The following is a 144,179-nucleotide window of genomic DNA, read 5'->3' on the forward strand; positions in this document are numbered from 1 at the left end:
TTGCATCACTTATTGCTAACAACTTATAGCTATCAGCATGCTGCTGAGTGATAAAAGCTGTTCTTCCCCACACAGTCCTGGGTCGCATAATATGCTAAATCTCTGCCAGGACAGAGATTGTGGAAAAGGGTATACTTGTATCAGGGAGTCAGATATAGCTCTTTACAAAAATACATTTTGTCTAAAGCCAAATGGAACTACTTTTTATTGCTCAAAAAATGTCCTCTCTTAAAAGCAAAACTTCTCCCAATGATTCGTGATATTCTTTGGATTTTTTCCTCTTTTGTCAAATGTGTAATGTACAAAACAAATTATAAAACAATGCAGTTATAAAACAGATCATACCAACGTTTTTTGAACATTCATAAGGTAGTGTGTTCATATTCACACATTCTTATAGTTTACTGTAATTTCTTAGCCATTTAAAGTTTTAAGAAGTAAAATTCACACTTAATTTAACATTTCTGTTAAATAATAATGAACAAAAGAGGTCTGTACTTAATTTTATCACATTTTTTAAAAATTCCTTAAATTTTCAGTTCATGTTTCATCTCGGTTAAGTGTATTGAGGTTTGTTACAAGAACTCTTGGGGCAATAACAAACATTTATAAAACAGCTTGGGGATGATTTCCAAATTAATATTTTACTTCTTTTAATATTCAAACTAAAATAAATACAAATTAAAAAATGTATCTGCTGTTCACTTTGTTTAAACTTGCTGTTAAGAATGGGAATTTCTGTGATAGAAGAGGAAAATACTGGATGTGCAGTATTAGATATTCCTTTTTATTTTCTTGCTTCAGATCAATATTTGCAAGCCCATGATAATGAAAAGAGTCCCGTATGATAAGGTTAACCTGAGTTTTCACTCACAAAGTCAGGAGATAGAGATCAAACTGCATATCTGATTTCATTAGAAACATTAATTTTCTATTTTCTTGAATTAAAAGTAATGCTGTACACATGATCTAGTTTTCCCTTCTCTTTTTTTATATATTTGCAAACATTATCTAGAAACAATTTTTTTTTTCCTTGAACAACTTTGGGGAAAAAAAGAGGCAGAGTTTTTGCCTTTCAGTTTTCCAGTACAGGGGAACGGGGAAGAATTCTTACTGATGAATTGACAATTTAAATTTATTTTCTTAAATGGTCAAGATCTTAATTTGACCTTAAGGTCTGAATTGACCTTTTAGTCTCCAAATCCTCAAAAAGGAAGGGTGAAGAGTCACTTGCAATGGTCCACTCCTTGAAAGCTAACTCCAGTAGGCAGATGTCACACCGCAGAAAATCCTGAGGCAGTGGCATCTGTTCCCTAAGGAAGTCAGCACCCAAGAGCAGAGGCTTTGCTTATTGCCTCTGGGCCTGCCAGAGGGATGCCATGTCTTCCAGATTTCCTTTTGCTTGACTGTTTCCTTTATTTTTAACTCCCGTCTCTGTCTATAAAATGAATATAATGTCCACCTTCTGGAAACAGGAAACTTCAGGAATTCTGTAGGATGTGTACATACACACAAAAAAATTTGTTTATTTACAACCTACATACACATATATATTAACAATCAGTCCCATAATTCCAATTTCCCGTTTATTCTGGAAGTTAAACTGTGTTTTTAAATTGTCTGGGGAAAGAAAATAAACAAAGGGAACCTGATGGCCCTCCAGATGCCTTCTCAAAGAATCTTAGCAGTGGGGAGAAACTCCCTGCACAGCTGACAAAATAAATGATCCAATGGTGGGAGCTGCACACTTAGATCTTACATCTGGGAAAGTACTGCGGGTCGTGAGACCGCACATGCTGCAACCCAGGGTAAGGCACAGGTGGTATGGGGAGAGCCCTGTGTTTGCTCCCAGACTGGAGTGAGTGGCTTGGAAAGCGAAAGAACTATTTCAATAAGATTTTGCAGGCAATTAGCCTAAAACAGGGAAAAAATGCCTGCAGCTTCTTATCAGATGCTTTCTGAAAAAAAAGAAAAAAGTGTCAGGGGAAATTTTTAGTCACATTTTAAATATTATTTAATGGCTATGCACAGAAAAAAAAAACCTAATTCTTCTGAGCTATGGAGTTCCTTCTAATACAGCAGAGACAGAAGCTAGTAACATCTATCAGGAGGTTTGTGTGTCTCTGTGGTAATGTCCCTGAAAATGCATAATGTCAAGAAGGAGTGAAAAAAATGAAAAGCTAAAATCTCCAAGAGAAGGAAGGGAAGCAGAGGATCTTCAGTTCGCACCACTTCACAGAAGTGAGGTTTCTAATGCGCAACAGAGGCCTTATATATCAGCAACCCAAGGAAAAAATAAGGCAATTGACTGAAGGAAGGAGGAAAAAGCACATTATAAGGAGGACAAGAAATGCTCTATGAAATGGCACTTAAATGTATAAATCTGTGTGACAGTAAAGGACTTCTCAGGATGATGTTGTGGCTATGGGTTTCTTGGCATTTTCACAAATGGGAAACTGCTGCTTCCTGAACCAACAATTTATTTGCTCTCCAGTGTCAATGTTAGCATATTTGGGACTTTATAGCTGCTAACTTGGTGGCTTTCCAAATGATAAGAAATATTTTGATTACTCCCTTAATTAATCCAGATTGTCACCTTTGGTCATCTTACATGGTATCAATTTAATAAATAGGCTCATTATGCTTCTTCTGCCAATTTGCTCTTCATCTCCTTGACTCTGGCTTTTCTGCCATTAGCATCCAAATTAGATGCTTCACCTTCTACACCCTGCCTGGCTGTCCATCATTAAAAGCATGGGCGAGACAAGCTCCTTCTTTCAATGTCAGGGCCAGGCTTTACAACACACCAGGGCATTTGTTAACATCTGTCTTACAGAGTAAATCAACTTTTGTCCTAAATGCCTGGATGGGGGATGCTCTGAGGGCTGCAGTGCTGCCACGGTGGGATTGAGGGGATGCTCTGTGCTCAGGCACTCTGTGGGCAGGAGGAAGGGCAGCAACCCAGCTTGTGGGAGGCAAAACGGTTTTGATTTCTGTTTAAATGCAAGTTCGCTAGGCACAGCAAAATGCACTTCTCAAAAGCATTTAAAATGGCCGTATCTACAGATATTCACATGGGAGTCATCAGGCCCTGAGCTTACTTTCACCCTCCCTGCCCACATTTATTTCTGGCTCTGACAAATTAGAATTCCTTCTCCAAGTCAGAGAAGGAAAGCGCAAATGCAAGGAAACAGGAAGATTGGTTTAGCATATCCAAAATAATGGATGTTCTCTACGCATAGAATCCTGGAATAGTTTGGGTTGGAAGGGACCTTTAAAGGTCATCTAGTCCAAGCCCCCTGGAAGGAACAGGGACACCTCCAACAAGACCAGGTTGCTCAGAGCTTCATCCAACCTGGCCTTGAATGTTTCCAAGGATGGGGTATCAACCACCTCTCTGGGCAGCCTGTTCCAGTAAAAAAAAAAAAAAAAAAAAAACTGTAAAAAATTTCTTCCTTATATCCAGTCTGAATCTGCTTCCCTCTATTTTAAAAGCATTACTCCTTGTCCTGTCACAACAGTCCTGCTAAAGAGTTTCTCCCTGTCTTTCCTGTAGGCCCCCTTGAGGTACTGGAAGAGGTCTATAAGGTCTCCCAGGAGCCTTCTCTTCTCCAGGCTGAACAGCCCCAACTCCCTCAGCCTCTTCTCATAAGAGAGGTGCTCCAGCCCTTTTATCATCTTCGTGGCCCTCCTCTGGACCTTCTCCAGCTGATCCTTGTCCTTCTTGTGTTGGGGGCTCCAGAACTGGACACAGTACTCCAGGTGGGGTCTCACCAGGGCAGAGTAGAGGGGAACCACCTCCCTCGGCCTGCTGGCCACGCTCCTCTTGATGCAGCCCAGGATGCGGTTGGCCTTCTGGGCTGCAAGCACACATTATCAGCTCATGTTGAGCTTCTCATCCACAAGTACTCCCAAGTCCTTCTCCTCAGGGCTGCTCTTGATTCATTGTCCACCCGGCCTGTTTTGTGCTTGGGATTGCCCCAACTCATGTGCAGGACCTTGCACTTGGCCTGATTGAACTTCATGAGATTTGCACAGGCCCACCTCTCCAGCCTGTCAAGGTCCCTCTGGATGGCATCCCTTCCCTCCAGTGTGTTGACTGCACCACAGAGCTTGGTGTTGTCAGTGAACTTCCTGAGGGTGCTCTCTATACCACTGCCCATGTCACCAACAAAGATATTAAACAGAGCCGGTTGCAGTATCAACCCCTGAGGAATGCTACTTGTCACTGGTCTCCACTCGGTCATCGAGCCATTGACCACAACTCTTTGAGTGAAGTCAATTCATTGTTCACAGAGTTGTCAATATGAGAAACATTTTTAGATCCTGCATTTGCATGTGCAATGACTAAATAGCTGTGGTAGTCACTCTCCATGGTGCAGTGACCACTCTCCATGGTGCACCGATGCCTGACATTTTACCTGATTATTTTTTATTCTTAATATTTTACATGGTTTCCTAAGGAAACCTGTCATACTTGTTTGTCAATTCTCATCTTATAACTTACATTGGCTAGTTTCAAACAAAAATGAAAGAAGTAGAAGTCTTCGCCATAGTTAAGATTTTACTATTTCTATTAAAGAGAGTAAGGAGAGACAACCTAAATTAATATCACCAGAGAGGAAAGACAGACAGAATGTAACTCTGCTGTAGACTGTAGGTCAGTCAGCACAGTCATACTTCCCTGCCCTGCTGGGAACAAAGGTCTGCTTCCTTACACGCAGTTGTAGTTTAGCCCTCCCTGGGTCCAAGCTATCCAGTTTCTCGCTGACTCCCCTCACCCTCCAGTGGGATGGGGAGGAGACTTGGTAAAGAAAAGAAGGCAAAACTCATAGGTTGAGATTAAAAAAAAAAAGTTTAAGAGAATAACAGAAGAAAACAAAACAGATATGAAAAATAAACAAACAATACTAATAACTGAAAATACCGAAGCACATAATTTACAGTACAATAGCTCACCATGGATCCTGATGTCCAGCTTCCTCCCCAATAGCAGAAACCTCCCCTTACCACCCTCCTCACTGATATACTGAGCATGATGTCACAGGGGATGGAAGGGCCCTTGGGACAATTTGGGTAAACTTACCCCAGCTGTGGGCTAATTAGTAACCTATCCCAGCTGTGTCCTCTAGCCACAGGTGCCACCAGCTCCAGTTCCTCTCCCAGCTCAGGTGAAAATTAACTCTATCCTAACCAGATCCAGGACATACGCTCAGGCACAGCACCAGGCTCTGCATCTGCTATGGATTCATATCCAACCAGCTCAGGTCTGTTTGCACATGCTCAGACTGATATGCTTTGGTATTATCAAGAAAAACTCAAGAGCTTTTAATATCAATGTATGATAAAAGAATAAACCATTAAAATCTGCAGTAACAATATAAACTTGGTAGTGATTTTGAGGGGGAAAATGTCAAATTAGAGAAGCAGGAATATTATAGCTGTAGATATCTATTTTCTCTATTCATATGCTCATTTTCAAAATATTGATTTTAAAAGACTACTATTATTATTTTAAAGTATGTGTGAATCTTGCCAATGTGTTTTCACTGCTCTAAAACTTTCAATTTTTGCACAGCTAATAGAAACCCATGATGTCAAAAGCTGGTCAGACACAGGAGGGTGTGCTTGTTATTACAGCAAGAATAATAGATAGAAAGGGAGAAATAAAAGTAATAAAGATCTGAATTGTTAAAAATGATATGTTTTCAATAGAGGCAACAGTTTCCTGGGTGGATGATCGCAAGGAAAAATTGTACAAAGAATTAGACAGGAGAGTCTAGATTTGTGAGGATGGCATATACACGGGAGAACTTCAAAAACATTTTTCATGGAGATCTCAAAACGCTTACATGACACAGTGAATACTAGGTTGTTGAAAGGTCAAGAATTTGTCAGTAATGTAGATCGAATCATCAGCACTGAGATGAATGAATGCTGTTCTATTCAGATTTAGTTGTGTACCATGTATGCATCCCTGCAGTCACTGGCCATCGTATGTATGAAATGGATGTCCAGGAGGCTCCACAAATACACGGTTTCTATACCTTCCCCCCAAAGATGTTACAGTCAGAAAACTCTCCCTAATCTTAATAATGAGTTTAAAACATTTATCATGAAAACCAGCAGCTATAAAACCACAGTGTAGCACAGGAGCAACAGTAGGAAATTGATTAGGTGAAGACAACCAGGAGAACAACCTCAGTGAGTGGATCCCTTTTCATACTATGCAGCAAGGCAAAACCCCAATAAGCACTCTGCCTGGCAGTCTGACCGAGGGGGAAACTCCTGTTACTGAAAGGGCAACTGGTTTGGAAAGAAGGACTAATGGACAGACATCAGACTCCCTGCCCAGCACAATCTGTTATAAAAGTTGCCAGAACCAGTATAACAACTATTGTCAAGCAATGTTTTCTCTGTGTTATGATTAGTCTGTTCCATTTTTTTTGTTTATTTTTTCCATGTCTCTCAGATGTGGTCACCAACATTATTTCTGCAGGAAATAGTGTCTTCTGTGCCTTGTTTACATTGCTGAAGCACACAGCTAAACTAGTGTTTCCTCTAAGACACATCATTATTGTAATGCTGACATCAATGAGCACATTTTGAGAATTCTACCATCAAACAGTATCAGAAAGAGGTGCTCTACTGAGATATCTCAAGACCACTGACTAGACCTTGGGTCTATTCCTGTGAGATGCTAAATCTCAGCATTTGAAAGTTTTACAAAAAATTGTGTTTGTTGGGTTTTGGCTTGTTTTTTCTTAAGTTGGAGGAATGAAGCATAAGGAATGTGATCGAAATGAGGACATGGCTTCACAGAGAAAATATAATGCTGAAATGCATGGATTATTAGATATTGTCATAAAAAAATCCATGGAAAAATGCAATTAAAGTTAGTGTACTAAATGCAGAGATTAAATCCAGCAGCAACTAGTATATCAAACAGATATGTGTCCTCCTGTAAATGGAGAGCACAGTGTGTCTAATTATAGGTCACGAATACAGTTGACCAAGGAACAAACATCTCACAAGCATAAATTGAGGTTTCAACCTTTGTCTCCATTCTGACAGGTCTTGAAAATAAATCCTATTATTTGTGAGTATTTTTTTTAAGAGAAAGTGGAAGAAGAGAACTTCACCTGTATTAGTGATTAGGACAGATCAATGAGATATGAGATAAATCCTTGACCTATATCAGGCAGACTGGAAGTTTAAACCTCTATTTCTCTCATCCCACCCGGGAGCTCAGTCCAAGCAGAGCAAGAAGGTGATCTTCCTATGTAGGAAAGCTAAAGAAAGAAAAATCTTGATGACCTTCTTACTTGAATTGATACTTTCTAGTGGCCACAGAATCATAGAATCACAGAATGATTGAGATTGGAAGGGACCTCTGGCAGTCATCTGGTCCAACTCCCCTGCTCAAGCAGGGCCACCTACAACCAGTTGCCCAGGACCATGGCTTTTGACTGTCTCCAAAGATGGAGACTCCACAATCTCCATGGGAAACCTGTGCCAGTGTTTACACTCTCACAATAAAAAAAAATGTTTCCTGATGTTCAGAGGGAACTTCCTGTGCTTCAGGTTGTGCCCATTGCCTCTTGTGCTGTCACTGAGCACCATGAAAAAGAGGCTGGCTCCATCTTCTTTGCCCTCTCCCTTCAGGTATTTGTATACATTGACAGGGTTCCCCTGACTTGCCTTCTTTCCAAGCTGAACAGTCCCAGCTCTGTCAGTTTTTCCTCATAGCAGAGACGCTTCAGACCCTTCAACATCTTTGTTGCCCTTCACTGGACTGTCTCCAGGATGTCCATGTCTCTCGTGTACTGGTGAGCCCAGAACTGGACACAACACTCCAGGTGTGCCCTCTTCACTGCTCAGTAGAGGGGAAGGATCACTTCCCTTGACCTACTGTCAACCCTTTGTCTAATACAATTCACCTTTGCAGCAGAGGCACATTCCTGGCTCGTGCTCAACTTGGCATCATCCATCAGGATTCCAGGTCTCCACCTGAGTCTATATCACCACTAGTATTTCCACAACATTTTCTTTCCTAACCAAAATAGGGAGAAACAGTGTTGCTTCTCATTTATGTCAAAACCTCTTCTGCTGCTCTGGAAAGCTGAAGAGGTATAAAATTATTTCTTGTACCTCCAGTTCAAAGTCCACCCTCTTCATGCTGCCAGAGTGGTGCAAAGGGAGTTTGGTGAAAAGGTAAGTGAAGTCCATTACTGGAATTACATGCTGAAAATGACCACTGCATGGAGTTAGTTATAGTAATTTTAAGAGCCACAGTGGTTAGAAGTTCCTCTTGCTAAACTCTTTTCTTTTTTTATTTCTTTCTGCAAGAACAGCAGCAGTTCTCAGCCAAATAGTTGTGCCCTGTCAGAGCTCTGACCTTACATGTATTCTGTTCCCAGAGGATTATTTCACTACTTCTATCCTGTTTTAACTTGTGCTCTTCAAAAGCGCTTGTGAAGCATATCCCCCTGTGACACACCAGTCCTGGAAGACCACTGTGCAGTTTGCTTCATCTTCTCTGCAGGGAGACTGAAGTTACGACAATCTTCTCCAGAACTACAGATCAGAGACAAAAGCACCTTTGGTGGGATTTTTTTTCCCCAAAATACTGACCCTAGTGATTATTAGCTGTTTGCATAGCAGATGGGGGCGGGAGATCCATCAGGAATGGTTGTTTTTCTTCCTAAGAGGATATAAGACATTAATTTGGGCTGAAATTATTTCAGGATCCATTGGATAGTATGTTTTCTTCTTATAGCATAGCTAGGAAGGCAGTGAATAGAGAAAGGTTAGGAAAACTAACCCTTGCTTTGCAGATACGATGTCACTTCTGGATGCAAGCGTGATTTTTTCCAGGTCACAGCAGGACACCAATGGAAACTGGGTCCCTAAATGCCTTTGTAAATCAAAGTGAAACTGTAAGTGAAAGCTAATGGGTTCCATGCTTAAATATGCATGTCTCTGAAAATTTCCCTCATCACCCATTCTAATATAAATGTGTGAAGGGAAAATTGAGGATGTTACATATTTAGAGTTCCGTAAATCACTTGGCACTGTGTTGCATGAAATCTTACTGCTAAATTGATTCAGATTGGCTTGGATAGCAGCATACTCATGTGGACTGAAAACTGCCTGACAGATTGTAAACATGTGGCAGTGATAAAGAGTCCTCCTTCTACAGTGTTAAAGATATGTGTCTAGTGTCATACGCTGTAGAGACTGCGACTAACCAAGTCTCATTATATTATATTAAGAGTATAAATATCTTCAATATTAACCGAAAAGAGAGACTCAAATATGAAAAGACTGAAATATATATAGCTTTGCAGAGTTTTATTAATCTTTTTGAGATCTAGAGATCAAAAGTCCTGAAAAGAGTAGAGCTAAGAGATTAGAAATAAGATTAATTTGTATAGAAAAAAAAAAAAAACCAAACAAAAAACTACCCAAGGTACCTAATGATAAAAAATGCAATGAGAGGCAAAGGACTGGAAAACTGTAATGGTTTATTGACAATAATTTAGAAGTGTAGCATACAAAATTTTGCAGTACGATACAGGAACAAAATAAACCAGTGACTTCAGAGTGTGTATGCAAAGTCATGATGCAATGGACTAATTTTGTTCTGATGTTAGCTATTAACCATGCTGATCAGAACTATTTCACTACTATTGCTTGAAATTATCTTCCTCCTGCTATGGAACATAAAAAATCAAATGGCTCTTCTGTTCTGTGGTGGAATAGCAGTTTGTGTAGTGAAGCTCTGAGACATCTCTTGGCATTTCAGAAATACAATGAGTAACACAGACAGCTTTCCTCTATAGCTCTGAGATGACTACATCCTTCCTAAACACTACATTCTTCATATTACCTGAAACACATTCAAGGCAATTCAGAGAATTGAAACAAACAAACAAAAACCTGAACTTTGCTTGACCATAACAAAAGACCAAAACAGCCATACCTGCAGAATTTCTAAAAAAAATGAAGAGATACTAGATTTTTTTCCTCCTTGAAAATATTTAGAGCCATTTTATTCCATTACAGGCTCACTGAAATCCAATGGAAAACCTAAGAGTAAAAATAAACATTTTGCATACTATTGAGAATTTGCTTAGCATTCAAAATGTGTGAGTATTTTGCAAATACAAAGACAAACACAATCTCTCCACTGAGGAGCAGGAAATTAAGAATCATCCTACAACCATTTCACTGTAGCTGTATCCTGATGTAACCTTAATATATGTCAGTTGTTTCATAGGACTTTCTCAAATCCTAGATCTCCAGCCTGTGATAAATCTGAGCTCCTCTTCAATGAAAAATGAATTATTTACTAAAGGATAATATTGCATAAATAAACAGGTACCATTGATCACTGGTAACTCTATAGCATGGTAACATAATAAATGACACTATATTTGCACTCTCATTAACATTATTTCACCATGTGCAAAAACTTGTTGCTACATCTGTATCTTGAGAGTTCTGTAGCAGCTGCAAAGGATGCTGCCTTTTATCATCAAAAAAATGGGTTAAAAGCTGGCAGGTGATCATATGTGTTGCATATGTGTGCTCATAGGTGTTGCAATGTAAGCTTTTACTGATAGGTGTTGGAGGATGCTGCTTCTTCTCGTTTAAAAGAGGAGAGAATATGTGGGTTTGATTTGTCAAAATGTTCCATCTTTCTGGTGAATGGCTTTACACATTCATGAAAGGGAATGGACCAAGTGGGTTCAAACCTATGGTAACGAGAAACACCATGGCCAATTGAGTACCACGATCTATTACGGCCTTATTGGTTGTCTTCTGACTGTTTGATGCTCTATCCTCCACCTAACTCTCAACCAGCTGGTTAATGGAGAACATCACTTACCAGCCCATATTTGGGTGTTTGGGCACAATTTCATAACAAACAGACCTCCAAGGTATTCAGCTTGACAAAATGATTGTGAACCAGTTTTGAAACTGAACTTTAATCTGAACAAAGCAAAAAAGAGTGTCTAGGTTAGTCCACTAATTAACACAACGTACATTTATGTAGCTACATTGCTACTTCTACTCATTTTTTTGGGTATGTGGACAATAAACACATGCATTGGCCAAATAACCAATTTCCTTTCAGCCTACACTGGCAAGGCAGAGAGGTTTTCTTGTTAATCATCATCTATTAATGCTTAGCCAGCTGAAAAGAACTCTGAATATGACACTCCTTGCTTTCCAGTACTACTGCTATAAATTGAGAATAATTAAAGGCAATCAATGAAGAGAGAACTAGATGCTGGGACACTGCAGCTTATTCTCAGTGTGGCCAAATATATATATTCCCACTTATATCATCCAAGGACAGAGGAGAGGGTTAGCAAAAAAAAAAAGTATGAACCAAACTGCAGAAAGAGAAATAAAATGCAAATAAGCAACAAATCTAAATAACCTTAAACTGGATCGCTTAGACATCACTTCTTCCAGTTAACACAGATTCTTCTTCCACACTCAGCATTTTGATAATAAACTTTTTTTATTATTATTTTATTTTCATGTTATTTTTTTGCTACTTAAACCAGAGCAAAGCACTATGGGTTTAATCAAAAACAGTGGTCTGTCCTTGTCTATGGACCCACTTGGAAAAGTAAGGTGCATGCTTAGTCACTCCAGTTTAATCTTCCTGAGTGCCTCCAGGAAGCAGGAAACCGAGGCTCCAGCAGAGCTGCTGGTCTAAGCACTGCTGGAAAGCCGCACGGCCAGCTGAACCTGGATCAGGAAAAGGGGATGGGTGTGAGCCGATCGCCCGTCTATTGGCGAGGGGCAACACTGCCCTCAGATCTGCATGTTGTTACCTGGAATAATCAGGAAATTTATCAGATTAAAATATGCAAAATTGGTTTGGTACCAGATTCAAGAAGGGACAGGAATAAAGCTTACAGATTGGGAAGTTTCCCCATGCCTTCAGCAGCCGCTATTGTCTTTAAAATGCTAGTCTTACAAAACAGCACATATTGTTTTACACAATTGTGACTCTTGTTTCTGTTACAGGATTGCTCCTCACAGCCTGCAGAATCGTCCTGCCCGTCACTTATATGCAAAAAACATCATTTGGAGATTCTGACTGTAGAAATGGCCAGATTTCAATCATTACTTCCATAAAGGTTTTTTTTTTTTTTCTTCAACAATGAAATAAGGTTGTCAGTTTTTATTTCTGAGCTAGTTATTATAAAAATCAATTTATGTAAAAGGCAATTTTAAGTTGAGAAATACCATCAAATCATGATGTTTCTTAGAAAATACCATGGGAAATTGGTTTTGGTCTGTGATATTTAATACTTTGATCAGGGACTTGGGCGATAACATAAGATCACTGATAAAACTTTCAGCTCAAAAAGAGAATGGAGATAAGTAACGATGAAAAGGACAAGTCTATAGCCTGGAGTGCTCCAGATCACTCAGCTAAATAAAAAGTGATATGCTTTAAAATAGCCAGCTTAAAATCATACCTGTAGAATCATGCAATTTAGTTTATATTGATAAGAAATACCCCTCTGATCTTGGGAAGAAAGTACCGTAACAAGGACTTTCAGGTAACTTTGAAATCAGTTGTACCTAATGCCATGGTGTGATGTTGTTTAATATAAGCCCCCAGTATATAACAGAGTGTCTCCATAATCAGTGTGGTGGGTATTGTTGTGAGCACATCTGTGCTTAACTGTGATTTCTGTTGTTAAAGACAGACGTCGAACTGGAGAGGGCTCAATTAAGAACTGGAAATTGATGTACTTAATCAGTTAGTTTACATTAGCAGAATTTAGGTAACTGACTCTATAATCTGGGGAAGAAATGTGTAAGCAATCCCCTGGCTGAAGCTAAAGCTGAACATGTTCAGTTCAGAAATGAGCCATACCTCTCTCAACAGTGAGAGCGATCAGCCAGGACAAATTCGGTAGATCACCTGCAACACATTCCCTGCACAAGACTTTTTTTGTCATTAAGATTGAATTTTTAGTTATGCTGTGGTCCAGAGAAGATAGTATCATAGCCATTTTTGACAGAATGACAGAATAAATGATCACAGCAGTTCACTTTATTTAGTTTCATGATCTATAAATCCTCTTAATATACCTCGATTATTGATTTTAACATGAGCTAATTTAAAAAAAACAACACAGCTTTCAAGGTAATGCTGTCTTTTAAACTGTTATGCATATAACTATTTAAAGTTTGCAAGCATCTTATTTCAGATACAATTATGTAATATAATTGGAAAGGAATAGTACATACATAATCTAAAAAAAACCACAGAGGATTTTATAAAATTAGCTTAAAGAGCCATTCCTGGGACATTTTTACTAGCTACAGTAATCATAAACAATGAAAAACGCTGCTCATAAGTATCCTCGTTGCTGAGATCAGCAATCAGTTATGTCTATATATCATCATGGTCAGTGATTATTCTTCTGCAACACAGCCTGTACTCCATGTAGTTTGCTCACAGTCCACCATGACTCATGCGTGAAGTCCATCCTTGCCCTCCATCTGTGACAGTGTGCTTCCCACCACAACCTGACCACTTTTCCATAACCCTGTTCAAGTGACAACCATTAGTGATAGATGTGTCTGGTCCTGATGGTGATGGTGGCATCCAACTCAAAGTGGATTTGAGGGAGACAGATAACAACACAGTAGCCAAGGGATGGTGATGCACGCTCCTAACCACAGTGCTGGGTAATGTCCAACCAAGCCAAATTTGGCAGAAACTGACATCTACAGTTCGTGTGCAAATATGATTAGTAGTCAATTATCTCACTCCATAAATAGTGAGCAGCCCAAGAGCCCTTTGAGGTCTCCTACACAGCAGTGGGCTGCACATTGAGGTCTCCTCTTGAGTAGGGATGCTTCTCAAAGTTACTCCTCGAGGCTGAGAGATGCCTTGCCACAACAGACCCTCAGTAAGTGACTAGTAGCAGGCTGAACTTTTAAATCTTAGTTAAGTGAGATAAAGGATTGATTGTGCACATATAATCCTTTAGATATAAACTGTTGGTCAAGCCTGCGACTAGGATTGGATCCAGCTACACCTAGACTCCTCTCTGAGAAGGAGTTTAGGAAGCAAAGGGGTCCTCTGTGAATCTCATGACTCAATGGGAGGGTCTCCCTGGCAGTCTTGTCTGACCCTGTCCTCTAAACAGTAAATAACCCAGTGCACCTCGCCATCCAATCTTGTTAAATCACTGTCGCATTTACCATTTACTATTAAACTTTGTTAACTCACTGGTTTGTATTAACAAAATATGTTTCTTCTCTATTATGAGTGAAGTGCATCACATTCCCAGCCGCGACACCACCCAATGCAGCACTCAAAGGGTAGTCACTGAGCTCCAGCAAGCGGGGTGCCACCTACTCCTGCTCCAAGCAAAACCCATCCCTACTGACCTGGCACATTTCTCACCCGACATCATGCCTCCTTCCCATCACTGACCTTGAATGGTAAGGCACATGACCAAAGATGACAATATCTCACGCTTCCAGAAGACAATTTTTAAGGAATTTGTGCATTTCATATGTTGCTTGAATAGCAACATATTCAAGCATATATTTCTCAGCGCTGAGAAGTATAATTATTTGCTGTTTCTATACAAGTAATGTATAGGAGCCTCTCGTAGGGTGCCACCTGATAGGCAGAGACTAAGAGACAATGACTTTTATCTCTCCTGCACAGATTTGATGATTTAAATATGAGATGGGACACAATAAATTGTGCAAGTAAGTGAGAGGAGTGGGAGTTTGGGAAAAGATGGGTAAAAAAACCACAAGATAACAAGGGCTGATGTAGGCTGATGGCTGCTAACCGGGAACGGACAGAAAGCAATTTTGTGAGACATTTCAAGATGTTAAATTTGTTTCTCTCCAACATTAGCACAAAATGAAAGCTTTCCAAATGTTTCACTAAATGGTAGACAAGAAATGGTTGCCTTCCTTTACCGAACAATTTGGTTACTGGCCTCTGTAGGCTCAGACCCCTGTTTGGGTTAAAATAAGGCAGATTTTTTTACCCCTGATTACTCAGGTAGATTAGGGAATTAAATCCAATGCTTTCCTATCCTAGACTTACACCTGAATTAGCCCAACTAGTGAGAGAGCTTTCTCAACTCCTGAAACATTTTTTTTTTTTTTTTTGTGGAGAATAAAGACATTTTTCAAGCGTCTTTTCCTTTTTTTTTTTTATTTTTGAAGCTGCTATGTTAAAAGTACCAGCAGCTGGGCCTGTATTGGAGTGGCAGAGAGAGCTCAGAGCAGCTCTAGACACCAGTTGCCCAGAATTGCTCTGTGTATGACAACAGAACAATGTATTTTTACTTGCTCAACTCATTGCATGAAGCAAGATTGTGGGTACAAAGCTCTGCTTAGCTGTTTCCTGGACTACTGCTATGTTAATGAAAACAATTATCCAGGAAAGTGACAAAACTCTAAATGACCTTAAGAGGCACAAAAATGAACATAATTATAAAAAATAATTATTCAGAATTCAGAATAAATTAATAATTTGTAATGCACCTCCAAAGAAATTGCAGAGATTACAAAACTCAAGGGACCTCATCAGCAGAAGGAGGAAAAACATTGTTCTGAGAATAATGGATTTGCACTGGGCTCCTAAGAGAAGGTCAGACAGAGCACAGGGTAAGTTTTCAGGTACTTTTGAGTGGCTGCGCCTAGGCAGGCACAACAGAGAGCTTCAGCTATAGATAATTTCTCAGAGTCCTTGTGGAGAGAAGGAGCACATGGCATTTCTTCTTCCCCTACCTGCGAAGGACGTACATGTCCACCATATTCCCTCAGGACAAAGGTTTGAGGAAGCAACATCCAAAATGCTATGTGGGAGACAAGTAAGAGTCCAGTCCAAGGGTCACTCGGCCCCTGCTGCCACAGACACAGGAGAGGTCAGGGCAAGGTTATTCCAACATAGTGTTTTGGGGAAGAGAGCCCCACTGTGGCTTTATACACAGGTGAGCAAGGGTAGGTGTAGAAGGTGTAGGAGGAATGGCTGTAGAGGGCTATCATCCCCAGCTTAAGCTTCAGTTCCCCATTCCTGTGTGTTTCTGAAGATCTTATTGACTTTGGCAGCATTTGTTTGCAGTGGGGTTCCTGGCAAGACTGAGGACCAAACTGTCCTATGTTCTCCAGATGAAGCCTATCCTGGGTAAGGATGAGAGTGAGAGCCATGGAGGGGGGTGATATTCTTCACTTCTGTGCTTCTGGTGGGAGACTGAGCCTCTCTTCCTGCATAATTGGAGGGGATGATTTGGGGCTACATGTTGTTATTGTTCCTAAGCAACATAACTTACTGTGGGAACCCCTGCTACGCCAATGTGCAGAGTTTGCATTATGTCAATTTTGTCCTGGCAGTTTCTTGATTTCTTTCTTTAACCTAATGAAAGGGGGGGCTTTTTGGTGTTGGGTTTTTTTTTCAGTACACTCAGTGAAACACACAGTGAAAGGTGCATGATAATAGAGACTCTGAGATAGCTGTGCATGCACAATAACCTGCGTTCACATTTAAATGTCTTAGCCCCAGAGAGTGTTTTTACGAAAGTAGCATAACACAGGCCTATTTATTACCTGCCAACTCCATTTCCTAGAGTGAAGTTGCTTCTGAGCCAGTTTTTTCTGCTAGAACATGTTCCCGCGGATGGATGTGGGGGTGGGTGGATGGGTGGGTAGGCAGGGGAAAGGGATGGCTGTGATGGGAGGACAGTACCTAGGTATTACAAATTGATGTAGAAAATATCTTGCTATTTATTCCTTGAAGCAGATGGTGCCAGTTGATTACCTTCACCAATAGAAGCTGTACCTGTTAGCAGGGGTGTGAAGAAACCTCTCTGCAGTGACAGTTTAGGGAAAGGCAAACTATTGTGTAAGGTATTCAAGCAAGAACCCGCTGCAGAAAGATTAATGTGTGAAGGTTAAAGGGATGGGGCAGGGGAAGCAGGGTCAACTCTGTACAACACAGGGCTGTTGTCCTGAATTATGGGGACTGGTCTGCTGCATATCTACAAGGGGATAAGTTATGTGGCACATCCATCCCGTAGGAGGGAATTGGTAGAGCAGAGAGGTGTTGTGCCGCAATGCCAGAGCAATTTGCCCCACTGTGGCTGCTCTGGTTACATCTAAGTTGAACCCACGGTGACTTGCACATTGCGCAAGCCCAGCTCTCTCCATTCCTTTGATTCAGTGCCTATTTAAACTGCTCCTCAGCAAACAGCTTAGGAAAGAGCTCTTGGCAAGGTACGTGTGCTCCTTCCTCTACAGCCATCCGAAGGGCAAGCTTGCCTTGCGCATCTCCGTCCCTGAGCAGCTCAGCAGTCATCTCTGTCAGATCAACTCTTCCACTGCACAAGGGGGGTTAATCTTTTCCTTGATGTGTTTGCTGAGAGTGCTCTGTATAATAAACAACCGTAAGCAAAATGGCCCCCATCGTAGAAGCTTCATACTGTTTTTAAAGCCTTATGTTTGATTGCTTTAATTTCCACTGCGTTGGTTTCCCCAGTGGCTTTAAAGGACTTATCTTGGGTTTGCACCGACTCAAGGAAAGGAAAATCAAACAGTCTGTGTAAGATATGTATGGGATTTTGAGCAAGTAAGGCAGAAAAAGGAGAATTTCTACACTACAGCAGAACAACACATGCTGGTTTTTTTCATATGTTGGCTCCTGGAACTTTGCTGCAACAGTTAATAAATTGCCTCAGCAGTTTCTGAAAAATGCCATTTAATGTTTGCTGGCCCCTGGGAGTGCTAAACATTGTCACATTTGTTGAAAATGCCAGTAAAAGACTCCTGGGAATTTCATCCCCATGCCTGCAGCTTTGATAAGTTTTATAACAAGCTGGTGTAGTACAGCACTGCTAGTATAAACCACTGTGTTTGTGAGGCATTGTGAAAAAAAACAGCAAGAAAAATGCACATTAATCTTTATTTCTGTCAGGTTAAAATATATTGATATACCAAATACTTAAGAAATGGACAAAATAAATGAAAATGAAAGGCGGATACATGTGCTCTTACACTGAGATTCAATGAGAATCCACTCGCCATTTTATTTTTTCTCAAGACTGCAGAAGAATTGTGCCTTTGTAAAATGAAAAATTCTGATTATGGCTTAAGTCCTAAATATTCCATTAAATCATGAGTGATTCTGTTGTAGAACTAGTCCGAGGAAAGAACCAGCATAGTCAGGGTATTTTGAAGAACTTGACACTGAGTTATGGAAGACAGAGACTCAAGTTCCTGTGCTGTTTGCTTGAGGGAACAGTATTTCTCCATTAATATTTCAGACCTGCTTGATATCTGTAAAGCTGTTTGGTTTAAAAGCTAGTTAGTGTTTGTTTACCTCCTGACACAAACTTCAACAAAATCAATATGTTTTGCTGGTCAGTAGAACAGCATATTTTTGCATTCACATTTTTGCATTGTACTCTAGGAAAAAAATCCAGCCAGCTTTATTCCAAAGCCGAATTTTGCAATCCAGATTTCTAGTTCTACCTGCTGGATCATGTTGTGGAAAAGGAAAACAAAATGAACCAGTGGCAGAAAGAGGAAGCAATAACACATATCCATACACATCCATTTTTAGAATTGTATCTCAGCTGAAACTGTTTTGAATTCTGTGAATATTTTGCTGTTTTCCTTTCTTCCTCCAGTATCTGTGCACTTTTATTTCCATTAAGAAATATCAAGAATAGAATCATAGAATCATTTAGGTTGGAAAAGAGCCTTAAGACCATTGAGTCCAACAGTTAACCTAACACTGCCAAGTCCACCACTAAACCGTGTCCCTAATCACCAGGTCTACACATCTTTTAAATACCTCCAGGGATGGTGACTCAACCACTTCCCTAGGCAGCCTGTTCCAGTGCTTGACAACCCTTTTGGTGAAGACATTTTTTCTTAATATCCAATCTAAACCCCGCCTGGCACAACTGGAGGCTATTTCCTCTCGTCCTATTGCTTGTTACTTGGGAGAAGAGACAGATACCCACCTCGCTACAACCTCCTTTCAGGTAGCTGTAGAGAGTGATAAGGTCTCCCCTCAACCTCCTCTTCTTCAGGCTAAACAACCCCATTTCCCTCAGCTGCTCCTCATAAGACCTGTTCTCTAGATCCTTCAACAGCTTCGTTGCCCTTCTTTGGACATGCTCCAGCACCTCAATATCTTTCTTGTACTGAGGGGCCCAAAACTGAACACAGTATTTAAGATATGGTCTCACCAGTTATTCTTGTGGTATTTTTACCCGTTTCTTCAAACCTTAACTCTGTCCTCCAAAATCAAATATTTTCTGCTTGTATTATTTTTCGAGATCTATTTTTGTAGACTGTATGGATATGTCTAGTTTGCATAAACACAAACATGAGTCAAAATATTTCTGCAAGTGTACAGTTTTAATACAACTGCAAGATTATCTGTTGAACTACAAGATGCTTTATTACAATATTTAAGCAATTTTGAAGTAATTTAAGTTTGCAGAACTGTTGCACGATTGGGCTTCATATTTCTTTTGCTCTTCTCTCTTCTCAGGTAGTTATGATAAATACACGTTCCTTTTACTGCTGTATTTTTCTTTTTTCCTGCAGAGCAGGGGTTTACAGGAGGAACGTCTAGACCTTTCAGTTCGGCTTTACTCCAGTTTAGGGAGATCTCTATGACAAAGCTATTCCACAGGTGCTAAATATGCCCATTGGAATTCTGCCACAGGAACAGTGTTGCAGAATCATATTAGACTGATGAGTCAGGCCTCACATCTTTTCTGAAGAGACTAACAGCATGTCAGTTATTATGTTACTACAATCTACTGGCTTATTTGTCTTATTGTTCCAAAAGAATAAAAGCTGTGTTAGTCTAGCAGGTAAGGATGTCCTGCTTGCTCAAAGACCCTATAGTTCAAATCATAATAAAGCAGGACTCTGAAAAGAAAGAGAGAATAAAAAAGAATGAGGGAATAGAAAAAATTAAGTTGCTTCTGAGTCTGAATGGGCTGAAGGACTCTATCTTCACTAAAGCTTCATTAACTAAAACTAATGCAACAACAATGACACACCTGCTGCCATTGTGTTGGTGAGAAGACACTGCCATGTGCTTGTCAGGAACTATGAGTACTAGAGCTGTTGTCGTAGTTCAGCCCCAACGGGGACCAGACTACACAGTCTCTCTCTCACTCCCCCCACTCTCCGAGAGAATAGGAGGAGATTTGACAAACAAAAGAAAACCAGGAAAAAAAAAAAAACAAACACACGGGTTGAGATTGAACAAAAAGTAAATTTAACAGTAATGACAGAAGAAAACAAGACAGTGATGGAACACAAATACAGTATAATAGCTCACAACAGATCTCCACATCCAGTCTCTTCCAACTAGCAGGGCCTCCCTTCAGCACCCTCCTCACTTATATACTGAGCATGATGTCAGATGGGATGGAATAGCCCTTTGGCTAATTTGGGTAAATTAACCCCAGCTGTTAGCTAATTAGTTAACTATCCCAGCCATAGGGGCTACCAGCTTCAGTTCTCCACCCAGCTCAGGTAAATATTAACTCTATCCTGGCCAGAACCAGGACAAGAGCATACTGAAAAATCTCATCAGTATTAACCATTCTTGCTCACTTTTGAAATGGGTCACTTTTTAGCAAGTGGCCTAGAAGCAAAAAGCTTTGTTCTTATCATCAGTTCCATGAGTCATTCCATTTCCTCCCATATTTGTTAAGATAATTTGATTTCCCTCTCTTCACCTATCATAAGACAAGATGGGGGAAAGGGTTGCTTTTCTCTGTACTTGCAAATTATTTGATGTCATTTGTTTGAGACCTCTTTCTTTCATGGTGCTTTCTTAAAATTAGAACAAATTAAATGTGTTCCTAGCCATTGCAGAATACATTGATTAGAGCTGAATTATGCTCAGTTGTGATCTACATTGAAATTTGCGTGACACATCTCTCCTGGAGTGAAACTAAAAGGGAATTTGAATTTTCCCCTACTCCTTTCCAATGAATACAGTCCATTAACCATTAAATCCAATAAGTTGTGGTCAATATTTAGAACAGATGGATGTGTAGATTTAGTGAATGATGCAGCTATTAAAATAAAAGTCTCAGGTACTTACCTAATCTGTGCTAACTGAATAGTCTATGTCCATTAAAGGATAATTAATGACAAGCACCTCTTTTTTTTTTTCCTTTTCTTATTTGTATTGCAGCAGTCTCCACAGTCCCCAGTTTCAATTAAGACAGTATCCTTGTTATGAAAGCAAATACTGTAAGATCTTGATTGGGAAAATACGTATGCTCAGCACGACCGTTGTGAGCATCTGCAGTGATTTAGGTATGTCTGCTTATATACAAAAAGGTAGCAAGGGTATATATGTTTTCAGGGGCTAAGGTGGCTGATGTCTGCCTTTGCAGACCCACAGTGGCAAGTTCAAGCCTTCTGGCCACACATAGGTGACTGTTTTCAGCCTCATAAGCTGTAAATGGGCATTTGAACATCAGACTGAAAGGTGGCCGATATGAAGTGTTATGGTTTGCTGCCATGGAGCAGGGCTGCAATGGGAGAGGGCCAGCAGAGGACCCACATCCCACAGAAAGCTATCCATATGATTAATTTGTCACGTTGACAAAGGTCCACTGAAAAAAAAAAGGGAAACTCTAACAATGTCATCTTTTCTGGATTCTCTGAGTCCAGGATATTGTTGCAGGGGACTGTACAACTCACTGTACATGTGAAAAAGCAGAATCCTTTTTTTCCTGGCTTTTGGCTGCTTGCCACCTTCTTTTTTCTTGTCTTGTTTTAATGTGTTCTTTCTCCATTAGTTTTCAGAAACAATTCATCCTTCATTTGAAAAGATTGTGTTAGAGAAATTATGTGTATATGTGTAGAAGACAGAGAGAAAGAGACAGAAGTTGCCTTCTGTCTGGATCCAACAGGAAATATCTTCTCAAGCAGCCATCACAGTAAGAGAACAGTCCATCTAGGTTGTCTCTGCGATGATATGAAATAACATCTACCCCACCTGACATCACTACACAGACAGCCTCTAATCCCAGATGGCTGACATAAAAGCTCCATAACCTTGTGATACTATTAAATGAAAGGCAGGTCATGGATGGCTTCTGACTAGTAGGAACCTTAAGAATTGCTGCTGTGAGAGAGGGAGCAATTGCCAAACCTCTGCTTTGCATGAATACAGCCAGCTTCTCCCATGATGGTTCTGCGCTTCCCAATCCTCTGTGCAGTGTTTGGCTCTGCAGTGTTGGTTCCCTGGTGATAGAAATGCAACAACTGAACTCCGAGAGAACTGGTATTGTCGTGCATTTATGGATTTTTTTTTTCTCCAATGTTTACACAGATATATATATTGGATTTTTGTTTGTCAAGCATAAGCACTGTCAAATGTATCTGCTCTTTTTAAACTTTGGAAATGACAGCTTTCTCATCAAAGAAAACATTCATTTTCTTTCCATTCAGAGGAAGAATATAGTACTGCTTCTCTTCCAGATAACACATATCGTGTCTTTTTGCTTTGCTCTTTCCTTAAGACATATACTTGCCATAGAAAGCTTTTCAATTAGGCCCTGATCTAAAACTTAGAATTGCTGTTGAAGAAAAATTAAAAAAAAAAAAAAAACAAAACCAAACATTGCCTTCGGGCTCTTGCAAGTAGTTTTACGTGCAGTTATTCACACAGTGGTCACACTTGCGTGACAAGGCTACATTGTAGGGACAATATATACAATACAGCATTTCCTTAGGATATTAATGGTCATTTTGGAGAGTGGGAAAGCTACCTTTTCTTCTCCTTTTTCTTCATGTCAGTTCTGGCAATCAACTGTAAAATGTGACAGTGATTAAACATGGCAGATATTTTCTGTACCAGTGTTTTGGTGCACCAAAATTTGCTCCCTCTTTTTTTTTCTTTTTTTTTTTATATATATTTTTTAATCGAAGACAAAGATTTATTTTATCTTTGGGCATTAGCTGTGTGATCTACTTTCCTGGCAGGTGCAAGAGGGAGAATTTCTGGCCTCTTTCATGTCTGTGTTTCCAGCTTCTGCCACAATGTGGTAACTGAAATGGCACTGTCGTGTTAACAGTGTAAATGGAAAATAGTAAGGAAGAGACTTTAGTTTTCCACGGAATGTGCCAGCACCACCCTACTGTGGGTACTTGCTCAGCCAGCTGGGGCTTTCAGAGTGTGAGTCCAAGCAGCCGAAATGATGTCTCTAACCCAGCAACATCCCTCATTGCTGTCCAAGGGGGAGAATGTGAACACCCAGGGGGATCATAGCTCCTCTAGGCACTATGAACTAAAAGGGGGGGGAAGGGCCAGTAATCCCTCAGGTGGAGGGGGGAAGTCTCCCTAGGACACAGAGAGTAGCTTTTTGACAAGTTCCAGGAATGCTGGATGCAGCTGGTTTGGTGAGGATGTGCATCCCTGAGCGCAGCGCAGAGATTAAACTACCAGCAACTCGCCGCCAGCTCTGATCCTTCCTGAGCTGCGCATTAGCGGAAAGTTGGGCTTCCTGTTGCTCCCGCCCGCGGTCCGGGAGCGGATCTCACTGACTCCGCGATGCCCGGCTGAGCCTGTGCCTCGCAGCCACTCGTCTGCGCATGAGTCGCGGCGGGAGGCTCCGCGGCTGGAGTATTTCAGGGGCTGGGCGCGGGGGGAAGATGCTCAGTGCCTGAAGGAGGCCGTGCGCCCGCCGGAGCGCGCACCGCGGCGGGGGGCACCGCGGGCCGCGGGCCGACGCCGGGGCGGCGCGGCCGTCGGGGCAGCGCCCGCTTCAGCACCGCGGACAGCGCGCAGCGAGCACCGCGCCCTCGGACCCGGCTACCGGACCCCGCGCCCCCGGACACCGCTCCCCGCTCCTCCCCGCTCCCCCGGCCCCGGACTCCGCTCCCTCGGACCCAGCTCCTCGCTACCTCCGTCCCCCCTCCCCCGACTCCCCCTCTCCTCCGGACCCCGCTCCCCCGGATCCTACTCCTCGCTACCCCCGGCACCGCTCCCCCCGACTCTGCCCCACGCTACCCCCGGTCCTGCTCCCCCGGCCCCTGCTCCTCTCTAGCCTTCGTCCTACTGCCTTCGGCCCCGCTCCCCGCACCTCGCTCCCGCCACTCCCCCGACCCCCAGCCAGTCCTCGCGTGCCCCAATCTCTCCCCTACCTCCGGCTCCCGTCGCCCCGCCGCCCCTGCCGTCTGCTCCAGCCCTGCTCTCCCGCTGCCCGGCCCCGCTCCCCCGCAAGTCCCCTCTTCTCTGTCCCGGCCACCCCGCCTCGCTGCCCTCACCCCTCTCTCCTTACCTCCGCTCCCCCTCCTCCTCACAGCTTCCCTCCCTCCCCTCCGCTGCCCCCCGCTCTGTTCCGCGCTCCCCCCGGCCCCCTGCCCCCTGGCAACATGCGCGGGCGGCCGCGGGGGGCGACAGGCGAGGCTGCGGTGCCGGCTCGGATGCCCCCTTCCTCCTGCCCTCGCCCGCTCCCGGCGACCCGCTGAGAGATGGACTTGGCAGGCGTGCTGCTGGCGCTGCTCCTCGTGCTGGTGCTGGTTGTCTCCCTGCTCTCCAACCTCCTGGTGCTGCTATGCTTCGTCTACAGTACGGAGATCCGCAAGCAGGTGGCCGGGGTTTTCCTGGTGAACTTATCCTTTTGCAACCTGCTCCTCACCGTCCTGAACATGCCTTTCACCTTGGTGGGGATCCTGAGGAACCCGCAACCCCTCGGGGGCTGCGTCTGCAAAGCGGTGGGTTTCCTGGAAACTTTCCTGACTTCCAACACAATGCTGAGCATGGCAGCACTCAGCATCGACAAGTGGATTGCAGTGGTGTTCCCCTTGAGCTACACCAGCAAGATGCGGTATAAGGATGCTGTGATACTGATGGGCTACTCGTGGCTCCACTCCCTCACGTTCCCCTTGGTGTCCCTCTTTTACTCCTGGGTAGATTACAGCAGCGTTTATGCCTCTTGCACCTTGCACCTGAAGGAAGAGACGGAGCGGAGAAGGTTTACAGTGTTCACCATCGTCTTTCACTCCACCAGTTTCATGCTGTCGCTGGTGATCTTGTGTTTCACCTATTTAAAGGTGCTGAAAGTTGCCCGGTTCCACTGCAAGCGGATAGACATTATTACCATGCAGACTCTGGTTTTGCTGGTGGATATCCACCCCAGGTAATGTGTGCGTGTTCGTATTCGCAGCCCTGGGGCACTTGTGGTAGGTACCCCGGGCAGAGAGGATGTCCTGCCTCCCCCTCACCCTCCTGCCTGCCTCAGCCACATGGCGAATGCTCCTGCCTCCAGTTTCAGATGCTGCTTATAGTGCCAAAAGACGGTGGCTTGCGCATTTGTAGCCCGCTTTGTTTAAATGCTAGTCCCGCTCGCTGGGTGCTCTCACTTTCCTGAGCTCCCTTTGACAGGGAAGCTGCTCCTTTGGTGAGTGCGATGGTCCCCAGGCTGGCTGGGGCCAGGGCTGCCCTTCTCTCCCCAGGGCAAGGGCTCTCCAGCGGAGAGCGAGTCCTTCCCGTCTCCCCTGGTCTCACATCTCTCCTCCTCCCTTCTTGCTTGAACCCACCGAGTGCTCTTTTCCCTTTGCAGTGTGAAGCAGCGCTGTCTTAACGAGCAGAAACGGAGGAGGCAGCGAGCTACCAAGAAAATCAGTATTTTTATAGGGTCGTTCGTGATCTGTTTTGGTCCTTACATTATCACCAGGTTAGTATTGCCTGTTGGGGTGGGAGACTTTCCGGGACTGGTATGCCCTCTGATGTGCAGGTGCCTGGAGCAGGGTGGGGGCTACAGCTAATTTTGGGGTGCCGGAGCCTGACTGAGACCTGAGGCAGGTTCTGAGGGGCAGAGCACACACACGTGCATTCACACACACTCCCACCCACACCGACCCTGCCCACACACCCAGCCCGCTGGATGCAGCCTCGGCAGCCTCTGGCTCTCCTTTCCTCATTGCAGCCAGGTCTGGGTCCCTGTGCCAAGAGCAAGAGGCTTTTAGGACAAGTACCAGGAATTAATTACATGCCAGTGGGAGATGAAAGCAGTTTAAAAGACTGGCCACCCTTTCTTATTAGCACAACTGGCGCAACAGAGAGAAGAACAGACAGCTTTTCCTGATTAGCTCAGATCTTTATTTTTTAAAGCCACAAGGCCAAGCTTGCTGCTATTGGAAGCTGAGGTGACATAATTTAAATTTATCCAGGCTGATAATTTGTCAGATAAGCTTTGTGTTGGGAGACATTAATGTCTGTAAAGATATTGCTAATGATGCAGCATGGCCTTGTGATGAGGTGTGAGAGTTATCTCCCAGGAAAACCAATAATAAAATGTAAGGCAACATCATGCTCCTCAACTGGTTAGAATCATTGGTATCCACCTTAGTGGTCTGCACCTTTGAAATAGTCATGTATCATTCTCATTCCGTGCTTGTGTAGTCTTTACACAACATATGATTATTATTTTTAAATCTTGCATAAATCAGTGAGCTGGAAGCCAGTGTAACTTTACTGAATTGCAGCACCTCAGGATTTAACCTTTCATCTCTACACTGAAATGGGCTATGTATTTCACCAGCAGTTTTTTAAAATACTTCCAACTTCACAGTGTATTCAAGACGCACTTGAAGAGAACTGACTTCTGTCATGGAAGGTGCACCAATGTTTGCAAAACCACCCTGGTGAGGGCTTCCTCAAGGTCGTTGCCAAGCTGCCAGGCTCTGCAGCCACACCAGCTTACAGAAATTGGCCAGCTTTAGCACACCGATCTTACACAGTCACATATATATAGGACACTTATGATCACTGTCATTGCCCTTTTCTTACATGGGTAAGGGAACAGATTGAGGCCGGAGCAGAAAATGACAATGCTTTTTAACCTTTACGATGACCTTTCTTTCAGTTTGCATTTATATGTTGAAAGGGATTCCTGACTGATTGTCTGGACAACTGCAATTTTTTTTTTTCTGCAGTTGAAAGGATTTTTACAAATACTAACATTACATCATAGAGTTAAAAGGTTAATTGATCACTGTTCAGTACATTATGAGTCATTTTCTATTCACTTTTGCCATAATAATGATATAATTATATTGAGCAAAGTGGATTTTGCCATCTTCTTTCCATCTAAACATTACCAAGCTCAGCAAATTCCAGCATTGCCACATTTTTCAGGGTGGAGATATTTCTTATAAACTCCTAAAATAAAAGCTACTTCTTCTTCAGACCTTGCACTTGGCAAGTGTGAGCTGGGGTATTTTCTATGCGTGACAAACTGGTACCCCGTGTGTCACTAGAGCCAAGACTGAGGCTTGGTTTATATAAATGTGTGTGTCAAGGTGCAGCTCCTGTCTCAGTCACCAAGGACCGAGGTGGTTCAGTGACAGCAAAATGGGAAGTATTTGGGGATGACATCCTCAAACGCTCTTTGCTCCAAAGGCAAGACAGTGTTCAGGCAGCACTCAGTAAAGGGTGATGGTGGAGGTGAGGTTGGAGGGCTTGCTTCCATGCCCAGTTCTCCACTCTTCCCCCATGCTGGTTTTCAGGGAGGTGGCTCTTGCTGAAGCAGTCTGTATGGAGGCAATGTGAGAGATCTCCTCCCCTGTTTTCTTGCTCTTTGGCCTGGTGACTCAGGTTGCATTGTGAGCTCAGTATTTGCTCCTCATTTCAGAAATGTGAATGAGATTATGATCATTAGTAATATATTCATCTGTTCACTAAGAGCCAACAGATGAATTTCATCTTTTCTGTAAAAGCACTGAAAACAAGAAAATGATACTAAGATGCATTCAGATGGATATTTCTAAGGCTGACTTGATTTGCCTAGGCCCTTTATCTTATTAAAATCCGTATAATTTTTCTTCTGTTGACTTCAGTGCAATTATGCTTGGGCCCATAATACATTAAAGGGAACACATAGCAATACATCTATTTTCATGACTGAAAGATACCTTACTTTTCTTCTTTATTGTGTTTATAAAAAAAAAATAAATCATGTAAATAGCAAATGTGTATTTCTTGTACTAGGATGACATACAGGATGGGATAAACCTAAGCAACCATGCAGCAAGTGCCATTTATTGTACTTTTCTTTCTTTATCACATTTTGTGTCCGGTACATTTATTCATTCCTCCCATTTTATACTTTCATGTGCTCTCTGTTATGAATTCACTGGAATTTTTTCCAAGCAGATTCAAACAGAAGTCATCTGGTTTTTAAATGCACTTGCCACAGGAATGATTTCACTTTTACACATACAAATGAGAAATTTTTCTGTCAGAGTTCAGCCACTTGTTGCAATGTTCAGCCTTAGTGATGGTAAGTCAGCTTTTCCATACGGAGGGATCAGAACAGCTTCAAAAGTCAACGCTTTGCAAGTTGGGAGCTCTGCACTTTGGAAAGAAGCCAAAAGGTTCTTCAAGCCTTGAGAAAGCTTCTGATCTTACATCTTCAAACAGTGATGGCTTATGGTACAGAAAAGGGCTATTTTATCTCATGGCACTTTTTTCTTCCTTCTGGAATGAATATAGCAAAATAGTATATTCTTGCTTCTGCAAAAGGTGTCACAAAAGATGTACAGATAGTGAAAGCTTCTCACTCTGTTCCTTCCACCTTCCTGGAGAGTTTGCCCACTGCAGATGAGCTGTATGCCAGACACGTGCTGGAATAGTGAGAAGGTTTGCTCTCACTTCTGTGGAGAAATTGTTTAACTTAGTTGCAGTTTCTGCACCCATGATTAATACTCCCATCTCAGTGGAGGTACTGAGGCCACTAATCATCCGTGAAGCATGGACCAGGAGACACAGGTCTGGAGACAGCTGGCTGGTCATCTAATGATGATTAAAGCGTTGTCTCCTTTTTTCCTTTGGCCAAGCTAGCTGTCAGCCAAGTGCACACAGAAACTTTCACAGGCAAGTAGATGCAGTTGTGCTCCTAAGTATACTGTGGGATTGCACGGGCCACCCAAACCTCTCTGAGGCACTGCCGTGTTGCTCGCCATACTACTACGGTCAAACATGAATCCTTTTTGCTTACGTGATAATTCACAGCAGTGGTGCAATGCAGGTTCACTGTTCTGTATGTGAGGGGGTGGATTCAGAGATCTAGACCAGGTTTCTGGTGTCATTTGAGATAACTCATAGTATCCAAAAGCTTTGCGTAGGTTGGCAGGTATGACACAGGACCTAGAGGAGACCCGCAACTTCCAGGAACAGCAGCCTAATGCTAAGGGGGTTATGTCCAAATGTCTCAAGTGCCGCTAGATTCCTGTACTTAGGCAACTGAGTTGAGTGAGCGTGGACGCTCCAAGTCACATGCATCTATCTCAAGCTTGCCATGGGAGAGGCGTAGTCAGTTATTTCACCAAGATTTTGACCACCTACCAGCACAACTCTCTAAATTCAGAAAGTGAGCAATAAACTGCAGCACTTTCATATCTCCGATGCATGGGAGCGTTAACATTGAAAACACACTTTCTCTCACTTTCCGTAGAGGGAATGATTGTTGTCTCCCAGTGGCCTTGCTAGAAAAGTTCCCTTTGCCTTTATTGAATCCAAGGAGTAAGTAAGTACAGGGCCCTTCTCTTGTAGGGACTGTGTACTGTAAGAAAATAAGTGTTACTTTAATGTTTCATGAAGCCTGAGCTGAGCACTGGACTCAGTGTGAATATAACACTCAAGTGTTTCCATCTCTTTAATTTTTAACAGGTTGATAGAGCTCCTTCCTTTTGTTACCATAAATTACTACTGGGGAATTATAAGCAAGTGCCTCACCTACAGTAAGGCTGCATCAGATCCATTTGTTTACTCACTTTTACGTCAACAGTACAAAAAAGTTCTGATCAACATCGTCAATAGGATACTTAAGAGGGACCTGTATCCATCATCGGGGTACAACAGCTCTCTTGACACTGAAAACGATTACTGCTTGCACAGAACAAACTAACATCATGAAAAGCATTCCCCTTCGAGTGAGACAGATGTTTGCTGCTACTGGAAAGCTGCCTTTTCCCTCCCATGCTGCCAGTGCTGCCAGTGTCTCCAGGGTGTGAAAGGCGCATGAATGCGATGCATTTCATTGTGGACTTTCAAGGAAGGCCCTTCCCTGGTCTGCAGCCAAGTAAAATACGTGGCAAAGCCTTCTGCCTGCGTGAATGGAGTAGGCTTGAGGGGTTTTAAGAGAGCCTTTGAAGGCTTTAGAGAAGCTTAGAGAGCTTTTAATGTTTCATGTCTGAAGACTTGGTATGTTCTGGAGCGTCTCACATCAGACGTGATATTCCAGCATCTTCTGGGACCAGAGGAATTCCCAGGTTGGAAGGAGAGGTTCAGAGTCCTCCATCCTGCACGTGTAACTTGGCAGCCCTGGATCTGCTCTATTAGTTTCAAACATTACAAACAAGTTCTAATTGACTGATTTATTGTATTGGTGCCTCAAGTGAGTGATATGGGTCAGCACTTTGGATCTGAGATTGTTATTATTATTATTTATTCCTAGGCATCATGATTGTAACATAGCCTTTAGGAAGTGGTACATATATTTGATATGCCAGTATTCTATCAAGCATAACCAAAGTCCACATATCTGAGTTACTAATATTTAGCACTTCAGTGGTATGTGATTACAATAATAGCAGCAACAGTAACGAAGACGTATATGAAGTTTAGTTAAATAGCACTGTAGGTCCATCACTGAGCTAGTAGTCCTATTCAAACAAGCTTTTATTCAGAAAAAAAAATCAGTTAGAGAGTAGAAGTGACAGATACCACTGTGTTTAAGATATATTACTTCAGAAGCTATCTGTTTTCAAAGAACGGGCTAAAATATTATAATTCTTTTTAAGGGATATATAATGTGTAATATATTTCATGCATTGGCTGTATTTGATGGATTGTAATAATATTGTACAATATCTTTTCTGTTATAATGATCAATTCATCTAGTGATTTTAACTGATACCAAGAGATGTCTGAAAGATATTATAACAGACCTGCTGCCAAATGTGCAGAAACACAAAGTTGTATTATTATTACATGTATTTTTTTCTTCTTTTATTTATTTTTAAATCTAAACAGCCTTTGGAAAAATGAGGGAATTATTTTTGAACAATCTTTCTTTGATTATATAAGACATGATTCAGAATATTCTATGTCATTCAATAAACTACTATTTTCTAATCAAGTACATATGGGGAAAATTAACGCAATCCTAAAATATATTTTAAGGAAAAAAAGAAAGAAGATAGTAAAGAACATTTATTTTTTATGTAACAATGGACTTGACCCTGTTAAGCTTTGAGAAGTCTCTTCCTGGTCAAACTAAGCATATAAGCATCTGATTAGGCACAAATATAATTTCTTTGAAGTTAATGGCTCTATTCCTGTCATGAAAATTAAGTACACGCTTAACTCTTCTGTAAAATCAGTGTTAAGCAGTCAGCACATCGAGAGGATTGTTCCCAACATCCATGATGAGGAAGAAGGAGAGCACCTTATTGCAATCCCATTGAAGTCAAGGAAAAGTGATGCTGCGTAACAAATACAACATTCCTTATCTCCTGCTTTGAATCTCTGAGGCCTTTCTGAGGCTTTTTTTTTTCTTTGCCATGCAAGCACCTTAGACCTCTGTATTTTGCATCTATAGTTCTGCCTGTGTTTAAACTGAATGTACTATAATGGTTTTGTCTTCTTAGTAAAGTATTTGTACTCTCTCCGATTTTGTGTAAATACAGTATTTCAGAGAAAAAAAAAAACCTGTCTATAGAATTTTTCCACTTTATTGTCTTCCTGTCTGCCTCCACATGTCTCCCTCCTCTGCCATGCCACTACAAAACCTGATGCTTCAGTCTTTCATTTCAGCTGCAGCATAAGGGCCAGATATCTTGGGGAGGGGAATGGGAGGGATGCTTAATTTTCAGTTATTTTTCAGTTGGTTTTGTGCCAAAACATTTCAATAGACTACAGCATTTATTTGTGACTAAACGTGAGTTCAATGATACCTACAGTTGTTAGCTTACCTTTGGTTTCCTAAATGAAATCGTGTGCACTTTAAGAAATGAATATGTTATATACAGTTAAGTACATTCAATTGTCACCTCCAAGACATATAAATGAAATAAATCTTTACTTTGATTTTATTCTATCTTAGTATCAAGAAGATGGTAGAGGAGGAAAAAAAAAGAACTTTAATGGTATTACAGTAATAAACTTCTAAAGCCATTAAACTATAAGCCACATTTTAAACATATAGAAGAGGACATAGTTAAACTGCTACATCTGCTATTAAGTTAATTAATGAAGTTTATTCATGCCAGTTGAGAGTGCTGTCGTGCACATACTTTATGAGACCACTCAACCTCACAAATCATTGAAGATGTTCAGAGGTGCTTAGGTCTGAGGGGATGGGGAGGAGAGGAATATTTTGAGCTTGTGCTGGGTGTTGCACAACGTTGTGTAGATTTAATTTCCATAGAGAATTAGGAAGCTAAGATATACAGTATGCTCCAGATATAAAGACACCAGAAACTAAGGAAGGGTGAGGAGAGCTGTAGTCCTCTCAGTTTTTATTTGCATTGAAGTTTAAGTGCCTTGTTTAGCATTACCAGAAGGCATCTTCTTCTGCTTAGTATGCACAGCCAGTTCTGCAAGTAATTTTTTCTTTCTCCCTTCTCTCTACCCACTCCTCACCAGAGAAAGGCTCGCTCTACTTTTCTAATCAAGTAGGAAACGTTCAGAGGTCTTAGTTTCATTCCTCCAGGTTCCCGATGTAGTCAAAACTCCTGTTAGCTTGGTGCTTCAGTCACCATGCTCTGGCTTATTCAGGCATAGAAGGAAGTAGGGGGAAACAACACTTTGCCCTCATTTTTGTGGATGCTGCAAAAAGGATCAAGGGATTTAGTGCTATACTGGAGGTGAGAGCATGTATCTTACATAACGGGAGCATTCACCAAAGGTAGCAAGGTTGTGGATTCCTTCTTACTGACAGTTCAGATAAAACAAACTTTGGATACACAGTTCTGAGAGTAGGGTTTAGTTTGGATCAGAAGATCTCCAAAAAAGCTGAAGTATGATATCCAAAATGGCACCGTGCCATTGACACATTCTTGCCAACTGGAAGGTAGTGCTTTAGGAAACTTTGTCTGCATTTCCTGCCCAACGGCCTGGAGTGGTTTTTGCTAGGAGACAAGAGACTGGCAAATACTTGCCAGGTGTGTTGTGGAGTTGGAAATGCCACAGGGGTCAGGAGGAACTGCCTGGTACGGTGACTTCCCTAGCAGAGTGAGCTGTGACCCACCTGTGGCTGCCTAGGAAAAACAATGGTGAGTTGTTAAAGGAGTATGCAAAAGAAGCATAATTTCCTCAGAGCAGTAGCAACAGAGCCTGAAAAGCTCCTGGGCTGGGGTTTTTCAGTTCCTGATTGCAATCTGAATCAGCAAAAAAAGTCCTCTCCCCTTCTCCCAACTTATATTTTGGCTGCAGGGACTGGAGTTGGGAACTGCACCTTCCCTGGGTGACCCCCTCCTCCTAATGTCAGTTAGAATATAAACGCTGCAGCACAGCAAACCTTTAATTAGTCCATGCAACTGAGGACACATTCAACTTCATTATTTTTTGCTTGACACACTGCCACCAAAGTATGTCCAAGCCTGATGATTTGGATATTTTCTGGTGAGATCCAGGATGGAGTTTTGAATCTGCCTTTACAGAGGAAGAAAGCAAGCCTGCGTGAGTACTATGACATTTATTTATCAGAGAGTCTCCTCTTCCAAAGAAAACAGGATTTTTTTTTTTCCCTAGAAGCTATATTACAGGTAAACTCTGAATCTGACCATTGGACTGAGTTTCTGAGGCAATAAAGGGGAAGTAGTTCTTAGGCTACAGATTCTCAAAAGGCTTAGCTATGAGCTGGATTCCAGCCCACTAAATCCTGACAAGATAGATGTGTTTGAGTAGAAATGCAAAAATAAAACTAGTTTTCTTGTGTTGTGCACTATGGAAAACTTACGTGTCTCTGAGCTTAGATGGCAGCTGAGCAATGAGGACCTCAGGTTCTGTGAATTTTCACCCCACCAATTCATTAGCCCCACCGAAGAGCAGGCATGTTATTTATCTGGGTAAATCGGCACCTAATAAACTTTTGCAAATAATCTGTGCAGCTCAGTGATTACTGAATACATATTTGCCTTGTCTTAACATGAGTAATGGTGGTACTGAACTTAAATTTCAGAGCTAATTGCAATGTTGGTCTTATTGCATGGTTAAGCATGTGGCAAACAAAGTTCTTTAACGCAAGTGCTGTTACATGACAAGAGAGTGATCGTGTTCTTTACAACTACGGGTTAAAATTTGAGGTCTCTGAGAAATTTAGCAGTATTGAGCCTTGTTGAATAAAATGACCTGTGACAAGATGTTCAAACTCATCTAAGTGAAGTGCTTAAAAAAAAAAACAACCAAAATCCAAACTGAAGAAAACTATCCTATGCGAGTGGGAAGGTTTGACTAGATCACCTGGAGGACATATTTTCTGTTGTACTTTAGGGTTTTTTTTTCCCGAGAATAATTATGTGCACTTGTGCACGCAGAAAGAACAAACAACTGAGTAGCTGTCTCAAAAGCACATAGCATATTTTAATAAAGTGCAAATGGCTTGTTCGGTCTGGTTCAGGAGGACACCTGGTTTGTGGGAGGTGTTAATTACACTAGTAAATTAGAGGTTCTGCTTTTTATTTTTGGAAAGCAGGTCCAATTAATATTTAATGTCTCAGCTGGAGACACAGCAGAGATGACCTTAAGAAAGGTTGTAAATATATGAATATCTTTCAGTGCCAGAAGCCTGGGAGAGTAGAATGTCACCTGGCACAGTATATGCAACCAGCTCCTTCTCTGAGCTGGAGCTGGTTTTCCCTGTGTCTTATGGATGTGACACAGGCCAAATGACTGGTCCCATTGCTGCATATGCCTGGCTCTTCTCCCTTTAACGGCAGGTTTTCCTTGCCAGGACATGAGGGTGCACGACGCAAACTAGATGCTTCTGCTCTTTTCTGTAAGTGAGCAATGCATGAACCATGAGTCGCTCCCAGCCAGGCTTCTCATACACTCTCTATGCAAATGTAACATATTGCAAAGCATGCATGCTAAATGTCATAGGGTCCATACAATTAAAGGTATTTTTGAGTGTTGAGAACTACAGATCATTCCAGTCCACTCACACCACCTTTTTAACCAGATGCCTTCAGAAATGTTATAAACCATAACTGAAGAATCTTAGTTTCTGGGTCCAGTACACTCTCACATATTGCCTGTGCAAGTTGCTGAGCAGCCCACTGTGGACAGTAAAGACTCTCTAAACAAAACCTAAACCATTCCCTTTGGGATATAACCTGTTATTTGTTGTGCATCTTTTCATCCATGTCACTGCATCCTGCTGTTTGCACATGGCATATACAGATTTGCATCCTGCAATTGGCAGCAAACTATCCAGCATGTGTTTACGTTTCCAATTTGGAAACTAAATCCAAATGGATTGAAGTCTCGAGATGCTTTCCAAGAAGACCCCTGCTCCTCATGCCTAACCCTAGAGTAGCTTTACTTAACTCACTTTCTCAATTTGATTTTTTTTTTTTTTCAACGGAAGGCTTAGCACTGTAATTGTATTTCAGTGAAGCCTGACCTTAAGCAGCAGACTCATTACCACCTTCTTTTCACTCTTATAATTCCTGTCTTTACATATCCAACCACTCTGTTCTCCTTGCTTGCAGCTGTCAGCCCTGAGGCACATTTTCAAAATATTTTGTTGAAACGAAAGAAATTGCTCAGTGTCCCAGCTCCATGGCATGGGACTGGAGATTGGGTTTGTGTGTGCATCTTTATGAGAATACTTAAAGATGTTTTAGGTAATCTGTTTCATATTTTTCCTCATTCATGGTAAAACAAAGTGTCGATCAGCAGTACATGATCTTTGTTTTACAAACCACTCCTTACAGGTGCATAGCTCAGGCTGGCTTTCAGCTTTAAACCCGACTTTTCAGCTAATCAGACTATTATTGTTGTTGTTGCTGATGAAGCCTGCTTTCAGCATTTAAAAGATCTTTTGGGCTCCCCACACAGTAGTCTGAATACTTCATTATCTTTTTATTCTTAGTACCTTGCTGGGAGTCAGGGAAGTACTAGCACTGCTTTTCTCAGGAGACCTGAAACACAGGCAGATGAAAGGTCACACAGCCAATAAAGGATCAAATTACATGAAGCGCAGTTTAGAAGATACCTAGGAATGGAAGACAAACATTTTCATTCTGAATCTGTTGAGCTCTTGCTCCATGTTTCTCAGGCCTTTGAGAAATGTTCTCATGATGGCTGGTGATACCTCAGAGCTGACAGTGGAGCTGAGTTTCTGAAAGAAAACTACTTAGGATAGAAGAACAAGATGTTCCTCCTCCCATCCTGAGGAGCTTGCCACACCAGCACCATCTGAAAATGAGTGAAAGACACCCCTTACTCATAAAACACGGCTCCATATGTTTAAGTCACATCTCCCTTTTGTAAACTTCTAAATGGAGCTTCAATGGTCTTCTCTGAGAGCTCAGGCTGGGATCTCTCTTCTGCTTGGAGAATGTAACTTTGACCAAGCTGGTAGCTGAATAGAAAGGGGTCCTGCTCTCCTTCTGTACAAATGAGAGTCTGAGATGCTGTGTATGGGACAGCACAGACTCCGTGTAAATGATGCTCAAGTTTAGTGGGTAGGGCACTTGTTACAAAGGGGTAGACAATGTTCCTGCTCGTCTTCTGAGAGGTGCTTATGTGTTACACCCCACTCGTTTTGTTAGTGGGCAGAGACATAACCAAAGGGGAAAATACGTTAACAGTAAAATACTGCCTTCACTGACTTCAGGTGGAGGTAAGCCAAGATTTTACTTGAAAGTTTTCATCACTAGAGCCCAAGTCTGAACTTGCAAAAATCTTTCCAAAAGACCATTTCAGACCAGCTCAGTAAAAGAAGTCTAGCCATTGAGTTAACCACATAAAAAAAGAAACCCCACAAAAATAAAAACAAAACAAAACAAAAAACACCAACAAAACCCCAAACAAAGAAACAAACAAAAAGTGATTCAAACCCAGGGCTTTTTCCTTCTTTCTTAAAAATCCTGTTTATGCTTATTATTCATAAATTCTCATCTACTCAATTATCTTAATTTCTGGGCTTAGAGCTGAACAGACACAGGAACAGAAGCACTTGCCCTTTGCATCTCTGCTAGCCTGTGCTTCCTTTGCAGCCGCAGACAGCTCAGTCAGGCCCCATGCTTCCTTCACCTTCATCACCTTTCGAGGTCTCTACCTGCCTTCTGGTTTCTCACGTCACCTGAAAGCCAGGCTACTCAGACCCTTTCTTTCCTTGATGCATTTCCTCAGACTATTGTGGTGGCATTCCCACTTATTTTTTTTTTCCCCTGTGGTTTTGGTTTTCTGTGGGTTTTTCATTGCTTTTTAATTAGTTTTTCACTGACAGCCTTTCCAGTTTTTAATTTTGTGCGCTGAGCAGGACTGTAATATGCAAATTAAATAAACTAGAAAGAAAGCTGTGCCCCTCACTTTTTTTTTTGTTCTTGACAAAGAAAGCAGGCAAAATAATCAAACCAAGAATCTTACTGCATCTATTTTGTCCCTTGGGATTACAGTCTACCAATTTCTGCAGTCGGTGGCACATAGAGAGTAGTAATATACTGTCACATTTTCACTTTCAGATAAAATTACCAGATATCAATTTATGGCTGAATCAAGGTGTTCAGCATGAATTCCTCATAAAAATAAAATTCTTAGCTTTGGAGCTTCAAGAAAACTTCCCACTTACTGTCCCAATAAGCCTCACAAAAGGAAGATTGGATGGAAATGCAACCTACCAACGTGGATGCATAGTTTCTCTGGGCTTGTTCTGCAATGCCTGTTATTGCTCTGGCAGCTCATAACCTCTGCTTCCAACGCAGATGCTCTCAGGTTCAATGCTTAGTGTCAGTCACCTTTTGACTTTCAACAGTACATTATATGAACCTGAAAAAAAACCAGATAAATGGATCCCAAGACCTCTTGCCTTGTCATTTCCCATACTGCTGCTGCATTGATTTGATGAGTCTTGAGGGTACCTGTTGCTTGGCAACTTGAAGCTAAACAGGTCCAACATAAGATGGAGTATGTAAATGGCTTGCTCTTATCTAGCAAGGTTTCTTGACATCTTCCTCACAGAGGGAAGCTGAAGGACAGACTTTCCTCCTGGTGCAAAGCAGTTTACTTCAAGGAGAAAGAAGTGTGCCTAACACAATCATCTGGAAGAAAATGGAAAAAAAAAATCAGCTCCTCTAGGTATTTCTCTGGATATCTGTGCTCCAAAGGTGTCCTGTTTAGCAGTGATTTAAGTGAAGAACCTTGATATAGAAAACAAATCTTAAGACACTCAAAAATTATCACGGCCCAGATATTTAGTGGGACATAGACTCTCAGTATATTGATATGTAATTTTAAAGTGCCCCTGACTAACCAAAATTTTGACAAGTTAATCTTTTTGATGAGCCACTGGTTCTTTTTTGTTCTCTCATCAGAGCAAAAGAGTAGAGGATGACTCAGTGGAGTGAAGAATTGAAGAAAATTAGAAAAATACAAATCCCCAGTTGTCATAGGGAGCTAATAGCGTGGCTGGGACTATTGATTACAGCTCCTGAGCTGCTAAGGGTCTTGTTCTGAAGCCTTGTAGGCTGAAGGAGTAGAGAAAAACCTCTCCCATAGAGTTTAGTTTGATATGTGGATGATATGACATTTCTAAAATCTGTACAAAACTTAGCAGTTCTGAATCAGATCTTTAACCAGTACAACATCATTATATCAGTAGAACTAGGGGAATTTACACTGGCAGAGGTTTTAATCCAAAATATTGTGTTTTTTGAAAAGCAGGGAGAAGGATTTGATTAAATGATGGAGCTGTTCCCAGAGTTTAGCCCATGGCTGGTATTGTTCCCAGCATTTAGCCTGTGGCTGGTATTTAAGACCAAATAGCCTTTCTCTTACTCTCCCTGACTGCCCTGTTTTGCTCTCTTGACCTTTCATAACTGTGGCTTGGCCTGTTCTATACAACTTTTGTCTCTTATAAGACACTTGTAAGTGTCTTACATACTTGAAATATTTGTAGATGACTCCTGCATATCCAATTAGTCATTATTTGGCCAAGAAAAACCCATATTCAGTAGCTAAAATTGTTTCTCATGATGAGCTGATGCTTAAGGCCCCATTCTATTTGTTACCTCTCTCTTAAATCCCTTCCAATCTGTTAATGCTTTTCCTGAAATGAAAACACTCATGCTTTTAATGTCACTGGATGCACAACAGCATGACAGAATGGTGACACATAGCAGTGCTGTGCAGGACTCTAACTCTCTAGCTGAACCCCAGAACAAGTCATGTGAGGCAGCCCTGAACCAGTGACAAATCATCATCCCCCCTCCCTCCAATATTATTGCAAACTACATTTGAAATAGATAACCATATGTAGGAACTAACTACTTTCTTACAAATTACTTATGGAGCTGAGATGCTGCCTGTGGGTCTGGCATGGTTTATGCCCATGTAGACTTTGACAAAGATGGGAGAAAGGCCTTGAGGTCAGCTTGCTCTCTGTAGAGCAGGCAAGCTGTCTGTGATGCCTTTGTGCATCTGGGTATCAAGCTGCTGAATACGCTGGCTGCGTGGGATCCTGCATGATCCCAAGGATGGTCTCCAACCTGGTCTCTCCACCTTTGCTATCCCTATCCAGCACCTTTGGTCTTTGCCCTTTGTGGGCAATTCAGCACATTTTCAATCTGAGTATGGCAAGTGGAGTTCACTTGAATACAACAGGCTAGAGATAATGTCTTCCAAACACTGTCTGGAAAAAAATGGACCTTAGAATTGTTTTATATTTGGTCTCTATGATGGTTTGTAAATTCTCTGAATGACAGAAGAAAATAAAAATGGAACTAAAATTCCTTATCTGTTAAAAGACTCTCTATTTAGGGGGCACTTAAGCTGTGCTGCTCTAAAGACTTGGAACCTTGATATAGAAAACAACTCTTAAGACACTTAAAAATTATCACAGCCCAGATATTTAGTTGGATGTAGATTCTCAGTATACTGATATGTAATTTAAAGTGCCTAAATACCTTTTAAAACATCCAGTTTTAACTAGTTTAACAGCCTATTTCTCCTGACTTTTTGAGGTTTGGGTCTTGCTTTGATTTGGGAGTTTATTTCTGAAAGCGAAGTTGAAACCCTCAGAGCTCTCATGCCAATATAATTTGAAATGGCTACTGGTCCTTGCTGTCTGAGTTTGATACTGTTTTCTGGAGGCCTTCGGGGGCCTGAATTTTTCAAAAGTGCCAAGGATCTGCCTTTAAGGAAGCAGGGTCTGTTAAGTGTTTCCCCCATTAGGTATCTACAAACTAAAGCACTCTAAGTCACTTTTTCAAAATACTTCCCAGCACCTCTGCGAATGTGCAAAGCAAGCCCTAGAGGACTTCTTTTGAATGTTTTGGCATTAATGTTCTGTGAGACAGGGAAAAGAGACAAAGTGAAATCAGTCTCAAAATAGGACTGTCAAGTTCTTTTCTGGTAGAGCTTACATTAATTTTTAATACTCCATCTGTGATCAGAAGAAAAGACAGACCTTTAGTTCTCAGCACAGATCTTTTTTGAGCACACTTACTTTTCCTTGTAGCCATTATATATTCAGTTCTATGATTCACTGGCTTACTTGTATTCTTTTTCCTGCTTTATGGGAGTCAGGCACAGTCATCTTTGGGCCTCGTCTTGAACTGAGACCACAAAATGCATTACCAGGAACCCCTTAGCAGTAATCCTGCTTTCCTGCTTTACATGTGGGAGTCATAAGAGGCAGCCTTTGAGAGGATAACAAGGTCCCCACATCAGTTCCAACTTTTTAATGACTAAGTTTAATATTATGTGCTTATAGCAAGGTTTGATGGTTGGTGTATGCTATTTTGCAAGTTTTCCTGCACATAGGATCATATTTATTACTGCTGTCCCTTTGTGGTCTTTTAACTAGACATCATTTTCTCCTGTCATGAAAAGAAACTTTCTGAGTGGCTTCATTTCTTACTGATTAGCCCAACCAAGCACACAAATCTCATGAAGAGTATGCTGAAAGAAAGGCATGTATTCAGTCAAATATTTCTAGGACGGTAAGGCCTTCTCCTGCTTTAGTTGCAGTCCTCTGCATTATGATAGGATCAGTTCAGTGGATCACCTGGAAGTGGTATAAGGAACTAATTTAGTGGGTCATTGACTTAGTTAATCTGTGACAAGTCAGAAGATTAAAACAGAATTTAATTACCACTGGCAGTACTTGTATTGAATTTAAATGATTTAATTTTTTTTCAAGAGCTGCAAATTTATTAATTATATTTAACCACAGAGGAAAGAAATATCTGTGATCTCAATATATCAATAGGAGGAAAAAACTCCACACCCACTTATTACTTTATTTTGTTTCCAGTATATGAGGAAAAACTGGGGGAAAGAAATAGTAAAAATGTGACAAAAAGACAAAAATAAAAATAAAATCATTAAAGTCCAATTTTGGAGCCATTACAGGAAATTTAATTTTTTGAGCATAGCTAGACTGATTTGCTCTGGGAAGGTCTACCAGAAGATTACTCCTCCTCCCTTAGTGTGCTGGTACAAATATGGACTTGGTGAATAATGATCAAAAATAATTGCTAGAGGGAACTTGTGAAGTGTTTGTGACATGAAGAAAGTTTCAGTCCATGTTCCATTCTAGGTTAAACTCCTAGGATTTACTGTAGGAAAACAGGAAAATTCTTGTGTGGTCTCTTTCTCTAATCTCTACTCTTTGTCTCTCTATCAAATTTCTGGTTCTCAATATTCATCTGTGATAGTTTCTAAAGCTGGTTTAATCTTGTGGGTCATAAGGGGAATAGTTTGAAAGTTGAGATAAAAAGCACTGCTGACAAAATTGTCTGTGAGAAAGTTAAAAGCTCCACAGGCAAAACGTAGATGGTTCCAGAGAGAAACATCTCAAAATATCTACTCTTAACAAGTGCGGAGCTCAGAATAGTCTGTGTATCTTTACAGTAAAATAGCAATTTCTTTTATAAATATGCATGTTAATTTGAATTAGAAATATTTGTTTAGAGAACAAATGAGTTTTCCTCTTTTAACTTAACACCTAGAAGCTGAAAGAGAAGCCCTTGTGGCCCTTTCACAGATCTCTACTGTTCCCTGAAGACAATCAGGGCATATGGGGGTAAGGTCTTGCAAAGATAGGTGGAGTAGTTTGTTGTTTGGGGTTTTTTTTAACAAAAAAAAAATAAGTTGCTGTTGCTTTGCAGGAAGTTGCTAATTCACTCCCTGACTGTTCTGAGAGCAGATCCTCTTCTCTGTCCTGGTCTGCAGAAACTGAAAGAATTAAAAAAAAAAAAAAAAGGCATGATAGGGATTGTTTTCTGCTATGCAAACGAAAATATCTCCTGGATTAAACTAGTGTGAAGTCCTAAAACCATGCCTGCTGCTTTTGTACTGGAGCAGATGTGATGTGGTGCCATACACCATTCTGCCCGCTCCACTAGCACCTAGGGAGGGAGAGAATAACAAGACATGAAGCAGCGTTTTGATCTGCTCTCAGTCTGTTTAGGTCCTTCAGAAAACAGTTATCTAGACAGCACTGCTTCTGTTTATTGTTCAACCTCCTATCAGCAGAGTCCAAATAAAAAGGACCAGGTAATGAAAACCAGTCTGAGTCTGATATATCCCACTACTAAATTTTTCTGACAATAGTAAGAATCATGAGAATGTGAGAAAGTTAAATGTGCCGTATTTAATCCTGCTTTGAGCACCTTCCAAAGACATAAATCAGTTTTGGTATTTAGTCCTGTCTGGGGATTTCTGGATGGCTGCTGTACTGTGTGCTGTAGGCTAAAGAAAGGTCTGATCTGGAAAGAGGTGGTCAGTAATAACAGCTAGTAAAATTATTTAACTTAAATTTATTGTAGTGATTCAAGTCCAAAAGATTAAACCCAGCTGATGCTGCAACAGCTGCTCATCACTCTGGGATTTGTTTGTTCATTTTTAAGATTCTTTCATAATTGGAGTGAATATGTCATATTTAAGCCTAAATCACAACTTGATGTCAACTCCCTCGAAAGCCTACAAGATTTACTAAAACCCAGAAATGAAAAGGCAGAGATGGAGATTCCCAACCATCCCTTCCTTGGCTGCTTTTTAATGCTTTTAGGTTTTGGTCATACACCTGTGCAAACCCTGCTAGTCATCCCATTTGATACAGTCAACATTAACAGAAAACAAACGTATGAGAAGGATAAGTGACATCCATGGAGTACTAATAATGATTTGAAAAATAGCCAAACAAGGTAGAAATGCTGGATGGATGGAAATATTGTATGAGTGGGAGAAGCAGTAGCTGAACTACTGTTCACCTCAGAAAGGTGCGGGTCTGGAAGGGTACCAGAGGGGGATGGACAAAATTTCACAGAAAGACACAGTAAAAAGCTTAGGCTCAAATCCCTTGGAAAGGAGAAAAAGAACAAGCAATCTAAGGTAAGACTAAATGAAAAAACCCTTGTAGACCTGTTCTCCATGCTTTACAGCATGCAACCATGGAAACATTTACAGATGGTGGTGACAAAGTGATAAATTTACCTTTGTTACTAATTACCTTAATGTCTTTCTTAGGCCCCTATCTACCCTACTTAAGCTTGGTACCAAATAGACATCCTGCTTGAATGTAAAAGGTATGTGGAAGCTGAGAAACAAAGAGGTTTGGAGTTTTTTGGATGCCAGCTATTGAGGGTTTTATGTAGTTGGTGCAGTGGAGCTTGTTAAGGATGTGATGTTTGTGGGTGCCAGATCCAGACAACCAGGGACAGAAGGATTCCCGTTTCCTGTTGTGATGCCCAGGGGTGTCTCTGTCCCAGACCTGCGGGTGCAGCTGCTGCTGTTCCCAATTGCAGGTTCAGCCAGCAGCAGGGCTGAGCATGTGTCCCACAACGACATGAACAAACACACATGTACACACATGCATGGTGCCATGTGCCTCTACCAGCACCAACAGCACTCACATAAAGGTAAGTACAGAGAGCCCAGTCGTCCTGTCTCTCTCTATCTGTCCAGGATTGAAGTTCACTAGTGAAGAGACACATGGTCCCACTCTGGGTTCACAGGTACACTCACATTCACAGATCCCGCAGATATCAGCACAAGTTCTCAGTCCATGTCTGCACCCTGGATCCCCTACCCAGCCATGGATTCAGACCTTGAGCCCTTCCAGATGCAAGTCTCGTCCTTCTTGCCTGCTACTCCAGACTAAGTTTGCTAGCAAACTACACAAACACATGGAGACAGGATCATATTCACTCAGGAAATATGAACACACCCAGGTCTCTCCAGTCACTGGCACTTTGACCTTGCAGCTTACACCTTGGTGTCTCCAGTTGCTGGCACTTTGACCTTTCAGCTCTCACATCTAGGTCAGAGAGGGAGAATACATGGGGGGGCGGAAGTTAAGAAAGGGTTTAATCTGAAAATAGACTAGCTTGCAGGAACCCGACACAGGACTCAGTGAGATGAGCATACTGCATGGCAGCCTGCCTGCATGCAACCGTACACTTTACTGCCCTCCCCTGTGATTCTCCTACTCTTGTGCCTCCCTGATCCACTCTGGTCCTTCACTTTGCTCCTTCCCCTAAGCATGTCATGCTAAGTTTTGCATGGACTCTGAAGGCGCTTCTAATATCCTATAATACTAATGGAAATCACGTTTCATGTTTCTTATCAGTGACAAAGTCCAGGCTGATGCTCTTCAAGGCTGTGCCCAAAGGGTTGCTTTAACGACCCATCAGTCAGTGACCAACATGTTCTGGTCCCTGTTAATGTCTCCTTCATCACCTGCTTGTTAATTCCTGAGTGTCTGTGGGTTTAATTTATCCCTTTCCTTGTTACTTGTTTGTTCTGTTTTACTGAGCAGTCCTTACCCAGGTAACTTACTGAACCAAGTGCTCTGTCATGGTGCGTACCTGTGCAGAGCTCGCTGGGCCATGTGTCGGTGTGTATAGGAGCCATACAACACACCACATTCCAGGTGTTGCAGAGGATGAGCTAACCCTGATCCAGGCCAGTACTCCCATTTTCATGTTTGGAACGGACCTCCATGTGCAAACATCAGGTATGGGTAATCTCTCACAGCAATACCAAAAGGCTCTGTCTCTCTTCCTGACCAATATTTCCTCTTGATTCTTTAAAGAAGTCAAGAAGAATCAAAACAGAAAGACAGGAGTTTTAAAGGGTTCCTAGGCAGCCCAGTGTGCATGACGACGGTGTGGGGCAGGATATAGCCTTGGAAGCACAAAGAGTGGGCAGAGGTCTGCTCCTGTCATCCGAGATGGTGGCCTCTTAAAGCCACTCTGCAGCTCTAGACAATGTCATAAAGAAACGCAAGGTGACCCGCAGGAGTGAGGGCACGGTGTTGCAGGCTCTGGCCCTGGAAAACCTGCACTGAGGCCAACAAGTCCTGACCCTTGGCAAGGCCAATTAGGCTGAGCATGTTGCTATGATGATGAGACGCAATGTTCTTTTTGTTCCAGAACTCATCCAAGCTCATCATTAGGTTGTACTGCCTTATGCAAGGCAAAGAAAATACCATTCTGATGAATGTGATATAATGGCTCAAAGGCTGGTTGAACTGCAGTGAGTGTGTGGAAATCAATGTGTAGACAAGCTACAAATAATATTAGATGGATACAATAATCTTGAGAACAAGAAATTATATAATGTGTACCACAATCATTTAATTCAGGGAAGTAACAAATGGACATTCCCAAATGACACCAAGTCATTATTCCTGGTGTGATGGGACTTTGTGTCATGAGTATTTGAGACAAGGCATGGAGCACAGTATGAATGTGGAGTATCACAGTAGGGCCGACAGCATTGGTGAAAGCAGGTGAGTGGTTTGCAAAATGTTTTGGGGGTTCCCAGTAAAGTGAACTTATGTTGGTGTTTTTAAAATATGACCATTTAGATGACCCTAAAGTATGAGTCATCTAAATAGGGACGGTAGCCTGCAGTGTGGTGGAAGGGGGATGCTCTCATGAGGATACAGTGCCTAGATTGAAGGTTGGGAGACCGAGTGAGAAATCACAGGCAGAAACAAAATAATGCTGACAAGAAAAAGACAAAAAAGTGGAAAGCTGATTGGATTACAACTACTGAAGCTCACCTCAAAGAGCGTTGGGATGTACAGGGGAGATGTCCTTGTTGCAGAAAATTACAAGACTTCAGCATTTCCAAGGACTAGGGGTCAGCTTTCGTTTGCGAGTATAATCTCCGCAGCCTTTTTAGCAGTAAGGAATTTAACCTCATCACTTAGGTTAGATCTGAGCAGCCTCATTCTTGCCCTTTAACACAAAGTTCATGGCCCAGGCATACAGCAAGGTTTGGGCTCAGACACACCCTTGGCCGTACCCAAGCACATCAGGTACGAATGTGGCAGACTGGTATCCAGAGCAGCCCATCGCAGGCCGCCGGGGAGATGGGCAGAAGGTGAAGTATTCCTGCCCTTGAAGAGCACACTTGCAGAGCTGTGCCGGTATTATTATTTTTTTTTTTTTTTTTTTCCCCACAGAGTCCAGACATGCTGCTGTGTGATTAGGGCAGAAAAAAAAAAAGGCAGCTAAATAATACTCTTGTTCTTAGAAGTTTGTTCTTTGAACCCTGATGGGCTTTTGTGCTGTTTACCCCCAGGGCAGGCTTCACAGTTTCCAGATCTAGTAGGAAATACTGGAGGCAAGAAAAGCCACACTCTCTTGCAGAGCCTGGCAGCAGCAGATGTACTTTACTGCAGAGCTTCCCAAATCCATCTAGCAATGTAACCTCTTTCAAATATGATGAGACATCAGTTGCTTTTCGAGACGCATACAGCTTTCTCCTGCCCTGTCAGCCTCTTTTGTGTGTTTCCCTACAGGGAGGTTTATTTGATTACATTATCATATAGCACCACAGCTCCCTACCGATCTCTCTGATAGTGATCAGCAGGAGCCAGCGTGCTCCGACTGCACGGACAGATTCTCTGCTCTCATGTGTAAGCAGGTATCCATCCTCAAAGGAACACACACCACTTGGAAAGACAGGATGCTTTGGTCTGTTTTGGTCTAGATTTTTGAAGAAAAATCCCTTTAATCCATTTTCCTGTGACACAGATGGAAAAAAGAGAGATTTTTCTGATGTATAGGTAAGAAACAAGGTGTTCACATCCTGCCTAATGCAAGCTTCTCCACCGTAGATGTTGCATAGGGATAAGAATATACAATTCCTATTTCTCCATTTAAAAACAAAACATCTTCCCCTCCTCCCCCCCCCAAAAAAAAAAACCAAACTAAAAATAAATAAATAAATTTAAGATAAACTTTATATATATTTACCATCCAGTTAAAGCTTGTATTGTTCTGGGACCTTCTCTACTTTTTTTGTCAAGTCTTTTTTTTAAGAATAGACAGAAAAGACTAATATCCCTCCAAGTCTGCCTCTGTGAACTGGATCTTATCTTAAGTAAATTGCCCAGCAGGAGCACGTGGTGGGGGATCCTGGTGGCAGTTTTGTGGGTTCCCATTCTCGCCGTGCTGGAGGGAATGTAGCTTAGAGTCCCCACACTGCGTTTTAAACTTGCAGTGAAGTAGGTTATGAAATACCATTCTTTGGGAGAAAAGTTGCTTTCGATTGTTTGCTTTTCTCTGTCTCTTTTCCCCCTGCTCTCTCCAGGCAGTTGCTCTCAGCTTCAGCGAGCCACGCTTTAAGGAAGCTCTCGTGTCCCTTAGGAAAACTGCTGCATGGAGACCAAAGGCATTGGACCCTTGGCTGGGAAGCAGAGAGATGCATCCCTGCAGGGACCCCCTTGGCTCCAACTGTTTATGAAATTGTAAACCAGGCTGCAAGAGGTCGGGAGGCAGAGGGGAGGGGGAGCTCATTCCTCCTCCCTCTCTGTCTCAAAGCCTTTTGCTTTCCAAGCTCAAATGCTAGCTGAAATCTGACGCCTGGACTGCATACACTGCGAGACGTGGGCATGCCCCTGCAGTGCACTGATTTCCTCTGCAGCTTGGAGAGCCAGAGCCGCACTGAGGCTCCGAGCGAGGAGCTGCTCCATCAGGCAGCGAGTGCCACATCACTGTGCTGCCCGTGCAAAGGGGCTCCAACATGGTCCTGAGGTTCCTGCTCCTCCTCGGCGGGCTGTTCAGGGCCACCGAGCCAGCACCCCGCTGCGAAACCGGCCAGGAGACCCTAGGTAAGGCTGACCACCCCAAAAGCCTCCCTTCTCTCCTTCCTTCTCTTGGAGATAAGCAGAGAAAAGGGCTCCAGCTTTGAGGTCAGGGAGGCAGGAGCTGTCACTCTCCCCTAGAGATGAGGGGATCAGTTCTTTGGAAATCCGCAGACTGCCAGTGGTGAAACTGGGGTTGTGCTTGGGATGCGTGGATGGGAAGGCAGGCAGTGGTGTGGCTCTGCAACAAAAAAAACAAGTTTATGATGTAAGGGAATGCAATGTTTCTCCATCGCTGTCTCTTATGGCCATGTGTAAATGTGCCTTTCTATCAATTTACAGTGTTCCCAGTTGGCAGGATTCCCCTTGCTGTCATGGGGAATGCAGGGGATTTGCCCCATCTCTGGCCTTGCCTTCTAGGAACGTGGTAGTCAGATTGCAAGAACATGAACTTTCGACCTTCTATGTGCTTTTCTGCTTAAGAAAAAAATCTTCTCCTTACATTTAGCTTTAGGTCACTTATTTCGAATCCAAAGCATGAGAAGATTTATTAGGATCTGACAGCTGTAGGGTGTGTTTTAGCTTGCTATAAGCAACATGGAATTTGTATGAGTTGATTGGCTGGAAAGCAGATTTACACATCAGAATAAAGGTTAGATAGGAATATGCTGCTAAATGGATATAAAGCTTTTGGTTCAGTAACCAGCTGATTGATAAAAAAAAAAAAAAATATTAACAGTGTCTTTTAAAAATACATGCTGCTTTTAATCAAATGGACTTATTTCAAATTTCATTTCTATGGAGACAGTGGAGAGGTGGATTCCAGTGTAGTGACAAGGTCTATTCCAGGAAAACTATTTTCAGAGTTCAAATTCAAAATGATTCAGAAAAATACTTATTTTATGGGAATACAGGAAGGGATAAGTTAACCTGAAAGTGACCTTAATGTTACCCAAGGAAGTTCAACTATATTTCAGTGCTTAAATATAAGTCATAGACTGTACTGGCATTGAATTGCTACACAACGCAGTCCATGTGCCGTGTACTGCATATAATTTGAGAGTGCTGTTCCCATGAACATCAAAGTGAAGTCTACCGCAGTCTGAAGGGATTTTATTTTTGGATAAAGCTGCACAAAGAGAAATGTTGTAGTCTATTTACAGCCAATTACAGGAAGAGGCTGTGTGGTTTGTAGCATGCCCTTTCTCTGTGAGGTATGATTCTGCTCCAGTTACATCTGATCAAAGTTTTGCCATGGGGTATTGGTCCTGGCAACCACAATTGTAGGGATCATCGAGGGGTAACTCTGCAGTAGCATAAAGTTTTGTGTGTGTATCAGCAATTGTGTGGTCTTTAGGGGAGGACCTGAGGAAAAGCAGGTGATGGAAATACACCTTCCACGTGGTGGGACCAGAACACTGAATGTGGCCCTAGAGGGATGGCTAGTGGTAGGGAAAGTGAGCTGCCAACATCACTACATGGTGTGCAACGTGAGGAAGGGGCACACTTCACAAGGTCCCTTCGAACCATAACGATCCTATGATTCTATGTTGGACCAGGGAGTAAAGTAGCAGCTTGGACACTGAGAGACCTGCCAGATTTCTCAAAGGGCCTTCAGTTTCTGAAGGGGAGATAAGGTCATGTCAGGCCACATGGAAAAGAAAGAGGACTGCAGTGCTGCATATGTCCACAAATACACCTTGCAGGGGTCTCCTCTCAACATCCAGGACTCTAGGTCATGTTTTCAGCTGTAGCGGTAGGAGTCTCTCTGCTGTTTTGGGATCCCTTGTACAGATCTTCGTGGATCTCAGTGGCCAGACCTGCGAAGCCCCATGGGAGCAGAGCAGCCTGGAGCTGCTGGTGCAAGAGAGAAAGGCAGCAGGAACCAGTGCCACTGTTTGACTCTCAGCAAGGCTGGAGCTGTTTTCTGCGGACTGCTTGGCCTTGCCGGTGATATTTGCTCTGCTGTGACTCATTTTGCTTTTTTAATAAGAAACACAAATGAAACACTGTTAACAATACCAAGATCATTACAAAATGCTTTGTGCTCTTCTGTTTAGAAAAATAAGGAAATTATTACTGTCATCCAGTCCCACAGCATGGCACAGGCATCACACAGTCTGTGGGGAGCTCTGTGGGCAGCAGCTGGGAAGAGGGCAGATCCCTTCTCCCCGGCGGTGCCCTGTGTCCTTGGGGAGCCTGTAAGCCACTGCCTCCCCCAGTGTTAAGATGCTACATTGCCCCATGGTGAGAAAGCACTTCCAAACCCTGAGGCGTTTTACTGGCCCCTTAGCCTCTGTTTTGGGTGTGAAAAGCACAGCTTGGCCTGTTTCCCCTGAAAGGTACCCAGCCTTTGGCGGAGGGAGCTGGTAGCACACGTTCCTGTTTTATCTGTCTCTGCTGCTGACGGATGCATTCCAGCTGTAATTAGTTAAATGCAGCACTTTTACCATCGCTGACAACAAAAATAAAAACAAAACAGAGGCAGGCTGAAGTCACATGCCTTGAAATAGCAAAAGCAGATGCCTCTCTGTGCAAGCAGGGAGGCTGCCAGGGACCGGGTTAAGGCAGCTCTTCTGACGGCTGGCGTTCATACCGCGCTTCGCTGGGGGCTCCTGGGGCAGGGGCACCGATTCATAGAGCGAGCGAGGAGGCAACACTCGGGCCCTGGCCCCGTCCCGGCTCCCGGTGCCGGCGGGCAGCGCGGCCCCCTCACAGGCCTGGCCCCGCTGCCGTCTGTGGTGCCACCGTGTGGGCTCCGGGACCTGGTACAGGCGGCTCTGGGGCGGCAGCAGAGCCGGGCCGGGTTCAGAGGCAAAAGGGGCGCCTGAGCCCTTTACTCCTTGCCCGACCGTTTGAAAGGCGTTTCAGGTACGTGGCACAGCCCGGGCGAGGTCCATCCCGAGGGCCGGGGCTGTGTGTTCTGCAGGTGGGAGAGCGGCTGGAGCGCGGCCCCCCGGGCTGCCCTGGCTGGCGCTCCCCACGCGTGGGCTGCCTCCTCTCCCACCCGCCTCTGCCTCTCCCCTCATCCTGGCTCGCTTTGCTCCCAGGCCAGAGATTTCCCCATCCCGAGGGTCTCTGAGTTAAACCGCTGGAGGTGGGAGGGAGTGGGGAGGAATAAGGCCGAGAGCTGGGGGAGGGAAAGTCTAGCCGGTTGCGGGGCAGGAGTACCCTATTTCCTTGGGGCCCATTACAGCTTTTGTGGTACTGCCCTCTTCTCTAAGCCGTGGCATCGAGTAAAGTTGATTTTCGTCTGGAAAATCAGACTGATGATTGAAAAACTGGCTTCACATATAGACACTATACCTTTCCTCTCTCCTTCTGTAGTATTCCCATCTCCACAATGTGCCATGGTTTACTGCTAAGTGACAAAATGAAAAGCCATTGCTTTCCATGAGTGCCATGCTGTCCCCAGCTTCACAGGACCATTAGTTCACTTGCTGCACACGTTTCAAATGCTCATTTCCCAGTGAAACCCATGTCTATGTACACACACACAGGCAGAGCCTCTCCAGCTACTGCTGCCTTCATGCATGTGACTGCGCTGGGTGACCTGGCAGCGGGCTGGGGTCCGCTCCGGTGCCCCAGGTCCAGTGGTGCTGGCTGGGTCCCTCGCCCTGCCGCGGGACAGCCGACAGCAAGCGTGGCCACGGCACTGTGCTGCCACGTGCGGGAAAGCCCAAGCTGTAGGGATCTCGCCTGCTGCACCCAAGATGGATGTCTCCAAGACTTGTCAAGATAAAAAAAATACAGAACTAGCATCTACATCATGCACACTCACAAGATGAGAAATTTCAGCTCTTGTAAACCCGGTTTTCATCACCGAGTCATGTGAGCTTCTCTGGATTCCCACCGCTGACTCTAGTATTTCTACACAAGTATTATTTTAGCAATACTGATCTTCAGCTACATTTAACATGGGAAATGGGATTAGAAACAGCCACTGATGTGGGGAAAGTAAGTTTACATTGAAAATATAATACACAGGTATATGCTTTTCCTGCTGAAATAGTTTATGTATGATTTTAATCTAAAGGCAAAGTTTTCTTCAGAATACTTGTTCAAACATTTTAAAAGTGTGGGTGTGTAAATACATGGAGGTCAAAACTTGAACAAAAACCCCACTGCCTTAAGGCACAGATAGACTTTTAGCAAGACTTAGTAACACTTATGGTTGATTCCCTTTAATATTTCTAGACATTGCCTTTCCCTTCACACAGTCAATTAGTGGTTGGTTGGGGGTACTGGCTGGCTGATAGCTACCGTGGTCCCCTTTGGGCTGCCCAGGCCATGTGAGAGCCATCCTCTCCTCAGGCTTGGACCAAATGTTGGATAAATGTCACAGGTGTCATTGTTTTAGGAGAGGCTGAGCATGGAGGTACTGTGCAGAAGTCATGCTGTGAACATGATTTTTGGGGCTCCTGGGACATGTCCTGGTCTCTTTACCAAACTTTTATGACTTCTGAATCCTGTTTAGACAGAGTCACCCTCCCAGTTGGCCACAGCTGTCACAGGTCAATGGAGTTTAAGGACTTAGAGTTGCTCTGCCCATTGCAGAAGTAAAACTGAAATTTCAATCCCTTTGTTTATCCTGCTGTAACTCCATTGATTTAATTGGCACTATTTCATTTTTTACAGGGTTATAACAGGACATCCCTATCTAGGAGACAATATGAGATTAAGAGACAGATTTAAAATTCCAGTGTTATTAAGATTGTAGTCAAGGCTGTTGAATTAACTATCAATCTTTTGTAACATAAAAATACCACATTTGGCTAAAACTCAACAACCTGCAGAAGACCCAGATGTATTGTTAATTACAATAGTTCTCATACATCTAAACTAATTAAAAGACACAGTTATGCTAAGGGGCTACACAGACTTTGTTTAAAGAGGATAGAATGGTGTTTCGGTAAATGTTTTGGAAGGGTTGTAGCACCAAGGATAAAAACCTCAGTTTTTCAGACATAATCCTCTGTCCAGTGACATTCAACAAAGTTGAACTGACTCAAAGGTAAGCTGTTGGCCAAAGTGCTTACAGAGTACTGTGTCCCTAGACAGTGGGAACTGAGCTATAGAAAGTACATGGTCACAAAGTAAAGCTATGGAGCCATCACAGCTCCAGGTTACCAGCCAGTAAGTGGTTTCACCCTTCTCCTGTTACCCTGACAAAAAAAAAAATGATCCTTTAGGTGACAGTTGTAGAGATTTTCTGATCTATTCCACTTTCCCACCCCACCTGTTGTTCCAAACATTTCCCAGATCTGAGCTGATTTCTCCTTCCTTTGTTGGCCAGACACTGAGAGATGATCTCTATGTGTCTCCAGATCATCTTGGTGCACAGTGAATGCATGTTCAACAGCAGCCCAGCCACATGTGCAGCCCAGCAAGCCTTCAGTCAGTTTGGCAACTCCTGGACCATTTTTCTGTCATTGTTGTTTCTTTGTGTTTTGTTTTCCCAGCTGGTAGTTTTTCCCTTCACAACTGAGAAAACATCTCCAATGAGGCTGAAAAAGGGCACTTAGCATTTTTTGGTTTGGGATTATGCTTCTGTTCAGGATTTTCAGCAGGGAGGACAGATGGTGGGGACAGGCAGGCAGACAGCAATACTCTTCCTCAGTTCTTTTAGGCTCCTACAACTGCAGCCCCGTTTGAGTTGCATCTGGACAATTAGAAACAACTGAGAACTACTGGCCACCACTGAGGCTGGCTTTGAGCCATTGCTGAGTGGCAGGTCTTGCTGTGCATCTGCACAGATTTTGACCTGTGGTTTGCAGGTTGCATGAACTTCCATCACCTGTGAGAAAGCTTCAACATCTTCTCAAAAGCACCAGACCAGTCCTGTGGAAGAAACAGTCCTGGAAGAGCCAACTGCAGTGTCATTGCCATGTGAACACCTTCAGTAATTTGATAAAAACGGATGTTTAACTGAATGCCAGGCAGCATCTGGGTTAGAAAGAATGGTGATTAATAATGAACACCAGCTTGCATCTTCCTGCTGTGATCTTGCTCTGCAAAGTGAAGGTAGATCAGGCATTAATCTCTTTCAGGTGCTTTCAGGCTTCTTCATGTGAGGGAACAGCGCTATACCAGGGCTTGTCTCACTGCCTGCGCATCCAGGTCCTGTACGCTGCTTCGGCCTGTTTGCAAACACATCTCCCTCCTGGGGCAGTTACAGCAATTGCTGGAGTGGAAGATTAGTAACAGGATTTCAGTCCTCTACTCACAACAGCTTTGATGTATCCAGAAAAAGGAGTTAACCACAGGGGCTGCATTTTGCAACCACTCCTCTCTCCTCCAGTTTTCCTGGAATTCCTTCTCTGTGGCTGGGAATCTTCTCCACTTCTGCCACTGCATGTATGCCATAGATATGTAGCTACCTTTTCTCCTGAGCTTTCTGCTTGACCATTTTCCCCTGGCTAAGCTACTCAACTGCTTCATTCCTCTGCCACTAGTCCCCTTACTTCTCCACTCCTCCTGCACCCTCCTCCTGGCAATTCCGATCCGTTGTCGTATGCTATGATGGATCTTGCCCTGCTCTTGCCCTCATGCTGTAGCCAGGAGCCGGCTCTGGAGGCAGGCGGTGCTTTGCCACTTGCAGGTGCTGTTGCAATGTTTTGCAAAATGGTACAGCCCAGCAGTGCTTGCATACTACTGCTGATATTAAGTTTTGTCTGTTTAGTGTTACAAGGCAGATTATCGTTGCAAAGACTGACTCGATGAACCATGTAGAACTGCAAGGAGAGTAATACTAATATCATCAGAAACTGAAATGCCTTGTTTGGAAAAGCAGAGATTTTTACTATAAACAGGCTAAGATGAATACATATGTCTTCCAATATTGTTAACAAACAGTAAGAAACCCAGAGAGCTGGTAGAGGGTGTGCTGGTCTGTATAAGATAAATTATCAGATCTTGTTTGATCTGTCAGTCATAACAATGCAATTGTGTAAGCCTCACTGAATGATTTAGATATTTTGAATTTAAGACTGGCCCTTTGGCTTAGTCTGTATCCTCAAGTGCACAAGTCTCCTGTTGGCTTTGCTCTCAAACAGGCAACCAGCCAAGCCATGGCACTGGAAGTAGCTGTTGAGCCCCATTGTCTGGGTTAGGGTTAATCACAGCAGCTTGCTTCTTTCAGTGCTGAATCATCAAGGGGAAAAAATGTAAGCTTGGCAGTAAAATATGTATGTGCTGCATTGTAGATTTTCAGGCTTGCCTTTGCAAATTAAAAACAGAAGCGTATATTATAGAGAGGGCTCAGAAAGCTTGAAATGGCTTTTCTCCTCTTCAGTAAGTTATTTTATCCATAATCTTTAATAGAAGCCGTGCTACTGAAAGGACTTTTGTAGCTCTGGTGGAATAGCTAGAGTAGAAAAATAAACATAAAAAACTGAAAAGGCTGTTCTGGGTCAGGAAGAAAAAGGTCTCTGTGTACCAACCTGTCTGTGGATGGGACTATGAGACGAGGCGGCATTGTCTTCCTCTGAGCCCAGGGAAGCCTCTGCTCAAAGAATGGAAGAGGTTTCGGCTCTTTCAAGCACACAAGAAGCAGCAACTGAAGCCTGCCAAGGAAATCTGGAGAGCTGAGAAAATCTGTGTATCATTGCCTGCATTCCTCTTATGAAAAAGAGAAAAGGAGTGGCTGAACTCTTCTGGTTAGCATTGCCGGAGCTTTGACAAAATGAGCCGTAATGGATGGGGACACAGATATATTGGTCATTTCTGTGTGTGGTGACCCAGACTCGCGGTGCAGGGCTCCAGGAGCAGAGCGTGCAGCTGCAGCTCGGGAGCTGGCCTCGGAGAGTTTCCTGACGCCTGCTCTCCAGGCAGCCAGGCTCTGGCCCAGTTACGTGCATCCACACTTATTTGTATAAGTACACGCACTGGAGAATTATCTTTGGCCCTTGCAGAGCTGCACCCTCCAAAACATATGCAAGCATTGGCGTTAGGAAACATAGGAAAAGTCCAAACACCACATCAGCACACATACACATTTAAGACTTGCTATAAAGCCAGCTCTAGTATAAACCAGACCTTTTCTCTCTTGCTTTTATAAATATTAACTCCTGATAACCTGAAAGGTCGAGCTGTTTCACTCAAAGGTGCTTACGTGACAGAGCTGTGGCTGATGTATGGCTCATGTGGCAGCTTGCAGGGGGCTGTGATGGGGTGCTGCAATTTGGGCAGAGCTGGCCTCTGAGACGGCAGAAGAAGTTGTATGCATGTCTCTGGCAGAGACAGGGAGAAAATAGCATAGCGTGCTGCAGAAATGTGAGGCTTAGGTTTAGGACCCAGGAGGAAGGAATCGGTTTTGCTGCTAGTCAGTGAGCAAGTGTTAGTAGCTCTGAGCAGGTGAGGGACATCCTGGGCCAAATGTAGTGGAAAAGCTTTATCCTGTGCTGAAGAATCACCCCTCCTTATTGCATACTGAGATGAACAACTTCAGTCAACGTGGGAAAAGTTTATATGGGTTTGAGTTCCTCATCTAAAATCTATCCTCTTCAGTCAGCATCTTTGTTAATGAATAATAGCCATGTTGCTTAACAGATTGCCTCTCCCTGTAAGTATGGTAAAAATAACAGAGTGTAGAAGCCAGGTAGCAGACAGTCTGAAACCGGAGCTGTCTGCCTCTCCTGTGCTAACATCTACTCCTGCTCACAAAACGATGCAGTCCTCTTGTGAACCCAGCTACAGCATGTGACTTAGCAGAATTTCGCATGTCTCTTCCATCAGCGATCCATTGCTTCCCAACACCTCTCCTTCTGGCCAGCTGGGCAGAAAAAGGCATCTGCTAAACGTAGCAAGGCTGCTGCCGCTCGGAGAGCCAGAGCAGGGGAAGGAGCAGCACCATGCCCAGGCCCCGCCTGTTGCATTTTCCCTTTGGTTTCCTCTGCTTGTTCCAGTGTGTTGCCAGAATGCCTTTTTTTTTTCTCCAGCTGAATAAGCAGAATACTGAGACACCATTGAGAACAGGTTTGTGCCACGTATCAGACTGACTGATGGCCATAGCACTCCTGCGCAGTAATAGCAGTCTGGGAGATTGCGTGTGCCTCAGTTTCGTTATTTGATCAGCACATGTTGCAGAGACAAACAAAAGGGACGTTTGTAGCTTGGTCACAGAGCCAGCAGAGGGGAAATGCCTTTTACCTTTGAGGAAACTTGAGCAGTTGTGGAAAGACTGTTCCTACTCCTACATGAACCCATGAGGAACTGTGCTCAGCACCCATGGCCTTGCAGTCTAAAATAATAGCTACACTACAGTAATTTTCTGCTGAGGAGGAAAAAAAAAGCCTCAAATATTTCTTAGCTGCCCCTCAAGGTAATGAAGAGGATTCGTTGTTAATGGTCCTGGTGATAACCAGAGATACCATCCCTCTGCTCGTTGGGACATGGCCGAGCTTAAGGCAGTACCACCCACACCAAGTGTTCCCCTCTGTATGGAACATTTTGCTGGCTCCAGACTTGTGTCTGAGGCCTCATGAGTGTTGTGGGTGTGACGGCGTTAGGATATAAGACTATCCAGATTCACAGAGGTAGTGACATCCAATTTGATAAGCAGGATTAATTGCTGGAGCTCTTCCTAACAAGAGATCGCTCCTTTCTCTTTCCCAGCTAGCATTGTACAAAATACTATCCCTTGATTACCCCCAGAAGTAAAACTGCATGCAGTGTCTGGCTGAGATGAAACTTTTTTAGAAATGCCTTGACCTTAATAACTATCTCGCTGAGGGGATTGTGCCTAACTAAGGGAAACACTGAAATCCTGTAACAGAAGGCACTGTTGATGAAGCAGGTATTGTTTATTGCAATTAGCATAATGTACCAAGCCAGGAAAGGAGTTTGTATGAATATAATTTTTTCCAGCTTGCTGCTTACCAGAACTTGCTGGTGCTGGAAATGGGCTGTTTCTGCTAGTTCTGATCCCTCATTTATTTTATGAGGTAATGTGGATCAATGACAATTCATAATACAGAACCAGACTCATTTCCAATTACATGTCTCCTTCCAAGATAAAACTCCAGGGTTAATTTTGTTCTCGTTATAATGATTTTATTTTGGATAAAGCATGATCAACTTACTAGCAACACATATGCAGATGATTACATTTAAACAAATATGCTGGGAGTAAAGTTTAAACTTTGCTTAGTAGGAAAAAAAGAAAACATAATGAATTTGGTCTTATGAGGACAAATGCTCAATTTTCTGAGCAAGAAGCTAGATGCCTGTCCGCCCAATGAGAGTCAGAAATAGCAACATAGCTAGATCCCCAGTACATCACAAGGAAAGCAGACCTGTTGGTGTTTAAAAAGCTTGCACGTAGTGGCTTAGCTCCTATGAGGCACTGGTGAAAACATCTCCAGTACCTTGGTAGCAATATTTTTTTTTAGTTACCAGTATCGGAGAAAGTATAGAATCATTGGCTATAGGAGCAAAAGAGACCTCTCCTGGTCATCACACCATGTTCCTTCAAAATCAAGAGAGCTTTGTTTATTTGACCTAGTAAATAGAAAGCTAAGGGGATCTGATTGCTTTCTGCAAACACAGGATGAAGGAAGACACCAGGGAGCATGAAGAGCTATTTAAGCTACAGGACAATGCTGGCACAACAACACATGGATATAAACTGGCCACAAATACTTTTAGGCAGGAAATTAAAAGGCAATTTCTAGCTATTAGAGCAGTGAGCTTTTGGAAAAGCTTTCCTGTGAGAGTAGTTGAGGAGGGAAATAATTAGTTTTAAGATGTTATTAAAAGGATTATATAATGCAGTTGCTAGAGATAGGATGAAGTAGGATGAAGCAGAAATACATCCCTTAATATCCACCAAAGGCTCAATTGCTTTACAAGAAAGGCATGCACAGCATTATGTGTGACCAGAAGATTTGCTAGGGGAAGGTCCATAAGGCGTCTTGGTATGTACAGGAGGACTTACATGGACTTTTAGACAAAACTAGATTATTAATGACCTACATTTTCATTAGTGAAATTTCCTAGGCGCTTAACTTACAGTTTTTAAGCATGCCTAGAAATATTGTCAAGTTGTCAGGGCTGGAGAGCTCAGCATCTTTTTCAAACACAGACCTGATTTCTTACACAATCGCATTTCATGATGCTTTTGCTGCCGGTTGTGTTTGCCTATACTGTGTTTTCAACATGTGCTTGTCCCTGGTATGGCTGGTCCTCAGAATGTAGAGCTGCAGCATCCTCTGTGGGGCTACCAGATTGGACAATTCCTAACACCACGGAGGTACCATGGACAACTGCCCCATAATGCTTTTTTTTTCATCTTTGTTTACAGGTCAATGCCAAACTGTACAGAAAGGTATGATGTGACTTTGCTCGCTGTCCTTGGAGGATCTCAAGACCTTAAGTATTTCTTCATTATTTCCTGACAAGTTTTCTAATGTTGGTGCTATATTAGGTTTTGTTCCTAGAGAGATGATCTCTTTCACACAAGGTAGAATTTTGCTGCTGTAACAATGGTGTTTGCTACTGGCCAGAGACCTTAGCAACTGGGCTCAAACGTAGGCCCATTACTGTAATAGCCAGTAACTCTATGAAGAGACATCTCTATTACGCCCTTTTCACGTCTGAGTGGGTTGAAGGTATTACCAACACTTATCCTTCCTAAGGCCTCTTAACCTGATTTCTTCAAATGTATTAGGTTTATGAGAATATACATGTCAGCACATTTATGGGCCTGCTTGCCTGTGAGTGAAGTCCCAGAATAACTTTTGATCTTTTCAGGCAATTTCAATCAAACTACACACAGGGACTGCAGTTTCAGAGATATTGAAATCTTACAAATTTTGTGAGGCCAAGGAAAGAAGAGAGATATCTTATCGATACCTGCCCCACTAAAGGAAAAAAATCTATATTATCTGACACCTCATCAGGGAATCCGTACTAAAAGGCAAGGACAGGGGAAAGAGGGATATCACAAATACACTTGATTCAGGAATCTGAGTTTTCCCCATGTTAGACACCAGAAAATTCTCACCTCAGCAGGGGATTTTTCTCTTTTATGGATTCTCTGCTGTATAATAAGCTCAAACCATATTCTTAATTTAAATCAGATAAGATTTAATTGAGTATGAGACAGTCTTTCCTTTGGAAACCAGGCTTTATTAATTTTGGTGGTTTCCAAGCTAAGTGAATTCCCATAGGGGCCTCGTCCTCCAGTGTTTTCTGGCCAGGGATTTGTCCTTTCATTGCTGTTCAGGTATTGAATTTACAAAAATCTTATTTTACGAGGAGTGCTTATCAATCAGATAAGCCCTGATGCCCCATCAAATTGTCAGGTACCATTTGAATTCTGAATGACATCTACTTGCATCAACCTGTTCCCAGTGAATCTTCAGACCAAGCATACTTTCCATCATCTTTCTATAAGTAGTTTTAGACATCAGATTCATTTGAGAGTATTGCAAACTGCCTCCAGTCTATCTGTGAACAAAAAAAAAAAAGAGTTCATTGAATGTGTTATTTGTTTTGTTGTCTTTGAACTATTTAGAGTGTCAATGAAGCAAGTTATTTTTCATATGTTCATCTTCTTTTCATAGCAAAATGTGTCGACATTGCCTTAAGTTCTTGTACTGATGTTGCCTATACTCAAACGATGTATCCTAATTTTCTGGATCAGAAATCTCGAGAAGTGATTGAGTACAGCTCTGAGTACATCCTCATCAGTGTGCTGCACAACTTGCTCCAGGGAGAATGCAATCCAGACCTGAGGCTCCTGGGCTGCTCGGTGCTGGCCCCGCAGTGCGAAAAGGACAAAATTATAAAGCCCTGCCGGCACGTCTGTGAAAATCTGAAAAAAAATTGCCTCCCTGCCTTTGACGCAATAGACATGGCTTGGCCCTACTTCTTAGACTGCGACCGCTTTTTCGCGGGGGAAGAAGAGGGATGTTTTGACCCACTGGCAAAGCTGCGAGGTAAGGGAGGAAGTTCTGCTGACACATCTTACTCATCTAGATTGAAAGGGTCTCATCTCACTCAGCTTGACATGTCTATGGCACAAAACCCCTCCACTTGTCATCTCAGCTTGTCATCTTTATAGACACCTGTAAGGTGTGATTCATTTTGTTCTACCTATTTTAAACACTTAATTAAACTATGTTCAAGAAGCATCTGTTTCTCTCCCTCATATACAAAGAGCATGAAGACAGGCAGCTCAGAACTAGATGTTTTGACTGCCAATGTGCATTTAGATAAGCCCTGCCCTGTGTGATAGCTGTCTGTATATTTGAAATATTTTATTTAAAAACTGAGACTTTAATGTACTTGTAAATTCATGACTACTTGACAAACTTAACAGCTCATTAAAATAATCTCATTAATGATTGTCACAGATTTTTGTTTGCGTGAAAAAGATCTAGATAGCTGAAGACAGTTGAATCTCATAAAAATGATTTTGATCCACCAAATTCAAACGGAAAAATGTGTTCATTTTGTGACTAAAATGTGCTAAGCCTGCCAAAGGCCAAATTAGAATTTGAGGTTCCAGAAAATATTTGTCAGTATGCATATGCCTTAATATGATTTTGCAAACAAAATATGCCACAATAAGCAGTATAGGACATACTACATACATTTAAGGTTTTGATCACGGCTGTATTTTCTATAGTTCTACTACTGAAAAGATATTTTGCAGAAATATGCAGGTATTCTTACAATACTTTGAGCATCATGGTTTTAAACACTGTGTTACAATTTGTCTTTGCAGGAGAAGTAGAGGTTGAGGAAGATTTGCCTTCAGACTTGCCAGCAACTTTTATTCAGTTCAAACACCATTCATATTCCCAAATGGTGAGCACGTTGAAGAAGACTGCTTCTAAGTGCTCCCACATTGCAACAACTTACAGCATAGGTCGCAGTTTTGAAGGGAAGGATCTTTTTGTGATTGAGTTTTCAACCAAGCCTGGACACCATGAACTGCGTGAGTTATATCAGTGTTGATCAGGTTATTGAGGGCAGTGCAGATTATCTGAGTGAAAACAGGTCCTTTTAATGGGATATCACTTAAACTGTAAACAGCATTGGTTCAAAAACTTTTCTCCTCCTCTGTGAATTGCAGTGATGGCTGATGATTCACTGCAGCAATTACAGTCCAGTTGCAATTTCCTAACTTTATGACCTCCATTTATGACCATGGCTGACATTCCTTGTTCCTAGATGTATGACCGTGTACTTGGTTGCAGCAATACGGCTATAATGTATTTGTGCCCAGCGTACAAAGAAGTTGGGATAGTCTTCTGTTACTGACCTGCCCTCTCCATCATCTACCACTTCCTCAGTCTCCTTTTATTTACTGCTGTACCGTCAAACCCTAGACACTTCCTACAAGTAATGCACGTCCCTAGTCTAAACATAGTCCTTCACATCCTAAAATATTTACAGCTTGTGAGAAGGCCTCAGATATAGAAGGACATTGACATCAAAAAAAAGGCAGTGCAGCACAGAAAACAATCCTCCTGAGCAGAGATTCAGGTCAGTGCAGTACCTGTCAGTGTAACAGGTGAATGATACCAGGAATTTATGTTGTCATAGCACCTGAATACCTTGATCTTGTAGATTCATCACTGAGACAGCAAGGGCCAGATTTTTAAATGTTCTAAAGGCTTCAAAACGCAGATCATTTTCCTGGGGAGTATTAGGTATTATTTTCTAGTTATGAGCTCCCAGCTCAAATACAGTACCTGACTAAATGTTGTGGACTGCTATGGCCATTGCTGCACACCAAGAGCCTCAGGTTGCTTATCGTCGGACTAGCTCCAGCATCAAAGCAGCCTCAGCAGTGTAGCAGAAGTGAACTGCATCTGACTTAATACTTTATTAAGATTATCATCTCAAGTCAAGCTAATGTGTCTTCTGTGTGCTGTGCTGCAGGAGAGGCAGAGAAGGCAGCGAAGACTGGTGTTAGCTTTGTTTACTCTCGGCCACACTGCCTTGCATGGTGTAGATGTATTTTGAGGTGGCTTTAAACTTGATCAAGATCCCAGCAGACGGCTTTAACAGAGCAAAGATCTACATTACTATTTCCTGGCCTATCATCCTTCCTCTCTTGTGTAAAGCAAAGAAGTTGCAGGTGTCTCTTTAAGCTGATACTCCATTTACCAGGAAAACACAAAGGCTACGAATCAGGGTTTTAAATTAAAACTGGGCTATGGCATGATAAAATATGGTACTCTAACACGTTACCTAGCAATTCATTCTAAATCTGTTGCTTCGTGCTGCTTAGGACAGCATAAAAGAGGGTGGAAATAGTTTTAGAGCTGGAGATTTTGCCAGCCTGAGCAAGCTGTCATAATAGCTCTGTGCTGGCCCTTCTCCTGTGTCTAGTGCTCGATGATGGCCAGGATCAAAGACAAAGATGAAGGGATAGACAGGAAAAGGTGTCTCCAAAATGCGTCTGTTTTGTACTTTCCATTGGACTCCAAGGAAGGATGGAAACTGAGAGAAGAACTGCAGGGAATTGTGAGGTTATATGTTTCTAATAGTCTTATTCCAAGGCTATTTAGCCTGGAAGCCACTTTTTATGCACGACCTAATTTCTGTTCAAGTACAGGGGTAATATATTACACATCTGCAGGTCGTTTCTAGGATCTGTGACAACATAAGGCATTGAAGCTGCTCAAGGTAAATGAGAGTGCCAGGGGTGTATTTTCTTCCTTCCCAGCCATGGCTTGACAGTTTTGTTTGCAGCATTCTTTCTTCACAATTAATGATGAGTCCAGCAAAAGCTCAGAGCAATGATTGCGTCTTATGGTTTGGGATCCTGAAAGTATGAACTTACTTTATTTCACACTATTTAAATTGTTGCTGAACTGACTTGTAATGAAGGGAAAATCACCTGGAACTGGTGTGCTATTTACAGAAACATATGCATTAAATTAGTGTAAATAAAACTTTCTGACTCATCAGTAAGCTATTTGGGTTACTCTGCTTTTGGAAGCCATCCAGGTATAATCTAATTAAAACATCTCATTACTTCATATTCCACAGTCAAGCCAGAATTTAAGTACGTTGGCAATATGCATGGAAATGAAGTTGTGGGGAAAGAACTGCTAATATACCTCGCACAATATCTATGTTCGGAGTATCTTCTTGGGAACCCTCGCGTCCAGACCTTGATTAATAATACCAGAATTCATCTCCTACCTTCACTCAACCCTGATGGGTATGAACTGGCTGCAGAAGAGGTGAAAGACTTTTTATAAGGAAATATTCAGAGCTTCATGTTTCTAAAATTCCCTGTGAGAAAGGACAAACTGGGAGGAGAGTGTCACGTATGGGAGGGAATGTTAATAATCGGCAGCCAGAATCCCAGGCTGGTTTGCCAGTAGGTTGGTTTCCAAAGATGATGTGGACAGAGTTAAGAGGAAATCAGAGCCATGTTTATAATTTTTGCTGCCTGCATGCAATGATGTGGGAATGACTGTGTTACTTTTTCGCACATTTAGCATTCTCTGCTATCAGTTCTAGAACAAAATTCCCACTGACTCACTGTAATGCCTGTTAAATTATTTTATAAGGAAATGCAGTTTAACACTGTGGAATAGATGTTCTTCCTCATTTATAAGAACAAGTATAATAAAATGTGAATATTTTCTGTACTGTCACACTTTCATAATAGACGGCAGTTTTCTGAGATCAGCTGGTGGCTGAAGGAGATCTGTGAAAGCAAAACTTCTATTGTGTGTTACCCAACATTCTTCTTCTTTTCGCCTCACTGTTATCACTAGCACCATTAGCATGAAAATAGGACCTTTCTTTTTCTACATTGCTCGTCTCTTGTATGAGTCTGGGGCTATGGCATTCTGCCTGAGCCTTTCTTGGAGTGTCAGCTGTATTTTCTTTTTCTCCTTTAAACCACTCTGCATGCTGCTCTGTGCTGAGTAAGAAGCTGCTGTGTTCCTCGCATGACTCACATCACTGGTGAGTGAAATGCTTTCTGCATACTCGTCAGTGCGTTAGTGTTCATGGGGATAAAACTGACGAATAAGTGTGGTTTTTTAACAGTAAAGACGTTTTCAGTTTACTTCTTTTAAAACTTCCCCTTGATTAAAATGGTATTTTAAACAATTTTCACAAAGCAATTTTGAGGAGTTATTCTGAGGTTGGCTTCTATGTTACAATATAGGGAGCTGGCTACAATGGATGGGTCATTGGACGACAGACAGCTCAGAACTTGGACCTGAACAGAAATTTCCCTGATCTCACATCTGAGGCTTACAGAAGAGCTGGGATTCGTGGGGCCCGCCTTGACCACATCCCCATTCCACAATCCTACTGGTGGGGTAAGGTATGAATTACAGATTTTACAAATCACATATACTACAGAGCAGCTCAGGAATTAAGAAACTGAGATTGCTTAGTCTAAAGTTATTCTCTGCTAATCAGATTTTTTTAAGTAGGACTAAACTGGAGAGGCTCAGAATTGGCATGAAAAATCATGGTGTAGGTCTGGACAAAGAGGCAGGTGTCGTAAATCATTGGGGAAATTTGTGGATAATTTAGATTTTTTTATTTTAGATTAAGTATAATGACTGTTAGGAGGGGGTCACGAGTGTGTAATGATTCATCACTAGTGATTTAAACTGTGATAGCATATTAAAGACTTTATGGACTTGGCTCTCATTGCATTAAGCTCTGCACAGATCTCTGCTCACATCACTAGATTTCTACATGAGTATAAGGCCACAGGCTTAATAGTTTCCAACTTTTGATTGAATAATGAGAGACAACAGTGAGCTGATAAATCCAAGTAGAGTGCCTCAGATAGGAAAAAGGGTTGAGAGCATACGGAGCAGAGCCTGAGGTCAAATGAAAACAACTGAAAATGAAGGATGTTTTAAGAGAAAAGTCTAGAGAGATAATAGTTTTGATTCACTTCATTTGTGCTTCATAGTACTTTTCATGGCTGTACATCTAAGAACCATGTGTAGCTATCAAACTGAAAGTTTTCTTCAGCAAATAAATGGTATATGAATGAATATGAAGAACCTCGGGAGCAGAGTTAGGCCCAGCCTTGCAGATACCTGGCATGCAACCACGTTGTTTGCAGAGGGGACCTGAGCACTGCAGGTGTGAGCTCTGAGCTGGCTGCACTACAGAGTCTTACCTGGTCTCTCAGTGGGTTTGCTCTCCCATGTGGGACTGAGGCTTGGAGCCATCCCTGTTCTCTTTTTATGAAACCCTCTTACTCATCCTTTGAAGCTGGGACTTCAGCAGGAGATGCCTGAGTTTCACAGCAATTCTCTGAAGAGAGCTCACTTTAGTTTGGTATCTGTCATCCTGTTCCCATAGGGGAATCCAAGATTAATCAATTAGCAACCTGACAGCTTTTGTAACATAAAGTAATGTTTACTCAGAAGAACATGCTAAATCGAAAATATGTAATAAAACAAGTCACTACAAACATACGTATATATGTTTCTAGCTTAGTGGGAGTCACTGTGCTATTTCAGACCCTCTTGCAGAGCCCATCTCTCTTGGTCACAGCTTCTCACTGGGTTCCTGATTTGAGAGCAAGTTTTGTCTTGCTCTCAGCCCTGTTAAGGTTGGCCATTCCATGCAATTGCAGGTCTGTACTTGCCAGGCTTTTTGACCCACGTCTGTGCACATTCTTTCCTGGGGCAGATGCTTACAAGGATTTGTTCCCCGTCTTGAGAATATGAACTCGCAACCGCTGACTTCAGTTCTTGCTGAGATTGTGTAGCTCAGCCATCAAGCAGTGCCACCAGCCTGTCCATAAGGATATGGCTGATGAGTCAAATTGTGTCTGCAACATCTCACTTACCAGACAGCATTCTTTTTCTTGCATGGCTCTTTGCAGAATCAGAAGTGAGGGTGCCAGTCTCCTAGGGAGTTCTTTCATGGACTGTATCATTCCCTGAGCTACATGCAGACAGGCTACAGGAGTGTGTGGCATGCCTAAAAAAGTCGTTGAAAATGCCTTTAGTTTTCCATGGAGGCATCCAGGAAAGCTGCTTTTGCCCTTTCGGACTGGACATAGTGGCTGTGCAGCAGACTTCAAGGTATGAAGGAAAGGACAGAGAGCTCCCTCCAGCTGTCTGCCCACGCTCTCTCTGCATCCAGAGATGCACATGTGAAGGCCCAAGCACCACTGAGGAAGGACAAACATGGCTTTGGTCCTTCTTTGTGCCAGTAGCCGGTGTGCAGGCTGTGAGCTTGTCCCACTCTGTGCAGCCCAAAGTCCTCATAACTCTGGATTTTCTGGCTCCAACCTCCCTCCTCCCTCCTCCAGCTCCTGCTTTTGCCCGGGTCCTTCTAATGGTCTTTGGGATGGTCAGTAGTAGGCAGACACTTGCAGAAGTCATTTTTACAACCATGTATTTAGCTTTTTTAGGTTCTGCATAATATCACAGCAGTTTATAGAGGGCTGGATAGAGACAGCCTAATGTTTCTCCCACAGTTACTCCACTGCTGTGGCCAGCTCTGCCCCAGATACAGTATGCCAGTCCCACCAAGGTGTCTGTCACCACAGGCAAGGGACCAGGAGGCTTGGGACACAACCACCCTCTGTCTGAGCTCTGCCTCAGTGGGTGCAGACCCCAGGGTATAAATACATCCCTTATCCTGCAAAACTTTTCTTGTCTTTGAAGAATAAATTGAAATAAGATGATGGTCCAATGACCAATGACCTTTAGTGCTGTTTGGTCCTCACAGCACCAAACCTGAGGGAACCTCTAGATGTTCCTCTGACCTCAAAGTGGGTCCTGACCTAAACAACACCCAAAGCATCTCAAAATCTACATGCTTTTGTAGAACAAATGAGGGAACCAATTTGCCTGTGACCTGGATGGCACCACAAAATCCCCTTGATGACTGCAGTTTCACATGGTTCAAAAATCTGGCAGTGAGCAGTCTCACAGCCTCGGGCCCTTCTCCTCCGCCGGTGGTATCACAGGACAGCCAAATCAGCTCTCCCATAACGAGCACCAATTTTGTCAGGCAGATGAACCCGTCGCTCTTACAGTACTCTGCTTTGTGCATGCGAAAGCATTAGATTGGATGTTTCAACACCAGCCTCTCAGCTTTCATTTACTTAATAGTGTTTATTACCTGCTTTATTAAAGTAATTATCTGAGTATTGCAGGACATTGCATAAAGATCAGAAAATGGAAAGTGAGCTCCCAGCCAATCTCATAAACTCAGGAGAGCTCCTGCCTCCCCATAACCCTTGCTGTACAGCGTGTTTTGTTCCCCACTATTATGAATTATCATAATAAGTGGTCTGAGGGCTCAGACTGAGAGACTTCAGGCTTCATCTGAAATTAAGTCAGTTAAATTGGTTTGATTCAAACAGAATTTGGAGGTCTGTGCCAGTGGAGGCTGGCATAGTCTTTAGGAAAATTAGTCACGTTGCTTCTAAAAGGGAAAAAAGAAATCTTTGAAAGCCATGGAGACAGTGACAAATTGCAGTATAATTGACAGAAATTAGATTCAGGTTTAAAAAGGGTAGTGGCCATTCCCTGTGCTTATGCAGAAATAATTTAGCTGCTTTCTGATTGTGCCCCAAATTGTTCTTGTGATATGGATACTTGAAAATTTATTCCCTCTGACTAAAAAGCAAGAGCCCTGGTGGAAAAAAAAAATCAAAACCCACATTAAAGGAAAAGTCTATGAATAGTCAAAGGCCAGAATGACACAGATAGCATCTGATATCATCCAGTGGAGCTGAACCAGGATGTGCACATTTCAAAGCCTTAATCACTGTATGTGATGTCACTGAAATGCTATTAGGATAAAAATAGTGACATTGAAACTCCTGATTTTCCACAACATTTGCTTCAATAAGACATTGGCTCTGTGACATAGCAGTGTCTTGTGGGTTGTGCAGGTATCTAGCGAGCAAGTTGGCTAATCAGGGGGAGGGACTGGATTTAGGAGCTCACTGAGTAAAACCGTGCATTTCATTCTTGCCCACTCAATTGCAGAAGCAACTTAAAAATCATTTTATTGAGGCCTGGGACTGCTGTTTGAGAGCAGGGCTGATTCTGGCATCACGCACGCTCTCCCTGGCTGGGCAGCAGGCAGGCAGGGCAGGGAGCTGCTGAGAGTTTGGGGCAGCATCCTCCTGGGGAGTGCTAGTGCTGTGGAGCTGGGAGGATGCAGGCTTGGTGCCAGCTCCTCAGCCACCCTGTGAAAACCCAAGCCTGTGGGGCAGGCAGTGCTGCTCGTAGCCCCTTACAAGTCATCTGAGGTCTTCTGCTCTTCAGAAGAGACGGGCCAGGATGAACAAAGCGCTTTTGGGGCTCAGTTGAGAGTGGCTGGTTCAGTCTCAAATTTCCTTGGGAAAAAGACTGTGATCAGGCCATCCCAGGGCACTGTATGAAGGCCAAAAAAGCAAATACTTTGACTGCTGCAGGTAGCATCTTTCGGACACTGCCAGGTTCCTTGTCACAAAGCCTGGTGGGCTGTTTTCTTCTCCCATCTCTGTGTTGTGTGAGTGAGTGTGTGAGACCGCAAAAAGTGCAGATCATTTGTCCTTTCTTTCAGAGTCCCCTTTATCTGCCCTTCTTAAAAATGTTTTTCAGGTCATACCCTTCCTGGAAACTCTGTGTCTAATCTTCCCAGAAAATTTTGGTTGGGTTTCTGGTGTGCAAAGTGCATTCTGTGTGTTCCTGAGTTGGTCAGACTTTACCTGTTACATCTCATCTTACATTTAAGTTGCCTCTTTATAATATCAAGGTTGAAAGAGTTGCAACACAGAGATTCAGAGGCCACCAGTAGGTTGACAGATAAAATGGATCTGGCCCATTTCTCCTGAGGACAAGTGGCACAATATCTGACTTGTGTCCATATGCTAACCACAAACTACTGATTTAATGATTCACCTTACAGCAGTGGGAACCCTCAGGTTCCTATTTCTTCCCAAGTACAAGGTACAACCTGTTCAAATAGCACAGCTGCAGTGGCTGGAGGCACTAGTTCAGCTCGATGGCTACAGAATGGCATTTTAAGGAAACCTGAAAACTGGGAAGACCAGTTAATAACCATGGCATCTGAAAGGAGGTACCCTCCTGCCTAGATCAGGAATGGGCAGGGTGTTATCTTCTTAAATCATTCCAGTAAATGGAATCATACTTAAATCATACAGTAAAACTATATTACACGTGGCTTTTTCCTGAGATGCTTTTCTTTCTGTCTTTACCTGTTACAGCTCGATGCTATAATACATCCATGGTGCACCTTTGCTTCGCCACGTTTCTCTCTGCTGCACACCTACGTTTGTGCTACCCACTGCATCCCCAAAGCTGTGATTTACCAATAGCAGAACAGGGACCGATCCAAAGAAAACAGGAATTACTATTATTGCAAACCTAATGTATAGGTCTTTAGGTTTTTTGGTTGGCTGGTTTGTTTGGTTTGTGTTTTTTTTTTTCCTGCGCATTGCTGATTTCATTCACGGTTACTGGTCATTAGCCACTCTGGGATCCTGGCTGGATGATTTTCTAACGGCTGATGGAATTGAAGCAAAGGATGATATGAAATGTTAGCAGCCCTATATAGATGCTGGGCTAAGTCTGTCATAACAGATCTTTTAAAAAAAAAAAAAAAAAAACAAAAAAACCAAAACCTGCACTTGTGCAAAGCACAGTCCGGATTTGCCTCCACCCACTTTTCCCCTTGTAACTTCGCAAGCTGCGAGGAAAGGAGCCCCAGCTCCTCCAGGGGCACTGGCGGGTGCCTGGGCTTGCAGGGACCGGCCACCAGATGACACTGCTGCCCCTAAAATCCACCCGCACCGGCGCGTGTCCGTGAAATTGCCCCTCGGAAAAAGGGGATGAAGGAGCCTCCTGCGTGCCGGGGGGAGATGGGTGCCTGAGCGTCTCTGGGAGTCCGGTGCCCACTCCCTCGGCAGCTGTTACTGAGCATGAACGGTCAGAAACACCAATTTTGTGACTTACCTGCAGCAGTGCGCTGCAGGGAAACTGCAGCCATTGCTGTGCTTTATAAACTTTAGTTTTCACTTATTTACAGATGAACCTGGACCAAAGGATAGCCAATGAGACAAGGTAGTTCCAACAAGTGCTGAGAATTACAAATTGATCCCCGTATCCCAGAGTATCCGTCCAACGTTAATCCTGCTGATTCAGAAAAGAAATTAGATAAGGAGCCTGGTTTGCAAGAGTGGCACAATGCCACAATTTTTCAAGTCTAAAATGCTGCCATCATCACTTCGAACTGCTGAAAATGTGACTGTAATAAAAAGTTATTATTCTGTCAAAGTTTCTTTTTTTTTTTCTTTTTTTTTTTTTTCAGTTGTTCCACAGTGAAATCCAGCAGTTTTTCCAGCAGTGTATCTCCTCTGTTCCCTGGAGCAAACTGACCGTCTTCCCCCATTAACCTTTCGGCTGGAAGAGCCCAAGACCCTCATGATTCTCCAGTCTGACACACTCCCTTCTCTGCTGGGTTCCATCCTGCCCAGGACAAAATCCCTCTTGAGCTGCATGACTGCTCACAGCTTTTTCTTTTTTTTTTCTCATGGATTTCAGGTGGCCCCTGAGACAAAAGCAGTCATGAAGTGGTTGAGGTCTATCCCGTTTGTGCTCTCTGCCAGCCTCCATGGGGGTGAGCTGGTTGTGACCTATCCTTACGACTATTCAAGGCATCCTATGGAAGAAAAAATGTTCTCCCCTACACCTGATGAGAAGGTAATACTGGTTTTGCAGGGTGAGCATATCAGTATGGTTTCCGTATGTGGAACTATGGAAACTTTTAATAAGCAACAAGCTTTGATTTGTCTGAATTGTATACATGTGTGTATATGTATGCATGTGTATATGAAATATATAATAAATCACATGTTTGTATATATAATGCATTTTTATATACATATATGTATTACAACTTATACATTTATTTAATGTGCTTTAAAATATAGGATCATATACACACTACCAGCTTGATCTGTAAAGGCTTATCCATGTTTTGTGAGGTGAAACATGATTTGACAAGGCACAGGCTTTTACTATTTAAAGAGTAAAGGCTATGATATTTTTACCACTGATTTCCAGAAGAAAAGGAACAAACCTGACCAGCAGTGTTATTTTCTGTTGAAATCTGTGGGGGGGGGGCGGGGGGAAAAAGACTGTCTGCCATATGGTGGCAGCCTTGTAACATTTATTCCAGGTCAGATGAAGGGGAATGGTTTTTCCTTCTCTGTCCCTGGAAAGTTCCCCATTTGGGACTCACTGTAAATCTTCTGTGAAATTTTTTGCCATCTTTCCTATTTCCCCTTGGTTTCCTCAATCTAGTATTCATTGCCGACATGCCCACTAGGAGAACAGCTAGTGTTTCAGTCTTCTAGCATCTGTTAAAAATGTCCCTGGTCTCTTAAGAAAAAGTGGTTCATTATATAACAAACAGCAGTTGAAAATAGTCAGGAGTTGATCTTTAGCTTGAAGCGTCCATTGTCTGAGCATTATCTCAAAGCAAGTCTGGGCTGACTTCTTCTAAAGTGACAGTTCTCACCAGTGCCTATTAAATATTTAAATATATATGACTATTAAACTTTTTCTATATCAATGAATTTTTTTTCTGAGCTGTACAATAACTACTGACTATGTGTATGTGATGATGATTTAGCAGTAAAAATAGGCACTGCACAGTAAAAAGCCCATGTAAGAAATGTCTGGTGGGTGATAATGAAAGCTGCAGAAGGTCTTGGCAAGGACTAGGGGAAATCTTTAGCCTGTGCACTTATATCCCATTGCCTGGCTAGATGTATCCTGATTTACACACAGATGGTGGAGAAATACGGCCATGTGTGCCTTATCAAGCAGTTCACCTGCGGGATGGAAGGACAGCAGTCCCTCTCCATCATCTCCAGTCAGGGACAGCACATGAATTTTGAGTGAAAAGATGCAGTCACACATACAAAGTGCTCCATCCCAATGCAGTGCACAGCTGGGCAAGCCCTAATGGCATCCCTAGTTTGCAACAGTGGAAGATACAGGATCTCACACCAGTGGCTGCTGTACAGTGTAGCTGCAAAGCCTGGGAAGATACCTACAAAAATGGTGACTTAAACCATGTCTGGTGTTTAAAACAGAGACAAGGGCTGGGGATGTCATCAATTAAAACCAATTTTTAAAATGAGTCAGCACAGGAACCTTAACACTACCAGTAACACTTTAAATGTTGCCCAGAAAGTTGTAAAACCTGTACTTGTGAAGTGACTTGCATTTAAGAAATGTCATCTGCTGCTGCTGGGGAACCTGCCTCCTGAAGTATTGCAGCTTGTTTTAGCGGCCATCCATTAGCCATAACCCTTGTTCTGACAGCTGACCTGTCGAATTTGCTGTGGAAGGGGAAACAAGGCAAGTTTGCACCCTTGGATGGAGCTCAGGGTGAAATATTGCAGTGCAGATACAATGGCCAGAAATTAAAAACTCAAATTCTGTGAAGTATACTCAAACCAGGTTGCCCTCTTTGAAAGTGCATCCGAGTTTAACTTTTTTTTTTTTTTTTAAATCAATTTCACTTGATTTCTCACTTTCTCTTCCCACTACCATCCATCTTTGTTCACTTGCACCAGGGGCCAGGCAAAAGTCTTATGCCTCTTAGTGTGAAACAAGAGAAAAAAGACTTGGTCACTGGAATTAAAACATCTGCAGGTGTCTTTGGGAAAGACAAAGAGTACACTCCTAAGTTACATAGACACCTTCTAAACTTTTAGCAAATATCTTCCACAGAAGATTTGGAACTGGGACCCAAATTCCTGTAGAAATTAAAGATTTTGGGTCTGGCCCCAAACTATGAGCAGTAAAAGTTCTCCTTAACATATTTAATTAACATTCATTTCTTTCCAGTAGAACTTCAAAGGATACCTAGTTGTCTGGACTGAGCAATACTTAGACACACAGAAACTCAAGGGAGATGCAAAAGGATTTTACATTAAGTCAGGATTTTTAGTGTCTGGTCATCAGAAGTATTTTGGCAAATTGTCTTTACATTTAAATATCACTCTCTTTCTGCCTTTCCTTGGTCACCTACCTGACCCCATAATTGGCTCAGCTTTGTGATTATTAGAAACATTCATAAATATTAAATCAAAGTTGTGTGCTTGGTCATTTTGGTCTTTATCCTTGACAACAGCATCAAGTGTAAAGTTTTAGGATCACTTCCAAAAATAGGATTTTAGCCACCTTGCACATGTTGTCTTAAGCAATATGCAATGAAAATCATGATGCTGAGTAGTAGGATCAATAGCATCTGAAAACTGCTGCCCTTTCAATGTTGAAATCTGAAATTATAGCTTTTGTAGATGTGATTCAAATAGACAAAAAGGAGAGAGGATATTTCTGTACCAATTTGGAATAAATATTAGAGAAAAAGGGCAGGAACCTGATTCAAATAAATGGTTTTTGCAGGTCACTGCTATTTCTTCTGTCTTCGCTACATATACCTGTCACTTTTCCTTACTGAGTAGTGCGTCCTCTGTTCTTCATCAGTATCAACACTCTTAGGAAATCCGTGGTGACATCCTCCATCATCACATCCTATCCTTTGCTTTTTAGGAATGGTTTCTGCCCCACAAAGAAGCAACTGTCATTGAGATCAAACTGGCAAGTTGTCCTGTGTGAGTGACAAGTGCAAAGTAAATTGACACTCTCTATTTTAAACAGCAGCAACCAATGCAAAGATCTGGTTGGGCTGAGGCTGATGTAGGTATTTTTGAAAGGGTAAAAGTAGCAAGAGTTAAAACATAACGGGAAGAGCTAATTTCAGCTTTAAAACCTGGGACTTGAAGTACAACAAAATAAGCCCTCTGCTGCCCCAGGTGATATGTTGAAGCCAAGTGTCACAAACTCCACTGATATTTAATGTTATCTCTGGCTAAATGAATTGAAGAGAAGGACCTTGGACATTAAATACCAGTGGATTTTGTGATACTTAGAAGAAGATAAGTGAAAACTTGCTGGCAGAACATCCTTGCACAGAGAGAGGTTCACCCTCTCCATCAGCCTTGAGGATGCAGGGTAGCTCATTGTCTGGGCTCGCAACAGCAACAGTTCCTAGCAGCAATGACAGTGTTTACAGTTTGTAAAAGCAAAGGTATTCCAAACTTTTTTTTTTGTTACAGATGTTTAAAATACTGGCTAAAGCCTACGCAGATGCACATCCAGTCATCTCGGACAGATCCGAAATGCGTTGCGGTGGAAATTTTGTAAAACGCGGAGGTATTATAAATGGTGCTGAGTGGTACAGCTTCACTGGAGGTAAAACCACTTTACCATCATATCAAGTGAGGTAAAACCTCTATATGACCTTTATGAGACACAAGGATTTGAAAGAAATAATTTTATTCATTTCAGTTTGCTTTAAGTCAAATCCCTGCAAAAACTTATATCTCTTAACTTGTAAGGGATTTAAGTAGCAAAATGTATCTTGGTAACATTTATATTCAGATACCATGGGATGTATTCAGCCCTGATATGACCTAAGAAAAGTTAACAAGTTATACAAGGGTCAAATCTGTTATTGCATAGAATATCACTATTTTTCAAATCTGAAATGTGAAAATAAATGCTTAATGCTGTGCTCTCATTCCTTAGCAGCATGAATTTTAATCCATCCTGCAGGCTATGCAAGTGCAGTTTAAATAAACTCTTTTTCAGGAAAAACTACAACAGAGACAAACATCCCTTTCATTTGTGCTTAGGTTGCTAATTTGATTTACCCAATAAAAGTATTTTGTTTTCTTCAGGATTCATGAAACACTGGCATGGATGAAATAACAGTGTTCCTAAAATTTTTAGCAGTGTTTCAGTTGTGTTTTCAAACAGGACTCACCTGGACTCCCAAATAATTATGTTGAAACTAGGCATTTAGAAAGCTACGGGGCATGAGTGAGAATTAGGTTTAAATATTCTAGGCTTAGAGAGATATATATATAGGATATAATTTTCCATTATATATATATATATATATATAGGATAGATATAGATATAGATATATATATTGGATATAATTTTCCATTATATATATATATAGGATATATATATATATATAGGATATAATTTTCCATTATATGTATATAATGGAAAATTATATGCAATGTCTTTTGTACAGAAACAGTTTTGAACATACTAATAGCAAAAGGTCATCTCTTTGCTGGTGACCCTTGGCAATCACTTCTGATACAGCTGATTATCCAATTACTATGATTAACCAATCCTTATTTCTCGATCACTGCTTCTTGGTCAGGTGAATAATAGTTTAAAATGATTATTTTCACCTGAAAGAATTGGCATTGTCATTAGTTAATTCATAGTTGAAATGAGTTGTAGCATTCTGAATTTGTTGAATACTTTTTATATATTGGCCATGCATACTGTTTACAGTATGTCAATGCAAACCCATGAGGATCGCGTGCAGCTGTCTGCAACAGCAAAGCTCCAGTTAAGGGCTACATGGCTTGTTCATGATGTCTCCTTTTTCTTTTTAAACCTATAGGTATGGCAGATTTTAATTACCTTCACACAAATTGCTTTGAAATTACCGTGGAGGTAGGATGCGAAAAGTTTCCTTTGGAGGAAGAACTGTTTACAATCTGGCATGAAAACAGGGATGCCCTTCTGAATTACATGGAAATGGTATGGCTCTGCTTTTACAGACCTTTGTGCTTATGGTTTTTCTTCTTTCTTTATCAATATTAGTTTCTTCACTGTTTCCCTGTTAGTTATCGAGATGGCATGGAATCAATAGTCACACTCCACCAGGTGCCCCAGTGCCTCAGTTTGTCTAGCAGGACACACAGATAATATTTTACCTATCTTGCAGAAAGGATGGGGATTGAGAACTGTAAAAGCCTTGAAAAGAGTGAAAAAGGGAATTGTCTATAAATACTTTGTGCAACATTATAAATCAACCATCCAAAATCTAATGCTAGAGAAAATCCACATATTCAGAAAAATAGGAATCATAGAAACATTTAGGGTGGAAAACACCTTTAAGATTTGCCTTTTTCTCGAAGAATAAACCAACAAGATCTGCTTTCCACCGAGCTTCTTGGAACTTTTTCCTCTACATATTCCATGTTTGTGGCCCAAACCCTGCATGGCAGCAGGAGATTTAGATTCAGCTGAAATTGAGAGTTTCTAAGTATCTTGCTAGAAATCCTGTTTCCACAATTTTCAGCTTGATTTCTTGATCAAAGTAGTTGGAAAAAGATCTGAAGCCTGATCTTCTAAAGGAACAATTGCATGTCTGTGAGCATTGAAACATGCCATTTAAAAGTCATTTTTAATAATAAGTTTAAGCTCAGCAAAAACAAATACCTCACTGACAATAAGTAAGTGAACACAGAAACAGGAGTTGCTCATCTTTCTCTCAGCCATTAGTAGATTAGCTTTCTGTCATGCCTTATTTTGATAGAGTACGCAGTAATTTAAAATTGTTAGGAGTGTTTTTATGGCCTTTCTAAGCAACCTCTTGCTACTTGTGGTAAGTATTATCATTCAATAAAGTCTACAGTACAGACCACCAAACTCATTTCATTTTACAGCTGTCTGATGAAAATGAGTTTTAGTGAATCCAAATGGAGCTGGGTTAAATCCATATATATTACAGTTGAAGTCTTCAAGATGTAAAGATTTTTATAGTGTGAGATACTGTAGAAGTCTATGCTGGAAAAGCTTTTTGAGTAAATGCAGGATAGTAAGCAAAACAACTTTGTAGATAAGGATGACTGAATTACTCTCGATAAGGATTAAGTCTGCCATAACCAATTCAAACTTTTCTTATTTTGATATATACCAGGCTGTTTGGTGTGTGCGTACAAAGATACTTGGCTTAACACACAGAAGTAGAATTCATTTTCATAAACTATGTTCTCTTGTCCCCATCAGAAGTGGTATAAAAGCACTCTCCCAAACTTACATGGAACAGACTTGAGGCAAAACCAAAAATAAGGTATTTACTAAAGCAGAACAAATCAACATTGTTAAAGAAATTTCAATTTTGTAATTTTTATGCCATCATCATTTAATTGCAAAATTATTATTGAAGTTGGATGAGGTCATACTACTTTGAGTATGTCTATACTGTAAATTAAATTTGGGTCTGAGATGAGTCTTCTGACAAGATTTACCCGCTCTCCGTATGATAAATCCTCAAGTCCATGCTGAAAAGCAAATTGCAGTGCTTCATCATAATAGTTCTTAAGGGACAGTTTTCAAGTCCTTATACTGAGCTGTTCCTAAACCCTCCAATGAATATGTCTCCTCAGTATGGAATGGCTATTTAACAAGAGCATTGACAGCACAGCTTCACCTTAAATAAAAAGCTGTTGTCACTAGACTTTTTTTTTTCCAGCTTCGTTTTAAGAATTACTGTAAAGGTGGATATTTTAATTTTTATTTTTAAACATTTCTATATTCCAAGAGAAAAGCTAATATATTTTTTCCATTGTTCTTTTTTTTTTCTATTCTTCTGTGACAAAGAATAATGGGGAGGAAAAAATGGGAAGAAGAGAAAAAAAAAGTAGGGGGAAGTGAAGTAAAGAACATCTCAAGCTGATCATAGCAGTTCAGGGGAAAAATCGAAATGGAATTAGTTTTCATTTAAAAAGGTCATACAGAGTTTCCAATAGAAAATGTTTTCGTTTCAAAAGGCTGCAAATAAAGAACCTTAAGAGGTTTAATGTTCAAATACTTGGATTTTTTCCTGTTTTGTTCTATTTTGTTTTGTTTTATTGAACTTCAAATATAATGAGCTGTTTGTACACCTCCTTGTATGACAGGATTCACACCACTCTTTAGTTTGTCACCAAGCACATTTCTCATCAGCTTAAGCAGCTGGGTTCTGTGCTTGTAGAGAAGGGAAAAAGGATATTACACACACTGCCATCATGACATTCTGACATGTAGTGAAGTGTGGGCAGCAGAGCGATGATGAGTCCCAAGTAGCTAAAGAATTCCCTCACCTATTCCTATTCACTGATAGTAATTAAGAATATTAACAAATTAATAATTTTATTAAATATTATAGATTGATTAATACGTATCGGTGTATTTGAGAATTATTAACAGATATTGTTTTTTAAAATGTATATTAAATAATACTAATATAGGAGTATCCATATAATTTTATTCTTATGCTTGTGCTCTACTTTAAATTAGTAACAATTTAAAGTAGAGAGCCTATCACAGGACAGTTGTTTAGTTTTGGTTCTTTATCTCTAAGTAGTTTGGAACTCTTTTAGATGCGGTGAAAGAAAATGAAAACTATGTGTTTCAACTAATACTAAAGACCTGATTTCTTTATACAACTCACACTGATTGATTGTACTGCCAGGATGGCAGTGTGATGTTTGATAAGTGGTACCGTCTGAAAGCTAATAATTCTGCTTGATTCTGATTTATTTCACACATCTTCTAGTGCTGCACTTTGAATAGATCAAAGGGCCATTGCTTCATGCTGAATTAACTTCACTCATAGCACCAGTGATGCCTTCTCATTGTGTATAGAGTATCAGATTGTATTTAAAGCCTTAACTTTTCATTTCTTTGTGGTTCTGGGTCTAGGGCAGACATTCAGAAACAGCCTTTGAATACTGTGGTCAGATCATGAGGTGCCAGTGACATATGCAGAGAAAGGATGCTCAATGCAGAGCCACATACCTAGCCCAAAAAAGCTCTTGTTCGGTTATCCCTTTTCCTCAGCCCTCTTGGAGCTCCCAAAATAGAGGATGTGATCTGAAGGGGTATTAGTGCCCAAGAGCTTCTATAATGGATTGAACCTCTTGAAAGTTATTTCCTCTCTAGAGGCGTTTCTTTTTAGAAGATGAGGAGGTGGTACTGTAATAAATGACTTCTATTTAACTTTGCTTTACTTTGCCAGGTTCATCGGGGGATAAAAGGAATTGTGTCTGATAAGTTTGGCAACCCAATAAAAAATGCTCGTATTTCAGTCAGGGGCATCCAGCATGATGTCACCACAGGTAATATTTTTAGTCTGAGCTTTCTCCTGGGGAGGGTGAAAGCACTGAGAGCTTAACATGCAAAGGTCACATTTGATAGAAATGGCACCTTAATGGAGGACTGAAGGCTCAGCTGTGAGTTTGTTTCTAGAATAACAAGAGGCAAGACACGTCAGGCTGTTGGGTCTGTCATGTCTCTGCAATGATGTCATCCTTCCTGTTAAAACTTCAACCTGAAACTGCCAGCTGTCCATCAAAGCCAACATGTCTGCAATGAGATTGAGAAATCCACCTCTATGTTTCATGTTTGGGGAATATGGCAGTAGCCCTGCTGTGGGGCACAACTCTGTCCATCCTGTAACTCAGCATATGGAGGTGTGGAGCCCTGATAGTTGAAATACTGTGAGCAAGAAGTGTAGATATTAGAGTAGGGTCCACACTGAATTTAACAGTAGGAATAACTGCACTGATTGAAGGACAGGCAACCTTTTTTGTTCATGTGGAAAAGCACAAATATATGCAATTTTTTGACAATAGTTATATCAGGTGCAAAAAAACTAGAACATTGAATTATGTTCACTTTATATCTGTCGCCAGCTGGTAAAAGTGTATTGAGGCATATGCAACTGTTAAATTTCACAGTCATAAAGTTCTGAGCTTTTAGGCTCTCACTGAAATCAATGCTCTCATTTTATTATTGATTTCAGTGAGAACAGGGTAGGCCATAGGAGTGCAAAATAGGAGACATGAATGGTAACATTTTGCTCTAATGATAGTTGTTGAATCAATTCAGAAAGCCAGAATGGTTTATAATGTAGTGGATGCTTTCCAGCTTTCAAAAAAACTAACATTAGAGGGGATACAATAGTGGAGATGATGCAGATTCTTGAGGCTGGTAGGAGACTCTGGCATGAATTAGGGTTTATTTCAAACTTCTTCCCAGACAATGGCTTTCCATTGGCAGTGGACCTTTAAAGAATCAAGAATTAAATAAAAAATGTGTTTACATTGAAAGAAAAAGGAGTATTTGTTCTTGAGTTAGGTGGAGTTCAGAATGTCATATGATTAAAAAGGTCTTTTAATTTCAGTGTTTAAAAAGACTGAGAAATTCCATGAAAAAATAGCATTAATTCAACCTTAACTGGCTTAAGAAACTTACCATTCAAAATAAAGGAAATATAAAATGAAGAATCAATACTCTGTTTTCAGACTCCCTGCAGGCTCTAACCTTCAGCTGGAGGAAATTTACACCCATTTTACACTAATGGCAATTTATACCAGCTGCAGCTCCAACTCCATAGTCTCATGTGCTATAATGTCTGCAAAGTAATTGAATGTAATATAATAAAAGCAAGGATTTCTTAGCTCCTTAGACATGCTATATATATATATATATTTGCAACTTGGATTATACTTTCACTTTCTTAAATTTCACATAGTTTTAAATTAATTTGATTTCTTTGGAGTTATTTCTTGTACTCCTGGGAAAGCAGCATGAAGGAAAGCTTCCCTTCCCTATGACACAAGCACAGCAGTTACTGACATTTTGTATGTGGATTTTACTCTATTAGCTCCCAAAGGTCAGATTTTCGCAGGTGGAGTCTCTTTTTGTCATTCTGGAGTTTGCATCTGAGCTTTTTTTTAAAATCTGAATCAAAATCTGAGATCCTTTCAAAACCTGCCCCCTAAACGCTTGTGATTTCTGTGCATGCAAGTGTGTGTGGGTATACAACTGTCAAGGATGCGAGACTAAAAACTAAACTCAGTTTTATGCTGTTACCTTTCCTAAGCTGCTGATGGAGACTACTGGCGCCTGCTGCCTCCGGGGACGTACATAATCAGTGCCCAAGCGGCGGGATACAGCCGGGTGATGAAGAGGGTCACCCTTCCTGCCAAGATGAAACGGGCTGGGCGAGTCGACTTTGTATTGCGACCTGTTGAGACTTGGCCCAACAAGCTCCTGCGCCGCTCAATGGAAGACACATACGACCCGTATGACCCACTGGAACTTTTTGACCCTCACGCCCAACACGGGCAGCCCGAGGCTCGGGGTGGGTTGTCACCAGGCAGGGAGAAGCCTTGGTGGTGGTCTTACTTCAGCTCTCTAGACCTGCACAAACCTCTGTGGCTGCTGAAGCAGCGCTAAAGGATGTCACGGTGCTCTGCTCACCTCTCTGTGCTGCCCTTTCCACCCAACTCCAGATGCCCTCGCTGCTCTTGGCAATATTTAAATCTGTTTCATTTGAAAATACAATGTTAATTCAAGCGCGCTTACTTCTTCTGTTTTTTCTCTACACACAACTGAGTATGTTCAAGTGTTTTTATATATTAAAAACAATGGTGCACACCCGTTCAAAGGACAGGTTTTATGCAGTTTTTTTCTTGGTAATGCTCTGTACTTCTGCCCATGTAGGTAATCATCACATTCATTATTTATTAGTTTCTAGGTACCTGCAGGAAAATATTTTTGATCCTTTAATGCATTTTTGTACATGTCAACACATTAATGAATATATACTAAAAACAACTTTCAGAAACATTCAGAAAACTCTTTTATTTCCTCTTTTTATGTTATTTTAGCATATTAAGGTCAGTTCATTAACTCTTCTAATATAGCTCACAATGATTTTTTAAAATATGTTATGTGATATTAGCACTGATTTCAGATAGAAAAAAATCATTAGGAATTAAGAATTTGGAAATAAATCTACATCTGAGTAAGTAATGTATTCAATAGGATGGGCTGCTCATAGGCAGGTCAGTATCAATAATAACATATTTTCCCAAGTAAACTTTCAGACATATGTACTAAAATCGTTAAATCTTTACAGACTTCCTGCTTTGAAATCTCTTGCACCATGAGTAGATCCATCAAATCAGGGAAAATGCTTGGAAAGTAAACTCTATTCTAAGGAGTTAACTGTTAATGCAATTTGAACAGCTTTTAACCTCTTAAGCAAATAGATTTTTCATCTATTTCAGCAAAATACTGAAAAACACTTTTACTGCTGGAAATATACACATCTTATGACATAGAAAAATACATCAGATAATTTGTGTGGAATTTAAGTTAAAATATGGCGTATTATACTGAGATTGTTAACATCATGCACTGTTGTGAGTCAATGTACTTATTAATGAAACTTGTAGACACCAAAGAAATCACAAACTTCTTTTCAAGACAGTTGGGTAAAGCTAGCTGAATAGCAGTCTTGCAAGATGACGTCTCTCTCAGACATCAGATGTAATGTTTTTTTAAGGTGATTTAAAAAAATATCCCTAATTTTTATGAAAAACATAGGCCCACACTTTCTTTTGGCATGAACTAGTTGATGAACTCTATATTTCCTCATCCTAATGCCAGAGTGTGTGAACAGGGTGATTGTTTGGAGCTGGTATACTCACTGCAGGATCTCCTGGATTATCTGTCTGGATTACCCTTTGATTTCTAAAAAATTTTTTGCTTATCTTAAGTAAAGAAGACCACATTGCGTGAATTCTATAGTCCATGTGCACTTATCTCATACTATAATTGCCTAAGACCCAAGAGATGAATGATCTCAATTCTGCAACCAGATGCTGCACATGCCTAAGTACCTCATTCCAATTTGTAATCTGATTGAAGTTAGGAGTCTGTTATTCATGCACTTGAATGTCTGCAGGTCTGGAGACTGTGTAAAAATAAAAGAAAAACAATTTCATAGCATTAACAAAAAGTAATTATATGGGAGTGAATGTACTGCATGCACATGGATAAGTGGTCCTTGCCCAGGCTTGCCAAGTTAAAGAAACTCTGAATCCTAAATATGCCAAAGATAAGCGAGCAAGAGATACACCTCCAGACTTTATTTCCAGTAATAGGTATTACTGCTTTTGCTGTGGTCATTTTTTTTCGAAGCCGCCATCCTGTGAAAACAGTGCTAATTCTAACAAAATCAGAACAATATGCCAAATCGCTGACTATTAGCTGCTCTTTTTATGCACATCATGTCTTGCACACTTAGAAAGATGCTTTCTTATAGGGCTATTTAGAATTTTTCAAGTAATCACAGTAAACCCAAGCCCACTGACACGCAAAACAAAATGACTGTGCAGAAAAACCACTTTCCTGGAGTCCTGATTTAATGGCAGTCAAAACTTGGGAAATATGATTTTCTGGGAAGACTGTAAGGTTGTGTTATGTTTGAGAGAGTTTGAAAAACTACTGTTCTATACTACTATACCACTAACATGAAATCAGTATGATAAAGCAAGAGTAGCCTTCTTGTGTCTCTACCTTATCTACAGAAAGAGGTGCTGAGCAGAGAGAAAGTTAAGATCAGATTTGTGCTAGTTCACACACAACAGCCTGTATAGATGGAATGGAACTACTTCATTTTTTCATAACATCAAATCTTCAGTTTTCAGTTCCTTGGAGGTGGAAAAGACTGCCAGAATTCCCTGGGTGGCTCTCAAAGAAAGAAAGAATGAAAGGAGGGATTGATCAAAAATAGCCAAATAACAATGCAACCAAAATTTGTATCACCTTTCCATTTTTATTTGAGATTAATACAGATTAAGTTCTATATTTATCTGCAAGAGAAAGTATTGGCTTGACTTAAATTGTCTTTCATATTTATTTCAATCAAGAACTGTGTGTTTAATATCAGATAGTTTTGTTAAAAAAAAAAAACAAAACCAAACAACCCACCCCACAACTATAATATGGTTAAAAGGATTGTAAGTGGTGGTGAAATTAAAGCAGCTGCAGGCAGCTCTGTAATTAATACATAAAAATGAACACTGCGATGAGCTCTCTCACCTCCCTGAAAGATGCTCAGAGTTTAATGGAACATAAAGTTAGGAGCATATTAAAAACTTTCTGCATAGGGAGAGGGATTGCAATGCTTCAGTGAAACATGCCCTCCTACAGCTGAATTACAAGTAACATAGGAAAGAGGTGAAAACCAACCAGACTTCCCTGGCAGTCTCCATCGTGCTCAAACCATGCCTTACAGTCTGGGCTTGGCCTTTTTCCAATGCTACTTCAGAGTGTGACAGGTTCAGCAGCCAGACGGTGCTGTCAGAAATTATAGTGTGTGTTCATGAGACTCCCTCTCCTTTTAAGTCAGAGTCTACATAATTTTTTTCAATTACCTTCTAACCACATATTGAACAGTATTGATGTATGTTTTTGTAACATCCTCCTTAATAATTAATTTCCTAGTCTCCACATTCATTTCAGAGATCTTCTTTACTATGGAGCCAAACTTTTCCTGCACAAAGCAATCACGTTAATAAACGTTCTGACCTGCCAACTGTCCAGACCTCCTCACTCTGCCAACAATGAATCTTCACAACAAGTCAAAGCCTGCAAATCTAACTAACAACACTACAAGCATAAAGAGCAAAGCAAAAGGTCCGCTTATGTAAAATGTGCAATTTCTCTTTCATTCATATGGCACAAAAAGTCAAGAACATATACCAAAAAATGCCAGCAGATAAATCGCAAGCGGTGTGCATGAATTATACCAAAGAAGATTTGGGTCTGTTTGTTCCATTCATAAAAACTTCTTAGATCAAAAATAACAGTAATAAACAAAGACAGAAAAGTTTGCAGCTGTTGACATCTTCATCTCCTGTAACAAAACGATGTCCAGTCTCGAGCCCCCCACGTACAGGAAGGAACATCTTTATTTTCCTGAAGACAGAAGAGAGAGGTGTCTTAAGCTACCTGCCCAAAACCAAAACCTTTAAGTGTCAAAATCACTGACTAACAGAAGCTCTTCCTGCTACCATTTTTCACAGTGTTTATACCCTTCTTCTGCTTTTCATGCCTCAGTTTAGCACTCCAAAACAATATTGCAGTCTGGTTTGAAGTCCTGCAAAGCAGCTGTCGAGCAGAATTTGCCATGCCAGAGCCATTCCTTTGTGTCCATCACTCTAGTATTGCACTGCAATTCAAAACCAAGCCAGAGATGTCTTTAACCATTATGAAAGCAGCCATCAGAATGAGAAAAGACTGTATGTCTCTGCAGTGATGCCTGCAGACAGACTGGAAGATCTCTGTGATGGCTGGGCATCCCCCCTCCCACCCTCCACAGCAGCAAAGTGTTGAAGGTTCAGCCTTCGGGAGACAAGGAACAACAGGGAATGGAGCTGTTTGGGTGGCTTGGAAGGAAATGTAAGCCGAAGCTGATATGCCTTTTTACAAAGTTCCTGTCAGAGGTACTCCCAAGCTGTCTTCCTCTGCTGTGTAAGATCTGCTTTTTGATGCTACCGCACTGTAAAAGGAATGGATGGGGAAGCTGTAGTGTACTTCCCCGCTGTCTTTGTCTTCACAGCACGTCAGAGGAGAGATCCTGTTTGACGTTTGTCTTTTCTGATGTCCTGTAGTCTCAGGTGGTGCTGACAAAAGGCTTCACGTTGGCTTCCTTGATGGGACAGCCAGACATCAGCAAGGAGGTGTGCTGCTTCCAACCACCTGTCATACGTGAAGGGATACCAGAAGAAGGGCTTCTCTGTAGGGGCTTTTTGGCTTCCATGTCGTTTCTGCCTCTAGGTCTGCTTAAATGAGTGCATGAGGGAGATTTGCCCCCCAGTTTGGCAGCTCCTCCTGGCTCCCAAGGGCTGCCAGTGTCACCCTGGTACAGCAGCACTAGTGTCGGTGAGGCCATGGTGGTAAAAGGGAAGATGCTGAGCATCTCTGCAGCACCCCGTCGGTAAGCATCTCATTGTGATACCGAGACTGACCCAGACTGCCTTTATGGGTAGAGCTTGGAAGCATAACACCACTTTCCCATCCCGTTCAGATGTGTTAACAGGACAGAAGGCCAGCTGGCAATGTGTGGTCATATCACTGAAGAGACAAATAAATAATTTTATAAATACAGGATTTTTTGGCAGATGCCTGCTACTGCATCTGCCATCTTGCTACTGTAGTGCCTGTGTGGAACTGGATTATGGAAAGGGATGTAGCATTTTAAAAATATTGTTATAAATTTACATATATATTTTTGAAATACATCTATAATTTCAGTATATAGGTCCTAACTTCAAAAAGAGGAAAGGAAAACAATGACAAAAAATCATCAATATACATCTGTAACCAATCTTTGTTATCAGGGATGATTTTAAATGATGGGAGAAGAGACTTAGAAGTTAAGTATTTCTGTAAGGAGTTATATCACCTTCTACAATACAGTTAAAAGAATAGTGGCAGTGGACCCTGATATTGTTTTTAATTTCCTTTTTTCAAAGTGGAATTTAAATATTTTTGTGCACTCAGTAATGTAATGCACATGCATCCCTTTCAGTTTTCTCTTTCTGCCACAAGATACATATTCTTTATTTTCAAACAATTAGTGCTGGCATTGCTCTATGCTGGATCTGATTAAGCATTTTTAGGATTTTTTGTTGTTGTTTAAAAAATAGTAATTGAAGGAAATTGACAAGAAAGAGGCAGTGGAAAATTCCTTTCTGTTGAAGTCAAGATATTTAGCTTTTCATGATTCTCACAGAAGCACAATTCTGAAATATCAGTTTCCCGTAGAATAGAAACTTCATTTTACATCTTGCACTAACTTACGTTTTGAGGAAGATCTTTCTAATTTCTGTCCCTTCCCTTTTAGTAACTGTGATTTAGTGTGTGAAAAACAGACTTGTTCTTCTTTTCTTTCTTGTTATTTTGAATGATTGGATAAAAGTCTTAAATTACAGTATTTTATTTGTTTTACTGTTTTAAGGAAGGGTTTTTTTCCTGCATAATGCAAAAGCTGTTAATTTCTCATTAAAAATTTACTGAGCAGCCTCAGACTATCCAGTGTAACACATGCTCTGCAACATGTTCTGGGCACCACCATTTATCCTACAGTTACACGTATAAAAATACCCGCAGTGTTGCAATAATTAGAAATTAAATGGGTAAATTTCCAAGAAACTTTAAGAACGTAATTGTAACTTCTGGCACAGAAAGTAAAGGCTCTGAATCTCTGCTTGACGTTAAAGGCCTTGTACTTCCTAACTTACAGCCAGCGATGTGCTGTGGCTGTTTGAGCTTTGCTGCGTGGCACACACACCACTGCCCACTCCATAGCAGGACAACTGTCATGACCTCTTCACACCGCACCATGTGAACATCCCAAATTAGTTTTGCCTTTTGCTTCCTTCTGCTGCCGAGCCCAAGCAGGTAAGTCAGGCTCTGCACGGCATTACCCATGCAGGGCAGTGGCTGCCCCATGGTTAGGGGTCTCCTTTACGCTGTTGACTTCAAAGAGGGGCAGTTCAGCTTCGCAGGAGAGTGCTCCTGCCCCTGCTTCTCATCTGCAACTCTCTTCCCTAATTTTAATGCTATTCCTGATTGCTTGCCATAAAACAGTGCTGGTGGTGCCTCTGTGATAACATGTTTAAGAAAGAGTAAAAAATGCACAGCAGCTGTGAGAGAGAGGAGTGAGAAGATGTGAGAGGAACGGCTGCAGATGCCAAGATCAGTGAAGAACGAGAGGGAGGAGTAATGTGGCTCCTGGCAGAGGTTCGCCTGCAGCCCGTGGCAGATGGATTCCTGAGGGAGGCTGTGGCCCGTGGAGGGCCCACTGGGGCAGGCTCCTGGCAGGACCTGTGGCCCCGTGGAGAGAGAGGCCCAGGCTGGAGCAGGTTTGCTGGCAGGGCCTGCGACCCCATGGGAGACCCACACTGGAGCAGTCTGTTCCTGAGGGACTGCACCCCGTGGAATGGACCCACACTGGAGCAGTTCATGGGGGACTGCAGCCCCTGGGAAGGACTCATGCTGGAGCAAGGGAACAGCATGAGGAGAAGGAAGAGCACCAGAGGTGAAGTGCTACGAACTGACCACCACCCCCATTCCCTGTCCCTCTGTGCTGCTCAGGGGGAGGAGGTAGAAGAGCCAGGAGTGAAGCTGAGCCTGGGAAGAAGAAGAGTGAGGGTTTAGTGTGTTTAGTTTGGTTTTTCTTTCTCACTATCCTACTCTATTTTTAATTGTCAATAAATTAAATTGATTTTCCCCAAATCAAGTCTGTTTTGCTTATGACAGTAATTGGTGTCTTTATCTTAACCCACAAACTTTTTCATATGAGTTTTCTTTCCCTGCCTCGTGGAGGATGGGAAGCGAGAGAGTGGCATGGTGGGCACTTGGTTAACCCACCACACAGTGTCCGTGTGGCCCAGTGTCTCTTACCAAGTTGCTGGCAGTCCTTTCAGCGAACTGGCTGCTGAAAAACCTAAGGGATTACTTAAGGCTGTGTATGGAGGTGACAGAGTGAGGGTTGGGTCTTATGGCTTCTTGGCTTCTTCAACCACATGGAAACAGCTGGCAGTTCTACTAACATGTATTTCCATTAACTTTTGCTTGACTACCAGTCACTAGCAGGCCAGCTGAAACAGCCCCATACGTCCACAGCTTAATATAGTCTGCTCTCCTCAGCTCCACAGTGGTTTTAGTTTAGGTGCAATAGCAGTGATCCATTTAAAAATGAGAATTTCTATTAAAGCTACACATGTAACAGCTAATGCAGATGATAGCAATAATGCATGATTAACGGTGAGTAGACTGGTGAAACCCATGTAAGTTAGATTAATAAAAAATGACTTCAGAATTCACTGCTTTATTAATCTTTAACAAGAATAAAGATAACATTTGTCATCAGAAAATAAAGTTTCATAGATAAAAATCATAGACAAGTATGCAGCAATATATTGTAGAAAGCAACGTACCACTAACTAAAACAAAAATCAGACAGCATAGCTCTTATGCTGACATTAAGTAGCATTTTATGTCTCTAATAGTATTTCAGCTAAATATATGTTTGAACCATATAACCCAGTATTCAAATGAGCATTATTAAGTCATACCTTGGATGTCTCAGTCTCGGTTAAGCTGCCAATTAAAAAACCTTTACTACATAAGGAGTAAATCTCTGTGAGACAGATCACATACATGTACAAAAGAAAAAAGGAATACAGGCAACACATTTTTATATGTGAATATAATCCAGAGAGAAGATGACTTCTACAAACAATAGCTTGTGTGTTGGATGACTGGAGAATATGACTGCTACTCAACTTTAGAGAATAATTTATCTCCTGTGTAGTCCAGAGAAAGTGATACCCAGTCTAATCATAAATATACTACAAACTTCAAGGAAAAATAAAGAAGCTGAACTGCATAGGGATCACTATGAATTAAATCCATCTAATGGTAAGGATTATCAGACATGGATAAGGCTGGTTTTATCATTCCTTCTGATCAACCAGTTCAGGCAAAAATGCAAATCTTCCTTACAAAAACCGAGTTGACACAGGGTTGTTATCCAGACTGGCTTATTTTGACCATAAGAAGCCAAAGCAGGTGATCAGTAGACCAGGGGCATGGTGACCTTGCAGGTGCAGGGGCGTGTGAACAGGTCTGGAGGCTGGTGAGAACTTCAGCTGCCACAGCTGCTACCCAAGGGGAATGAAAGCACTAGCCCAAAGGCTAGCAGAGCTATTTCCCACAGAGAAGAAGGAAAAATGCACTTCTGCGATGGTGTGACTGCATCCGTAGGAAAACTCTTTCTGGACTAACTGAAAGTTGTACCCACCACTGAGATAGTCACAGTAACAGAGAGGAACGCAGGAAACACTGGTCTGGATCAGAACACTGGTCACCTCTTATGGTGCTCCCCAAGGCTGGTATCTAACCCTCCCCAGACAAGGGGGATAGGTCACAGCAAGCAGCCCTTGCCTTTATAGAGTTTTTTTCTGGACATTAGCAGCTTTAGGCAGGGCCTGCGTTAGGCAGATGAAGGTTGTGTGCTGTCGCTGCATTTGTTTCATAAATCCAATGCAACAAAGTGCTTCTGAACGCAGCCTCAACCATGTTCCCCAAGCAAAAATGCTTAAATTGAGCTGGTACGTACCAGCGCTTTGGGGAGAGCAGAACAAAGCAAGATGGTTGTGTCTGTGCAGTGCTCAGCTGCACTGATAAAACAGCCTCTTGCCAGGGCTCAGCTCTGGGATGGCACCATGTTGTGCTGCCAGGGCTGGGGTAGCACTGGGGCAGGTCCCTGGGTTTCTCTGCATGCCTGCACCCGTATGATCCCTCCTTAGGTTTTAAGGAATGCCATGAGCCTTTATTAACCCACAACATGTTTTACTCTTTTTCTTGCCCATGTGGGAACAATCACAAACACCTGTGTATCTTTCTACATAATCCAGAAGAGAATTCCAATTTCATGTGTATCTTGCTGCTGCTTGAATATCTTGGATATCTTTAAGGTTGCTGTCCGGTAACTCCACTCATGCAGTATATATGCTCCCAGGCAGGTCCCCAGTGCTCTGCAGTGCTTTCCCTGCTTCTTCTCCCTCCACTGTCCTCTGACCAAGCCTCTGCCTACTTCATTGATGGGAAACAACAGCAGCATGATACACTACATTCATTCCTCTGAAAGACCTGTCTGCTATGGGATTTCTCAGCAAATTTCTGTTTCGGGAAGAAATGCAGTAATGGATAGTGGTGGAAATCTTAACCTGTGAGCTTATACAAAGGTATATAGTTCTGATGTATAAAAATCAGTATCTCCTTTAAAATAACCCCTTAACATTATATAGTTGTGGATGTCTTCATGAGGCATTTAATGTCAACTGTTATGTTATACTCTTGTCAGGTACTTTGCTTCAATTCTGCTCTGAGGCAGTGATTTCCATAGTTTGCAGACATTTTAATGCTCTTAGCTTTATTAAGGTGTTGTTGTTGTTTACCACCTAAATAAAGCTAAGCCCCCCTGATGAGACTAGGAACAACTTTCAGAAACTGTGATGCAGAAAACCCTCTGGTGGAAACTGACCACTTGTCCCTCATTGAATGTAAGTTTGAATGCTTTCTTGAGTAGGAACGGGCTATTGGATTTTGGCAAAGGGTGGACATGGAGCAGATACTGCAAACTGGCCCTTAAGCTGTGAGAAAGTTTTTCAGGCTACATTAGCCTGTTTGATAACTTTAAGTCTTATATTTCTTTTGGAACACATCTTGGGGTGGAGGAAAGGTCAAGGATTCTTCTGCTTTCCTCCTGCTGATGCTAGTATCCACTCAGCTCCAGTTCTGCTACAAAAGGGAGAAACTTGTGGCATGTCAAGATGTGAAGAAAAAAAATCTTTGAGGAGCTCAGTGTGGCTATGGTTAGACAATTTCCAGTGCCTGCATGTATTTGGCTTAAAGGTAACTTGGGTAACTTATCACCACTCAACATAGTAGTGTGCAGTGTAGCTATACCATTAAATACATCTTCCACCCTTAACGATGACTGAAAATCTATTTGAACAGGTAGGTAAATGGAGGGATTTGAAGCTGCCACAACATAAGACAGTTTCCTTCTATTTAGTCCATGTTAAAAATGCAAAAGGGTGGTGCAGGCATGGTCCTGGCAGCTTGGTTTATAAAAATAAATGTTGTGGTTAAGTGGGTGAGAAGTACAATGAGGAGCTGAGGACCAAATGTGACACGTCTGCTGGCTGAGGAATGGTTTTGCAATCTTGATTTTTCTGTGTGTAAAGTCAACCTTGCAGTGCACAGACTAAGAGAAGAGACCACACAACCTTTTGGCGCATTTGGGAGTAGTCATTATGAGGAGTCAGAAGTATTTGCTAAGATGCCCTGATGATCAAATAAGGTAGCTAAGCTGTCTTATCTTGCTGGAGAATAGATTGCTTTCTTATGCCAATTACAGAAACAACGCTGAACACTTTTTTTTCCTCTTATCATTTAGATTCAAATTCTTCCATCCTTCATCACCGTATTTAATTCATTCCTCTGTAGACAATTCCACCCAGCTAAACTCTGGAATAATAAAAAATATTGTACACACTTCCCTGGAGCTTTTCAAATGTCTGACTGGCTACAACAACATTGACCTTGGAGTGGTGGGCCAAGGAGTTGGCTCATGTTGACTTAGACAATGGTGGGGAGACTGCCATGCCTGCACTGGCTCAGTGTTGTAGGATGTGTTCACCAGCAAAGGCAGCCAAATGTGAATGCTCTTGGCTTAACTAGCAATGTTAGTAGAAATAAGGCAGCAGAGCTTCTACTCAAAAGCTTTCTGATGAAAAAGCACCTTTCAGAAGCAACTGTACCCCATCATGATTGTACAGGTACCACTGATCTGCCTTGTCTTTAAAAGTGAGATAGCTGTAAATATGGAGTCTGATTCAAAGGAGATTTCCTTTGAAATTTCCATCCTCTTTAATGACTGCAAAATGACTCCCAGATCAGCATGAGCAAAGCAAATATTCTGGTGGCAGCAGAAAGTTGTAACATCACAGAGGAGCAGTGGTGAGCACACATAACTCTGTCAGCACTGGAACCAAGGATGTCCGGTGTCCTACTGATTTGTGTCTCAAGGTAGAGTTCCTGAGAAGATACCCCATGTCCAAGCAGGGCTAAACTCACTGTAAAGTTGCCTCCTCAGTGGGAGCCTTAGCAGAATTTCTTTATTTTGAGATCTTTCTCCCTCTCTTAAATTTTGATTGCAATTAACCAAAAGTCAGTGGAGAGTAGAGATAATTGCATGAGCAGGCATGCACATGCAGCCCCCCACACCCATAAGTGTATCAAGGTCTTTTCCTGCAGAAACCAGCCTAATACTCTTGCAAATGCGAACACATCTGCCCCAGACCACTGTGGTGGACTGCTGTTCCCTCCTCGGTGCAAGGGTGCTCAGTTGCTGGAAATCCAGTACCCATCTAGAAGTGATGTGCTTTAAACTGCCATGCCAGTGATACAAATAAAAAGCCAGAATGAGCTCCTCCACTTCACAAGCAGTGATAAATGCAGTAGAAGCCACTTAATTAGTCCATGATAAATTACATGCCTAATTAATTGTGATGATTGCTAGGGGGCAAAACCCCACTTGAGGCAGTCTGATGGCTCCAAAGAACAGACTAATGGCACACTTTAGTGAGCACTGGAGAGTCTCCTCCCATGCCCTTCTACAGTTGTCGGTAGTTGAATCACAACAGTTAACTGCCATGGATTTATTTGCTTGCACCAGCTTTGCCCCAATTTGACCTTTTCTTCATTTTATGCTGGTTAAATGAATCAATATTATCTTAATAACAGTGTTTCCTTTCATCCTCCCAGTAGCAGTGCATGGTTATACCGTGGACTTAAAATGCAATTAATGAAATATTAAATGAGTGCAATGGGCTTCCTTATCCCTCAGGGCTGTAGGTGGGAATTGGGAGGAAACACATTAAAGGTAAAGGAGTTACCTGAATGTTAAATCAGCGTGTATCTGAAAGCCGCACTTCTTAAATTTAGGTACAGAACTTATGAAGCACGGCCATTGCAAGCAGTGTTGTACCAGTTTGAGCAAAAAGATGGTTTTAAAATTATTTTCCTAAACCAGTGACAAAGACCATGCAGACATTCCTCTTTCAGTTTTAAAACAGTAAATGACTTCACAGGGCAGAGTCAGGTCCCAGATGTGCCATCTGCCTGTTTGTGGTTTGTTTACTTTATACATGATTGAGTTTAGTACTTGTCTTTATTCCTTTTACATAATGATATTGTGATAACCACATAATTAATGTTTTTAGTGTCTAGCAGATAAATGAAATGTAAAAAGAGAGAGAGAAATATCGGATGTTTAAATAGAAATTCTTCTAAAATGCCCAGTAGGAGCCAAGTTTTATTCCATGATATTTAATCTATAATTTGACACATATAATATTTAGCTTTAGCTTACAGTGATAATAAAGGTGGTTCACAGACCATTCCTGGGATGTCAATGTTTGGATGAAACAAATCCTTTTGTCTATTTTTTTCCTAACACCTTTTTTTTTTTGCCTCAAAGATATTAATTTCGAAAACTTTATGAAATTTCAGCAGAAAATAAAATGACATATGATTAAAATAAGCAAAAATATTTCACTTTATTTGGAGAACAGTTGAGGGATATCCTGGAAATATCATTACAAATTTATACTTGAAAATATTTCAGTTTTTTTTTCAGATCTTCTACTCCATGTGAATGCTTATACTCTTGCCCCTTCTTATTTCTCATCCAAATGTGGAGCTTATACTCTTGCCCCTTCTTATTTGGAAATTTAACCTCTCTGCAAATACAAGTAGAGTTTGAGCAGAAACATATGGAGAAAATACTTGTTGTTCTCTTGGTTCCATGAAAAATTATGAAGTGGAGGTGAAGTATGTGAGCTTAGTAGGGGGAGAGGAGGTCAATGAGAAATTTGTCCCTTTTCAAATATTTTTGCATCATAGATTAGATTGGGCAATGTTCTTCCCAGGTCAGGATCATGGAAATGTGTCTCCAGTGATCTGACTTTAGCCTCTCTCCGGACGGATTTCTGTTGGGAATTTTCGTAGGTCTTAGTGGTGTTTTAAATTGCAAATGTTCAGATAAAGAACTCCATACATTCACAAAATCAAGCTCTACTGACTTCTGTAGCAATGCACAAAGCTGATGTCTGCTATTAAGAAAGTGCTTTACAGGAATAATTTTGAAGTGGAGTTACACATTATTAATGGAGACAGATATGATGGTGAAGCAAACCGCATTTGGCAGCAAGAACATTTACTAAAAATGTCATTAAAGAATTTAAACTCTATACTACCATGTATTTTGTAACTCCCTCCACTGACTTCTTGGCCTTTCTTTTTCTTTCATGTCTGCTAAGTAGCTTGAGGTGGTTGATGAACATTGGAATTGAGGAAGTCTGGCTTCTTGCTGCTGTTTGTCTAAAGGTTTGTTGGCTTTAACACCTAAGAAGAAGGAAGCTCTACGCCAGTCCATGGCTCGTTTTGTGCATTTAGAACATTCCTAAGGCCTTTCTTTCATATAGGTTTTACGGTGTCAAAAAAGAAGTAGAGTTTTTACTGTAACTATTTCCTCAGCAGAGGTAAATTTACAACGTTTTTCTAATAATGAGTGCCTATTTCCACAATTTAGAAAATTTGAGATCTCTTCTAACCTACACCTGACAAATTTATATCAATACAAGCTGATAAATTTTGTTAAAATTTTCCACTAAATGATAAAAGAAAAATAGACAATCCAGTAGGCTTTAATATTCACTTAGAATGACACCACAGGACTCATGTCTTAGAAACTCCACTTTTAAAAAAGAGAAGCCATGTGGGATGTATTTCATCAAACACTGCATTCAATATCATCTTTGGGAAAAAAACATAGCTTGCTGCTGCATCTCTTACTGGGTGGCATCTCTATTTGAAATGGTGAGGCAGTGAAAATAAATAGTTACATTTGGAATGAAATACAGCCTTGTCCTGGTTGGAGTTAATTTTCATCTCAGAAGCTGATGTGTTTTGGATTTCATATGTGAAGAATGTTGATAAATACACTGATGTTGTTAGCTCTTGCTAAGGAGACCAAGGTCACTGACTGTCTTCCCAGGTTCCACTAATGTGCAGGTACAGGAAGCTGGGAGGGATATAGCCAGAGCGGTTAACGCAAACTGGCCAAAGAGAGTATTCCATGCCATGTTGTGGGATTGTTTACAGGGGTTTTTTTGTTCTGTGATTGCTGCTTCAGACAGGCTGTATTGGTCATTGGGTCATCAGGTGGTGAGAAATTGTGCATCATTCAGGATTTGTTTTGTTTTGTTTTGCTTGGTTTGGGTTTTTTAAAATTATTATTATTACTATTGTTTTTTCTATTATTATTATTACCATTATTTTATACATATTTTATTTTCATTTGCTATCCTAGTAAACTGTCTTTATGTCAACCCACCAGTTTTCTTCTCTTCCCAGTTCTCTCCCTCATCCCCTGGGGAAGGCGAGAGTGATTGAGCAGCTGTGTGGTACTTGATTGCTGACTGTAGCTAAACCATGTAAAGACTGGTTTACTGGGTCAAGAAGTTACCACCCAGGTGATCTTTAGTATGACTGGAGAGAATGACAATAACCCTGTTGTATAGCAGTCAGTTTTATCTAAAAAATAGGGAAGGTGATCCTATTGTTCATTTGAAATTTACTGATATCACAAAACAATGCAAGTACCTAGGGTTTTTTTCTGACATACCACTGAATATTGGTTATAAATAAATAGCCCCAGAGATCTGGAATCAGAAAATGAGGAAGTATTTCAAATAAGGGGAAAATTCACTTTCAGGACTTGAAATCTAAGCAGATAAAAATTTATATAGATATATATATATAATTTTTTTTCCACTGGATATAATTTTTTGCACTGAATATTGGACAACTATACAAGGCCTGGCACAGAGCTCTCTAGCCATTGAATTTAGGGCAAGAACTTGTAAAGACTATATGATCTGAAGCTGGACATCTACAGTTAGGACTGTGAGCTGGCACTTGTGATCTGTAGACACTATGGCCTTGATTCCCAAAAGTAACAAAACTTTAATCAGGGACTTTCCCAGCTCCTTAGGGAGTGCTGAAGGCACAAGGTATTTCTTCCAGCAGCTGTATGACTTTCCCAGACAGATGAAGTGCCTCCGTCTTTTTAGGGCTTGCAAGCAGACCTATCCCTAAAGGTAGGGCCCTCTTTTTTCAAAGTCTTTCTGGAATTCAGTGTTGGCCTCATCTCAGCCCTCCCAAGAGCTGACTGGAGCCGTCATCTTGGAGGCTACCCTATCCTCAGGGATGTTTCATAGGAACATGGAGGAGTGGATGAAACCTATGTCTAACAGTCTTCCTGAGGAGGAGTTAAGTTTATTCTACTTTTCACCAAAGTACTTAAATATTCGCTATGCCAGATGGAGAAAGAAGAAACATTGCACTGCTCAAGTAATGGCAGTCCAGGTGGGCCACTTCCAGGGGCTGTCCACCTTTATTGGGGAACCCTGGTTATTGGTAGGTGTTTGCTGGGAAATGACACCTGCACTTTGTAGAGTCCAAGATGATGTTCTCCATCTTCCAAGCAGGGCAGCCAGACTTGCACCCTGAGCAGAGGTATTTTGGAGAGTTTGCAGGAGCAGAACTGCTGGGGCATTAGTTGTGTTGACAGAATGTAAATGCTTCCAGTGGCAGATGAAAAGAGGGTGGTGGTTTTGAGGAGTGAAATTTGAGTAAATGCACTCCAATCCTGCAGTCTATTCAGGAGCTTAAATCCCTCTGTGGATATTGGCCTATATAAAAAGCCGCTGGACTGTGCTTTTACGTAAGATCCTGAGTGACTTTGTAAGCCTTCAGCAGCTTCCAAATCCTTCATGTTCAACAACAGTGCTCTTTGTACTAAAAATTCAGTATATAACGCCATATCATAGACTTGGGCTTGAATATACTCAGAAAAGTTCCAGGTAATGGCATCTTAATGCCTAGACAAATGCAAAATTAATATACTGAAGTTCTCCAGCACCAGTAAGAGTAAGAGCAGTATGATTTTTTAATGTTTTGTTGGGATTTTTTTAGTAGCAAGCTCTGTTTTTGAGACAGGCAGAGGAAAATTTTCTCAAGCTGTAAGCTCAGCGTCCCTGGGGTGAATAGGGTTCAATGTAGCATGGATAATTTGTTTGCTTTGCAATTATTTTCCGTCAGTGGAGACAAATTGATTTGTACAATAAAATTGATGGTCACTGCAAGGCAGCTGGCTTTCTAAACTGTAAAAGAATTTGACTAGGTTAAGTGAGTACCAAATTTTTGGAGTACCGGGATGTCCTTTCGTACTGGAAAAACTGGCAACAATTTTAGGGCATGCCAGCGACTGCTATGTGGACTTCAGCATCAGAGAACGCCAAAATGGTTATTCTTAATACCACTCTGAGGAGACCTGCTGCCAGTTTATTAGTGGCCTGCTTTGAAAACTATTTCCACCGAAACAGAAATCAAAATGCAGGAAAAGAAACTCATAGTAGAGCAGATGAATAGGTAGGAAGGAAATAGCAATAATTGCCTCCAAACTGTCTTCTTAGTTATTAAAGGTAATTAGATATTTAACATGAGCCAGAGTACAGATACTGGGCAACAAGAGAGTTTCTGTCAGAGAAAAAGCATGTAGCAAAAGCTTTATCTGGAAAATAGGAGCACGATCAGCCAGTGAGGCGTATTACCAGAAAATGCTGGTAGTGGAAGCAGAGAATGAAATAACCATTTTGTGCTGCAACTAGAATATTTGGATGTTTGTCCAAATAAAAATATTTGAAGTCCATGAAAACTAAACAGCTATTGACATGCATTCTTCCATTTTTCTGTTTAAAAAACAAAGGCTTGATTTAGCCTCTCAAAAACACTGGCAAAACTTCAGTGCATGCATGGTAAAATGCTAAATGTGATTAGGGATGCCTTAGTACCTGGTAGCCACCTGGAATCAGGCTTTGATTCCACTTTTCACAACACTGGGCTAATCAGGACATACTGTTACATTTAATCTAAAAGCAGAATATGCCCCAGAAAAATGCTGGACCTAAAAGTTCTGTAAATTGCTCTGGTTAAACTGCATTTGGATGTTCCAAGTGTTAAACTTCATTGTAGACATCAGGATTAGATTAGCGATACTGTCAGTTTTACAAAAGTCCAGGATCAGCACTAAGTAAGGTAGAAGTTTGCTAAGACAGGCTGGTTTCTCTTTGCCCAATCTTAAAGGACCTGGGAAAAACTGATACTGTACAGTTCAAGCACATTTGACTGGGCTTAATACACAAGGTAAACAAAGCGCTCCAAGTACTGATCAAAGTGCAGTCCTGGGGGCCAGTGGCATGATCTTTAGGTGTGAGAAAGAAAGTTTTGAGGAAGAAGGTCACATGTTTGAAGGTCCAGACAATCAGGCTTTGGCTTGACCTCTCTGCCTAACGGGGAGCAGCTCTCCCCAGCTACTCATGTGAGCAGGGTTCAGAGGTTACCAATTACTTAGGGAGGCTGAGAAAGTTGTATGGAGCTGCTCTCAGCTGTCATTTCACATTAGCATCAGGCCACTTGCAGGTAGGCCATCGCAGTTAATTCTTCACTGTCAGTCACGGATGTTCTTCAGCTTGCAATTGCCACAGCAGCGATGAAGCATCTCCCCATCCTGCCGACCGACTCTTCGTGTCCGCCCTACAGCACAATCGCTCCAGTGCCGCTCCCCATCCCCACACATTCCTGTATCACATAGCTCTGCCCCAACTACATGGGAGTTGTTTTAATTGCTTAACTGTTGACCAGGTTATATTTTTTCCCTTTTTTAATTTTTCTCTTTTTTTTTTTCCTATGAATATTTCTGAGCCATCAATAGAAGTGAGTGAAATGCTTTAATTAGTTGCAGATACTGAGATTGTTAGAGTAATTTCTGGCAACTTTTTCTTACAAACCTTAAAATAATATATGTGCCTGCACACACTTCCTTAATAACAAATTAAGCAAGGATGACTTACAAGCTTATGATAGAGAAAGTATAAAAAAATACTTTCAATAAACATCTTGTAAGACATATTACATTTCTGAAACTTGTACTAAAGCTCTTAATTTAAGAGCTTATATAATTTTCCAACTTTAGAAGTTAGAATTACCCTTAGAGATTATGTTGGGGTGAATAGATTGTGTCAAATGTGCTCCCTGGGGGGGTTCTCATGCTTTCTTCTGAAGTTGCTCTCTTGGGTAGTGAAAAACAGGATAGTGAACTATCCAGACCTCTGGTTTGATCCAGTATGAAAAATCCTATTCTTTCCATTTCACAAATAGGATTTAGGAGTTTGAATTTTTTTGCTCTGTGGAAGTCGCAAAATCGAGAATGATCATACTTCCCTAATGCAAGACATATTTTCACTCTGAAAATGAGCCAGTTTCCTTTCAGAAATAAGTCTGATTTTGATTACATATCCTTTTACTTTCCCTGGAAAATGAGTACATTTCTGCTTGGAAATATTCACATAAGTGAAAAAATTTTCTAGGAAATTAAATGAGCCACTTCAGTTTACAGTGAAAGGCAAAAGCAGTCCAGCCTTAGATTGTGAATATACTGTTTCACATACACTGCCTTCATTCATATCTATTAAAAGATTTTGGGGTTTTTTTTTAACTAAAAAACCACCCAAAATGCAACTGGGATTATTTATTCTTGATTTACACCTCACTTTCTTCTTCTCTTCCTCCTACCACCTCTAGGGTGAAAGGTGATACCTGTTAAACAGTATTTTACTAAGTAAATGTGTGGTCCCCATACGTTGGTCCCATATATGGTCCCATACAACTGGAAGTCATATTTTGCATACAGCAAACAGACAAGAGTAAGGACTAGTACTTTCAATATCTGATGGTAGAGTTGGAATATCTTGGTGACACGGGACGTCACGCTGCATGGCACAGACTTTGACATATTTGGAGAAACAAAAAGTTTTTTCAAAAGCCAGTCTTTTATCTTTCTTTGAGTTTGACATATTTTCCCCAATTAAAAAAAAAAAAGCTTTCCTTCCTTATAGGCTTTTTTTTTCCCTATAATTTTTACTTTGCTATCCTTTTACAATGACCTTTCATTTGCCATCATGCCTGAAAATCCACTGTCATTCCTTGTTTGCCGGCACATGCTACTTGTATGGCTGCAACAATTACAGTTGCACATTTTGATATGCATATTCATGGTATAAAAGAGCTACTCTTTACAACCTTATCTCATTGGAATAGACTGAGAATTACAGGAGAGTTACTAAGAGTGATGTGGAAAAATACTGAAAATTAGAATAAACTGAAATAAATGAGTAGCCTACTGATGGCAGCTTGTAGACAAAGCTAAAGGGAACCTTAGAGGCTGAACCTGTTCCCACTAAATGTAGCTGGAGTTTTCACATTGGCATTAATGATACTAGACCAAATCCTAGGTTTGCAGTGACATTATTATGCAAGGAGGAACTGTGAAACCTGCAAAGATATCTTTTACCATGGAGACAATAAAGGACATAGATTTTCGTTAAAAACACTAAAAATGAATTGAAATCCTGACTCTGAGTCATACCGCTATAGAGGCTCTTATTTAATATACAGATACATTACAAATGTTCCAGTTTGTTTCGTTTTGGCATTTTTGTTACCACTTGCCAAGTGAGGTTAAATGGGGTGGCAATAATTTTCCATTTAAGTATTACTTTTCTCCTCCAAAAAATTCCAGTGGTATTTCCACTATTAAGCAAACCTTAATTGGCTAATCTTTTTGAGAATTTAGTCCTGTCACTGTGGGTTTAGTAGGAGAAGGGATTTTATACCTCAATATAAAAGGAACTGTAGCCTCTTAACTAGGCTGTGGCTAGGAAAATTCAATCACTTTCACAGGAAAAAAAAAAAAAAGGAGCAAGCATAGACAATCCTGAGAAAGGTCAGGATATGGTATTCAATAGAATTTCTGGGGGTCATAGGTTTATAATTGTCCAAATTGCAATGCCTAGAGCCGTTACATAGTATAATGTAATAGATATCTTTAGTAGGATTATCAATGAAAGAGGAAAGAAATGCAAGGATGACATCTTTTAAGTGTTTTGGTCCCCATTTTGTGCAGATTTGTCCCTCCGCAGAAGTGTTTTCAGATTTCAACCCTCACTATCAGAAGGCAATTCAAAGCATTGCATAATTTTCAGAAAGACGACTGTGGAGAACGCTAGGGAGGAGAATAGCCAGGAAAAGATTCCTGGGAAAAGAGGGCTTGCAGAGGAGATTTTTCATCTCATTACTCACTTGGGTTGAAGCCAGAGGAGGAAGATTGCTACAAAGAAGAAGAATGGGTGGGAAGATGAGATTAAAAAGACTGAAGAATTAGATGAAGGATAAGGAGGAGGAAGGCTATAGGAAGAGAAAGTACGTGAAACTTGGGATGTGTTTTGGATAAGCATTAGAGACATAGACCCTAAGATATAACAACAAGTAGACATCCAATTGAAATGCTTGACAATATACAGAGGACATTATTTCTATCTGTTTTACATTATCCTCTTTTAAACAAAACATTTATTACATTACATGCCCTATTATGCATGAACTCAATATTGAAAGCAATACTACTGTGAAATATTCTTCTGCATTTAATGTAAGAACATCCTTTTGCTCCTTTCCCTGTAGTTATTCTATATAAAAGAGAAACTGAAATCCAGGCTTTTTTTTATGAGTACTATTTGCAACAAAAAACAAAAAACAAAAAACAAAAAAAAAGCCCCAAAAAAAACCTAACAAAAAAACCACAGTGTGGCATTCCAAATACTTTAATATTTAGGTGTTTCATACTACCATCATTAACTTAATGATGAAAACCCCTTATGCTCTGTGTAAAATTCAGTGTGTTTAAGAATATACTTTAAAGAAACTTCAGTCAAAAATCCTAGTGCAGTACAGAAGCAAAAACATGTATTGCAGAGAGAAATGTTTCTAGCAGAAGTGTCAGGAGTAGCAATTAGGGGAAGTTTTGGAAGTTGAGAGTGATATAGATTACAGGGACTTCATTAATTTAGCTACTTAGGAAAGAAAAAAGCCTGAATGTACACAGAGTTTTTAAAGGTATTGCCAGATGTAAATACTACACCTAACTTGGAGGTCTTACGGAGATTTTGCAATGTTGCTCTGGATGACTGAAGAAAAGCCATAGAGCGCAGAGAGAACCGAAGAGTAGATTTTTGCAATGTATGTTTAAAAGTTTTCTTTCCAAATTTCAAGGCTGAGCAGTGCCAAAATTAAAATATTAAACAAATGTGCATATTGAAATATCTTCTGTACCCCTTCTTTTCATCTTTGATTGTATTTAGAAGTCACACATGCAGTACCAGATATCTATGGCACAAGTGTTTCGTTTTTTTTTTGTCAGAAATATTCTGCCCTGATTTCTCCATGAGGCCATATAAACTTTTCAACTACTTGAAGTATGTGGATACCACTTATTTCAATGTGCCATGCAGTGTTAAGAGAGGTGGGCAGGAGATATGTCCTTGGAAAGGTCTATATATAGATTATACAATAGAATCCTCATTTCATAGTTTTTTATTTAAATAATATCTCTCATCCAGGTAGGAATTTGTGATAGTGCCACTTGATTGAATAATCAGTCACATGTTATAAATAATGAATATTGTAATAAAAAATAGTGAATAGTTGAAGTATCTTGTCTGTTGAAACCTCTTGCTGAAAAATGTCCCCCGATTTAGTTAGCGACTGCTTCTGAAGAATAAGCCCATCAACAGAAATCAAGGGCTCTGCTTGTGACAGGTCTATGACAAATGAGTCAATGGTCTGCTTTGATCTGTCCTGATATCAGTCTGCAGTCCAGATGAGACCACTGCCTAGGATATGTCAGCCAGACTCTGACACAGAAAGATTGCCAACTCAATGGGCAGCACAGAAAATGTGGAGGAAAAAAAACAGATGCTAAGATGCCAAAAGCTAGGTAAGAGGTTGAGGGGAGAAAGGAGATTAGAACTCAAGGCTGATGTCCGCGAGGTCTTGGGAAAGGCTTCCTGATGCTGTAAGGGACCTGTTGCTGTGTGCTTCAAAGGGATGCAAGCAGCAAATTTGGGGTGCATGCGTATGCAGCACCAAACCGCCCAGATGATGGATTTAAAAGGCACGATGCTGTTTCAAAGCAATACTGAAAATTTTTTGTCTTTGTGCCTCTCAAGTGGAATTAATTGTTCCTAAGAACAATTTGTCTTTTCATTGTTTTGTCTCCTTCTCCTCTAAAATTTATTAGCCTTCACTCCATGATAATTTGCAGAGGAATTAAAAAAATTATAAGAAGATACAGAGTTTACAGAGTGGGTTTTTTACCCCCTAATCATTCAAAACTGAAGAAATGTCACCAGAATTTGAAAATTAAATCATCAACATTCCCACCATGTCAGCTGATCTTGGTTAAGCTAATAGAAAGAACAAATAATCACAGTGGGTAAAGCACAACCAAAAAGGTCAAAGGCTGTTACTGTAGTGGCAGACTCTTGAATGATGTCCTGTCTTGGATCAGTAGCTGCTGAATGGTGTTGGGAGAGCCAGGGAAGCTTTTGGTTGATTTATCAGAGTGAGGAAATTGGATGACATCAAGTTTCAGATAAAATGAGGTCTTTGAAATGATAGCCCTACCAAATTTGTTGCACACAGCAGAGAAATACTGAAGCAGCCAGCCCACACAGGGTTGCATTTCACAGAGCAGCTTTTAAAATACTCCAGTGAACCACAGGAAGAGAGGCAGCAGGAAATGCGAAGATAAGTTGAGCGGACTGAAGCTCTGATCTCCCTTTATGTCACAGATAGATGTGGTGAGAAATGGTGCCATGCACACACTGGGCTTTTCAGTCACACTGGCACACACAACGGACACCAATATCCTCTTTGACTCTGAAGGACAACGCACCAGCGATTTCATAGAAACTTGCAGCTCTTAGACATCATGTAGATCTGATTTCTGTTATTCCTCAGAAAAATTATAATGACAGGAAAATTTACTAAAGGGGATAAACAAATGTAAAATAAAGCCAAATTTTCCACTATGAGATTGGAAATCAAGACATTGGAGTTCAGTTCCCAGGTCTGCTGTAATACTGAATGAATTACAACAATGTAAATGCCTCAGATACTCATCCATCCAAATGGCTGGTGGTCCCTCACCTGCTGCCTTTTTTGTCAATTGCCTTTCAACTAAAATACTTTTGTCAACTGTTAAGTCTTTAACAGCAGGGTTCTATCTAATTGCAAGGCTATAATACATAAAATAAGTTTTAAAAGATCAATATCTCTCTTTATTTTCTTCTTCTGTGTTTTGAACATATATGAGGATAAAACCTTGCCCTGATAATTAACATGATCAAAGGTAACACCAAATTCTTCCACTACATGCTTCACCACCCTAAAGAAAGGTTAAGACTCATTCAAGTGAATAGCACCCCTCCTCATGATGCAAAATCTAAACTTGCCTATTTAAAGCAGTTATTTTTTTCTTGACTAGCTTTATATTTCATAAAATGTTCACTAGCAAATGTATTTTGTTAAAAGACCATTTTGAAAGAGGTGGGGGATGATTTCAGCCAAAACCTTGCTTCCTTTTGCCATGTGCACTCTATCTCCAGTGTTTCAAGCAGTTTTTATTGTCATTTTTGTTGGTTTTTGCTGGTAGTAACTAGCTAAGCAGAAACAGACCTGTGATGACAGTAATATGTTACAGTGGGTACTACAGAAGGTGGGAAAGAGTCACAAGGAAGGGAAGGGGGAAGTGGGCAGACACAGCCAAACTGCTCTTTTCTGGAGTATATCCAGGTTCAGAGCAGTGCAATAGGATTCATCCCAAGATATTTTACCTCTTTTCTAGGCAGGAAGAAGCTGTTCACATATAGTCTTACTGTTCCTACATACATGAAAGAAGTCATTATCTTCAGCAGCCTCAGCAAGGACCTGTGGATCGCCATCCCTTATTTCTCTTTTATGTCTTCTCCCAGCTGTGATCTGGGTTGGATGCAGGGGATCAGATGTATCAGGATGCTCAGATTACTTTGGAGAGGCAAAGATGAAGTTGTGTAGTGGAAAACCTAACCTTGTGGAGTTTTAATAGCAGTGATTGCTCCAGCATTTGGAGAAGCTACTGTCTGCAGCTGCATGTCATGGTCATCTTTCTAGATATCACCATCCTCACAGTGCCAGCTGAGCATCTAGTGTTAGCACTAAGTCTTCTTACAAAAATAAGAAGCCAAGTATGCAAAAATGGCCAACAAAACCTTTTTTTAGCATACAGCAGCCATAGATTTCTTTGCCCATGTGATTCTCCAGCATGTTCCTCCTGCAGCTCAGTCTGGCTTTTGGCCTCCCTCAGCACTCCTCAACAGTCACCCCCTGCCTCGCCGTCCTCCTGATGGCAAGTTATGCCCTATAGCAGCGATTTTTAAGGATTATCCTCTGCCCCGCTGGCTAGGCCAGACAGGAGGGCAATTGCTAGGAGTAGCCGTCTCCTTCCTAGCTAACGCATTGTGCTTGCTTTCTCTTTTATGTATGCTGGTGTCACTTGTAAAGTGTTATTTTAGTTGCAGTCATAACTAAAGCTAATAAAATGCTATTATGGTTAATTATATTCACCAGCGAGGCACTTAAACTTTACATGAAATGGCATCCCAGTAGTCTTGAGTTTTCATAACATATGGCAGTTGGAATGGCAAGGTTTTAAAAAACATGTAATTTCATTAGAGTAACAAGACAACCACTTGAGTAGTCTTTTTATGACATGTTTAATGGTACTGCCATATGGATGGCTTGTAAGTAAACAAAAAAAACGCCTACGGAAGGCTACATGAGGTAAGAGACACATACATCTGGCAGAGGATATCCCAGAATGCTTCGAGCACTTGCAGCACTTCTCAGCACCTTGTGTTTATGCAAAGGTGCAGTAAGGCTGTACTCATTCTTGTCCATTTCCAGAATTAATTTTTGTTTAAAATTTCTTTTTAAAAGTGTGTGATGCTATTATCAATTCCTTTCAGGCCCTTGGGAAGTCTTGCTGTATACCAAGGAGCTTTTCTCACTGGCTTTATTGGCTAGAAGACATTTATTCCATACTGATCTCAATGCTACTAACTTCTAAGCTAGCTCCACAGTTTTGTGGAGATGAACTTTCCTACCTTTTGAGTACCTTGGAAAATTATTTTGGGACACTATGTTATTGATGGGATGCCCTAATGTTAACCTACTGTAGTTTGCTTGAGCCTAGTTAAGAGTACTTATTTATGACATCCAAAATAGTGTTACAAAGGTTTACAGGGATGCAGGTGACAGAAAATAAAATCATGTTTATCTACAAGATCAAATCCAGGGGACCTGTCTCCCTTCCATACCTAGCTGCAGAGGTGTAGGTGCTCTCGCAACCCATAGCACCAGGGAGTTTGTCTGTGCATGCCTCAGAGAGCATTGAAAGAAAAGAGTCTTCAGTTTTGGATGTGTACAAACTTCTGTTTCCCTTTACCTGAGATTTGTCAGACGGTTCACACATGATCATATTTTCCCCCTTCTCAGTTCTTCTTCCTCAGATTATTTGACCTCAGTTTGGAAGATGGTTTTGAACTTCTAGGCTAATAACTTTCCTCAATGTTTTGGAGATAACTACTATGTCTATGGCAAGCTAGGTGTTTGACAATAATTCTGGCAGATCCTTACCCGTACAAAAGTGATATAGTTCTTTGTGCCTGATAAAGTAATTTGCAAATAGCAGACAAACTGTCTGTTCTCCAGAACATATAGCTCACATTAACATGCAGTTAACAACCATATTTTACAGAAAGCAGCCCGTTACTGACTCCTGACTAAGATTATATATGACGATAAATAATCACTGCAAGGTGTTAATCTCTGAAGAGGTATGACTCCATCACACAGTCTCCATTTTTTAGATATACCATAATAAAAGTTTTAAATACTGTTCCAATGGAATTTGTATCAGTTGTCCAGTCTAACCTGTTCATCACTTTTGCTGTCAGAGTTTTGAGTGGTTCCAAGTAGATCTGTCAATCAGGACTGCTCAACAGACATGCACAGAAAACAAGGAGAGGAATTAATACTCTGTGGACAGGATTGCATGTGTAGGGAATACGGAAACACAGGATTAGGCAAATACATATGTGAAGTGGAGGAAAGCAGTAGGTGAGGTGTTCTGAGGCATAGGGAAGACAGACACTGAAACAGCCAGATGAAGCAGGTTAATGAGGTGGAATTTACAGAAGGAAATTTGGAGAAGGACAGGAAAAACAGAATAAGGGGGAAAGGGAAGGAAAAGTCCTTCCCCTGCCAGCACAGCAGAAAAGGTGAGAGTGGGAAGGACTAAGAGCAGTAGAAGAGTTATGAACACTGACAACTTGGAGACCTCAGAAGCACTGAGATGGTCATCAGGAGAACTTTTTGTCAGTCATCATAAAATAGGAAATCAGGACACTTCTACTCATTACAGAATAAAGGAAAGCCAACTTACTTTTAGCTTCCCTAAGCTACATTTTCCCCTTTTATTGAGTGCCTTCAGGGGTCATTAAAGAGCAAAACCAGTAACACAGACTCGAGGAACACAAAGTGTGAGCAGATGTTATGCCATCTCTCGTGTGTGTAATTCTGCCCCGGTACCTGTCATGTCAGTTGTGACCTATAATAATAACACCTCTGAACTTTCACTTCTGTGCTGCTTTTAACCACAGACTGCAGTAGTTTGAGACTGCGTGATGACTTTGTGATGTTGACAACTGGAGACCAAGATTAAACTACTAAATTCTTTTAAATAACAACCAAACATAGGATGCAAAGTCTCTAGAGGCAACCTAAATTGTCAACTCTGCTTTTAAAAATGTAATTTGCCAGGAAGCAATCCGCAATTTGCATATCTATTTTCTTTTAAAACACTTTTTTAAAACAAAGAAGTATTAAGTCTTAGCAGAGGCTTTTGGCTAAAATGCAGAAATACATTATGAAGTGATTTTTCCAGTATGTTTCCACATTATTATTGCTATACTATCTAGACCTATGCAGAAGCTTTACTATATATGTTCATTTTATGAATGGAAAATAGTCAGCAACTTTAGGATTTTGTTAAAGCCAGAGAAGAAATACATTTCCAATATAGCTCAGGATAATAGTTCCAATTGAAGAAACCTTTGTTTCTTGATGCTGTGAAGGTGGCATTGCCCAAGACTGCCATTCACACACAAAAAAAAAACCCCAGCTTAACAAATTGAATCATTCACACATGCCTTCATAATTCTAAAATATTTTCTAACTACTTTGTTTCTGAAAATTATTTTAGTGTCTTAAAAGTGAATCTTTTCAAGTAAAGGTGGATGCTTCTTAAGCTCTTTTCTTACCACTGTTTCCTTTTCGGACAGTTTGCGATGTAAAACTGACTGGTCTGTTTGCCTCTGAATATTTGATCTGGGAAGTGAGAAACAGGGATTTTTAAAGTGAGCTTAGAAATCAGTGAATAGAGTTTCTAAAGAAGAACAATGAGTAACTGTGGGGTACAGTACGTTTTTGAACTTTTTGAGTGTGTTTGTATCTGAGAAACATTCTAGTTTGTGGATGCTGTTTTTGCTTTTCTGTCCTACTACATTACGTGCTGCCACATTTCAGGTGCATAGGGACCATCACATAGATGCTAACAGCAAAAGTTTCATTTCACAAATAAACTAAAAAAAAAAAAAGGAAGTAAAAAGAGTAAAGTTAGTAAAGTTTCTCTCCTAACCCACATAGAGGGCAAATTATAGAGGGCAGACAAGGATAATAAAATTGCATGATTGACAGCTGACAGAATGCCAGTGAAAATTTTTCTCCCCCTTAGGATATTATTTTTATAATCTTTGACGATTTAATACTTTATGGAACTAGAGATTTTTCTTTTGTCTGTGTGGATATTTTTTGAGGGATGGGGGTTGCACTTGTCAATTGCACATCAAAATAGGGTAGATAAACAGGGAAGTGAAATGTAAACAACAGCTCCAGGTTTGTTTTTTTTCTCCTTGGGCTGTTGGGGGGTGTCTTTGTACATGAAGGTTAACAGAGCACAGTAGCAGCCTTCATCAATTCTTAAGGACATTTGGCCAATGCTCCCATACAACTCAGCTGACCACAGTGTTATTACCTGGTTTTGTATCTTATAGTCAAAAAAGCCTATTCTGAAATGTGACTGTAACCTAATGTAATGGGCGTACCTGTTTACGGTATCGGTATTTAAAGACTATACATTTGCCGAGAAATATGTATATCCTTTTCTGTTGGTGAGTCCATCATTTCACCACAAGGTCTATCAGTCCACTTAGTCATTGTCTGTTTTATATACGTGCAAAGTTTTTGTGAGCATGTGATGAGACATTGTGCCCAAACAACGAGTGTCCTGATCACACTGAGGTGACAAGTAGTGCATGCACGCATACACACAGAGAACAGAATACAGCGCAGCACATGGCATTGCTGGCACAAGTACTCAGTCTATGGGACTTTGCACAAGTTTGGTGTCCTCAGGCTCCTCTACCCCCGGCCATCATGACTTCCTATCCCTCACCAATGGTACTGCTTTCTTGGGGAACCAGCAGCTGGTCAGATTCGGAGTCCTTGTCCCCATTTGTCATCTGGCCACCCTTTTATCTCAGCAGTGACTTATGCCTTGCAAGATGGGTGAAATAGCCAAGTTTCCTCTCCCACAGTTATGCTGAGCCTGCAATGCAACAAAGAACAAAACATAAACAAAAGGAGCTTTTCCAATGGAAGTTTGCAGATATGACTTCAAATGCACTGAAGAGGCAGATCTGTTGAGTTGTGGATGTCTTTTGTAGAAATATAATCAGTTTTCCTACTGGAATCAGACTTTCAAACAATTTTTTGCTCAGACTTCAACGGCTCCGTATCAAATTTTCTTGGTTTGCAAGTAAAATGCAATGCTCATCTTTCAAACAAAGACCGCTCTGAATGTTAAGATAATTTTTTTCCCCCCAACGTTAATATCAGGAAGAAGGATTATACAGGCCAAACAGTTTCATCTGTGCATCTCTACTAATTTCAGATAATACCTTCTGTGGCACAGATGTCCGTTGTGTTTGGTAGGATATCACCATTGTTATTGATTGGAACTTACTAAACAGTTCTGTAGATGATGATTCATAAAAGATTTCCATTTCTTCTAGTGAATAAGCTTTATGGTGGGAAAGAGTGGATGTACGTCTTCCTAACTATGGATCTAGCAGGGACTACCCTGAGCACCCTTGGGCTTTAGCCCACCTCTGATCTATCTACACCAAAGCTGAAGTGGAGCTAAAGAGGTGAGGAGAGCTTCACTCTGAATTGTACTACGTCAGTCTTATATCAATATTTTGATACTAAAAGGGGACTCTGATAAAAAAGGAAATTAAATAAACTACTTTCAAATATTTATAGATACAACAATATAGTTCTGGTGGAACTGTACTTGTTGAGGCAGTTTCTTTGTGAAAACAATGTGTTATTCAAAGAATGATGAAAATGAAACTACACAGTTTCACATTAAGTTAATTTATCATGGGTTTTTTTTTACTTGGTTAGCTGAGACAGAAGTAGATGCTTGAACACATAAAAACTGTGGTTTACTTTGTATTGGAGATTAATCCTTTAAAAATGCATCTAAATATCCTTTCATACAGGCATGTTCCCACTGAATGCAGAGAGACAGCACTGACACATCTGTGACCTGATGGTTATTTTCACACAAAATCTGATTTGAGTAGACTATGACTAATTCACTGGGGTCTAATGAGTGTGTATGAAGTTTTCTTCTGTCTGAAGTACATTATGTAGAATTTTGCTATTGATATGCTATTGGACATCTTATCTACTTGTAAAGAACATGTTCTCTCCTTTTGTGCTCTTAGCCCTTTCTGTCTGCCCTACGCCCATTTCTTTGTGTCTGAGGATGCCTCTCTGTCATTTTTCTTTCCTTACTTTATGCAAAGGCAAATAATACTTGTCAATTTATTTGTGGTGTTCTCAGCTGCGTAGCTAATGCTCTTCTGCTTGATAGGATGTCATTGCTTTCTGTAATTATAGTTCTGCTTGTGCCCTTGAGGAAGAACATCTGCTATTTCCCACTCATCAGTTACATTTCATCCTCTCATTTCCTCAGCATTATCCTGCACCACAGTGATGTGATGGTCTCTGATGCCCTTTGCAGGACTTTTCCCAGGGGTTCTGTACAGCAGGGTCCTCAGTTATCCTCACCTTCCCATTCCTTCATCGGCCCGTTGTGCTGTTGTCCTCAATATGGGCTATGCCTTCACTTCTCTGATTCAGCCAGAGGGAGAGGGCAGAGGTGTGCAGGGAGCTCCTACGACAATCTGCCTTGGCTGGGAATAAATGTGCAATTTGTGCCTGAGGACAATGTGCTGCAAGGCTCTTACCAAAACGAGCCCTGTAGGATGTCAGGATCATCATATGTGGTCACCCAGTTAGAATAGCAAATAACAAGAGGGGGAAAAACCCCGCTGTCTCTTTTTGGACACTTACTAGTAAAATTCTGCCAACCTGGCATATTATTCCCACCATATTTGTTGCCTCTGTTGCTTACTGTTGCATGTAAATCAGCTGAATGATTCTTTGTTAATCCTTTGTTCTTACACATTTATAATTTTCTTTTAAAGTGATTTCTTGATATGAACATGAAACAATATTGTACAGTAGGCAAATTTTGAGGGATACATATTTTTGGAATAGTCAAAATTAGCTGTTTGAATTTTTTAATATTTTTGTAATATTCACTCCTCTTGTGTAATAGCTATTTTTATATGTAATGCATCATTTTAATTAATAATTAATAGATATTTTCACATGACCAGAATTAGGTGTGGTGAATCCCAACCAAGGAGACTATGTCAAAGACTTTGAAGTATTCAGGTTTTAACAAGAGCTGAGAAGAAGACAGGGCTCATTACTTATAATAACCAAAGGAAAAAAAGTATAAGATAGAGTGATAGAGCCTCATACATATAGCCTTGACTCTGTTAGTCTGGCTCATACAGTACGGAACTGGTTGAAGGTTTAACTGCTTGAGAAAGTGCTGTCACCCTTCAGCAACCCTGCCAGTGCTGGAGTCAGCAGAGAGATCTGGGAAAGGTCAATCCTAATTTATGGAAGAGGTTGGCATCCTGAACTTCTAGGGATTTCTTTCTTCCCTAGCTAATTAGTTCAGCACAGTGATTTTTGAGATAATACTGTGGCACTATTGTAATAAAAACTGCTATATTATTGCTTTGAGATCAGCTGGTAAGTGTATGTGTTCCAATAGCTGAAATAGGAACTTAGTATGGATGTACAAAGTGAATAGGTTAGAATCATAGAATCATAGAATGGTTAGGGTTGGAAGGGACCTTCAAAGGTCATCTAGTCCAACCCCCCTGCAAGGAGCAGGGACATCCCTGACTAGGTCAGGTTGCTCAGAGCCTCATCCAGCCTGGCCTTGAACGCTTCCAGAGATGGGGCCTCCACCACCTTTCTGGGCAACCTGTTCCAGTGTTCTATAACCCGCATCGTAAAAAATATTTTCCTAATTTCTAATCTAAATCTACCCCCCTCTATTTTAAAACCATTACCTCTCGTCCTACCGTTACAGTGTCAAGGGTAATTTTTATTACAAATAATTATGCAGAACTGGAAGAATAAGGAAGTGTTGTGTATTGAAAATAAAAATTGATTGGTGCACTAGCCAATTGACTGTGTGTTGCAGGATTAGAGGGACTGTGTGGTATTTGGTATTTTCCTTTTTTCAAGAAGAGGACTGACATAGGGTTTTAAAAGGATATGAAATCCTTTTTAAAAAATCACCTTTTATATTTATTAAGAGAGGGATAAACCTAACAGGATGGAGGCTGGAGGGGAGAGGATGGTGACTTCAGCAATGTGATAGACACTAAGATTGTTTTACTTAAAGTGCATTGAACGCATTGAAATAGGAAGGGACGAGGCTAGAAGACAGCTGTAGAAGAACATGCAACTGCACCTAATGCTAACCTAGATGCTAAGGGGAAGATAGTTAACTATTAAGTGGCACACTGGATATAAGACTGGTCGAGTCCATGGAAAAATGAAGTAAGAAGATGGACAAAACCAGGAACAATGAGGATCTCCTGAGAGAAATTATTAAAATTACAGATTTAGCAAGGTATAATATGGAAAATAGATGATATATCCATACAGGGGAATCATAGTATGGGGACAGACAGGCCTGTGAGCAACATGTACAGTGTTTCACTGCCATGAAGACTGCTGAGGTCTTTGCATGGGCAGTGGATAACCCAGTAGAGATCCCTGAAAGAAAAAACAAGCAAGAAAAGTATCCATCAATGGCTTTGCTCCTTGTCCTTGGCGTTACTGAAATGAAAGAAGAGTCCAACAAAAGTGAATCTTGTTATAGAGACAAAGGAGAAAACAGAGAAAGGAGCCCTCAACCTAAGAAGGATGTGGATCTGTTGGAGAGAATTGAGAGGAAGACCACGCAGATGATCAGAAGGCTGGAGCACCTCTCCTGTGAGGACAGGCTGAGAGAGTTGGGGCTGTTCAGCCTGGAGAAAAGAAGGCTCCAGGGAGACCTTATAGCAGCCTTCCAGTACCTAAAGGGGGCCTACAGGAAAGATGAGGAGAAAGCCTTTAGCAGGGTCTGTTGTGATAGGACAAGCGGTAATGGTTTTAAAATAGAGGGAGGTAGATTAAGAGCAGACATAAGGAAAAAATTTTTTACACTGAGGGTTGTAGAGCACTGGACCAGGTTGACCAGAGAGGTGGTGGATGCCCCATCCCTGGAAATATTCAAGGCCAGGCTGGACTCTGAGCAACCTGATCTAGTCGGGGATGTCCCTGCTCCTTGCAGGGGCGTTGGACTAGATGACCTTTGAAGGTCCCTTCCAACCCAAACCATTTTATGATTCTATGACTCTTCTGAAAGCAGAGAAGCATATCTCCTGTATCTCACCCAAGAGGTGAAAAGGTATAAATATATCAGTGCTGGAATCCATGTTTCAAGAGGAAAAGAAGTTAAGAGTTGGGAAAGGATGCAAGAACAAAAGAGTAACTGCTGGGACTGGTAGTTTTAATTACAGAAATGTCATCAGCCAACTTCAGCAGCAAATAAATAAAGATTAGGGATGAAGAGAAATGAATGGGGAAGAAAAAATATGATTGAGGGAAACAGAGTAGTTAAGCAAAGGAAAATAGGAGGAGAACAGGAGGGGGGATTTTGTGAGGGCAGGGGGGATACTTACTAAGAAAAAGGTTGGTTTTCATGCACTTGAATATACACATGCACACACACAGGCACACTCAGTTTCTTGGAGTAGCTCGTACTGTGCTCTGAAAGGGGACATGGGAAAAGATGCAAGCTTAAATAGATTTGGAGTTTTTTTATGGAGGTGGAAGGAGGGACAAGGGACAGGCGAGTGCTGACATCTGGAGAGTGGTAACAGCTGTGAAGGCCTCAGGGCTGGGGACTTTTGTTTCTGACCTTAGGGAGAAACCGGAGAGTACTGACCACATGGAGTGGTTGCAAGGAAGAGTGAGGGCAGAGGGGAGACAGAAGTGGCAGCCCCTTATTTTTGTACCCTGAAGCCTTGGTAATATATCTCCGTAGAGAGGCCAGTGCATGTTCATACGAGAAGTTACTCCTTTCTGTCTGAAATTATGTTAAAAATAACTCTCTTTGGGCCTTGGGGCATTGCACTATAATGAAGTTAAAAGGATAAATGCTATTAAATGTCTGAATAATGTTGCTAACATAGCTTGTCTTCCTGATCATTTTGTTAAACTACAGTAACGTACAATCATGTCACCATTAATACTTCCTTCATGTGCAGGAAAGAAGAATACAAAGAGTATGAAATATCAATTGATTTTAGGATAGTGTGTTTTGTATTGAAAACAGCTGGATAACTTATTCTCTCATGTGGCTGGTGGCGAGCACTGGAAACATCACACATTTTTATTGTCGAAACAGAGTGCAAACTATTCAGAGCAATACACCTACATCTGTACTGTATTATACTGTGTGCCTGGCTGCCATCTTTTTATGGACTCAATATCTGTCCAACTATTATTTTTATTGGGTCTCATAACTCCATAGTTGGTCCACCTGTAAAGCCTGTGAGTTATCAAGCTAGTGTGTTTTGCCATTGTCATGTGTCCAGTTTTCAAATTAGAGTGGTTTCCAACTGGACTACAAAGAATCAGAAGTGCTATTCTTATAGCTATTTTTATTTTAACTACACCAATTCCTATTAATCATTGCAGTCTGCTGGAAAAAGTCCACTTTCTAACAAAGAGAATTTTTTTTTTTTTTGGATGGGAGAAGGGAACATGTACTGTATTCTTCATCTCCTTTTTATTATTGTTTAATTGTTCCCACACTTCATACTTGTTTATTGCTATCACATTAAAAAGCAGGAATAATTGTCCAATTCCTGGGTTATAAAATCTCTCTGGCACGTTCCTGAGACTCACTTAGACAGTTCACGATCATTCAGACATCAAAGGCAGCTTGAATCCAAATTCTCCTTTAAAGACAAATAGCCATTCCTAAAACCCACTCTGTGCATTCTGGGCAAGGTCTTATTGCCACAGCCTTTGCTCACTCCTGCTGACTTGAATAATACCATTTTTTCTTGATCTTCTTTATCACGTATGTCCCTCCCCACATTTCTTTTTTACATTTGTCTACCTCCTCTTTCCAAATGTCTACCTTACTCTGCCCTTTACTTTTTTATTTCACAGTAGGTATCATGTTCATGATGCATTTCCATCTACCGGTCCTTTTCTGTTGTACCCCTGAGTTGATATCTCTGGCTTCTGCCTGCCTCCTTTTCCTTCTTCCTCTGTGTTCCACCCTCAAATGACTCTTCCCCCAAAACTCTCATTGTTTCTCCAAACTAGCTTCCATTCGCAGCTGTGTTCAAGATTCTTCACTGGTCTACTCTTTCCTGCTACCTATCACAGCTCCATATTGCAAGTCCTACCAAAGTAGCTGGCAATGTGTGGTTGCTTCAATACCATGTCAGTTCTTATACAGAAAAGTATAAGATGACTGTTGAATGCTGCAGCAAGCCCACAGGTTATGATATAGCTGTGTTTTCAGCCACCAGAATGGCAAGCCTGACTCATTTTAAATTACTTACTCTGTTCTAGTTTCTGTGTTCAGCTTACCTCACAAGTGTTTACAAACCAACTTCAAAAGTTCTAGAATATTTTAGCAATTTTATGGGCTAGAAGTACAAGTCTGAGCTTTTCACTGAAGCCTACAGGACTAGGCCTTTTAATAGGACTTTATGAGAAGTAAAATGGGCAGGTTCTGTGGACCACCACTGTGTTATTAGGCTTATTAAGTTGTCTCTAATGTACCCTGCGGTCTTTGCAGTCTAGGAAAGAAACATCTGCTCCATGAAAGTTTCCATTTGTATCTGTTTTGTTAACTACATTAAGGAACTAAATAGAAAAAAAAATACATAATGCAATGAAAACAAAACTACTTAAGCTAAAACAATTTGAGGTCGAATTAGTCACACAACTGTATAAAATATCACAATTATTACAACCAGCAACCACTTTTAAGATTTTACACAGAATTAGGGCTGATGATAAACTTTGCTCATCTACTACTCCCCAGTAACAGACCATGCAGTAAAAATATCTACGTGTTAGGCTATAAACAGACATGGGTTTATGTTGCCCATGAGCTCATTCTGATTCAAAGATGTTCAATTGCATCACCAAAGGACTAGGTTCCATTTACTGTAGTCTGCTTCTCATTTGTTTTTTTAAGATTTAGGCTTTGTCCTTTGCTGACTTAACAGTACACCACACAGATATGGAGGCCACTGGTTACCCAGACAGGCTGAAAAAACATTGAGGAGCATCCACATTTGCCTACCATACACGTGGAAGTTGTCCCCTCTCTACCGACAGACACGCTCCAGACAAATGTCTGAAGGAATAGAGCATCCAGTCACACTGACATTAATATTTAAATGGATAATCTCTTACCATGTAAAGCAAACTGATCAGTTTTTTATTAGCAGATTATTTTTTTTTCTCTCATTAGCAAAGAATTAAATAAAATGGCAGTGGGAGCAGTGACAACTTTTGAAACTGGTGGGTGGGATTAAATATAGGTGTCTAAAGCAAGCAAAAAAAAGATCCTTGAAATACCTGTTTCACTTAACTGACTGCAATGGAAATTTACAGTGAAGGGCTAAATTCAGGCAAGTTGAATCCACTCCAGAGAGACCAGACTGCTGAAACACCCAGTATTTTAATTGAAAAAGAGATTCCTTTCACTTAATTTTTGCTGATTGTAATTTATTCTAAGTTAGTTGTCCAAATTTTCCTGATAGTCATTTAAAACAAGCATTTGCAGAAGGTAATTCAGCCACTGTCTTAGCCACCCGGCTTCAGCTGAGTGGAGTAGTGCTCTAGAGCACTACTTCCCATCTGTCTTTGCTGAATACAGTGCAAGGCAAGACAACTAGCTTGATTAGACTCCTGATTTTGAGAAAAACATGATGTCTAGGGTGTTATTTTAAGTTATCATTCTGTAGTGTGCAATATACAGAAGATTTTTTCATAAACAGTTTCAGGGAAAGCTCAGAAAAGGCAGGAGTCAGGGAAATGTGGGCAGAATGGAGGCTGCCTTCCACTGGAGGCAGGAGCTGCACAAAGGGCTGGATTCTGTCATGGTTCTGGGGAGCCCAGAACAAGGGGACGCACTTTTTGGTTGGTAAATGAAAAAAGATTTGTACATGTATAAAGCTGTGCAAAGTTAAATAAATGTATCGAAAAGGGATCTTTTCTACTATGTGGGGTGAAATTTTAGAAGATTTATTTGATACCAACTCTTTTCTAGCCTCAATGTCTCCATGTGGCCCTCAAACATGACTTACAGAAACATTTCTCTATGTGTTTGGTACCTGTATTGCTCTGTCATGTTCATTATAAGAAAAGCCTGTGATTTTGAAGTTATAAAGAGTACTGAAGTTCATAGGCATGACATTTTTGTCTAAGAAGAAATCAGCAGACTGGAATTGCTGGACATCCCTGAACAAAGACAAGATTTGCTCAGCTAAAGCTAGAGGTAATGTGCATTTCCCTCTGTAAAAGAAATCACAGCTAGACGTCAAACCCATCAAGTCTACACAAGAATTAAAGGAAACTGAAGTAGTCACCAGAACACCTGGAACAGATATATTTCCTTGGAAATTTTATTCCTATTTTAAATGGTCAAACATTCAGTCTGGAGTAGAACTATGTAAAAATGCCCAGTGAACTTTGCTGTCAGTCTGCACAAAATATTTTGAGAGAAGGAAAGTAATAAATAATTGAAGGATCCTTAAGCCCTAAAATGTTGTTAGAATTAGTGGGAAACTAAATTCTCTGTGTCCATGAAGGTTATTGGGATAGTCATTTTACATCACTACGCTGAAAACTGAAGGTAGCTCTGTATGTACCACAGATTTCAAGAAAAATGGCATGTTAATATGCACAGATAGACATATTTGGCCAGAGTCCATCAGTTTAAAGGGTTTGATTTGCTTATTTAGGCTATCTTTAGCTGAAACTGACTGTAAGACATCTATTTCCATTGTCAAATGAGATAAATACCCATGAGATTTTCTTTTTGGTTCATAGAATCATATCGAATTATAGAATGGTTTGGGTTGGAAGGGACCTTAAAGATCATGTAGCTCCAGCTCCCCTGCCCTGGCCAGGGACACCTTCCACTACATCAGGTTGCTCAAAGCCTGATCCAACCTGACCTTGAATACTTCCAGGGATGGGGCATCCACAACTTCTCTGGGCGACCTGTTCCGGTGCCTCACCGCCCTCATAGTGAAGAATTTCCTCCTATATCTAACCTAAACCTATCTTCTTTCAGTTTAAAGCAATTACCCTTTGTCTTATCACCACAGGCCTTTGCCAAAAATCCCTCTCCAGCTTTCCTGTAGGCCCCCTTTAGGCACTGGAAGATCACTATAAGGTCTCCCTGGAGCCTCCTCTTCTCCAGGCTGAACAACCCCAACTCTCTCAGCCTCTCCTCATAGGAAAGGTGCTCCAGCCCTCTTATCATCTTTGTGGCCCTCTTCTGTGGACTTGCTCCAATAGGTCCATGTCCTTATGTTGGGGGCTCCAGAACTGGACACAGTACTCCAGGTGTGGTCTCACCCAAGCAGAGTAGAGGTGCAGAATCACCACCCTCGACCTGCTGGCCATGCTTCTTCTGATGCAGCCCAGGATGCGGTTGGCTTTCTGGGCTGCAAGTGCGCATTGTTGGCTCATGTTGAGCTTCTCATCCACCAACACTCCCAAGTCCTTCTCCTCAGGGCTTCTCTCAATCCATTCTCTACCCAGCCTGTATTTGTGCTTGGGATTGGCCGGACCCACATGCAGGACCTTGCACTTGGCCTGGTTGAATTTAATGAGGTTTGCATCAGCGCACAGCTACATAATTTATAAATTAAACACCTGCCCACTAAGATTGATAGTGTCATGGGGCGTGGAATGGCTAACTAAGGCTTACTGGCAATTTCTTAAATAAATACAAAAATGGTCTGGTGCTTCTTATATTTTCATACTGATAAAAACATGGGATTTGCAGTAGTTAACCATCTTCTGAGGGTAAATACATGCCTGAGTAGCACTCAGTACTTTTGACCTAAAGTTCACTCCATTTCTTGAGTATGAAGTTTGGCAACTCCTGTTGGAGTCATCTCAGCTGGCAGCTTCACAGGGCCATTTCCCTCCTGCCCATCGCACTGTAAGGCAGTAACTTCAAGGCCAGGGATGTGAAGTGTCCTAAATCACTGCAGCAAGGTTTGCCAGACCTCATCCATTAGCCGGTATTTTCATTTGCTTAGGACAAAAAGCTCTGAATACACAAGTGCTGAAAAAGAAGAAGAATGAGAACATTGGACAGAGATGTCCCACAGTTAATGTGAATAGAGGTATACAGAAAAGGGCAGATTATACATTATTTTCAGGAAATGGTGTGAAACTATTATCTTACACGTTCGTAAATTATGTATTTAATGTTGGTGGATTTATTTGTTGGCTTGTTCAGGATATATTGGCTTAGACCAGAAATGCTCTTTTTGAAATTGCTCCTATCTACTTACTGGTAGGAAGGCAGAGCTGTAACAAACTGCACCTTGGAAAACTGGGCAACTGAGGACACCAGGAATCATAGAATCATAGAATGGTTTGGGTTGGAAGGGACCTTTAAAGGTCATCTAGTCCAGCCCCCCTGCAGTGAGCAGGGACATCTCCAACCAGATCAGGTTGCTCAGATCCCAGCTGTAGGTGAGCAGCTGAGCTGCCACCCCCATGCGCACATCCCCAAGCACTTCCACTGCCCCAGTTATCAGTGGGCTAGGGAAGGAAGATGAGGAGGACAGAAGAACAGAAGCAGTTGTACACTGGTGGAACAGGCAGAGGAAGAAAAGGTATGAAGAAGTCTAACTTGGTTGTTTCCAGATAAAATCTCTCTCCTTCCACTCAGAAGAAAAATAAATTCCAGATCCTTACCTATCAAACACTTCAAAGAAATGCTGAGGCAAATACCTGGGCAGTTTTGAAGGTCAACACTGTCATCAGCTTGTCTCTGAAGATTTTTGCATACAACATTAATACAATATTTAATGTGAGTGCCTCAAGACTAGAGCTATTTTGGTCCTAAAATGGTGACAGTTGACTTTCCTTTTACTGCTCTGTGTTTCTCATAGTACAAAATTTCCTACGTCATGTTTTTTTTTTTCTGAAAATTGTTGACTTCTTAATTAATTTATCTGAAAATCTTTGTCTGAGTTGTATGTTATGTAACTTTATTTAAAACATGGCCAGACAAATGAGAGTGTTTTGATCTGAGGTAGGCAAACAGCAAAAGATATGGTGAAAAACAAAAGGCAACCTAAAGCTCATCTTATTTAACAGATAGCAGTAACCATCTTAAAAGCGATTAGCTTATTGTAGATACTTTAAGCACCTTTAGAAAGCAACTTTCCATCCTCATAGTAAGGTCATTAGCGAGGGAGGGAGAGAGTTAGCTGATACCACAATCATCTTTTCTGTGCAGACACTGAGCCGGAAGCTCGGCATTTTGACATATTTCCCTCAAAATAAGGATTCTTGGCACTGTAAGGAAGGAAATGTTAGTTGCAGCAGAAAAATAAGCAAAGCAGAATCCTAGCTTTGAAGAACCGACTAAATTTAGACCTACATATGTGTAGATTTTCCTCCCAACATAAGAAGTTCAAAGAGATATATTGCTACTAAGTATGACAGCAAAAGTAATATTGCCACTATGCTCCATTATCATTCTGCACAAAATCAATATCAAAACAACCCAAGTCTAGACACATAAATGTCAAACTATTTAACAAGAAGCAGTTAGTGCAGGAAAAAAAACACTTAAATGGCAATTGAGGTAGTCTGATGGGTCTTAAAGTAGCTTACCAGGATTTATGTAAGATAAAAACAGTTTAACTAAGCATGTAGAACAAAGCCTGGGGGCTTATGGCTAAGAACAATATCAGAAGAACATCTAAGCTCTTTATCGTACCTGTCAGGTCCTAGTACTTGGCTGTTCTGTCAGAGGTGGAAGGCCTTCTAAATCTCCTAATTCCCTCCTTGATTTTAGGTTTTACGTTACTTAATAAAATTACCGTTCACCTACTACTCACAAGATAGAGTGCCCGGTTCACAAAAACGCGTGTGAGTTACTCCTGCTACTCATATGAAATCTATCATTTTCAGAGTGCTTTCTCCACTTATTACATGTCATTCCCTATTGAGAGCTGACAAGGAGGTTGTTAGCAAGTAATATCCTCCCAGAAATGGAATTTTGGAGTGAGATAGGCAGCAGAAATTAACACTTAATTAAAAACTAAAATGGCTAAACACTGTAATGAGTTTAAGATGGAAGAACTGGAAAATGTAAGAGGCATCAACTCAAAAATGACCAAATATTTTGTTATTAGTTTCTAAAGATTATCTTTAATTAAAGTGGCGTTCTTTTGGCTTTCGAATAGACATAAAATAGAAAAAGAAAAATTTTTAAAAATAGGGCTTAGGTGGAGCAAAACATTTTACTTGGTTAATAATTCATTTTTTATTGGTTCACAGTTCATTGTTGCTCTGTGTGCAACCAAAAGCCATTTTGATTCTGACATGAATCAGTTTTTTTTCTGATGTGGTCACAAAACAAAACAAATCCATCCTTAACCCATGTGAAATTAAACCTAACTGGGGAATTGCAGTGCTGAAAGAACATACCTTCAGTGTAAATAGAACTAAAGGAGATTTTATTGTCTAAGACATCTTTCATTTCACAGCCTTCAGCAAAAGTTATTAACAGACGTCTATAGCACAATGAACTCTGTGGAGAAATTTGTTGCTGATTTCCAGAGGAGAGGACTTATGTTTTACATAGGAAAACTTACGCAGTAACTGAATGAATATGAATCTCAATAGAAAGCAAGCTATTATAACCTCAACACCAGATCTTCTATATTTTGAACAATATGCATTATTTCAGATAATTAAGGCAATTTACAGTATTCAAGTTAAATATCTAGTTGGAAGTATTCAACTTGCCAAAATGAGAATGAAACAACTCATTAAATTGCTAGTTCTGGAACAACTCTTGTACCTTCTGATGCTTTTGCTGTAACCTGCCCAAGAGAAGAAGATGCAGTGCTACAGTGGGTAAGACAACCTGCTATAAACTCAGGCACGTTAAGCATGGCTCTGGGCAGGTGCCCATATGGCCAGCTGTACAAGCGACACAAGTCACTGAGGACAAGAAATGATGTTACTTCAATCACTTTGCTCCTCTGTGCATGTTGTCTCCAAAAGCAGATATTTCTTATCTTTGCCCAGAAGAGCTACTCGAGGCTTGGGCCTCACTTGGGCCTTTCAAGTCAGTAAAAATCTTTGTTAGATTTTTTTTTTTTCTTCAACCCTACCACATAGCAAAAGAGCAGGAAATTTCCAATAAAATGGAGTGTATTTTTTAAGGTAACTAATAGCTGTCTTAGCTATTCTGAGTGATAATCATGAAGACAGCTAAGCAATGTCTGACTTCAGTTATGACAGCAATCCCATTAAGTTGGTGGGATAATTGCAGGCTTAATGTTAGGAAAATATTTAAGGATTTTGCAAGCATTGTATTGTCTCGAATATCATTGTATTCTGCTTAGGACACCCTGGCATGTTGACATGCAACTCACTATTTATGAGCCACTGGTTTTTTTCAGCTGATGTGTGACTTCATGGAGGAAAACAGTGTGCTTTAAAATGGGATACACCTATCTGGGAAAAAGGATTTGACTGCTACGTCCTGTGTGCTTATACTATGTGGATGGCAACTTATACCTGGACAAACAGACTTCAGAGTTTACAAGTTGTCCCATAAAACTAAACTATCCAGACACTAATGGCAACTGCAAGGTCTCTGTGTAAGTACTGTGGCAATCTGAGGGGGAAGATGCATCACACTAAAAAAGTAAGTTTGCAGCTTGTAGTTTAGGTCTTCTATTTCTGATTGTATGCTTTTAGAGAAAAAAAAATTCCAGAGCATAAGGAATAAGAAACCCTCCAGTCCTCTTCTACCACTTTGGCTGAAGTCCATCTGTTAAAGCTCTATCCATCTTCTGTACCACAAAGATGGAAGTGACATTACAGGGGACAACAGAGAAGGTAAAAATATTTTTCCAGAAAGCCATCACCCATCCTTTCTGATCAACCCTGAGAAAATTTATGTGGGTAATCATTGCAGACTCTTTGCTGCTTCCTCCTCTACCTCATACTCTCCATTATTTCTACAGATAAGCAGGATTTCAGCTCAGCAGAAACCCATTAGAGCAAGGAAGCAGGCTCCCCATCTGTCTGCATAGGTAAAGAAACTCTCCTGCAGAAACCTGATGTGAGGTCTTCCAGGGCTGGAGGGTTTAGACTATAGAGAAGAAAAACTATTACACTCTGTCAAAGAAACTCTGAAACAATGAGTTGCTAAATGATCACAATCTTCACCATACTGTGTTAAGGCTGTAATTTTCAATTCTGCCCAGAATTCTGATCACAACACTTGATTCCTATCAGTTACTTCTGATAAATTAGTTTTAATCTGCACATATTAGTTATTTGCTAATCACACATATTTATTATCAGACCAAAGCTGTAATTTGCTTTATGTTCTGGCCTCCATGCTCCCCTAAGAACCTGGCCTCTGTCAACTCAAGGTGGCACCACCTTTCGTGCTGTGGCTTTGCACAACTGCATGCTTTGATCATAAGCCACTTTGGGCACAATCTCAGTCAACACAGAGGATATAATTGACTGTAAGAAGTCACGCCATTACAGCATGAGTGCACTCAATGTCATCTAGAGACACAGTTTGTTGAAGACAGAAGTTTAGAATTAGCGCTGGAAGTTAAATGTACTGACTATTTCTAAGTGAAACCAATCCTCTAAACACTTAAGAACTGTCTTAATTTTCAGCATATGCCAGAGACTTCAAAGGAGAGTCAAAGTCCAATAGTTTGAAGTAATGACAAGCAAGAAATACCCTGGGATATTGGATAAAGGAGAAAATACTATTATGGCAAGTGTTTCTAGGTGCTACTTTTACATTTAGCTTTTCAAGTTCCTAGCACGTGTGCAAATTTTCAATTTGAAAAGACACGTAATGTTGCCTTTTCGAATAAGGGTCTGGAAAAAGGTAGAGGACCCTGGTAGTTGTTATGCCCTTTCTTCTATGATTAAATATTTATAATTGAGATAATTATTCTTCGACAACTAAACAAGGGTGTTAAGCAAATATTCCTTCAAGAAACAATCGCCCAAAGTGCTGTTTTATCACTTCTACTACCAGATCTGGTTTATATACATAAACAAAACAATTTTTACTTAGAATATACCCAGACATTGTGTCACTGGTTTCTCCTTCCCTGTAAAGCTGAATTATAGGGCCTCAGGCTGACGCTATTGCTCACTGGAGAAACACTTTTGTCAGAATGGGATATTTGTGAGCAATGATACATTATCATCACTGCAAATGTAAGCCAGAATAAAAGGATCAGAAAGACTAAAACCAATAATTGAAATGCCTTTACCCGCCCTGTATGTGGCAGTCATGATTTAACATCCAGGACAGAAACAAGCATGACTGGAATAGTGAAGAAGAGGTCAAGGATTACACAAAATCATTTCCTAAGGTCACTAATTTGTAACACACATCACACTCACTCTATGCTTCCAGTCAGTGTCTACTCTTTTATATGTTTTTTGGTTATTTTTTCTCATTTATTTGGCATAAGATCTTGAGCTAAAGAGTTGGAGAGATGAGACTGAGGGAAGATGTGAAGAAAGCAAAGGCAGGGGGAGGTGAAAAATTGAAATAGTTCAAGGAAGCAGCTTAAGAAATGCTTGGGAAGTGCTTGAAAGAGCACTGCAAGAGGATGGAGGAGTGATGGGTCTGGAGATGCTTTTGTGTGAGGGATCCATCACTCTGAAACATCACTCTGGATCACCTCTGTTTTCTGTATTAACATTGTGTCTTTTAATCCCAGACGTATCGTGTAAAAGACTTTGACCTTGACAGAAACCCTCAAGAGAGAGAAAATCTAGTCATATTGCTGTATTTTTTTCCCTGAGGTGACAGTATCCTGAATGAAAATCTCTTTCCTTTGCAATAATTTTTTTCTTGGGTAAATAGACCAGTCTGGTCTATTCCTTTTACTCCTAAAAGGCTGGAGAAAAACTCCATATCACATTAATAAAATTTCTACCTATTTCTCATAAAAAGTTTACAAAAATAATGCAACAAAACAACAAAGTACAAATTATTAACTGAATCTCACATTTTCTTGCAAACCATGGCACCCTTGGAATCCCCAGGAAATACAAGTAACTTGGATAGGGGTTTTCGATTCAGTTATAAAACATCTACATTCCTTGGTCAAAAAAGCTGGGTGGGGGGAAACAGGGACCTCAAAGATTGTCTGGGACCTCTCATTTAGGACTCTTTTCATATCAATCACAGTCTCAGTGTCCCCTTAGTGAAGGAGTAAAATGATGGGATATTTCACTTTTCCAGACAACCAGACCCCTTTGCTTTCAAGAATGTCTAAGTGAGAATACATTGCAGCTGGTTGCACTATTGAGAACAGTTGGATAATCTTTCACTCTCAAACATTGACAGAGTATCTTCAAAGCATTCTCCTTCTATCTCTCATCCTTGCATGTCGGACTGCGCCGTAGGCAATGTGACAGCTGAACATATGGGGCGTAGGTAAGAACGTATGTAGATGGTCAAAGCTGGGTTCTGACTCAGGGTATTGTTGTATGGATTTGTGTGTACACACACATATATTTCTAAGGCATGGGGGGTGTGGAAACATGGAAAATGTTCATCTGTTTTTACAACCATAGATATTAGAAGGAAAGATACAGAGTTTGAGCTTCTTTCCTTAAATCTCGTTGCATATGGGTTATTTTTACCTGGTTTCTAACAGTAATTAGTGCAGCTACATTTGTAAGATTTCAAAATTTTGAAACAACTACTTGATTGCTTAGATGACTTTTCTACTTCAGGAGAGGGGTTGGACCAGGTGACCTCCAGACGTGCCTTTCAACCTCAACCCATCAGTGATCCTGTGATCAATGCAGTAACATGCTGTACGGTCCAGTCATGACTGAAATGGTGAGGTCTGTGTGAGTAGCATTTGGCATTTGTATGAGTTCAACATGCTGAGCCTCCCTCAATTCTGGACACCCACTGAGAAGGAGGAAGAGAGGGCATGGGTGAATCCATCTCTTCAGTGTGCCATTGCTTTTGTTTTTCTCACATTTAGAAATGCAAATAATATGATAACATCCTACCAGAGCAAAGTGAAACTCCTAAGGGATTTCATGTAAGACAAGTTCCTGTTAGGATTACCACTGCAGTGGTAGCGATACGGTGATAGCAACACATCTAGACCACTAGTGCTTCTAAATAAAAGAAATATTTGCTAATACATAAACCCTTTCAAATTATTCTCAGTGTCTGCTATTTACAAGGCTGATTTTGAGTTCTAAAGATAGAGCTTTTTTAGACCTCAATGAATCAGATTAACTCTACTAAGATTCACAAATTTTTTACAGAAGCTCACACAGATGAATAGGAAACTAGGGCTTGGCATCTTACTCTGTAACTCATAATCCTCTCCCCTGCAGAATTCTGGTGATTTCAGAAGTGTTACCATTGTGAGATGTAGAGGATAAATGCTAATGAAAAGACAACACTGCCTTTCATGTAAATACTAATATTGTATGCAAAAAAAAAAAAAAAAGTAGTAGAACTGCAGTAATTCTTATGCTTACTGCTATTTCTTCCTTTGCAAAAAGTCAGGTGTGGTTTTTTCCATCAGCAGTTGCTGAAAATGAGGTGGTCATGGCAACCCTAGTGCATGCTGGGTTGTTCCCAGCATGCCTTCTGGAGTGCAGCAAAACACAATGAAATTCATGGGTCGTTCAGAGACTCAGCTTGTGATTCTGCTCAAACAGACAAAACAGACAGCTCTTTGTGTCTTAAAATGAAATACAGCCTACGAGGAGAGCTGGTGTGGATTGTGTGAGAGGTATGGAGCAGGCGTGTGCTGTGCGCAATATGGGCCTCATGCTCAGGAGGTGCGAAGGTGTGGGGTCAGGTGCAGAGGCAGGAACGGTTAAATTACCATGCACCGTGGAAGCACGCGCAGTGCTCAGCCTGCGTATGGACCACTCCAGTTCAGCTGGCTGAGGAAGAGGGTTCCTGTCCTGGAGCAAATTACAGAGGCAGTGTAGGTATATAGCTAATGAAAACGTAGGCTAAACTGTGCAATCTCACCACTGGCTTTAGCAAAGAGCATGTACAGCAACCAGCAATGCGGTTTTGCTGATGGGCAGTAATTTGTTAGGCTGGTGAAACAGTACTGATGTTAATTATGTCTATACCATCTATTTTAATTTGTTATTTCTACTCAATGTTTCTGGTTATTCTTCTTTACTTCTTTACAGCAAATTATTGCAAACCTACCCTTAACAGGAATCATCTTACAAAAGCTGATCTCAGAAAAGTTTGCTATCTGTATTTTGAAAAGTTGATAATGTTACCCTTAAACTACATTTTAGACGACTCAGAATATGGAATTATTAGGGTTCCAGAAAAGTTTCTTTCACCACAAAAATCCATCATCTTATTGTATCCTTCATTGCCTTGTCTAATCTAATTTTAGAACTTCCAAATGATGGGTCTTCCTTTTCATTTGGAACATTCCACAGCTTAATAAATCTTTTTTTCTTCTTCTTCTTCTTCTTCTTAGATTAAGCTTAATTTGCTTATTTGTTTATTTTATTTATTTTCCATATGGAAACTGAAAACATTACAAAAATGGGCTGGATATTTTTTTTCGTTGAATATATCTGACCCTTCTTTTTACATTCGCATTCCACAAATATTTTACCAAATAAGGACTTTTCAATGAATTAGAATATTAGCAAACATTACATATCCTTATGAAAATGCTGATTCTGTCTGACTCACATGGAAGGAATAATACCAAAATTTTCCCCTGACAATTAAAAAGGGGAACAGTACTATGAATTAGTTATCCAATCAGATAAAAGTCTTCAATCCTTTGTTATTACTTCTAGATAAAGAGATTAAAGTGTTATTTTTCGTTATTGTTTTGTCACTCACACTGATATTTAAAGGTGGAGGCTACTACACGGTGAGTGTTTCAAGGGCAAGCACAAATTTGCCAACTATCTGTCCTGAAAACTAAATGGCACTGCAACTGTAGACAAGCACTGGGCAGATATCTGGGCTCTAGAAACTGCAACCAAAAAAAAAAAAGCATCAAGAGCCATCCAAGAAATTGTCTATTGGCTTCAGAAGTCATATGAGAGGTAACGAATATGGGTTCACCTCACTGCTCCGCCCCCTTGTGCCCAAGCATGAAGTAAAAAACATAGGTATGTAGATGACCAACCCTTTTGAGAACTTATCTCTGTAACCTGATGACTAGAGGAGTTCATTATGATGCTGGAAAACTCTGCTCCTGTTTCTGCTCCACCAAACACTTGTTTACACAAACATAAGAACTCTAAGAATAGGAAAAGACCTTGGAATAAACCACATCTCTAAGACAAACGCCTAGCAAGGCAAGTGTGAAGTTTAACTGTGCTTCAGATCAGTCTCGGCACACATGGTCTTGGTCTACCCCATCCTACCAGAACAGTGCAACTAGCAAGCCACTGCCTCTTCCAAAATCACATTGAGGGTGGGACCGGAAGTTTCCTCTGGAACCTGAGAGCTGTTCCACCTCTGTTGAGCGAACATTTTATTATAGGCCATACCAGTGTCTTGTACCTCTTGCTTATAGCAGAAAAACTTCAGAAGATCCCCTTGTGAAAGTTTTTTTTACAACAAGACTTTGCCTACTTTTCTTTGCTGATGCTGTTGACTATATTGCCTTCCACCTATACAATCATCACTTTTTTTTCTCTCCTGAAACAGGCATTTGCCTTTCATGTTTTATTGGTTCAATGAGCTGCAAGTTGGAAGGGAGTTTTCTGTGCACAGCAGGGCTATGGATGGGCAGAAGCACAGCTGTAGGTGAGAATGAGATCCATAGACATGTTTGTTCCTAGTATCTTCAGTTCATCATAAAAGCTGTATGTGTATTTTTCCATTTCCAATTATAAATATGCCTCTCTCATAATCATCTTTCTACAGAAAGAAATACAGAAAATTTATTTTGTTTGTAAGATCATATCCTAAATATTATAGGCATTCACAAAATAATCACCAATATGTTCTTTGACGGTTTAAATGAAAGTGCCCTTACACTTAAAAATAATTTTTATTTGATATATTTAGCTTTTGGATAAATGAAGGAAATAATAAAGACGGCTGTTTTTCATTCCACACATTCAGTAAATTGAGCTTATATGATAACTTTCATAGGATAAATGTTAGTTTAAATTATCTGCATTTGACCTTTAAGCCAGTATTAAAATGCTAAACCAATTTATGCTGTTAAAATGCATTGAACAAATTATATGACAATAACTCTTATACAATGTGAAGCAATTTTGATGATCTTTAAAGATAGTGGATGGTATTTATGATAACAGCTCTAAGCGCCTTTATATCACAGCTGTGGTGAGGCTTAATGTGGCAGGAACTGTCAGACTGGATCAATACATGCTTTTCAGCCTTCTTTTGGTGCCATAATCCAGCCCCTGCAAGAAGTGACCTCATGAGCTGCCTAAGCTCTTGTTGTTCTTGTTCTGTTTTGTTAATTGAAGAATATCGAGGCTTATGAAAATGACAAAGCTGAGCAAAAGCTAATTATGAAAGAAAAACAATAAAGCCAGGGGTGAGTCTAGGTCAGCTTTCAGTGGGAGTCCAGAGTCTACTATATTTTTTCTGCCATCTGTCTGCTGGTGTTTGAGAGAAGAAACTAAAATTTCCTGCATGCTAGATTAGTGAGCAGAATCAAGTAAGTATGTTCGTTTTTCCAGAGAAGCCTTTGTTGCTTTAAGAAGCCCTCACCTCACTACGAGGAAGCTGTAGGTGACAACAAGCAAGTTGCAGACAAATGAGCCACTTGTCTTTCCTCTTTATTTCCCTCTCATTTTACCTGTGGCCCCTGCTAACTCCCAGCTCTCCTCCTGCCTCACACAGCCAGGCGCCAGGGCTGCGGGATCGGGCCCTTCAGCGATACGGAGGTGCTGGCACCTTGACTTATTCCATCTAACAAGGGCTGGGAGGACAATAAAAAGAAAAGCTTTTACCATGAAGGCGGAAACATCCTCAGCAATGAGAGCGAACAGTGTTAGAAACCTCAAGGGAAAACATAACCTCGCTGTTAAAAAGAATTTTTACTTTAATTTAAAAGCCTTTTGTATGGAAGCACTAGGGCAGACAGCTTAGTACGTTCATCTGCTCAGGATGCAGTTGACTGTAAGCAAAAATATGGCAGATCCCTAAGCTGGTTGTAAGAGATTGTCTAATATCTGGACAGAGTCACCAAGTAACAGCTGCAAATAATTGGCTGCACCTTTTCCTAAGTATTTTAGTAATACACAATAGATTGTTAGCCATTAAAAACCTCTCACCGGGATCCCAGTCCTCGTGCAAGGTCTAATACTCCGGCAGAAATCCCATCCTTCTCTGGGTCTCAAGTTTAATTATAGCAACAATTTCTCTGCCTTTGGGAAAGCTCTGCTCCACCAAAGCCAGATGTATTTCTTATTGGATAATAGCTCCCTTCGCATTTCATAGAAAATACTGTGCTGAGTCCAGCTGTACATTATGCATTCGATATGCAGACACTAAATTAAAATATAAATGGACTACGTAAGTGACACGCGGTTGATGTTAATGCTAGAGAAACCTAGAAATGAGACTTAAAATCTAGGCTAAACATGTAAAAAATGCCTTACATTTTTCTAGAGGAGGGTTTCATGCTGGAGAAGTTTAGGTGTATATTTTTAAACACAGGCTATTATTATTTTCAAACAATCCACACAAGTTCATACAAACATATTCCAGAGCGATCTTTTCTGCAACTCAAGTACTTGAATAAAATGTCACTATTGAGATGTAAGCACAGCTTCCATTTCCTTACCCTTAAAATTAAGTGTGCAAGCAGAGTTCATTTTTGCCTTACACACCACAAACTCACAGTAACATGCCAGCAGTTCCTACCGTACCAAGGAGTGCAGTCCCAACAGACAAGCAAATTTAACTGAAGATCTTCCAATATCAGTAGGTATGGACAGGGCAGTATATTTCTACTTCATGCTTTAATAAAAATAACCTAGTATTGATGCATTATTACCAAAAGCTGCTTAAACCATGATGATCTACAAAGATAATCAGAAAGAGATGTTCAAAATAAACAGAATGAGATACTTAGGTCCTGTTTAATAACTAAGACATCTTTGAGTGCCCTACGGACCAATCAAAGAAAACTGACCCACAAGGGATTTTTGGCCAGAAGGATTGAGTATGGATGCATGGGCACAACTAAAATAAGTAGCTTAGAACTGAGGGGCAAAACTTGTGGCTTAAAAGTTGTTTCTGTTTTTTCCAAGGCATTCTTGGATTTTGCAGAGGACTTCTGTAAACAACTGGGGCAGGCATTTGGGAATTTTCCCCTTGTGTGATCCCTCTGGATGGGCTGGGTATGTGCATCGTCAGCAGCCCTGGGCACGATGGCTGTGCAGCACCATGAAACAGAAAAGTGAGGATTATATTAAAGAAAATAGAAGGGTAAACAATGGGATAGGAGGAAAAAGCACACACAGCAAGGCTACCAAACCCACCCAGGAATCACTCGTGCTATCACAGTGCTGCCCTGAGCCCAGCAATCACAGCCCCTCTGCTTGCAAGGTTTTTATGGGGCGTCTTCAGCATCCAACATGGCAAGCACCCAAGCCAACATCTGCCCACACGTGTGCATGCAGCACGCAGCCCAGCTCTGCTGCTCTCTGGGGCCAGATGAGGAGGGAAACCTGGGCTTGCTGTTGTTGTGGGTCTGGACATCTCCAGGAGAGAGGAGAAGAGCCCGTGCCCCAGCTCTGCACTCCAGTTTCCAGCTGCTGCCTCTCCACTACAAGCTGTCTGAGGGAGCCATCCTCCAGATGCTTGAGGAAACCACTGCCCTTTTTTAAAGGATTAAAGTTTATTATGAGTAAGCTGATTATTAGTAGGATTGGAGGACTCCACTGATTAATCGAGTCCTTTTTTCTTAGTCATTGCCTAAATTCAGAGCTCTTCCAAATAACCCACAGTAACAGTGATATGTGTTGCCCACTATTCATGGGCTGAAGAGAAATTACTTCCAATTTAAACACATCTTTAATATAAAAGCAAATAATGCTTCATGAATCCAACACTGATCACATCTTTTTCCAACATGACAGGAACTGAACTCAGACAGGCTTTTTTTCTGTGCTTATTAAGAAATCCTTTGAAGCTGGTGGTGACCTCTCAGAAAGTTTATGCAGAAGAGCCATGCTTAAGGAAATCACATTAGTGTCTGATAAAGAGACACATTTTAATTTCACTCTGTTTATCTTTGAGGGGAGAAAGCAGAGGACAATGCCACACAACATGAGACAATAGAAGTGCTGTAAATTGGTAAGGCAAAGCTCTTTTTTTTTTTTTTTTAATGCAACAAATAGCCGAATGCATCAATTAAGGAAGCTCCAGGAAGCTCCAGGAAGGAGCAGAAAAGAGCATTAAGCAGACAGAGAAGAACACCAGGAGGGAGAGAGCAACGTGTTAAGGCATGTAAGGAACTGCAGAGAAAAAGAAGTGTCAAATGAAATATACTTAGTGATGTGAAACATGCAGTCACCAAACATTGCTTTGCATTATAAAAATTAGAAGATGTCCAAAGAGGAATTTAAGATCATGTAAAATGGAATGGAATTTATAAAGAACAGGAATTTCTGAAGCATGAAAAAGCAGTCTGCAAAAAAGAGCTTGATATGCACAGATCTATTGAGTACACTGGGTTGTTGGGGTTTTTTTCTTCTCTGCATACCCATTCATGCCAAAAATTAAAGCCTGTCTTCCACACCAAATCCTGGGCCCTGATTCTTTGAACACCGCAATGGATTGGACCACTGCGCCCTGTGCCTCTGTGCGCAGACCTGGGACCCCACTTCTGCACACCTAGGAGATGGTTACACAAGGACCCCTCAGGGACCCAGCCCAAGCCAGCGAGTGCTGCGGGTTTATAATCTTCCTGCCTTGACCTGCCCACGGTCACACTGCGGCATGTCCAGAGGCCTTGCATGGGGCGCACGGACCGGGGCAAAGGAGGGACGTCTCAGTATTATTTGGTTTTTCTTTAACGTAGTCCTTTTAGAAATGCACCGCATAGCAATACTCTAGAATTCATTTTCTCATGCTGGTCATACTGTTTCTCCAATCGGCCGTTTGCATACAGATAATGCATTTTTAGTTAATACATTTATTTAATGTTATATAGATTTATAAATGTTTAATAGACATGCAAAAAGCACTGGAATTATATGCAATGGTAGAGCTGTATATTCTTAACCTAACAAAAATCTATTCTAGATTTTGGACTATGTTCTATATTAAAATCACTGTCGTTTTTATTAAAATTAGTGATATTTCCTTATGTGTCAAACTTTAAATAGCTTTTAATGAAATTAAACTTCTAGATTTGAGGGTTTGTTTTTTTCCCTCTGCAGAAATAAAAAATGAGATATAGTATGGTCAAAATTTTAATATCTTCACAGTAATTTTTTGTTCTTTTTGGAAGCTAGGCTCTATGCACAGAGAAAGTTTGCAGCAAAAAGCTCTTCTAGTCATCTGTAAGCTCTTTTTATCATCTGTATGCACTTGGTTATTGGTACGCATAATCAGAATAGCAGCCGAGCCCCTCTGAGCAGACTTTGAGCACCTCTGCCTTCAGCTACGTACATTCCTCCTCTCACACATTATCTAAGCTCCCTCTGCAATCAGCGAAATCACCTGCACAGCACAATTCATCCAACATCTTCTAGGCACTTATTTATGGTCCACTGGCTACAGAGAGAGCCTAAATAGCTATCTTAGGTTTGACACCTAACTTTTCCAAGTCAATGGCTAAGCAAGACAAGGCCCTTCCTTGCTGTAAGGACCTAACTGAATGCAGACAAGAGTGGAGGAGGGCTGATAAAGGGGAAAGAGAAAATGCACACACTGAGCACACACGTATATACTGCACATTTTTTTGATAATGTATTTCTTGGGAAATATTGCCATGAGAAACACATGCTTTTTTTCAGATATACCTTCAACTTCTCATGCCCTTATCCCATCAGGGATTTTTTTTTTCAGGGAAGTAACAAGGGTGAACAGTACATCATTTTTTCTATGACTGGCAAAGAAAATGAGGACTTGTATGGCTGAATTTGCACTGATTTGCTTACTGTGGAGCTCTACCGAAGTCAGTACCGCTTGGCCTGGCTATAAGCTACAGGTCTGGGTTTTAAAAGTGTATGCCTGCCACATATACTTTCACACAAGAATATTTTTCTTCATGATCCTTAAGGTTGTGTTTGTGTTTAGAGCCTCTTTAACAGCAAATTACTACAGCAGCAACCAATTGCAGAAAAGGAGGAGAAAGCTGGTTATTGTTTTCTGTCTTTTGCCCTCTTCCTCATACACAAAAGCAGGAGGATGGAGCATTATTCAGAGCTGGTTATTACAAGATAAATGCTTACAAGTAAAGATGTACCAAGACAAAATAAGTGCATTGTAAACTGCTCATGGCTATGCCACAAATAATGCACTTGCCTTTTACACAAGTAACCCTTCATAGCGCATTTGTTCGCTGTGTCTCATGGAAGCAATAACACTGTGAGCCATACCTTTTCTTGACTTTATTATCAGTAATCTTTGTTAGCCTGTCTCTCTTCATCCACGATGTCAAAGTTACAACGTGCACAAAGCTGCCAGGCTCCCAAGTCACACCTGGCCCTCGGAACATGTCACACCTATGTGCTTGTATTTAAACTGGCTTCTTGTCACATTTTTGCCTGGACTTTCAAAATGCTGCTTCCAACCTATGAAGCTTAGCACAGAGTCACCATTTTTGTGCAACAAACCATTTCCACCTTTCTGCCCTGTTTGCTCTTTAACAGTATCTGTCAAAGGTCGTGTGGGGTCAAATCTTCCCAAATTACATCGTAAACTAGAACCTCCCTTTTCTTCAAAATTTTAGAAATGAGAGAAATGACCTTCAAAATCTAATTGTAGATCCAAGTGCAAATTCTGTAAGTTGCCTTTCTAATACCATAGACCCCAAAACCCAAATTAAATTTTGCAGCCTGGGATCAATTCACAGGACCTAAAACTTGCAGCTCTAGACCTGAGGTTGGGGACTGCTAAAGATATATTGTTCAGACACATCAGCAGAAATCAAAAATCTGCAGAAACGCACTCAAGACCTCTCTGGATAAATTTAGCCACATGAGTTTTTTTGGCATTAGGACCAGGCAAAGATCTTTTAAAATAAAATATAACTGACATATACTGTTCTCCACACTTTGGTAAAACTGGTTTTTAAAGAAGATTGAATGATAGGCTATGCTTTTGTACCTGCTGAACAGTCTTCAAAGAGTAATCGTTAATATTTGTGTCAGTATTTTCCAGCGTGTTTGCTAAACAAAGAGTGAATTTAGATTGTATATATTTGAAGTTTTTCTGTGGCTTGATAACATCAGGCAATTGGTCTGCATGTGGGGATTTTCCATGGAAGCAATTATTTCTTCAAGGGAACCTATGATTTCTTCAAGGCCAGGAACAGGAATGGAAATGTTCTGTTGCACTGATGTCTGTGTCCCGGTGTGCAAGAGGGCAAAAGTCAGGAACTAAGCAAGAAGCAGCCACCGTCTATCTCCTAATTATCTGCCTAAAAATCACTGTGCAATGAGAGGCAGCTTTTGGATGCTGAAGCATTCTCCCTTCCTGAAATGCCCCAGGAGGGCTTAGAGGTTTGCTTTGTTTGTTCTTCCTGAATGGTAGTGGAAGAGTGCTGGGAGCATCAAGAAACAAGTGCCAGGACTTGATCTCCAAAAAAAAAGTCTTTTCTTGCTGTTTTCCATGTTGTCCATTTGCAGCCAGGCAGGACAACGTTCCAGCAGACTGGATTGCCAGACTGCATGCAGTGAATTGCCAGATTTTGCAGACTGAAGAGATTTGAACTAGGGAATCGCCAAGAGTGTGCTGGTCATTTCTAACTGTGGCCACCAATCCCTTTGAGAGTGTTCTGCCCCAGTTCTGGGACTGGCCCACGGAACTCAGGGTGAGAGGAAATCTCCGCCTGGCCAGAGCTTCCCGGTGCCCCCATAAGCAAAAGTTCTACCTTGTTCCTGAGAAAGAAACAAATTCAACAGCACTGAGGTTTTACCAAAATCCACCATACACATCAGCTATGCCTGTTACACAACTGATAACTTCAATCACCTGGCTAAGTCCCCGGCTCCAGGATCAGACCCTAAAACATGTGGTCCCATATTGCTTTGCTGTTGCAGCAGGATTTGCCAACTACTTTTGAGCAACTGGCAGGGAAAAAAAAATAAAAAAAACCCACCCTTCTACAAAAAACAAAGATTCATTTGAACCAAAGTCAAACCCTTCAAATTTCAAAGGTGATAAGAACAGGCCATGACTGGTCTGTCACTTATCGTTGTAGACAGAAACCACATGTTTCTCTGGGCTCCAAGATTGCTGCTCTGCTGGTTCTTCCGGCTCTGGACTAACAGCAAAAAAATCAAGAGAAGCCAAGATCACAATTTTCCTTTCTCACCAGATTTGAAACCTTTTGGTGGAGGCGTATGCTGTTTTGCTAACTCTGAAGATCACTGTAATCTGCAGAGCTGGGACTACAATCATTAAGAAACATTTGTGCAAAAATAGTCAGGCACTCAATGGTTTATGCATTTTATCCCCCAAAAAAAGAACGTAATGTTTTTTAAATTTAGGATTTACAACATACGTAGTTCACAACTCTAACAACTGTCGTGTAACGCACACCTGTAAGTCTCATTTTCCCTGGGAAAGCAGGTTGTATCAACACTATGTGCACTGTTGTGGAAGTGAACTGTGAAGACAAAGTGTAGGACTGATGCGATTTTTGCCTTGTCTTTGCCTCACAGCTTTCTGAAGCTACAGAACGACGTGAAAGTCAGCTCTCCGGTAAGGAAAGTGATTAGAGTTCCCCTGGAGATGATAGAAATAAGTGCACAGGGCCCAGGAAGCTTTGTTTGGTTTTAAAACTATATATGGCAAGGGAAGGCTGTCTATTGATCATGGAGACTACTAGTGTTGATGTAATTTAAATAAAATGGTGAATACAGGATGGTGAATCAAACAATTGCCCATCCCTGGAAAGGTCAAAATCCTACCATCCAGTAGGTGCAAGGTACATACCTGGCCATATTTTTCTCATACTTATAAAGCCAACAGAATGACTCTGTTTTCAAAAAAAAAATCCCAAGGGTTAAACTGTGCAAACAGAGCTTGTAGTAGCATAAATATCATCTGGTTTTGCAGTTTAAACATGTTCTGCTCAATTTCCTACACTAAAGATAGTTTATGGGCCTTAACCCGCGAGGTATGGTTGCCATCGAGTACACTTCATGACAGCAGATACCTGAAAGGGTGCGCGCCGGCCACTTGAGATGCCCAGCTGATTTCTTTGATCTCCCTTTTTTTGCGTTTGAGCCATGTCCTTTGGAGGGCAGATCTGTGTTACTGTACACCTATATCTGTTTTAGATTTGAGTTAGACGGCATTGCTTTATGAAAAGGGATTACTTTTCAAAGTTCCATAGGCCCCCAGGACATCTCAGCTCATGGAGGAAAGGAATATCCCCCTTTCGCTGCTTTCCGAATCAGCTCCCGCTCAAGCCATTTTTTCTCAGTTGTAATTCATTATCGGGGGCCTCCACACACGCTGCATCCTCGTAACAGCTCTGTCTCATAAGGTTACTCCAAAAGACACATTACCCCTAAAAGGCCCCCTCCTCTTTATACGGCGTGAATTACTGCTAAGGAGGTCGTAGGGGAAAAAAAGAGAAGAGGCGTAGGAGACTTTTTGCTACTCTGAAGAAGCAGCTGGTGAACAAGACGTTGTTCTCCACTGCTTGGGATGACTAGGGAGCCTGGTGGACCCTGGTTCATTGATGTTCATGTGAACATGGTAATCCCTGAGGGCTGGTCGCGCTTCTTAATTCACCCTGCAATACATTTGCTACTGATGGTGCAGATTTTGTCCTTCCCTCCCCACTGCCCTCAACAAAGCAGGGAAAATTACTCAATTAGTTGTCTGGCAGTTGCAGGGGCTGCCTGACAAGGGGGCAGTGCCCTTCTGCGCCAAACTAGGGATATAAATTTTTCCCTGTGAGCAGAGCGCATTACGGCTGTGTGCTGTGAGGCAGGGAGGTGCATGCATGCGTGTAATAGGCAGCTGATCATTCCCATGACAGCTGCTGCGGGGGGAGCGGGGAAAGGTGCGCCCACTGCCCCGCGCCGCCGCCTCCGGCGAGCGACCCCGTGAGGGAGTCACGCAGGCAACCCCGCGCCCAGGGGATTTCTCAGCCCATGACTTGTTCTCAAATGAGGGCTTCCTCCCACCGGCGCTTATATTGAAGGCGGCGAGTCATGTGCTCTGTTAATTTGGACTGTGGGATTCGCCAGGGCCCCGATGGCTGGCTGTTTAAAAACACAGTGTGTTTCCAGCTCTGCAACACAGGGGAGCTATCATTTAGTTTTTAGCTCTTTGGCAGAAGAAAACTGTGCATGAGGGTGAGCAGGTTAGATTTGACTGGATAATTATGTATTATTTTGCATGAATAGAAATGTCGCTGCTAATGACTGCCACAGAGGGCTCAAAAATGTTTCGGATTAAATACATTTGATCTTATACACCAGGTGCACGTAAATATTTTTAAACATTTGTATGCATTTAGTCCACCTGAGCAATTTACTGAATAATACGTGTGCAAAGTAGTAGTGCTCAAGACCTTCGTGCTCCTGAAACTACCATCCCAGTCTGTATTAAAGACCGTAAAACACAAGGGGTGTTTACCACCAACTCCCCTCCCCACATCTCTCTCCTCCCTCTCCTGCTTTAATCAGAGATGAAAATACTTTGACCTCTAAATTAAACAGGGTCAAACAACTTTTAGCATTGGGTCTAACAGTGCAGGCAGAGCTCAGCTCTTCAGGACCCTGAGCAGGTGTGTCCATGCCAATGGTTCAACTGCAAGACTTGACAATTGCCAAGAGCTCCTGAACTTGTTACACCTAACTACACATGGGAAATATTTGTATTTGTTTTTACAGTTATATGCAGGAGCAGTGATGTGTAGGAATTCTTGAGCCTACAGCTGAATTTCAAACTAAGTTGGTCCCTTCTGCTTTACAACAAAGGCTTTCCATTCATTTCAGGGTGGATGAGCTTTCCTTCTCCATATCAGCTGCTGTTACTATGGTCATTTTTCTGACCCATTTCTGTGGAAAATGGTGTCAAAAGGCTTTCTAGAATTTCTACAGGGTGAAGCTGCATAACAGAGCTGTGTAAAATATGTGCCACACAATTAGTAAAAAACTATAAGGATTTTTTTTTTTGTCATTCCAATAACTGTTTCTGAAGGACAGATGGAAGAAGCATTTGTGTGAGAAAGGGTAGCTGACATAGAGGCTTTTTAGATGTCTTAAATTTAGTTGAATTCATCTTAACAAATTTCCTTCTAGAAGCTTTGTAACTCTGAAAATCAGATCCTAGATATGGCAGAAATATAGTAAATCTTGTTTTTCAACATAAAACACAGAGATATATGGCTTTATTATTCAGCAGTACTCACTAGCAAGTTACTTACTAATGAAAACAGAGTCTTATTCAGTGAGTTACGTTCACGTTCTTTTATTTCAAATAGTAATTTTCCAACACAATTTCTTGCTTGAGTTCCTATCACTGCAACTTCGAATTCACTAGGAGCTGGGTTGAAATTGGCAGAAGGACTCCCAATACAGAAAGACACGGTCTCTGCTCACAGTGTGATTTGAAACAAGATGCAGCATGTAGGTTTTTAATTTTGTTTGTACTCATTAAAGCATAAGCAGTTGCTTATTTACTGGATCTTGGCTCACAAGATGGATATATAAATTGTTCTGGGAATAGGGAAATTAGGCAAATAATAGCAGCTGAAAGTGAACACTCATTTGGAAAAGGAGACTACTATGTCTAAGAAATTCCTCTCTCCTGTTGACGACTGGGAGATTTCAAATTGTAATGGCTCTGTTTTGAAGGGGAAGAGAAGAGAGGCAGGATTTGGAATTGTTTCAGTACAAGACCAACCCAGTATGTTAAATGCGGCTTATTTATATTTTATGAAGAAGAAAGACAACCTCTGGAATAGGCAACGAGAGAACACCACAGGAGGAAGGCAAACCTGGCAGAGGTCTTTGTTCTGCCTCGTGGCCTCGATCAAAATTGCCTTACTGCCCTGGATCCTCCTGCGCTGTTTAGATATAAGCAGAACTTCAGCCCCTTTGAGGAGCTTCCCAGGAGATTTCAGTGCCCTTCTCCAGATGTATTTCCACAATAATCCGGTGGAGACACATCTCTTTTGCCATCGTTGCTGGTGTAAATCTTTCCAACGGCTCCAGCAGGCTCTGGGACAGGCTCTCAGTGCGTGGTACCACTCATTTTTTGATCAGTAGCTATCCTGTCCTTCATTTCAGGGATTCAGGAAAAAAAGCCCTTAAATCAGAAGTTGCCAGAGTATATTGAATGCAGAACCATCCTTTAGTGGTCTTACTTATTCGTTACAGTAAACAATGCCATTTAAAATAATTTCCAAATCTCAATTTAGAAAAAAAAAAATCTTTTTTAGCTGTTACTCTCCCTCACAATGGAAAGCTGCCTCAGAGCATGTTACATTTCCAAGGAGCCTGCGAGATTTTTTTTTTTAATGGGAAGCTAAATGAAATGTTTAAATTTCAAATCAACAACAGCACATGTTCAAAGAGCTATATTTATGGAGTTTAAGTGAAAAATGCTCTGGCACTGCTTTTAAATAATGCTGGCAAGCAACTGAGGGAAGAACACCACTCACTGATTCTTTGCATGGCTTAGTCCACAGCCTTATTCAAGGCTCACGTATAATGTGAGTTGTTGGCTGTGATATTTTGGTTATAGCACTAGCGGAATTCACTGCAGGCAAAAGCTTGTGATGCTAAACAAAATGGACAAAAGGCTTTTACAGAATAATAAAAACAACAAGTCTCCATTTATGACTTAAAGTTAACGGTCCTCAGTGAAGACATTACTCAGTAAATAACTCTGTGGGAAAAACTGTAAAATATAAATGCCCTAGCAAGCTGGGGAAAGCACTGAGGTGATAGAAAATCTTAAAGATTCAAAAAAGTGAAAAAGGATGTTGTGTCTTGCTCGCAGCCCAGAGCCCTTTGCTGAATTGCTTTTCTTGCAGCTCTCAGTTCTAGTACAGCTCATACAGGTAGGGAAGCAATGAATCAGTTTCAAATATAGTGAAACTATGCTGGTTTTTTTTATGTTCAACTAAAATCATACTGAGCTTGCCTTTCTGGGATGAACATGCAGAAAATTACTCTGAAGTAGAAAAAAATGTAGACAGATTGTGGGTAAAGGAGCAGAGTGGGAAGAAGGAAAACTACTACTGAGAAATTAAGGTCAGAAACTGCACAATGCAACCTAATTTTTTAGCAATGTTCATCTTCCAGACTTAGTGAAAAACACTGCCAGAAGGTCCAGGCTGAGGCAAAGCTCAAGGTGAATCACCTGATCCCCAAATGCAGCCTGGTGGGACAAGTACCTGCTGCCAGCTGAACAGGTCTGCCCTCCTGGACCAGC

General features: G+C 41.1%; 2 protein-coding genes across 2 annotated transcripts; both read left to right on the forward strand.

Moving 5' to 3' along the window:
* The first annotated feature begins 24,346 nt into the window (after positions 1-24,346).
* GPR78 (G protein-coupled receptor 78) lies at positions 24,347-31,773 on the forward strand. The gene is made up of 3 exons (XM_010120914.2): positions 24,347-25,211; positions 25,635-25,748; positions 29,744-31,773. Exons 1-3 carry the CDS (start codon positions 24,544-24,546, stop codon positions 29,979-29,981), a joined length of 1,020 nt encoding a protein of 339 aa, XP_010119216.2. The 5' UTR covers positions 24,347-24,543; the 3' UTR covers positions 29,982-31,773.
* Positions 31,774-48,158: 16,385 nt separating this feature from the next.
* CPZ (carboxypeptidase Z) lies at positions 48,159-82,673 on the forward strand. The gene is made up of 11 exons (XM_086746858.1): positions 48,159-48,377; positions 59,653-59,676; positions 60,917-61,291; positions 62,083-62,295; positions 64,362-64,558; positions 65,500-65,661; positions 71,882-72,040; positions 75,475-75,610; positions 76,848-76,987; positions 80,235-80,334; positions 82,104-82,673. Exons 1-11 carry the CDS (start codon positions 48,290-48,292, stop codon positions 82,457-82,459), a joined length of 1,950 nt encoding a protein of 649 aa, XP_086602984.1. The 5' UTR covers positions 48,159-48,289; the 3' UTR covers positions 82,460-82,673.
* The last annotated feature ends 61,506 nt before the right edge of the window (positions 82,674-144,179 follow it).

Source organism: Chlamydotis macqueenii, chromosome 4 (genome assembly GCF_036417535.1).
Source record: "Chlamydotis macqueenii isolate bChlMac1 chromosome 4, bChlMac1.mat, whole genome shotgun sequence".
Classification (NCBI taxonomy): Eukaryota; Metazoa; Chordata; class Aves; order Otidiformes; family Otididae; genus Chlamydotis; species Chlamydotis macqueenii.

Bases quoted from the DNA above. Each gene is read 5' to 3' on its own strand.
- GPR78 (XM_010120914.2), top strand. From the start codon at position 24,544: ATGGACTTGGCAGGCGTGCTGCTGGCGCTGCTCCTCGTGCTGGTGCTG. The intron at 25,212-25,634 runs GTAATGTGTGCG...TTCCCTTTGCAG, and splicing joins CTGGTGGATATCCACCCCAG to TGTGAAGCAGCGCTGTCTTA. The intron at 25,749-29,743 runs GTTAGTATTGCC...AATTTTTAACAG, and splicing joins GGTCCTTACATTATCACCAG to GTTGATAGAGCTCCTTCCTT.
- CPZ (XM_086746858.1), top strand. From the start codon at position 48,290: ATGGTCCTGAGGTTCCTGCTCCTCCTCGGCGGGCTGTTCAGGGCCACC. The intron at 72,041-75,474 runs GTAATACTGGTT...TTTTTGTTACAG, and splicing joins CCCCTACACCTGATGAGAAG to ATGTTTAAAATACTGGCTAA. The intron at 80,335-82,103 runs GTAATATTTTTA...ACCTTTCCTAAG, and splicing joins CCAGCATGATGTCACCACAG to CTGCTGATGGAGACTACTGG.